Source organism: Apteryx mantelli, chromosome 4 (genome assembly GCF_036417845.1).
Source record: "Apteryx mantelli isolate bAptMan1 chromosome 4, bAptMan1.hap1, whole genome shotgun sequence".
In the NCBI taxonomy this organism is placed as follows: Eukaryota; Metazoa; Chordata; class Aves; order Apterygiformes; family Apterygidae; genus Apteryx; species Apteryx mantelli.
In genome coordinates this window covers 63780390-63920340 of record NC_089981.1, presented here as the reverse complement: position 1 = coordinate 63920340, position 139951 = coordinate 63780390, and the positions used below count along the sequence as shown (strand labels likewise).

Sequence of the window (139951 nt, the reverse complement as noted above, 5' to 3'; positions counted from 1 at the left end):
CAAATTCTTCTCTCCCTCTTGAGGCAGTTTTCTGATAAGCTGTGAGAATAGCATTGGCCCATACCCATCCCTTAATTTCAGGGATTTATGCTAATATAATGCTGAAGGTCTGTAAACTGATGCAATTTTCTGAGTAGTCTTAAAAATCTCATCACTTACCAGAATGAACAGCTGCTTAGGGCTTTCTTGTGCTTCTGTAGCTAAAGTGTGAGGTTGCCTCAAGATGAAATAGTGCCACTTACTGCAGTGATGAAGAAACACAAGGAAATACAATTCTCTACAATCCTTGTGGAGGACGATGAAACCAGCACTGGGGGTTTCAGATTTGTCTGGAGAAGCACTTTGCTGTTTAGAGTTAGCTTAGATTTGTGGAGGCCTTTATTGCTGGAGTGCAACAGATTCAGACTTCTACTCGGGAAAACTGGCAGGCTCTTCTCCCTTGCCTATGTGATTAGAGCAGTCAGCAACAGTGCACAGCCTTTCCTAGGTCCTCCCAATATTTGGGAACAACATATAATGCACTGGTAGCAATTGTAGTAACTGTTGAAGCTAAAAGTAATAGTACAAAAATGTCATCTTGGTGTCTTCAAATAAGATGTTGAGCTGTTGTTTTGTACTGCGTGTCCTCACCTGTTGACAGCAACTCACTGGACCACACTCTCATGCTGACCAGTGTCATCTTGTTTCCTTCTACTCCCCCTCTTTCTGTTCATCTTTTGTCCTTTGTCTGGGGCTCATTCCACATCCTAAAGAGGTGACGACAGTGTCTCTTTGTTTGGAGGTTGTATAGCTCCTTGCACAAAGGACTCCTGTTTCAAGATGGGGGCTCCTACTGCTACATTGTTAATACTATTAGTAATAGAGGACCTAGCGGTAGATAACCCGAAGGCTGGAAAGTTAAGTGACTGGCAAATGCTGGCTGTTCTGGTAATCAGTCTTGTTTTAGAAGACTTCTCTGACATCTGCCCTGGTGCCTGGTTCTTCTGCACTCCCTGACTTAGCTCTATGCTCTGAAGTGAGACTGTCCAACAGCCCTGTGTGCAGAACCATGTGCTGGCCACAAGGATGCTCAAGGTGACACAGTGCCGGGGCAGATAGCAATGTGGCAGCCCTGCTCTGCTGACAGAAGCTAACTTCAGCCAGTTGGCCACCAGAGGGGGACCGACATTCAATTTGAGCTGCTCAGGTGTAAGGGGGTCCAACTTCAGCTCTCTTGAAACCCTGAAGGTTGGGTTACTGTTGTCTGGTATTTCTCCTCAGCAGAGTTCTCGATCTAGCAGATGGGTTGGCTGGCAGATTTTCCTGCTGTGCTTCTAAACCCCAAATTGAAGCATATGGGAAGTGAGCATCTAGGAAGCATCCCCTGGTTCAGCACAAGTCCTTGTTGCACCTCTCCCCCTTCCCCTTTTGTTTTCCAACAGACAACACATTTAAAATGCATGAAAGGAAATTGGATTTACGTATGTATGATTAACTCACAGAACACTCTCTCAGGAGACTTAGGACAAATAGCTCAGTAAGCATGATGTGTTTAATATGAACAAACAGCAGTAACACTAACCAGATTAGAAATATTCCCTTGGCTTTGAGATAGATTATTCATCAGTTTGAAGAAGAAGAGGGAGTTTTAATGCATGGACCAGGAAAGCATAATTGAGCCCGTACATAGAGCTAATGTTCTCTCTTTAGGGCTCCCTCTGACTAAATGAGCTTTTCTGTTAACTGCAGGCACCACTTACCTTTCCAGAGAGTCTGGGGGAGTGGAAGTTGGCATGAGTCTGAAGGAGCTGGAGAAGGAGATGATCCGAGCAGTGCAGCTTCAGGCCAGGAGGGAATTTAGCACCCTGTTATCACCCTCAGAGGGGGCAACTGTTCTGAATTGGTCCCCGCACAGACTGTGCCTACCTTGGACCATCTCTGCCCTTGAGTGGTTTTTGAATGGAGCTGACTTGACCCAGTTTATCTCACATTTTGCAGTTAGCAGCTTCAGTGGCTTTGGAAGGCCCTCTGGGAACATCTTTCTAGAAGTTGGCTCTGCTCTGCCTCAGCCCCTCCAGTTCCGCCTCCTGAGCAGGGCCAGCTGTGATTTAAGTGAGAAGTGGCAGAGTTTCAGTGGAGCTGCATACCAAACACATTAGTGAGGTGTAATTCACTTGGTGCTGCCGTGCCAGCTGTAGGCCTGAGATGCTGACCTTGACAGATCTGCTCTCAGACAGTGTAAAGAGCAGAGGGAAAGACACCAGGTTAAACAGCAATACCAGAGGGTGGAAGGTGGCAAAGAGTTGTGGAACTGGTGATGTTGGACCCAGGAGGCACCTACAGATTCTAGTGCAGAAACGCTTATAGTTCAGAAATTGTCTGTCTGGCTGCGTTTCTTGGCTGAACACTCATCTCTGATCCCCAAGTGCTTGGTTCAACACTGGGGCTTTAGGATTGTGGGAAGAGGGGAGTTGCTTCTGAGGTAGCCTGTGGAGATGGATAGAGGCCTGGAATGATTCCAATAAAAGGCTGGGGCACTGAAGTAGAGGCTTAAGGAAAGATAAAGGGTGCAGAGGAAATGTACAGCTCCTCCTGATCTCTTTGTCTTGTTGAACAAGGTCAAAGCAACAGCCAACAAGGCTTGAAAGGCAACAAGCGTATGGCTAATCAAAGCTCTGTTCCACAGATGGACTGAGGACTGTGGCAAGAGCTTAGGAGGTTAAGAGTTTGACATGTATGTGGATAATGAAAACATCCACGGTTAAATAAGATTTAAAGCAAACAAACCTTCCTGCTTCAGGGCCAAAGCCTGCCTCAGATTGACAAAGTTTAGAACGAAAATTTCTCTCTGCTTCCCTTCGCCTCCCTTGAAGCTAGCCACTGCCTGGTGCAGGATGCTAACCTGGAGGGGTGTTCGGCAGCTGGTGGCCCTAAGCAGGAAGAGAAAGGCAGAATCTGCTCTAATCCTGTCACAGATCTCATTAAGATTGAGTTAATTTAATACTTGGATAAGGAACAGACAGATCCTTCACAGAATAGGGTGTTAACGACTTTGCAGAAATCCTCTCCCTTCTAGGGAAGGACCACCCTCTGTATCCTGGTGTGGTTGTAAAAGGGGTTGCACAGAGAAGGGGACTCTCCCTTTTGCCCTGTTGTCCCAGTACAACACCAACTGTGTTGCAAATGGATGCTGTCTTCTGGATGGGTGTATTAATTTAGAGCCTGATCAAATATGGTGAGGACTGCATTGGCATGTTTCCAGAGCATCTATATGTTAACTCTGCTGCCTTAGCCAAATTTTGGTAGTGCTGTTCCCTGGATAAGGTAATTTCCTTTATATCCTTCTCTGAGCTGTTGGACAGATGTGAAAAAATCAAGTCTGAGCCTGGAGGGAGCTATGTTGCAATGTCGGGTCAGTGAACCACACACGTGTGTTCTTACAAGTCTTAGAGCTGGAAGACTTAGGGCAGGGTGAGTGTGTGATGCTCTAAGAGGCCAACATCTCCCCATGGCCTCCCTGAGCTGCAGACCTTGTTTGTAGATACAAAAGTGTTTTTTTTTTTTTTTTTTTTTTTTCTTCCCACCATAGCCTCAGCCTAGCGCAGGTACAGTGAGCTGAGGGTTCTGTCTTGAAACCCATCCCCCATGGTGAGCCCCATGAAGAGGTGGATGCAGCTGTGATTTCTTCTCTGGCTCCTCACCTTTGGCCCTCTCCCTGCATCTCATCACCCGCAGGAAGCGTGTGAGGGCAGGCACACAATTCATCAGGAGCTCCTGCCCAGCTTTTGGCTCTAGACTGACCCTGCTCCTGTTTTCTTCCAGCCTTGTTCCTTCTCTGCTCTGTTTGCCAATGTGGCAGTGGAGAAGACAAAGTGCCCTGATGCACTTTGCCTTTCTCTCTTCTCTAGGAACCTGCACAGGGAGGGTTCCTTCCCCAGTTTTCTCTGGCTGTCTTTTGTGTTTCCAATCAGTTATGGTAATTTACCCTGGCCCTGTTTGGCAGGGGCCGTACCCTGGCATTATGAACAGCCAGGGTCAGCTGTCAGCCTCTGAGCCATGAGCCTAATGCAACAGAACAGATGTAGGTATTTTTTCCAAGTTTTCCCTGGGCAGCAGGATTAAAGTCTCTGTTCTCAGCCGGGGTCCCTGGTGCAGTCACTTCCCTCTGTGTTACACAACACCCTATTTCACAAACATGTTCATTGGGATCCCTTCCCCCAGCCTGGGAAGGCCAAGGAGCAAAGGTGAGGGAGATTTCCAAAGGTTGAGGAGCTGCCTGTATTTGGTCCAGGAGCCTTGAGGTAATCCTGCCCAGCCATCCCCCTGTGAAAGGGCCCTGCCACTCTCTGCTCTTCTCTGTCTTGTTGGTGCCAGGGGCAAGAGGGAACATGGGGGTAAAAGAGCATTGAGGACCTGTTCCTTGTAATCCATTGAGCTGTGGGCAAACCTGAGCTCCACAAATTTGGTGTGTGGGTATCAGCAGGGCAGAAACTAGTGTGGCAGCATCACCGCTATGCCTTGTGTTGGTGCGTCCATCTACCAGCTTGCCTGCTGAGCTGGAGGCTTCTGAGCATGTGTATGTGTGTGCATGAGCCCAGCAAAAAGGCATAACAAGGAGAAACTCCAAGGGGTTTCCCAGTGCTGGCAAGGGAGACGGGATTACGATGCAATCTCTGCTCGAGACAGACCATCTTGCTTGAATTCAGGGGTGTCATGCCCTGAGAAGACTCTGGTGTTTTTCTGATGGCTGCAAAGTTGCTTGGAGAGCTTGCTGAAAAGAGGAAGGCAATGTGCTCTCTGTAGCTGATTCTGAAGTGGTTTTTGGGGAGGGGGGCAGCATATGCACCCTTTGCAAGTGGGAGAGGGCTTCCCCAGCAGACTTAAGAGAGTGTTCAAGTCCATGTGAGCATGCTTGAGGAACAGACAGATCAGATCAGACAGCTCCCTCCATGCACCAATTGCTTTAGTGACAAAAGACCATAAATGAACAAGGAAGTTAATTAGGTCCTCAGCAGGCCAGGTTGGAGGCCTGCAGGGTTGAGAAGTCTGGAGTTGGTTCAATGGCATAGAGGGAGGAGAAGGCCCTTGAGTTCTGTGTAGTAAACAAAGGTGCTGCTGGTTCTCCACCTTGGGAAATACTGTGAAAATACATCTCAGGCCAGGATGGTACGCCAGGAGGGGGAGAGATCAATTCCAGGCAGCAACTGTTTGTTCAGGCCTCAGATGAAGGACTTAAACAGCTTGTTAATTCACTCCTTTGTCCAGCTGCAAACTCTTAGTCACTCCAAGCAAGCCTCTAGGGCAGCATGTGCAGTTGTGAACCAGATTGTAAGGCTCACGGTACTCTCTGCATGCTGGACAATCCAGTGAGTTGTCAGCAGGGCTGGAGAGCTGGGGGGCACGTCGCAGCTGTCTGGCCTGTCTCTAGCAAAATGTTTGCAGCAGGTTCTTTCCATCTGCTTTGGCCCAAGAGTGACCCTTGCAAGCCTCCTCTCCCCTGCAGTCGCCTCAGCAGATGGTGGGAAGGCAGATGGAAAGAAGGAAATCTCTGAAGCTATAGGAATAGAAAGATCTGACCCAGCAGTGCCTCTTGCACTGACACCCATAGGTAATGGGTTCTCGCAGTGTGTGAGCCTTGGCTTTCATGGCCCTTCTCCCAGCCCTCTGAGCACCACATGCTCCCTTTTCCAGATCTCAGCTGAGGCTCTGGATGGCATCCAGCTGGAAGAGAGCCTGCCCCAGCTCTGTGAGCAAAGTAGGAAGGGGCACCCACGTTATCAGGGGGGCTCACAGGGTGAGAGCTGAGAAATGCTTATGCTCTAGATGATATGTTGATGGGGTCTTGGAGACTACAAGTTTGGGGGAGGTTTGTTCAGTTGCTGTGAAACATTGTGAGCCAGTTAGGGCAGATGCTGCCTTGACCCCCGTCACACCCTGCGTACAGAAATTTGGCTTCTTAGTGGGCAGAGGGAGTTCTTTCCTTACCTATAATTTTTCTAGACCAGAGTGGTTCAAGGAGGTGCAATGATGCATGCTTGGCCCCACTATGGAGGAAGTTTCAGCTCAGCAAGGGTGTTTGGGACAGCCGAGTTGTGTATCAGCTGCCAGGCTGCACCAGCTGCTCTGGAGTCAGAACTCAAGCCACGATGAGACTTGCTCCAAGCTCCAGACTTTTGCTTCACCTCATTTGTTAGCAGCTTCAGATGCAAATTCTGTGGCTGGTACATAAAGGCCTGGCTAGCGTGCAGGGCTCCTGTCCAGCTGCCCTTGTTCAAACCTCCTCCTCTGCAGGCCCGGCTGGATGCGAGTGCTGCAAAGGTCTCTGAGAGGCAACGTGAGGGGTATCCAGGTTACAGTGTTCAGCATGGGTAATGGTTCCTCTCTAGGTAATGGTAGTGGTTGACTTGGACAGTCCCTTTCCCAAAAATGAGTGAAACGTGTCCCAGTGTAATGCGATGTTATACAGCAACGGTGTAAGATTTGCCTTGCAGATGCAGTTCAGGCCCCTTTGTATTAGATACAATGCAGACATGTCATGAGAGATAGCCCCTTCTCAGTAGCCTGTGCAGGCAGTGAGGATAAGGAGCAAGAAATAGCATGAAAGGGAATAGCACGGTGGTTAAGAGAAGCTTGGAAAGGTCATCAGGCCTGCAGATGCAAAGATGTCTAGGGGCCATGTAGAGGGGCTCTACTGTAATGTTCGGTACCCTGCCCAGCTTGAAGCTCTAGCGCCATTTAGTAAGCTGGATCAGCCTTGGACTCTGTCTTGTTTGGCTAGATGGAAATAGTTGTCATTGTGTCCTGAGCACAATATCATCGTCACTCTTTAATTCCTCCAATGAGGTGTTGCAAACAGATATACATGTGTTGTAGCTGTGATCTGGATTTGGATTTGCCTCTGGGGACAGGCAGTGATAAGTGTTAAGAGCTGTTTAGATCCCAAACTGTTGTGTTTCTGAACCATTTTCTAGTAAGAGCAGGAGACATGAGGGTGAAGAAGAGGTCACTTCCCTTCCTAGAAGCATCCTGCTGACTTTGGGAGGGACCCGAGGTTTGCCCTTTGAGCAGCTTGGGTTAATGACCAGGCTAGGGTTATTGGTAGTGTTATCTGACAGCTGCTAACTGGGTTTGGCCTTGCTCAGCATCTGTCTCTGGGATTTAGCCTGTCAGCTGCAGGGGCAGGTTTGGGTCTGTTGAGGCTGTTCCCCTGTGGAAAGAGACTGCTGTGATTAATGACCAGCAACTAATGAGAGGGAAAGGGGTAGGAGGAGAAAACTGCCAAGGGTTTAACTCCAGTGGGTACAAAGGTTCAGCCTGCTTTGGATCCGCCGGTGGGAGGGGATGGAGTGTCCAGGTCTGTAGCCAGCCAGAGTGTTAACAAATGAGTGGTGAGCATGGGTGATTAGGATGTCCATGACTGCATTGCATAAATCAGGCTTAAAGTGCCAGAAAGAGTCTCCAGGGAGATGAAATGTCTAAGTGTCATCAGCTCTTCAGAGATAATTAGAACCAGAAAAGCACTGGGAGGTAAAATGGCACAGATCAGTGAGAACAGCCTCATGGGCCTGGGACTTTTGTGTGTCTGCACTGACTCCTGGAGTGGTGGGAGCTGAAAATGGCTGTGTGGGAGTCCAGGTGTTTATGGAGGGGGCTGTAGGGGTTATTCCTCCTCAATCTCAGAGGCAATTGAGTCTGATGAAAGAAAGTCTTCCTGTCAAATGAGGTTCCCTCCCTCCACATGCTTCTTCAGATGCTTTGAACAGAAAGCAAGAAATGGAGGGGGACAGCAAGGGCCAGGTCTGCTATTGTTCTGTTTGTGTGGTCAGCACTAGTAAGGGGGGCATCCCCCATGAACTCTGGGCTTAGCCTCTGTGGACCAATGTAACATGGCCCTGTAACTTGGGTGCTACTCCTAGTGCTGGCCTGAGAGAACCCCAGTAGGACTGGAAACTGGAGATTTGGTTGAGTATTGTGTGGGTCCTTGGACCATGGTGCAGGTGCAACATCCCTGAATTAAAGGCACCTGCAGCTCCTCTAGCTGTGACCAAATCCATGAGCCTGTGCCATACATGCTTACCCCAACACCCAGCCTTGGGGTAGGAGACAGGCTTGCCTTCCCTGTAAAGTGAAGGAAAGTCCACTGCACCCTGACTTGGTTTGGCCAGCACTGATTCTCTTCCTTGTCCTTCTATTTAGGAAGGCCCGAGCTCTGGTGGCACTCATGCTGCCTTTATCATGAGCATTTGTTGCAGATTTCACCTGTGCAAGTTCAGCTGCCTACCTGTTTTCCTGACTGAAGGAAAAGGATGCTCCTCTGCATGCTATTTCAGGGCAGGTGCCTAACTTCATGCCCTGCAGAGGAGCATCTTCCTCCTGGTTTCTGTCTACACTGAGGTAAACCTGGGAAGATCTTTTGGGTAAGAGCGGTGCCTCAGACTGCTTTGTGTGACCACCCTTCCTCCATGCCTGGCCCTGAATCCTGGGGGTCACCTGCTTGCTGGGGTGTCAGAAGGGCCTCCAAAGGACAACTGTGGGAGCACCTCCAGGCTGGAGAAATGGGCTGACAGGAACCTCATGAAGTTCACCAAAGGGAAGTGCAAAGTCCTGCACCCGGGGAGGAATAACTCCATGCACTAGTACGGGCTGGGGACTGACCAGCTGCAGAGCAGCTTTGCAGGAAAGGACCTGAGGGTCCTGGTGGACAACAAGCTGGACATGAGCCAGCAATGTGCCCTTGCATCAAAGAAGGCCAACAGCATCCTGGGCTGCACTGAATGAGTGTTGCTGGCAGGTCAAGGAAGGTGATCCTTCCCCTCTACTCAGCAGCTCTGCTGTGACTGGAGGGGAATGTGGCCAGCTGCTGGTGAGGCAAGGACAACAGGAGCCTGTTCCCTCCTCGCCTCAGCCATGGGGGGGCTGTCCTGCTTGTTGTCCCTGAGTGCATTGAGAAAGGAGGCCTAAAAGAGATTGGTGTCTCCACCCTGGGCCAGCTGCCCAGCTGCTGCCCTCCCTGCCCTGTCCTACAGTGGGACAAAGCCCGGGAGCTACAGATGGCCTGGGACACAGGGGCAGCCAGAGAAGTTGAAGGGTAGAGAAGAGGGGAGGGAGACAGTAGCAGCTGCAACCAGCTGCCCCAGCTTGCTCCCAGCTGTGCTCCATGGGGCTTGGCGCATGCTGACAGCTGAATGGCTGTGCTGGGGATGGGGAGCACCCTGTGCCTCCAGCCTTTGCTCAGGAGCTGAGCAGGGGCAGAAGGAAAGACATGGTCAGAGGCATATGCTGGTGCTAGCTGCTAACCAGGCCCCCTACTTTTGGTCAGCAGTGGGGAGGGGTGCCTTGCAGTTTGGGGGGCTCTTCTGGGAACACAGAGCAGGACAGTCTTTGCTTTGGTGGTGCCTGTGGTACCCCAGACAGCAGAGGAGCATCTGAAAAAACTACGCTTGCTGTGCTGCTGCGCACCAGCCTTGTGCTCTGCCTTGCAAGCTGTGGGTCGGAAATGAGGGCTGTGCCTTGCAGAAGCCCCTTCACACCTGGTACCCCAGCTTGGCAAAGCCTTGGTTTCCGACAGGCTGGTGCCTGCGTCCTGGTGGTAGGTTGCTGCAGGGAGGACCCCTGAGCTTGCTGAGTCACTGTGCTCTGCTCAGGCCCACTGTGTGCTCTCACTAGTACATCACCCTTAGCAGAGCCAGAGCAGCAGCACAGAAACACCACAAAAGCAAACTGATAGGACACTTCCCCTCACCCATTCTGCTTCTCACAGGAGAGCTGCATGTGTGGCTGTGGCTGGCACTGGCTGAGCCTCGTGGCACAGGAGTGCTCCAGGGCAAACCAGAGTGCTGCTGGAAGCTGTCCGTGTTGTGTAGACATGCCCCAGGCTGAGCTGCTGTAACACGCCTGCCTTCAGGCAGTGCAAGGGTGAAGCTGTTTTGCTTCCAATCCGCCCTAAAGGAGGCAGGGCCATAAAGTAATGTGGAAGTTAAATGCCAATAGCCATTGGATCATCTTTGTCATTAGACCTGAATTGGTGGTGGCAATGGTAGGGTTATTTTGCAAAATAACCATGGAGTAGCTGGTGGGGTTTTGTTTGTTGCTATGCCTCATTGCTGGTGTCCCAAAGATTTGTGGTGACGGGAAAATGTTCTCTCTCTCCATTTGTACCTGGCTGTGCCCCAAGTGCTGTTCTTCCTTCACTCATTTATGCTGTGTTCCCAGCCTTTGCAGGCTATGAAATCTCTGCCTAGCTTAAGAGGCAAAGGCAAATCCTCAGCTTTGGGAAGAACACGCTTGATCTTTGTCACCTTGGACTTGCACTTTCCATTGGGAGGAAGCGTTGATTCAGTCACTGAACAAAGTGCTGGCTGTCATGAGTTAGACCTGACTGCCTTGAGGAGTGATGGACTGGGGTGGGGAGTCAGATTTATGCTCCAGTGAGGAGGAAGAGACAAAAGGCCCAGTGACCTGGAAGCTTAGAGTTGAGCAGCTCAATTTAGCGAGAAATGCAAAGCTACGTTACCTCTTCTGTTGGTAAAAATACACTGCCTGGGGCAGTCTGGGCTGGTGGGCCCACTGACATGCCCAGATACAAGAGAGGAATTTGCTTGGAGAGATTGAAATGGTGTTTTGAATGCTCTTTCTCTCCTTATCTTCTAACCTCTTCTCCTTTATCATCTCTTACAGTTCGTCTTGTCCTGAATCACTGCTAGTGTCTTGGTGAGTTTTCTGGTTCTCATGGAAGAAGAACCTATCGCAAACTTGGCCGTAGCATGGACTTAAGACAACTTTACATGTGCTCTGTGGTAGGTGCAGCTAAACGTACTAGTTTTCCTTAAGAGATGGCGTTCATACAGCTCTCATTAATTCAGCCTTTTTCTCCTACCATATGCCCTTTGTTCAGCCTAACTTGGCTCACTCCAGTGCCAGAGGGCCAAGCAAGGATATGGGCAAACACAGAATGGGTGTGTGGGATGGTCTTTTTTCCACTTTGTGCCTGAGGGCTGAAGCTAGGTGGTTTATCTGAGGTCACAGAAGAAGCCTGTCTCAGAACTGGGTTTGAACACAGGTCCCCAGTATCTGCACTGTGGGGTAGTGCCCCCAGCCTTGTTGTCATGGACTGTTTAGAATTTGTCAGGCTGATATACTTTCATGCGTTCCCCTACGTCAGGCTGTTCTTATTTCTCAGCTTCTTCAGGAACTCTGTGCAGGCTGTTTCATGTGTGCTAGTTGTGTGCTGACAGTGCTCTGTCCTGTGCCAAAAATGTGGGGCAGAAGCTCTGCCCTGCTCTAGAGCTGTGAAATCTGGTAAGATATGTAGATAGTGGTCCTTGAGGAGGTTCTGACTGAGAAGATGCTCACAGTTATTTTCATTACCTTCTCCCAGCTCCATCGCTGCCTTTCTGTCAGCTGAGGTGGGTTTCCACAAGGGGTTTCCACGAAGGAGATTGGCTTAGAGTTTTTCCTAGTTTGTGGAGTGGGAAGGCCTGCGCCAAGAGGTGATTCCTGCGCAGGGCCCTGAAGACAACTCAGTTGGTCAGCACTGCTGCAGAGTCACTCATTCCTAGTTCCTCGGGGTGGTTCATTGCTTCGTTCTGCAGGTGCTGGGAGCCCCAGCACCAGGCTCTTAAAAGAGATACATAAGGATGAATAATCTGGGCTGAGCGCAAGGCATTATAGAAATGCATTTGCATCTCCATTACTGCAGGTATAGTGTCTGAATGTTTGGTGCTACCACTGACCCTCACAATCCCATCCCTCCGCGGCTTCCTCCGTTAAAGAGATCTGAGCTTAGAACCACTTTGAATTAATGCCTCTAAAGTGATAGTTCAGTATTACTGGGAGCATGTGGGATAGAGGGGAAGAGACTGTCAGGTGGGCTGATGAAAGGAGCCAGGTCTGCCCAGGCCTCTGAAGGATTGTCAAAGTCAAAGAGTGGAGTTATAATACATTTATAGACAACTATTGCAGAAAAGTGAAACGACATTTTCAGCTTGAAAGAAGTGCCTCCTTTTGTGCTATCTTTGACAGTTCTTGTAGATATTCATACGGTGCTCAGCCACTAGGGAAGTAGAGTACTCTCCTTGAGGGGTGATAGGAGTGTAGCATGGCAGTCAGTATTGCAGGACAGGAACATTACCTTTACCTTCAGGTGGACCAGCAAAATGGAAGGAGATGAGAAGAGACCCTGCCAGCAGCCAGCCAGGTGATTGCAGGCTGAAATGAGGGGAGGAGCAGTTTGGGAGAGTATCTTTATCTAGTGTCACTTTGCTTTACTATCAAGACAAGGAAATGGTCCTCAGCCACTGTGCACTCAGACTTTGGATGTCTGAAGATCTTGTGGGAAGTGACAATCACCATGTTACCAAAGTTCTTCTGCATGCGGGGGTCAGAGCTACCTCCTGCTCTGTCAGCTTGCACTTTTTCTGCACCTCTTGCATGTGTGTCTGTCATACCCCAAAGTACCAGCTGTGTTTCTGCTGGCAGGGGATGGCTGGGAAGAGATAAAATTAGAGTATTTTACTGAATATTTGCATGGGAGGTTGTTTCTTAGCACAGGTGTGAGTGCTGCATGTATGAGAAGTTAATATAATGAGAGGGGCTGTGCAGGTGAAACAACTCAGGGCAGCAGGCCTTGTTCCTCCTTTAGATCTCCTTGGATGCTGACAAACCCACCAGTGGCAGCTTGATGTTGGTGCTGATTAGGACTTTGCTAAGAGCAAAGGCTCAGGAGGCTAATGGAGACAGGAATAACCTGATGGACTGTTCTTTCCCAGTGCATATGGTGCAGATTCGCAACCAATTTTCTGAACACACGTTGTTTCTGGGAGTTGTTTGATTACAGTCTAAGATCAGCACAGCTGAGTCAACTGGTTCTGGGGTGAGAAGGGCACTGGATTTCATTTTCCCATTTCCTTCTTGGAGCCTTGCTGGCCTTGCTGACATGGCTTCCTGGACCAGAAGTGTCAGGAAGAGGCAGTTTGGTTTCTGGGGAGCGTGTGCGCGCGTGGCTCAGCCCAGCCTGCAAGGGGCATGAGAAGGGCACTGAACCATTCTCCCAGCCCAGCTGCTTCCTCCACTAAAGCACTGAGACAGTCTCTGCCATACTCAGACTGTTTGGAAACATGTTGATAAGCTTCCAAATGTCTATTTTACAATCCAGATGTGCTAGCCTTGGCTGTAAACCCTCATGTGAAGAACAGGTGTGCTATAATGTTTATAGCAGTGGCCTCAAAGCCAGCTGGAGGCTTGAGCTGAGCAGGGGCCAAGGGGCTGGTGCCATATAGGATATGGATACTGGGGCAGGGACAGGTGAGGCAGAGAGCTGTAGGTCAGCAGTAGTTCACAGCAACCCAGAGTCAGATTGTGAGGAAAGAAATGGGGTATGCCAGAATATCCTGCAGCCCAGTCTCTGCTCCACTGGACCAGAGCGGTCTCAGGAGATGGCTGCCCTGGTTGCACTGGACAACCTGGTTACATCCCTGTGGTGCACAGGACCTTGGTGTTGGATTCCTCCTAGGGAGGAAGCACAAGGCTAGAGCTGGCTGCCAGCCTCTGTGGTATTTTCTGTGGTTTTGCCTTGACCTCTTGAGAGGCTGTGTGGTCTGAGAGGCACTGCAGGTCACAGCAGTTCCCTGCTGCCTTTGCCAGAGAAACAAGAAAGAGGAAAAAGGACTGAGGTTGTTGTCACGCTGTCATGCTATGAAGGTTCGATAGCAATGACTGAGACAGTAATATAATAATAATAAAAAAGATGTTTATTTCCTCACACAAGTTCTTGGATTAGTAACATCCATTAAAATAATGCGATTACTAATTTAGAAGGGATAACACAAAACCATCAGTTACTAATTTAGAAAGGATAACCCGAAACTGTCGATTACTGCGCTATTAATTGGAAGGACTGCTTATCCCTACTTGAAAGCTTTCTTGTTCACTCTCCTAGTGAGAGGGCTCTGAACCTCGAGGAATTACCTTAACCCAGCGTCCCAGGAAAAGGGGAGGGGGGGGAATACTCACGGTCCAGCCGGAGAGGATGATCAGGTCATGTTCCCGTCCCTGCTCAAACTCTCCTAGCTGCCAAGTCTCTTTTTATACGGCTGGGGCTCTGGGCAAACACTGCTTTTGCTGACTTTTAGCAAGTTTCGCAATCACAAGACTGTTTGTTTGTCTGCTGGGAGGACCCTGCTAGCAAGGCAAGACCACAGCACCTCCGTCTTGTTTCTTCCCTCCCCGGGGGTCCGTGCAGATTCCAGGTGGCAGACTTCACTTCTCCAGTCTTGTTAATCATTCCGCAGCCTTGCGCATATCAGTCCTTGCGCATATCGGTTGGTAGACGACTTTAGTCCTGTTAAGTCCTCTGTTCAACAGCTTTGTGCACGTCAGCTCTTGTGCTATCAGTTCTTCTGCATATCAACTGACAAACTTCAGTCCTGTTAACTCTTCACTTGCCTGTCAGTTGTCTCTTGCTGCTGGGCCTGATCCCACTCCCAAAGGCTCTGCTGTGCTGGGGAAAAGTGGGTCCTAGTGGGAGGGTGGGCTGCAGCGTATGGGCTGGCAGACAGGAGCACCAGGCCTCTGGTGTACAGAGGGACAGACAGCCTTCAGTACAGGCTGGCAGGAAGCCATGTGGATGGCAGGGATGAGATAGGACACAATGCACTGAAACCACAGAGCCTGAGCTACAAGTGGTGGCTGCAGACTCGGAGGTGAGAGCCAGACTCTTGGTCTACCTCCATCCACCCCTCAAACCTGTTCTTATGTGGGATTTTAGCTCCAATGGTATTGCTGGCTGATTTGTGCAGCATAAGGCATTGTCAGTGATATTGATAGCCTCCACAGATACTCTGGAGCCCTTACAGAGATGGTCACACTTGCAGGGAAGCAGAGCCTGACTGAGAGTAACAAGGTAGGTGGGAATGTGCCAGAGGGGCAGCTGACTTTGCTGAAAGTCAGGACCAGGCAGTGGTCCTTGTCAGTCCCATCCCCTCACAGAGGAAGAGACCAAAGTGGCAGTGAACTGGGCTGCACAGAGAGCTGCCCCTCCTGCATCTAGGGTAGTCCTGGCTGTGCTCTGTGCCCAGCTGGGAGTCTATGACAGCCCCTTGTCCCTTTTGATTAGCATAAGGTAAGCTGGTGCCATTGCTTCATTTTCATCTGCTCTTGGATTGCACTCCCAGCCTGTGCAAGTACCTTCCCTGCTCTCCAACTCTGCCTGCCAGACTTCCTCACGCTCATCGGGGCAGAAGCTCATTCAAATATGGCAAGAGCTGGGATCAGCCTATCTTGGGCAGCCTTGGAGCAGACAGTTCTGGCTTTATGCTGCTGCAGGGATGTTCCTGGGGCATTGGGAGCTTCCCCTCCTCCCTCAGCCCTGCTACCTGTGGGCTCTCCCCAGTCCCCAGAGCTGGAGGGAGAACGTGCTCCCCTTGGCTCTGGGATGCCTGGGGCCTAGGTGTTTGGGGAGAGTATCTCTCCCACCTCCATGGTGCAAGCTGCCCCTCTCGGCTGCTACCCTGCCGTTAGGGCTTGTTGGCCTCGAGGGAATGCAGGCGGCCACTGGGCTGTTGGCACTGCATCTGCACACTGTGCTGTGCGAGGCTGCCTGCTCAGTGGGGCTGAGAGAGGGGAAGGGGGAAGCAGAGAGAAAGCAGAGGGGTGGGCTGAAAGCTAGTGTTAGTGCTCAGCCCAGAAGCAGAGGTAGTAATTGGAAGAGAGGGCATTTTCATATTATCTCTGCTTCTGCCCTGAGCTTCAAGCCCAGTTCTGAGGAGTGAAAGGAAAATCATGATTGTCATCTGTATAACCCTGTTATCAGCATTTTCTGTTTTTTTGAGCCTGGAGTTGCTCCTGTCTCTTTGGAAAATGGATACTTTCCCATCCGAAGTTCCTCATTCTTCTCAGGTAATGATGTGATGCAGCATGGAAAGCAGCTTTGTTCTTCTCTGCATTTGCCCTACATTTCCTTGTTTAACTCTCATTCCTAGATATTCTTATTCCCTATAAGAGCCTGGGCCCTTTCTTCAGGCTCTGCGAGTGTGTGCCATACCTGTGTGTGGAGTGGGTGACAGCAGAATTCGCATGGCAACTGATGAGGGAGACTTCTAGAGCTGTGATGTCACTGGAGAGCTGGATTCCCAGCCTATGAGGTCATAGTTGGGAAGTTAGGTACTCAACCTAAATCCCAATAATTACCCAATGGGACTGTAATGTGTAAATGAACTAGTCTACTGCCTGATGACTGACTACTTGAGCTCTAACACACACCACCTAATAATTGCCACTTTTTGCAGTTCCCTAAGATTCACTTATTAATAACCTATTTAACATTCACTTGAAATTACTGCATTGTAATCAGTTGAGATCATTTCTCGCACAGCCATTCCAGCTCCCAAATTGGTAGGAGAGTATCTAGAATTTTGTAGTGGGGAGTGGCCCAGCAATTTCAGAATGGCAGCGTACCCAAACTAAACTACAGGTATAACGTCAGCTCCGCTGTTCATTTCCTTCTCAGAATCTGTGTGGTCCTCATCAGTTTTCCTCTGAAGTGCAAAGCTGAAGAACTTCCAGTCTGAATTCCCAGTGCCCTGGGCAGCGAAGGTGAGGGTCTCGAGGAAGGAACAAAAACGTGAAGGAAACAAGAACTTGAAAGAAACAAAAGAAGTAATTTTTAGGAATTTAGGAAAACTGCTTTGGAATCAGAAGCAAGAATGAAACAACTTTAAGCTCAAACACACAGTAGAATTCAGAGCTTGATTAAGTTTTTTTTTTTTTTTTTCCTGGCATTTTTGTTTAAGGAAATGCTAAGGAAATTCAGTGCTTTTAACAAAAGTTCAATATGGTAGGAATTTCTCAGGAAGAGATCCCCCAGCACAGTCTTGGCATTACCTTTTTCCTGTAGTTGGGTCATCTTGCTTGGGTCTCTATCACTTCTCTTCTCCAGGTTCTGAACTTCTTGGGGGGTGCTGCCTACGAAGTGATACTAGAGATCAGGAAGGGAGACTTTCCACTGAGGAGAGCACCCCTGGGTCTCTGCATATCCTGAACCTGTTTTTCCTGTTTCCCTGTTTCCCTGTTCCCCTGCAGTCTGTAGCAGAAGTTGATGTTCAACAGCTGCCTCAGGATTAGCCTCTTAGAGCTAACACCCTGGTGAGAAGGGGAAGAGAGGGTTACAGAAATTCCTAGTGTCAGGGTCCTTTCCACACTCCTCTCCACAGTGTCCTGACTGTGGGTCAGAGCCCCTAAAGATGCCAAGATGTTCTGCTTCCTTCTCCTTATCTTCTACTTTCCTTTCTTCCATTATTCAAAATAGCTGGTTAATGAGCCCTCTGCTTGAAAACCCTTTTGTCACGTTGATGTCCTGAGCAGGCTTGTTCGGGTAGGGAAAGCATGACAGAATGGTTTTCCTAGTTAGGGCAGCCTCCTTGCTCAGTGGGGCTGCCATGCTCCTAGGAGATTGCCAGGGTTTCCTGGTTTCCAGGCCCCTCTGCCTGCCACATGCCAGTTCATCTGCAGATATCGAAGAAGCAGAGAAGACAGACTAGTCTCCTGGGGAGAGTGGAGATTGCAGTCAGATCATTGCAAACAGGACTTCATTAATTATAAACGGACAGGTTCCCCTCTCATTCTAGCTTGCTTTTTTTTTTCTTCTTTTTTTGAAGAGTTGCTGAAGGGGCTTGAAATAATATGATGGTTAAATAAGGAACCAGCTGTGCTGTATAGCCAGCCCCACCAGAGCCTTTCTGCAGAAGTAGCCTACAGCAAACTCCTCTCTGCCTCACTCTTCACTCCTGTCCCCTGAGTTCTGCCATCTGTTCCTGCTCCCCAGATTTCTTCCGCTTTGCAGCGGCATGTTTTTGTCTCATGTTTGTAACCTCATTTCCAGCGTGTGGTCTCAGCCATTGGTAATGCATGGACATATGTTTAGACAACAGCAGGACCAAGGAGCCCAGTCAAGGGACACCCACTTAGCTGGTCTGTGCCTCCCTCCTCTATCTCAGAGATGGTCCTGGTTAAAGGAAAGCAGAAGGAACAATAAAACCAACAAACCTTGGCTTTTGACAAGGAATTGCTGGACAGTTTCTCTTGTTCTGTCTTCTGACAACAAACTGTTGTCGGCACACTTCTCGGCTGCCTGCTGGCCCCCTCCTCATGGAGGAGGCTGGGACGTACCCTGAGGCACTGAGAGACACACTGACAGTGGGTGGAGGTGGCTGGAGGGCCTGCCTGTGTCTGCCTGGAGCTGTTCCCAAAAGCTCTCGTGGCTTGTCTGTTCAGTGGGAATGTCTACTGTGTCCAGTAACTGTGAGTGTGCTGAGCTGCGTGTATCTCATGGCAAAGCCCCAGGGATGGAATGGTATCAGTGGAGACTTAGCTGGCTGCATTCTCAAATTCAGAAGCTGCTTTTCCAGCCTGTCTGATGCCCTTCGTTACTGAGGTCTTTTCCAGAGGTCTCTTGTACTGCTGCCTGGAAGGTGTTTCTTCATCCAGCCCCCCAGGGTTGCAGTGTCCTCCCTCCCTATGTGGGATGGCTCTTCCTTCTGTGAGGAGGGAAGCCTTCCCAGGGAGGTTGTGTTCTGTGACTTGTGCCTCTAAAAGGCTGGGTCTGCACCCTGATTTTTAAGCCAGTGGGGCTGGCCAGCCTTCCCCTGCCCTTCAGCTGCAAGCAGAGGGAAATATTCCTCTTCCCTCTGGGAGCTGCTCCTGAATCCCTGGAATATGTCCCATCTGCAGCAGGTTAGGGATCTCCTCACAATGGAGAAGGAAGCACATGTGGGTTGTGAATCCTTCTGAGGAGGAAGAAAAGGGGCTAATTAATCTAAGGGATACAGTGCCAGGAGCCACATCTGGGGGCCAACTGGCCATGGAAGCATTGTTCCCAGGTGCTACTGCTCTGAGTGGGTATTGCAGATGTGGTACTGACACAAAGGGTAGGGAGCTGGGTGTGCAAGGTGTCCAGGCACAGCAGAATGCCCATCAGTGCAGTCCTGAACATCAACGCAATCAACCCTGGCTTCTGTCCTCTGCAGGGCTCCAGCAAGCTCATTCCTCCCTATACAGGCTCCAAGATACATCTCATTCACCTCAGTATACAGCCCTAGCCCTGGAAAGCGTGGACTTTGAGAAGCACTGACTTGCATCTGCTTCTACAGTTGGCCTTTCCTTGGTGCTGTCTCTCTGCCACATAGAAGCTTGCACAGTGAACTAAGTGAAGCAAGCGCGGGGCTGCTCTGCTTTGCCTCAAGGACTTTGAATCCCACCACCCCACCATTGGCATGAGCTTGCTGCAGGCCAGACTGCCCAGCCACCAGCAATGGGTTGTCCCAGTTACTGGCTTGCTCCCTTGTCGTCGCTCTGCGGCTCATCTCTCTTCTTGGGGGAGGGTTTGATCTCCTTGGTGAACAGCCTGATTGTCCGCGTGCTGCTGTCTGTGTGAGTTCCTGAGAAATGAGGTATTTCATGTTTGTCTGCTGAGCCCCTGCTGAGCAGCACGCTGAAGCCCAACTCACGTTACAATTCCCCATGGACCCCATGCTTCCCAATTTCCGACAGAGTCATTTTCAGGGAAGGCCGAATATGAAATGAGTCACTGCGCTGGGAGGGAGCGAGCTGGTGCTAGAGTGCCCCATGCATCGCCCTTGCTGCTGACCTGTGCCAGGGGTGGAAATTGTTCCCCTCCAGAGGCATGCAAGCCTTTCCACTGGGTGCTCATGCCATCTCTTTTGCCAGGCTGCTGGGGCAGCATTTGGGCTAGCAACCTTGGGGAGGAAGCCCCAGCCGGTAACCAACAGCCCCCGCCTGCCTGCCACTCATGCCGCCTCACTGCGGCAAGCAACCCTGGTGCAGCAAGGCTGGGGCATGGCTCTGTGCCCTCGGTGGGCCCCTGCTTCTCCACAGCGGCTATGTAGGATCAAACAGCTCTGACACATCCCTGAGAAAGCGAGCATTTGCATGTGTGAGGCTGGAAAGAGTTCAGTGTCCAGCTCCTGGGGGATTATTGTAAACATGGAGTGAAAATGATTTGAAAAGGGATGCCAGCTCCCTGGGCCTGGCTCCATGAAAGCTGGAAGCAGGAGTGGCTGTGACCTGCGTAAGATACTGGAGGACCATCAATGGCTTCATTTGGTTTACAGTCCTCATTCCTTGGCTCCAGTAGGGAGGCACTGGCGCACTCCCTTGGGAAGCCGCAAAACTGCTTATTCCAAGGGGTGACACAGCACCTCCGGGGAAGAGGAATTTGCTTGCACCCTGAGCAAGCCTGTATCAGGGTTGCCTGCTCCAGTTTTCAGCAGTGCCTGGGCTTTTGGCTTCTTTGTTTATGGCTTTGTTTATGGTGTTGATAATTTTCTTGTGTCAGGTTTAGGCACCAAGCATTCTTTCCACTGCTGCATAAGAAAGTGATTAGGTGAGGATGGAAAGGACATTCCTTTTCCTTAGAACAAAGAAATGAACCATGGCTTTTATCGGGTGCTGCTCACTGAATTCAACATCTGTGGACTCACCACTGCAAGCTTGTGCCCAAGCGGTGGCTCTGCTTTTGCAGTGCGGATGGGAGAGCTGATCATGCCCCAGGAAGTGCCAAAGCAACTCCTGGTATTTCCTCCGAAGCTGCTGCCCTGGGAAGCTAGCTGCCATCACCAAGGTCAAAACCTGAACCCATGCAGCCCCCGTTGCTCCCATCACACTTGCTCGCATCCAAGTGGGAGCTGCCAAATCACCTCCCCCCTCCCTCATTTTTCACACCTGTCAGGAGAAGAATGCTGCTGTGTGGGTTTCTGCTTGTGTTGCTGTGTTGTTGGTGAACATGCCTGCAGGGACACCAGTGCTGTGGGCCGTGGTCCCTGCTCTGCTCCAGAATCAGTTGCTCCCAGGGGATTTATCCTCTGCACCTCTGCTGCTCCTTTCCTAGCTCCTCCACACCCCAATGTGCAGATGGCAATATTCCCAGCCCAGGGAGGGTGCAGCTGTGCTCTGAGGGGACCTGAAAGGCCAGAAGCAATAGCAGGGTCTTGCAAGGAGCTCTTGGAGATGCCATCTGACCCTGGTGTCTGTACTACCACCTCCTTAACCCTGCAGTGGCCAGGATCCTTGCTGGTTCCCTAGTTTTGAACTGGGGTTTGGAGAGTAGCTGTGTCTCCATGGTCTAGCAGGGAGTAGGAAGGTGGGTATCAGCCCAGGGCAGCAGTGCAGACAAGCAAAGAATTTTGCTCCCCTCTTTGCTTTCCCCATTTCCCAGTGCCTGAACTGCAGGGAGCAGCAGGGAAGGGGTGAGGGCGGCTGAGCCTGAGAGCTCTGGGAGTGGGCAGGGGAACAGGTGGGTTGGCTGTGGTGTGGAGAGGGCCTTGGAAAACCAGGAGCAGGGTTTTAGCAGTGGCCAGGAACAGGATGGGCGATAAGGCTTCAGGAGGGTCTGCTCAAGCCTCACTTCCCAGCCGGAGAGAGCCATCTGGCTGCAGATGACTCTCAGGACACTGTGTTTGCTGGAAAGGTGGACAGTGCGTGTCCAGTCTGGAGACTCTGGTGACAGGCCTGAGGAGTCTGCCGGGAGAGAGGTGCTCCCAAGATCCCGGGGGGCTCTCAGACACCAAGCAGGGACCCTCCAGAGAAGCAGATTTCACTGGTGTGGGAAGGCACAGGTGTTTCATGGAATAGGACAGTTCAGAGATGGATCAAATATCCATGATGTGTTGGAGTGGGGGAAACACCTGGCAAGAAAAGAGGCAGTGGGAAAAAGGGAGCTGGAGCCACCGGTTTCAAACAGGAGATACTTCAGGAAGGCATGTGATGGAGGTTGGAGAGGAGGCATGACCATCTGCCACAAACCTTTTGGGAAGCAAATGGTCTGTGAGGGCCTCCGCAGGCCTCCACAACAGGAGAGGGAGAGGAGGCTGCTGGCAGGAGAGGCGCGTTGGTGGGAAGGGATCCTGGAAGATGCTGGGGGCTGGCGGGTGCGGAGCAGGGGCTGTGCTTGTGTAGCATTGGTGGGGCTGGCATGGGGGAGCAGGAGAAGCTGGAGCCAGCTTCCCTTGGATCTGTGTGTTTGCAGGTATTGGCAGGAGCCAGTGTCAGGGCTGTTGAGGCAGCTTTGCCTGCTGGTGTGTAGCACAGGAATGGAGATGACTTGTTGATGGTGAGGCAAAGTGTGGGCATTCATTCATCCTAGACACTCCAAAGGCACCATGAGACTAAGCAGAGCAGGACTCCCCAGCATGAAAGTGATGAGTAAGTGGATGGGGGAGCTAGAATGGTTGTACACAGGAGACCAGGACACAGTCCCTTCCTATTTCTTAAAACAACAAAACCACCAGTGAAATCATCAGGTGCAAGATTAAAACAAGCAAAGTATACAATGCATATTCAAACATGGGAATTTACTGAGGATGTTGTAGAGCCCCCACATATCAATGAATTTAAAAAGGGATTAGGTAAATTCATGGGCGGATATGACAATTTGCATCTTAAACCCAATGGTCTAGCTGCTGCATCTGGTTTAGGAAGCCCTTGCACCACAGGTTGCTGGAAGACATAAAGGTGTACCAGAAAGATTGCTCTGTACATACTCTGTTTCTCATAAGCATCCAGTAGCTGCTCTCAGAGACAGGATGGTGAGTGAGATGCACCTTTTGTCTGACTGGTGACAAAATGAGCCCGGCATAGTGAGACTGGGTTAGTGAGTATTACTGGCCAATGCACTTTGTAGCACCTGCCACAGGGGCATGTGCCAGCAGGTATCTCCTCCCCTTGAGCACCCACTGTGCCCTCCTTGCACCCAGAAATGTGATGAGAGTCCTCTAGTCACCTGCCAAGCTCATGATCACCACTGCAGGCAGAGTAAGCCCACTGCTAATATAGCATGTTGTTAGGTTGGGGCTCAGCCTGCACTCCTCTGGGAGAACTTGCTCCCTGCCCGAGGTGGCCAAGGGGAGCACAGAGCAGCAGCGATGTGGCAGAGGACAATGTCAAGCCGATGTGTGTAGCTGAAAGGAGACTCCCAGCCCGTTGCTCCCTCCCACTCTTCCCTCAATCTTTCTCAAGGCATTTAAGCAGTCATTTCAAATCATCCCTCAATCTCCAGGTGCCCATGCAGAGGCAGATGAGGGGAGGGAGGGACATATACTCTTCTTTAAGCTGTTGGGACATGTATCCTGGAAGGCATCTCTTAGCTGAAGGACCAAGAACTTTGGATGGTCTGCTTTCTGGCTGGACCCAATATATGCGAGCATATAAAGCACTGAGCTGGGTTTGGGGAGGATCCGAGAGCTCCAAAGCCAGGGTGAGATAGCAAATAAGGCTTCCCCTTTGCTTTGCTTCTGCACCCTCCTGTGAAACAGGACCAAAAGCAGCAAGAGGGCTAGCAGTGCTGATGCAGTTCCAGAAAGTCCCAAATGCTGGCAGTGCAGTGGTGTGTTTCCCTGGCATCCATGTCTCCTGGTTTGTGCGCCCCACACCCATGCCTGATCCACCTTCCCTGAGTGCTTACAGCTGTGCTGAAACCCCAGTGCTTGCTGCAAGCCGAGCCGTAGGCTTGCCCTGCAGCAGGGAGGGCTCTGGAGGCTGTACGCCGGCTCCTGAGCAGGCACTGGAAGGGCCTCCCTGGTCATGCATGGGTTAACGCGTCTCTGTTGTAGTTTGTTTCCCTTTGCCAAAGTGGGTGTTGCTGGAATGTCTCGTCTCTTAAGGAGGGGGGCTGAGCCGTGTCCTCTGGAGAGGGGGGGATGTCAGCATCAAAAAGACACAAAAGGGGGAGGTTTCCAAAAATAAAACCCTCCATCCCCTCCAGACTCTGCCAGTGCCAGAGGCAGGCGAGAAGGTGCTTGGAGCTGTCTGCAGAGCACACGAGCTCCCTGACAGCCAGGCGAGAGGGGACAGGAGAGGAGGGACTGGCAGTTCTCCTTCTGCAGGGCAGGAGGGACAGCTGCAGACGCGCTCCGCAGCCCACGCGGTTGGGTTAGCTGGGTTATCTTCACCCCTGGATCTTGTAGGCAACAGGTACTGGTCAAACCCCAGTGACATGGGGAAGTGACTTGCTGCTTCAACAGACTCATTCAAGGAAATTGGCTGGTCCCTTCTCCCTCCAAGCTCCCGTTGGACACCAGGCTGCAGGAGGATGCCAGCCCCACGCTGAGCGTTTGCCGCACCTCTCGGGTCTCGTCTTTGCCCACGGGCTGACACCATGCAGTGCACTGGGGGGAGCGTCCTCCCTCTCACGTTTGTCATTTTTTTGGGACTTGGTGATTCGCAGCGAGACTTTGCTGTAAGGTTTGAACCGAGCGCCTCTTACCGAGCTGAAACTGGGAGCAGGGAGGCAACGCGTTCAAGACTTCGGAGCCAGGGTACTCCTGTGCGACCTGCAGGCACGATGTACAACCTGTTCCAGGTGCAGACCATCCCCTCGGAGTCAGGGCCCCTCCCCGCAGCCCATCACCTGGACCACGTTTCTGCAGCCAGGATGGGGAGCCTGAGTGGAGGGGACAGCCAGAGGCAGCGTCCTGATCATGGACTGTCCGCTCCCCAGGGTGCTTGGGACCAAGCCAGTGATGTCAGGGGGGCTGCAGGCTCCCCCAGCTGGGGCATCAGCCCCAGCCCTGGCCAGAGGCAGAGGGGGAACCCATCCCGCCAGCAGCCCAGAAATGGGCTCAAAGCTCGAATCGTGCCCCGGGCAAAGGAGCCGAGTGGCAGAGGGAGGATGACAGGGTAAGTTTTGTGGCTAGAGGAACCTTGCTTTAGGACCAGATGTGTAATATGATTCCTGGCGGTCCTGCCCTCAGGAAATCCCACAGTGGAGATGCCAGATCCCATCCTGGTACCTGTGCTAGCTCCTGGCATATCTCTCTTTTCCCTGACAACCAAGCCATTGGCTCCCATCTATACGGGTGCTGTGAGAGGAGGCAGCACTCAGAGTCCATGTGTCTCTCTGGGATGCCTATCTCTGGATCTGGGGGGCAGTTATCATGGCTGATTCACGTGGGGCTTGGGCTGCGCTGACCCTTGGCTGGTGCTGGCATAGAGCCCAGGCTCCAGAGCAGATCAGGAGCCAGCTCAGTTACTTGCTCTTGTGCTGTGCATCTGTCCCACGTGTGTGGGAGGCATTTGCACCGCTCTGTTGCACACAGAACGTGTGTGTGTGTGTGACACAGATGGAGGGAGATGCTGTGTTTGTCTGCAGCCTTTCATTGGGGCATGTGGTTTATGAGCATGCTGGATTTGATGTCCTTCTGCTGACACATCAGGGCTTCAGTGGGTCAGACAGCTGCGCTGCGCTGCGCTGCAGGCAGTGGCTGTTACTGTAGCTCTCTCTGGGGCTGCGTACAGCCATCCCAGAAAGTCTGCAGAATAGGGGCTGCCAGAGGAGAAGGTGCATGTCTGCAGTGCTGTGCTCCATATGGGGGTGGCAGGAGAGGCTGGAGGGGCTCGTTTGGCTCTGCAGGACAGAGTCTGGCTGCTGTGGCTCTTGCTGCAGGTACCTGGTCTCTTGGCTCCTTCCTCCCATAATGGGCCCCTTGTAAGCACTGAGCGCAGCAGCTTCCCATGGCTTCAGCTGGCTCAGCCGGGGGAGGCTTCCTATGACTTGCCTGGCAGAGCTGCTTCCAGCTCCAGTCCCTGGCTACAACCCTGTGGAGGTGGAGTGGAGATCATATGGCAAGGCCAGCTGCTCTGCTACAGAGGAGAGCCTGCAAATGGGATGGCTGGTGTGGCGCTGACATACCCTTCAGCCCCAGGCTCCCTCCTCTGCAGTTCCCCTCTCTGCTGCCCCACAGGTGATGCCCCCTGCAATGAGCTTCTTTCTCTGCCAGCTGGGAAGAGCTGCCGAAGCTGTTGCACAGACAGTTTGAAAGAACCATGTGGCAGTATGTGTCCACTCTCTGTGTGAGCCCTGCCAGGGGGTTGCAGAAGGCAGGCTGTGGGCTCATAGCCCTCTGACACAGCCAGAGTGGAGACCCACAGAAAGGTTTTCTGCTGACACTGGGCAGGGAACTTCACTAGAATACAAAAGGCGGTTTAATCCCTACAGTTTCTCTCTCCCCTCTTTGCTTCCCTACAAAATATAAAAGACAGAGATGTTCCTTGCTCCATTCCATGTCACTTTCTACAACAACCCTACAGAAGCATTAAACACAGCCTTACTCTTCTTCTTCCCATTATGTTTGATATACAAAGTATTTATCATTAATGGATAGTCAATGGCAGGTAGTCCTGAGCAGTTTCTGGCTTATCTGTTCCATCAGCCTTGTTTTGTCAGTGGCCTGGAGGGAGAGTCTGTTGAAATGATTCCTTAGGAAGTTCCAATCCTGCTCAGCCAGGTTTGGGCACTCAAAAGTGGACTCAGAAGGTTTTTATCCTTTCCAGAGTCTGAGTGTGGTCAGCATTGCTTCAGGATCACGTGGCAGTTAACTGGATTTGAGTCATCCGAGATGTAGCTTGTTTCTTTTGTAATGACTACTCTGAATAGTCTTCACCAGGTTTGCAGGCTGCAGCTGCCTCCAGTGACAACAGCTGGCCCCGCTGTTATCAGGAGTGGGTGGGCAGCTCCATGGTTCAGGCTATATTCAGAAGAGTTTTGAACCTCTTTGAAAGTAACCTTCATCCTTTAATCGAGGGCATAAATGAGGACAGTTGGTCCAGCATTTCTGCTCTGGTGACCTGTTATTAGCTAAATTTGGCTTTTGGGGTGAGACTGCCACTGCCTCCCAACTTAGAGGAATGAAAATACTGAGTCTTCCTGCTGTATTTCCCTAGCAGTCTGCACTGCTCTCTCTACCTCCTGTTTGCTCTGGAAGATGAGGGCTAGGAATAATGTGCTTACTGTGGTCCTCAAGAAGTTGAACTCTGGAACGTGCGTATCATGGCTTGTCATTGATAGCTTTCCATTTCTTCTGGAGTCCAAATCAGCACTTTTTTAACTTTCCTGTGACTGACTGTCTTTGGAGTTTATGAGAAAGTGTAGCTAAAATAATAGTCAGTGAGTAACCACATGGCGTTACTCCTCATGGAAACCTAGTTGCTTCTGTTCTCCAAGTCATTCTGTAAAACCTGTGATTCCATCTCATCCATCTTCTTATATCCCTTGCTGCATTGGACATGTTTCCATCCAGGAAACTCAGGGCCTTCAGAAAGCTTCATTTCATGATGTTTCATTTTTTTTGCCAGGTGGGATATTTTCTGTTCTGCTGTTTACGCTCTACTCCTGCTACTTTCTAGCATGACGTTAATTTTCCCTCATTCAGGTAGCTTTGCAGGCTTTACTAAGCCCCAGTGCTATTTAGTGATTTTGACTTAAAATCTCAACTGCCAGGTTGGTCTTTCCCGATTCCCAAGTCACAGTTCTCTGCTTGTACCTCTAGGAGCCTCACACAGGCCACCATTCTTATTGTGAGACTGTATTCTGTGGGTGAAAAACCCAGCTGTTAGTACTATATCCTTTCTGGATAATTTTCTTCCCACTTTGTTTTACAAGGGAATACTCAAGATTGAGTTTCTTGCTTAGGGACTGTTCTGATGTGTCTGCCACACTGCTCATATCTGACTTTGTTGTGGGTGGGACCTGCTCACACCCTTCCATGAGTGTATCCAACTGAAAGTCTTGGAAGAGCTGGATTTTAGTATTTCCTCCTGTTGGCTCACTGTAAGGCAACTTTTGACACCACAGCAAGAATTGTAGAGAATTACTGTATTCTAATATTGAACAAGGAAAACAATACAACTCCTGAAGCATCTCTTTCTGCCTTGCTATACTCTACTTACCCTGTCTGTTTCCCCTGCCTCCTCCTAATTGGTTTCCAGACACACATCCATCCCCCGACTCTTGCAGATAAGCTATTTCTACCCATTGCCATGGAGTAGATGACTTTCCAGTCCAGTGTGTTCAGTCTGACGTTTAAAGTGTGTGTAGGTTCATTGTTGCAGCTCCTGGTTGATGAAAAGATTTTCCTCCTAAGTGTCATGGGTAGTGAGCTCCTGAACCTGTGAAAAGGCCCAGACCATGCTGGGTATGGCTGTAGTCCTGTGCTGGATGTGTCCCTAACGCGGGCTGGCTAGTCCTGCTGGGAGGCCTGGTGTGATGCCATAAGCATCTCCCTCTGCCTCTGTGTCCTCCATGGTGTGACCACCCTTGTTGCTCTGCCCCGCGACTAGGAGGGTGGGAGGCCTAGGCAGCACAGCGGGAGATAAGCCGGTGCACTGGTGGATAAGCCAACCCGCTGCACGCATCTCTTGTCAACACAAGGGGATGCTTCCCCTCCCCATGCACACTGTTACCACCTCTTCCAGCCTTGCTGCACCAATGAAGAGGCAGACTGTGCAGATCCCCTCTCCGCACGGCAGAGTCACAGAATCACAGAATCACAGAATCACTGAGGTTGGAAGGGACCTCTGGAGATCATCTAGTCCAACCCCCCTGCTCAAGGAGGGTCACCTAGAGCATATTGCACAGGATTGCGTCCAGGCGGGTTTTGAATATCTCCAGAGAAGGAGACTCCACAACCTCTCTGGGCAACCTGTTCCAGTGCTCTGTCACCCTCACAGTGGAAAAGTTTTTCCTCATGTTAAGATGGAAGTGTCTGTGTTTCAGTTTGTGCCCATTGCCTCGCGTCCTGTCGCTCGTCACCACTGAAAAGAGTCTGGCCCCATCCTCTCGACACCCTCCCTTCAGATACTTGTACACATTGATAAGATCTCCTCTCAGCCTTCTCTTCTCCAAGCTAAACAGGCCCAGCTCTCTCAGCCTTTCCTCATAAGAGAGATGCTCCAGTCCCCTAATCATCTTTGTGGCCCTTCGCTGGACTTGCTCCAGTAGTGCCACATCCCTCTTGTACTGGGGAGCCCAGAACTGGACGCAGTACTCTAGATGTGGCCTCACCAGGGCTGAGTAGAGGGGGAGAATCACCTCCCTCGACCTGCTGGCAACACTCTTTCTGATGCAGCCCAGGATACCATTGGCCTTCTTGGCCACAAGGGCACATTGCTGCCTCATACTTAACTTGGTGTCCACCAGCACTCCCAGGTCCTTCTCAGCAGAGCTCCTGCTTCTGCCTCCTGTCCAGAGCTCAGATCCCTTGGGACAGGAAGGTTTGTGTGGTGAAGCTCTGGGAGCTTGGAGACTCCCAAATTAGGTAGCCTGGGTAACCTGAAGTACTTCCAGCTTTGAGGCTACTGTCCCTGCAGTCTCCCTATACAGTCCTCTGCCAGATACCTTAACTACTATATTTTCACCTGCATAATCTGGATAACTCATCTCCCCCTCTAAAGGTATTGTTCTGTGAAAATAAATCCTCAGATGACATACACATCATCTTAGATGATCCACCTTAGAGGAAGGTGGGTAACTGGGGAGAAATAGTCTGGGGAAGCCTCCACTTCTGTTACCTGCATGGTCAATTTGATGGTGTGAGGAAGGTTTTGAAGCTTTTTGACAGATAATCGCTGAGTATTTGGCTGGGAACCCTAAATTTTCTCCTATGTTCTCCCTCTCACTTTCTTTTTATGCATATTGCTCCCCAATTCTTGTTTAATTCCTGCTGTAGACACTGTCTGTGGTTATATAGTTCCACTTTACTTAGGTTTTGTGGGTTATATGTTCTCTCTGCAGTGTGTGTACAGGACTGCTCAGGAGCTGAGGCAGTTAATGCTGATGTGGTCTTGGCAGAGTATTTTCAGTACCTCATCGATGCCAGCAGCTTTTGCTAATGTTCTTCCTTGAGTCTGACTGCAAAGGTTTCATATGCAGTTAGATGAAGTTCACTGTCCTGCAATATAAAGGCAGACCTGATGATCTAATAGTCCCCCTGGCCTTCAGTGTAGGATACTGTAAATGACCTGAATGGAGTCAGTGTATCTGGCAGCACAAAGTGCTGCATAAAGTTGAGAGATGATGCATAGATTGCTGTTAAATAAATAGTGAAAGAATGGTTCTACTGAATGTTTCAGTAAGTGATCACCACTGAGGCTGTGCACATGCTTAAACTATGTGAATCCATGCTCTTACTACTCTTTCCTTGTTTTCTTTCCCCCTAGTGTTTGTTGCAGTTGCTTGCCTCTGGTCTCAGATAACACTGCAAAATCTTGCAGGCTTTTATCATCCTGGATGTTTGTCTACCACCTTGCATGGTGGGGACCTGATCCTGATGGTGGCTTCTGGTTGCTGCAGCAATGCAGATCACAAAGAATTGCCTTGCTGCAGCTCCTTTGCCCAGGTTGCAGGTTATGCTTGTGCATTCAGTCAGGGCCATGAATGGTATTTCTTGATGTAGAGGAGGCTTCGTAGCACTGGCCTCATGCTGTGTGAAGGGGTTTCTGGGAGATATCTGTCACAGAAAAGAAGTAGGCCTGTGACAAATACCTCATACCTCCCATGCTCCAAGCTACCTGTTCTAGGTGCATGTTATCTACTGAGCCAGGGACAAGCTTGATTTGCATTTTCTTACTGCTTTTTGCAGTGATAAGAGTAGGGAATACCTGGGACTTCAGGCAGGAGCTGTGGTTTGTTATCTAATCCCTCAGCCTGCATTTTGTTGGAAATGCAAACCCTAAGGCCCACATCTCTGCTAGTAAAATATGCCCTAGAGCATTTTCTGGTACTGTGGCTATTCAGCAGTCTGAGTTATCCAACTCTCTTTCTCTTCAAAAAAAAAAAGGGGGGGGGCAAATTGGCTACTGGGAACAGTCTCTGTCCTCTGCTCTATTCTGAGCTGTGTTGGGAACTGTTTGGAGGACACTAAATGGCCAGTGCTACAGACAATCAAGTCCCAGCACCTGGGAATGTCCCCAGTGACATTTAATTTCCTAGTAAAGGTGTATCCTAGCAGATCTGGCCCTTCAGAGGGTAAATGCATAGGTGCTGATTAACCTATTCCATTAGATAGGAAAGAGAGATGATTTGCCCAAGGGTCATTTTGGCATCAGTGGCAGAGCTAGGATTAAGGCACCCCCTCCTCGCTCCCTGTGTAGCATGACCAAGCGTGGGTGCTCAGTGGGACTTTGGCTGAAAGACCTGCATGAGGAAATCTTTTCTGTCTGCTATGATCAGGGGCTGTGTTGAGCTTCTTTTGATCTGGGAGAGCTGCTGACCCCTCCATACGCCCTTCCATCCTCCTGTCCCTTCTGCACCCCGGGCTGCCCAGGGCAGAGGGTGAGACCCTGCTGCTGCCTGCTGCCTGCTCCCTGCTCTCCTCTCCCTGCTGTCTTGCTTCTTGTTTCAAGGGATTGGTAAGCAGCAGACAGTTTGGGTGTTCAGCCTCGCAAGGCAGCTGGGTGCCTCAGAGGTCTTGGCTTATGCTGTTCTTAGGTACGTCAGGGGCCTAGTGCATCACAGAGCCTAGCAGGTCTCCATCTGAGGTGGCTCTGCCAGCTGCCTTTGCACCTGTTTGGAAGCTCCTGTCCCTTGTATGATGACGGGTGATCAGGGACAGCTCAGCGTGTACAGGACAGCCCCTGAGTCCTCTGCAGCAATCTTGGTCCCCCCCAGGGACAGTGATGCCAGGCCTGGAGGGAGTCAGCCACTTTGCTTTGCATCAAAGCAGTGCTGGAGAGGCCCAGGGCTGGAAGTGCCACCAGAGGTGGCTCACGTCTGAGCTGTGTGTTTGCTGGAAGTGTTGGTGACAGAGCATGTACAACAGGCTGAACACAGCTGGGGACACGGGGAGCCCACCTCTCTCTTGAGCACTGTCCCTCCATGCTATAAACATGCTCTGCTCCTTAAATGTCCAAGGATCCATTCTGAATTCTTCATAAGACAGTGAAAACTGCATGGCATTTAAGCCATGCAAATGTCAAGTAAATGCTTTAACTGGAACCCTGTGCTTCCAGGATTGGATCTCATCCTGCAAAACTGCAATAGCTATCTTTCCTACTGCTGATGCCCTTGCTCACCTGATCCCCTGTGCTCTGTGGGCTCCTGCCCACCTGGCTGCCAACTGGTGCTATCTCTTTGGGATTCCTTATTGTGAAATATTTGCATTCCTTCTCTGCCCTCTGGTGCTATCTACATGTCACTCCTCCCAAGCACTCACCTGCAGTCCTGGAGGTTCTCCCTTGTCTCCCTCTCCGCCTAAACGCTCTCATAAGGGAGGTTATGGAAGGAGAGGACATCTCCCTGGTGTTATCTCTGTCCCAATCTCATAAGGGCAGCCCTGCTAAATTGCTCCCGTCTGCACATACTGGGCTGTCCTTTGGAGAACATAACCCCAGTGCTAGCATCTCCCTTCTCCTGAGGTTAGCAACTGATGTCTGGAGTCAGCTGGAGAATGACCGAGACAGGGATGGCTCAGTCTGAGAATAAACTCTGCTTCGCAATCTGTATGTCTAGAGTCTGAAGGACCCTTCACACTGGCATTAGCTATTTGAGCTTCACCATGCACAACAATGAGCCAGTGAGCTGTGAGACTTTCTGAGTTGTGTCATGGACTTGCAGTGTAATCCTTGGCAAAGTATTTCCCTCTCTGTCTCACGCTAAGTCTACTCAACACATGGTGAGTGGGTGGGAGCCCAGCTAAAGGCAGTATGTATTAGCTTGGCACTAGGCTAACAGGTTTGTGACTTTCAGATGGGAAGCAGTACCATGTCCTGCTGGCTTGAAACACAGGCAGAACAAATGTGGGTCTGCTGGTAACATACTGAGTGGACATAACTCAACCTCTTTCCATCCATAACTTGGAGATGATGACACTGACTTGTCTCCCCTGGGGTTTGGAAGATGAGTGATTCAATCTTGCCTGTGCCACAGGAATCATGAGGACACTCCCAAAATTACAAAATTGTTTCCTCTTCAGAATATTTGCTGTCTGTTGCTGATTTCGTGTGTGGAGCTCTCAGCCTGGCATGGCTGTGTTGTCTCTTGTGGTGTTTGCCTTCCCCAAGTAACAGAGAGATAGATGATTTTGGTCCTCCCCTCTGCAGCTTTCACCCTCTATTTTTCTGGCCCCTGCCCAGTAATTAGTCTTGTCTGACAATGAGTCCCACACCTCTCCAGGCACCTCTACTCTATTTGTTCTGTCTCTTGGATGTTTCTTCTGCTTCTCTAGGGGTTCTCCACAGTCCACTGAGACCAGGGGGAAGGCTCTCTCCTTCCTACCTTGTCTCCCAGACTCAGTGCTGTGAGGCTGGGAAGGAGGCTCCAGGAGAGCTGCTGGGATGCTGGGAGCTGATGTTGGTTCCTCGTGGGAGGGTGAGCTCCCCTGCTGCTGCCCCCCAAGAAGGATGGTGCAATGGTCAACAGCCAATCCAAGGATATGTCCCATCCTTCTCCTTCTCTCCTCCCCACCATGCTGGCCCTGTAGGGCTGGGTTTGGTTTGGTGTCTGTTGTGTCATGGCAGGTGGTGAGACTTGGTGGCCCTGAGGGTGTCTGTGTGAGAGCAGAGGCCTGGTGGATTCACCATAGTGGTGCCAGTCTCTCTGCAATGACCTCCAGCAGTGGGAAGGTACTTGTAGGAGGATAACAGGGCTCCTCGGGGCAAGGGCATTGCACCCATGGGTACAGGCACTGAGAATGCCACTGGTGGGAGCCTGGCTGGCTAGGGGTGAGGTTTGCCAGAAAGCACCTGATGAACGTGCCTGTCCTCTCACAATGCCTAGCATGTCCCTCTTGGAGATGTTCTGTTGCCAAACTCACCACACCTGATGACTTAGCCCTGACCTTTGCTCTGCTCTGTGCTTGTTCTTTGGGTTTCTGCTTTGCCCATACAGGATGTGGCTGCTCCTTTGGACCTGCTGGCCCTTGCCTTTGAAGGCCATGGCAGGCCAGCTGGAGGGCACGCTGGGTGGGTGGGGCCTGCTAGCAGTCATAAGGGACCAAGCATGGTACAGAGATGGAGCCTGCCTAGCGAGTGGAAGAGCTCAGAGGGAGCCACTGGGCAGGTTGCTACAGAAAGTGCTTAGCTGTGGCATAAGGGGCCCCATCTGTGGCATGGAAGGCTTGCTCTGGCCTTTGCCACAGTTTACAAAATCTGGCAGCATCTCCCAGAGAGCCCAGGTGGGTCCCAGAGCTCCCCATGGTCGGAAAGTGAAATGTGAGAGCTCAGAGTATCTTTGGACTACTAAGGTAGGGGCGTAACACTGGGGTCCAACAAGGCAAGAATGTCTCAGATTAGTTCCCTTTGTAAAGACTCCTGGGAAAAGCCCTGCTAGGAGCCTGTGGTGCTGTCTTCATCACCTCTGACAGGTACAGTGCTCTGTCTGGGTCTGTTGTTTCAGACTACTCTAATCCAATCTCATTCTGTTTATGGGGATACGATTTAACTCTGCTACTGATTCACTTGTGCCTACTCCTACAGGGACTTAATGCCTTCAAAGAATGATCTTGTCTGCTAGGGTTCGGACCCCTGTCTGGCTAGTCTCATGCTTTTTCCTATAAACTCCTATTTGCTGTTGGCATTGAGAGCAGTTATCAGTATGCTCCCTCCAGAGTGTGTGTGAGAGAGATGTAGATAGACTTTGAACTTTAATTTCATGAAGAACTGATAGTGTGATTCAAGGCCAAAACAGCTTCTTTAAAGAAGGTACTTACTTTGCCTACAAGAAGCAACCTCTGATTATGTCAGTAAGTTAAAGTGAGAATGGGAAAGGGCTTTGCTCTTTGCCAGATCTGCTGATTATGGTTTGCAAAGTGTGTTTCAGCTCTACTGATGGAAGAATGGGAGCTGTGACAGTCTAAGCAAAGTAGGCCTTGCTGATGTTTGGAGTAGAGTTCTTCAGCAGCCCTTAATTATGTAAAGACATGCTCCAGCTAAGTCATTTTCAACCGTTACTGATTTGCACATCTTTAAAATGTTCAAGGCCTCTTGTGGGCTCTTATATAGTAAGTAAATGGAAGTTTGCTGACAACAGATTTGCATTCCTTGGATACTTTCTACGGTTGTCCTAAAGAAGAGCCCCATAGATAGCCTAGGTGTCCATGGACAACAGAGTGAAAAACAGTGCTCTAGCCAAATCAGAACAGAAGTGAGTTGATGCAAGAATTATTTCTTTGGCTTATATTGTTGCAGGAAGTCACATCAAAGGAATTTATGTGCTTTCTCCCTATAAAGTCTGCCTAGGTTAATAAAAGGTTGATCCTGAAGGGTTGGATAGTGCTTTGCAAATTATGGGGCCTCTCAGACCACTTCCTCTTTCCATGTGCAGTACTTGCATCTATACAGGCAGCTTCATTCCTGAACTCCAGAACATCCCTTGACATGCCTGTTACCCACTGTCTTTGGCACTCTTAAAATGTGAGTTCCACCGTTTGAGCTCCAGCACTTCTGGAGTCTCCATCACATGCCATGTGGATGCAGGAATCACTAGGATTCCACTGCTGAGCTAGAGCATCCTCTGACCCTGTTGTGTTTCTGTGAAAGTTGTTCCAGAAAATAAATGTGTATGTTTCTGGGATTCTTGTAAATTCTGTCAGCTGCTCTAACTGCCCTGTCTGGAGTTAGAAATAAACCATACTCCCAACTTCATTTCCAGAGCCTTTCCAGAGCTTTCAGGCTTTCTACTTCTAACTTTACATCTTCTGATGACTGTATTCTCCCACCTACCTAGACATGCAAAGATTATATATTCCCCAAAACTTCCTTCCATGATGGGTAAACAGTCTCACAAAACAACCAGCCACTTGTTATTCCTTCTCTTGATAGCCATTTAAATGTGAGCAGTCACCAGAGGAAGCAGGATTAGCTGCCTGCTTAAGCTTTGCACAGCACCTGTTGGATGCACAACTGTCTGTTGCCAGTGATCACTACAGAAAATAGCCTGAAAACACATAATGAAGGATAGGTGGGAAGGATGTTGTTTATGGAAAGGCAGTCAAAAAGTCCTTGCAGCAAAGTGCTGAACTTAACAACCACGGAAAAGATTTAAGCATCCTGAAATTATATAACACTGTGCATGTCAAGTAGGCACAAAACTGTTGTTAGCACCGGAGAATGCCCTGCTGTTTGATGGGCTCGTTGTGCCCAAGGTAGGTAGCTGGGATGTGGAACATGGGTTTTCGCAAAGGGAGAAAAGCCAGGGAGTGGCCAGCATAGCCGCTGGCGTGCAGGCCCTCTCTGGGTGGGGCTGGAGCACTGAACAGCAACAGACAGCAGCAGTCTGGAGCAGGAGCCAGAGCAAAATGTTGTCTTCAGCTGAAACAGCTTGGGGCATTTATGAAGGCGAAATGCAATGACCAAAGTTGGAATTTGGCCCAATTTATACCCCAATACTATGAACAAAATATAAAGTGCTGTGAGATCTTTAATGATCACAGGTCATTGGTCTCCAATTACTCTTGTGAGGAAAATGGTTGCTCTCAGCACTGTGCCAGGAACAGAGCATAACAACAGTTCAAAAGGGAGACACTCCCCATGGAATTGCTCACACTGCAGCATTCACATATTCCTTGGGGTTTTCTTTTCCAAGCACTTAAACAACTCAGCCCTTGTCCGATTGGTTTTGATCTCAGCTGCTGGTCCATCTGGAAGGAAGTATCAGATGCTGCAGGAAATAATTTTATGGGTGACTCAGAGGTGCTGGCTGCAGAGAGACCTCAGCTTCCCCTTTTCCTAATCATGCTGTTTTGTCTTTTTGCTTAGGCCGAATGTCTGCGGGAGACAGTGTTGCTCAGGGTGGACAACGGCTTCAGGCACAAACCGGTGCATCAAACGTGAGTATGAAAGTCTCAGCCAGCACGGGTCTCAAAATGCACCCCTGAAAGTATTCAAATGCTGCTATGACCCTGTACATATGTCCTCCATCGGCCTGGGTAGGGTAGTCAGATGTGCATTCCCCAGAGCTGCAGCAGAGAACAGCCTCTACTGCATTGTGCTACAGCACTGTGGCCTTGCCATGTGCACGTTAACCTGAGGTCAGCTTTCTGTGCCTGCTGGCAAATTCTGCTCACACTGAGTAATTATGTCTTTATTTTATTATCGTCATTAGTTTCAGTCAAGAGCAGAATCCTGTTGGGGCAGGGTATTACAATGACATATTTAAAGACTAGTTTCTAGCCCTACAACTTTATTGTCCTGTTTGGAGTAAGACTCAAGTCTGTGAAAAACACAGCAGATGGGAATTGACAGAGTAGGGTTGTGCTTACACAGGCAAACATTACTTATGCTGAAGGGGAAATCAGGGCTTCAGATGATCTGAATGTTATTAAAAAAAAAGCAATTAATAAAATTGGCAAAATGGCTGGGATGGGTGGGGCTGGAGCATGAGGCAACATGTGGGATGGCTTTGTAACAGCGGGAGGTGGTAGGGAATTCCTGCAGCATTGAAACTGCCCAGCATGGGGCAGCTGCATCCAGAAGGCCAAGTTCCTCATGCCTTCTCAAAATGCGGATTTACTGGGGCCGGGTTAGTGCAAAGAGCTGTGTCCTTCTCCCCTGCATCCATGTGTGGCCCCATGGTGTCCTCCATGCGAAGAACTCCAGTGACTGAAAATGCTGGGCCCTCCGGGCTGGGGCCTCCTAGGGGGCAGTTTGGCTCCAGCGTGTTCATGGGATGAGAGCAGTGTGGAGTGATTTACAAGGAAATAATCCTGTGCAAGGGGTTCTGGTGACATCATTAACCACACAAGCTAGGACCCAGAGATGCATGAATCAGGTTGTAAATCAGGGCTGGTTGCTGGTTAGTTTTCATAACCTGTGAATCCAGTGGTGTTTGTGAGTTTCCAAATGTATCAGTCCTCCAGAACTGCTGAGCAAGTGAGGAATTTGTCTCACAAATGCCTCCTCTCCAGTATTTGCTGTTGTGCTACTCAGCCTGCTGGGAAAGACATCTCTATGCCCATGGGATGGGCAGTCCAGAATGAGCCCCTCAACTCCTGGGCAGGTGGAGCCTCAGACTGAAGCAGCAGGGCTTTTTTCCACTTTGGATGCCTGCCTTCAGTGGGTCCAAATTCTGGAAGAAGTTGCTGAGGGAATCCTGCACCACCAGTGAAACAGAGCTGTGCCGTTGTGGAGCGAGGGGCTGCGCTGGTGTTTTATATGACTGTGTAGACTGCATTTGTCCTCTTCGTTAGCCTGGCATCTCTAGTCGCCTTTGTTGGCAAATACACAGAGAGGGAGGAAGACTGTCTGGAGACAATGGGAACCTGATTGGCGAGCAGAGTCTGTGCCAGGAGACTGCTCTGCTCCTCCTGGTAATGCCCAGGGGGTTGTTACCTACTCACAGAGTGCAACTCCCTGAGGTGACAGTTGAGGGGTGGCTGGCAGGGCTAAGGGTGGAGGGGGGGAATTAATTAATTGCATTGTATAGGAAAGTCACTAGAAGCCTTATGAGGGAATAATTAAGTGCATTACATAGGAATATCACTGGAAGCCTTGGAAGGGAGCAGCACACCCTTGGGCTGAGCATTGCCAGTGAGGGATATTTCGCCTCCCGCAAAGGGGAGGTCAGGGGCCAGGTCTCAGCCAGACCATGGTGAGGAGGGGAGAGGGCCCTGGCCCTCCTCAGCCTCCCAAATCAGAAGGGCCAAGGAGAGCATGGCCCCTTCCAGTGCAGGCCAGGCCTTACCGTTTCCATGGCAATGGCCATGGCGGGCCTGGGTGCCTGTGGTGGGGTAGGGGCCGAGAAGGGCTCCACTCCTCCGGCTGGCCCCGTGCTCCTCCCTACTATAGCTGCTAGGAGCTGAGGCAGCGTGGGCCTGGGCACAGGGAAAGCCTGGGCGGGAGGGCTTGAAGGTCCCCACTGGGCCCCTCCGTTTGCAACTCCCTGTGGCACTGGTCTCTGACACTGCCTTCGGGGGTGTCTGCAAGGCATGCCGTGAGGTGTGGGCTGAGTGGAGGCGCTGGTGCCACCTGCATCCCTGCTGAAGGGGCTGCTGGGCAGGGAGCCAGTGCATTTCTTGCCGTCAGTCCCACCAGTCCTCCTTGATGAATTGGCACCAGCTGACTTGAGGCTCCAAAGCCGCCTCCAGCCCAGTGGTGTTCTCTATCCAGCATAAACGTGTAAATTTCTCTCTTTAGCATAAAAATGCAAGACTCTGAATTCTTTTCCTGTTTGGGGTTGAGTTTCTGTGGGCCAGCAACACCCCCAGCCTCTGAAATTTCTTCTTCCTCTTGTGACCAACTGACATTTTTCCTCTGCTCATCTTTTATAGCCTTCATGATAGGCTCTCACTTCCCAGCTCCAAGCTCTCATAATGCTGGCTGATTAAAACCTTCCGCTCACCAAGCGCTGCTGCTGTTACTCCAAATGTTCCAGGTCTTGTGATGGAGGCCCCGACTGCCTTTGCTCTGCCAAAGCTATTTGCATGATGCAGGAGTCAGAATTGTAGCCCCGGAGCGTGCACTACGGCTGGCCGGGCCAAGCCGCCTTGCTGCTGGGAATCAGAGCCGTGCTGAGCCAGGCAGCCCTGAGCAGTGTCCTGAGGGGCCGGGGGGACCCGGTCAGGTTTATGTAGCTGTTTGGACTTACAGAATAGCTGGTTGCTGGATGGAGATCATTTCAAGGTCCCAGACACAGCAGTAGAAGGGAAAGAGTTTGTGAAGGCACCAGTGAGATGCAAATTAGAGGCAACTGTATTGTTGTCTCTGTCCGTAATAGCTCTCTCTAATCACAGCGCAGTCCCTGTTAGTGATCCCTGTCTCTAAATGACAGCATTTCACCACTCAGCCCAGGCACAGGCCTTTTAATGTTGTGCCTTCCTAGGGGATCACCTGTTCTATGCACCCACCTGCCTTGGTGTTTTTATTCTCTCTTAGGGAGGCGAGGGGCTGTCTGCAGTGCTGAGGCAGCCTGGGTGGGAGGGGAGCACAAGTACCAGCACTGGGCCGGCTTTTTGAACATGACAGCTCTGCCCAGAATATCTGAGAGCACCTGACTTCGCTCAAGTATGAGGGGCTGCCCGCATGTTTAGTGGGAATGAGGCTCTGCTTTGTTTGCTGCAGGATCTCACAACACTTCAGCTACTCTGGAATAATTACATGAACAATCACTGTTCAGGAGCAGGGGGCCAAGGGCTGACTCACCTCCTTTCTCCTTCTCCCTCCCCCCCGTAAACAGAAGCCAAACGGTAGAGAGTGTGTTGTGCTGCCAGACTGTCTATAAACAGAGCATGAGGCCAGCAATGGCAGCATCTTTCTCTCATTAGGGACTATTGTAGGAGCCGCACAGATCTGGGCTCATAGCCATGTGGGCTGTCTAGTGACTGCTCAGGTGCTGGGCCATTGTTCCCAAGGATTAATTAAAAGGACACTGTCAACATGATCAGGTCTGACAGTGTCCCCCTGACAGGGGACGGTAAACCTCAGGCAGCCCGTAGATTGAGACCAGTGGTGTAAACATTGTTTAGTTCCCAGCTATTTTGCTCACAGGGCTTTTCTGCTGGAGTTCAATCTGCTGGGGATATTTGGCTGTTCTTAAAGCTGCCAAGGCAAGCTGGACATCCTGTCCTAGTTAATTTCTGCACTGTAATGTTGTTTAGTTTCTGATCCTGTGGTCTTTGCTATGAGGCATATCAGGAAAGATAGCAGGGCAGAAATGCAGCCAGAGGGAATGTCTTAGTGTGATGAAGCAGGGAAGAAGTTGGTGTTCTGGTCTCAGGCAGAACCTTGGTTTTGATGGGTCTGAGTCTGGATACAGGAGAGAGGATAGGCCTAACTGTTGCCTTAGTTCAGTCCCCATCACCTAGCAAGCCTAGTGTTTTCTTCCTTCTCCACCAACACTTTTCCAGAGTTTTTGCTCTTGCAACATCTTTTCATGACTGAACTCAAGCTCTAGGCAGACTTCTCTAGCCTTTCGGTATGTTCCAACTTCTAGGACTAAAGTGCAGTCAGCATCTGGGGAGCTTCCTGAGTCAATGACTGGGAAGATAAAAAAGAGAAATAAGATTTTCAGATATTTTCTGCTAAAGTGAAAGTGAGTTGAGAAGGGAGTTAAGGAAGAAGTTCTCACCTGCTTGGAATGGGCTTTGTTTCTACCCAAACATTGTCAGATCTACACACTGAACTGCAGACAGGGCATCCTGTGGGTCTTCAAAGATCTTCCCTCAGGAAGGGTAATTAAAGGAAAGAGGCTACACCTGGAGTTGGTACCTAGGAGTGCATCCAAGCTCCTGCCCTGTTCTTCTTCATCCTGGGATGATACTCAGGTGCATACCAGCTCTTCCCTCTCTCCCTTTATGTCCTGGTGTCAGCGAAGAAGAAATCTGTGTACACAGGCTGTCCAGAAGCCTCCCTGCACTGCCTGGATTTCAGGGGAAGCTGCAGTGTGCACTTACAGATAATTTAGCTGCTGCTTGTATTTCTTCATAGCTGGCTATTTACTTCCTACTCAGACTGACTCTGTCCCCTCTGCTTAACCATCAGAGCAGGGAAATCTTCTTGCTCAGCCTTCCTCTGCCAGACACCCAACATTAGTTTTAACTACCTCCACTTTTATCAACATGTTTTACCATGGTTCTCTGCTGCTCCCCAAGGTACCAGCCCTGGCTGGCCTGGTAATACAGGATAAGTTTTTTTATGATAGGGATACTTTAAATTTAAAAAGAAACCTTTTTAATTAGCATATTGGGAAGAATTCAATAAATTCATGCACTTTCTGATCTTGTACAGATGGACTTGTGGTTAGGATATTTGATGAAGGTGCAGGGATCCCAGGGTCTGTCACTAGCTCTGCTGTGGTCTCACAGTGTGTCTTCAGACAGTCATATTAGCACTTGGGCTTTTCCACATCTGCAAAATGGAGATGATATTCACATGCTCTCTCCTTTTGTCTGCCCTCTGTACAGTGACTGTAGGTTCTTTGAGCAGAGACTGTTTCACTGTAGTTGTTTTCACTCTCTTATTCATGCACTGCTATTGATCTCCCTGCCTGTCAAGCCTGCACAGATCTCTTGCTCATGTTAAACTGTCCTTCCCTTCTGGGTTTGCTAACGTAGTCAGAAGTATAAGTTAGAGCCCAGGTTATGTATTGGTTCACATCAATAAGCACTCCACTCTTCCATGAGAAGGTGGATTAAATCACCGCAGTGGTGAGAGTACTCCAGTACCTTCCTACAGTTTTCCGGGTGATACCTAGGTGGATGGACAAGTTTTTCCACATTTAAATGGGACTGAGCAGGAGAGCAGCTCAGAGAGCTTACAGTGAAAAGCTGTACCACTGTCCTAGACCTAGCATGCATGCAGACCAGCAAGGACACAGTAATTGAATGTCACCTTGCAATGTCATTGCTCAAACCTAGGTCAGGCTAACATAAGGGATTCTATAGCATAATGTCTGCAAAATGATAGAACTGGACTCAGCAGCCTTTCCCTCTTACAGACCTGCCTTCCCTGCCTAGGTGGTTAGAGTCGTATAACAATCATCCCTGCAGTGTTACTCTGCAGTGACAACATATTTCATGCACTGAAGACCAGACAACACAAGACTTGATCTGTGAGGATATTGCTAGATGCTCTTTAACAAAATAGGATTGTTACTGAGTAATACTTTAGCAGTGCTCCAAATTTCATGCTTTTATTAAGAGTTTTGAAATATCTGTTGCTGCTTTTCTTAAAGCCCCAGCTCCTGGAGCAGGTGATTACATGAGACTGTAATGAGAAGAAATGAGTAGCTTTCATCTTAACAGAATCTTTTTATAACTCTCATGGCTGGGGAGAAACATCTCAGACTAACCCCTGGGGTCAGAAACCAAAAAGCAAAGAGAAAGACTCCAAATATATATTTTTAACCTTCTTGTTTTATCTGACAATTTTACAGTTTTGGGGGCCTGACTCATGATTTTCACACACTTGGAATTGGCAGTACTTCTACTGAATGATTTGTTCTTCCTCCATTGCGTATCTAGACTCAGTCAAAACCTGTGACTTTTAAAAGCTCTTTCAAGTTCTTTCTGAGTCTGCAAAGGAAACAGGGAAGGGGATTAATCCTAGAGCTGGAGTATTTCAGCTAGGGCAGCTCCCCACCCATCCTGCGTGAAGGAACAGGAAGACTAATCCCATTCCCTTCTTCCTCTTCTTTATATCAGCTGCCTTAGGGACTTTTTAGAGTGCCTGGTTGCTTATCACTGTTTTCTTGCTGAAGGGCATAGTCTACGTCTAACTTGAATATTAACATTGTTTGTGGGAGACATTGTGAGAAATGTTGTGATTTCAGGTCCTGGAGTCTCTGTTACTGCAATTCCCTGCTCTGCAATATTTCAGCATATGAAGTGGTTGTTTGGAATGGCAGGCTTCCTGGTCTGATGGAGTTTACTAAATCAGGCACTTATTGGGAGATAGTGGTATGGACTGGGAGCCTGTTTAAATCACAGTTGAATTATTGTAAATGACATCAAATTTTGGAGTGCCGGACTTCCCAGAGACAGTTAATTCCTGCCAGACTAGGGCCCTGTCTCTGTTCCAGAGTCTACAGTGGTGTCTGATTGATTTTACTGAGGGTTTTAATCAAAAGCTCTGGTTTTAACCTATACAGCCCTATGTGATCTGGGTTCTCCCTTTGCCTGAGATCTGCCTCCTTCCTGAGCATTAACACAGTAATAAAGGTCAAATGAAGTGTTCCAGCCAACGTATCCCTGATCTAGTTAGGAAAAGTTAATGACAGACCAGTTTTGGGGTGATGGAAGGGTTGTTGAGGGCATCTTCCTATACTGCTGTGAGAGGGGCTCAGAGCCAGCGCAAGACATCCCTTGCTTGGCAACAGCAGGATGATGTATGGTGGGCCTGATATATGAATGGCACATGGGGTTATAGCTCTAAATATGTTTGTTGTCCAGAAGCAGCCTATCTTGCAGAAGTGCTTGGATCTCATGGTGATAGATGTTGTGTGAGAGCATAGTCAGAGAGGGAATGATGGGTTCATGAAAACCAAGCAGCTGTGTGTGAAGGTGGTTGGGATGTCAGACTGCTCCTGCTACCTCCCTGGAGGAGTTCTGGTTAATAAGCCCTGAGCAGAAGTAGTCTTTGCACATTTCAAGCCTTCCACAATGTTTCCACGTGGCTGAACCTCAGGTGAAGATTAATGTTTGTCTTACATTGGCCAATGGGGTTTCACTGCTCTTTGGCTAGCTGGCCCTTTCCTTCTTTGAAGGAAGACAGAGTCTTTCAGTGCCCTTTTAATTATGCTTGCTGAGAACAACTAGCCTGGTACTACCTGGGCAAGCTGTGATTTCCTGGCTTTTGCTGACTGGATTATAAATCAAATTTGGCGTCTGTTAACTTGGGAAGTGTTAGGGTCCAGCGTATAATTAACAGCAGTTTCCTCCTGGGGTGCAAACTGAAGCTGATGTGCTGTAATTAGGAACACACACAGGCTTGGAGAGTGATTTAGGCATGAAGTTAATGAACTGTAAGTCCTTGTAGCTGCAGAGGAATTTGAGCACAGTGACTCCAAAATTAGCCGATGCAGGGAGAGCTGGAACGTTCCTGAGGGGACAGGACAGGGGGACTGTGCAAATCAAATGCTGAAACATAATAAAACTTGCTTCTTCTTGTGCAGTTGCTGCCTCCGGTTTGGATTTGAGTCCCTGTTCCTGCCCGCAGCTCTACAGGGCATACTGGAGACCATATGCTTTCCTGGGCAAACCCTGGTGCCCATTTTTGGTCTTTCTTAACCAAATATAGCTTGAGAAGTGCTCTGCAGAGATCAATGGGGGAAAAGTGAGAACAGAAACAAGGCCTCGGTCTTTGTCTTTGACGGCAGTGACCCTGCGTTAGGGATTCAGGTAGCAATAATACTGAGCCTTTTGCTCCTGGGGCCTGGTTCCAGGCCAGGGCAGGAACGAGCATGTGTGAAATGTATGGCCTAATCCTCCTCATGAGGAGGGGAGATCTACCTGCTTGCAGGAGCAGAAGGCAGAGAGGAGATGGGATCTCCCTGGTTGTGCTACCCCATGCTGTGTACCACCATGGCATAAGAGAGGCTGCGCTGATTAGCACTGAGCACACTGCCCAGAGAGCCATGTGTCCTGCTAACTGCCTTTCTGTGTCTCCTCAGCTGTCTGCGACCCTCCATGCCAGAACAAGGGCTCCTGCAGTCGGCCCCAGGTCTGTATCTGTCGCTCAGGCTTCCAGGGCTCCAGGTGTGAAGAAGTTGTTCCTGAGCAAGAATATTATCCTCCTGGTGCTGCTGCCGCCTTCCGGCGCCCTGCAAGCTCTTTTCGGAGGAGAATCAGCACTGCAGAGAGAGAAGCTTCCCTGAGAGTGGCTCAGGCACCCATCCCATGGCACTCACCAGCTGTGTAAGTCAACCCCAGTTCCCAATAGGAAGCTTGTACAAATAGACATGCAGCTAATGATGTGCTCTGTCAGACTAGCTCAAGCCCCAAGCTTCCATGCCCTTAGTCTCACCACTGCCCAGAGATTACTGCTCTGCTTTGTAAGACAGGATACCTTGATTCCAGGTAGTGGCTTTTCCCCGGGGCTGACATAAGGGTGTCAGGCCCTGCTGTCCTTCTGAGGGACTAAATTTGTCTCCAGCACTGTGTCATGGTGCCCAGGCACAAAATGGAATGGGACAGGATAATGACAGACCCACAACGAATGAGTGCTGTGTAGCTCAGCAGTTTGCCCTTGTCTGGTCTTTGAACAGCCTTAGAGGTAGTAGCAGGGTGGACTGAGGAGCGGGGTTTTACTTTCTTTCAGAAGAGGATGTGTTTAGAAAAGTATATCCAGGTAATTCTCACGGGAAGGAACATAGGTCTGAGGTGTGCCGACATGAGTGAAAGTGATGATACATGTAGCATGTCTGAGGTGAGTATCCTCAGAAACAATCATTGAGCTAGTTGTTATGTAACCTTGTGTCACTCTACTGTCATGTGGGTCATTTCTGTACCGTTAGGTGCCTGCATATTTGGTACTGAAGCAAAGATGCAGCTGTTGGAGTTCAGGGTGGTCTACAAAGGAAAGACTCTTCTAGAGGACATATTAAGCTTAGGGTGACAACTGTGGCATTGTCTTTGTTTCTTGTGTGTCAAAAAGAGCTTATTGGTTTCAGCCTGGCTACCTCAAGTCAGTTCTGAGGTGTTCTTGTACCTGAGCTCCTTCACATTTTGTGTTCTGTGAAGTCTTGCTGGAACCGTGGTTCTTCTGTTTAAGGAGGCAGTAACTATGAAAGGTGCCCTTCCCTGACTAGTACCTCTGTTATTCTGGCAGCTTGGCAGGGATGGTGAGGTTGGGAATGGTGCCCCCTGGAACAGAACAACCTGCACATTTTTCAAAAAAACTCCACCTCTGCTTTTCTGTAAGAGGCCATGGACATGGGAGCAAAATATTAGACCCCGCACCACCTGTAAATGCCTGTGTATTTCTTGCTGCTACTACAGAAAGATTCATTTTGTTGGTGGCCACCACAGCAGAGAAGTTACATGTGGCTTCTGGTGGAAGCCAGTGCTAATCAGAGCTGCCTGGTGAATGGGCAATTTGGCCTTTGTTTTTCTGTTTTTCTACAGGTTACTTTTAAAGTATCTGTAGCTGTTGCATTTCAGTCTCTTCTGAAGCAAAGGCAACGCATGGGCTGGTGACATCTCTAGACACTTACTCTCACTTACTACCCATCTACAATTTTGGAGGGGCTCGGATGACTGAAAAGGAATTGACTGACATGAATTGGTTCACTGAAGCCAGCATATCTTGGTGCCCAAATGAAAGACTTATCTGGTGGGAACCAAATTCAGGCAAAACAAAGGTGATTGCCAAGCCCACATCATTGCTGCCCTGAGAGAGGTTTGGCTCACAAGTAGCACACAGCCTTAGCACACGCCTGCAATCCCGGTCATTACTAATGAGTTTCCCCACAGTAATGACCTCCTCCTACACCTCCAAACCACCATTCTGTGTGCAAAGACTGGAGGGGAGAGAGAGCAATGTCCTTGGAGATATGCCACCTGTTTAAGGCTTTCCTAGTAAGGAACATGACCTCAGGCTCTGCACAGAGGGCACAGGACTGTGCAGGCATTGACAGAGTATTACTGTCCAGACAGTTAGACATGGCGTCTAGTGGCTGCTGAGCTTGGATTGCTGAATGCCCAGCTGCCTTCTATACCTTAAATCCTTTGGCACTGTCCCAAAGAAATAGGACTCCATTGAGGACCATGTCATGCGTTTTGTTATTCATAACCCATGGAAGCCATAGGACATTGCCTTATCTCACACTTCAACAAGAGCATTTGACATTTGTCTCTTAATAATCAGCCAATACTGATTGCCTTCCAGTGCATTCCTCAGGGCTTTGTCTAGGTCACTGCAAATGTCTTCAAGAGGGAGCTCTTACTGCTTCTCTGGTAGGCTCTGCTGCAGACTGGTGCGTTTCCTTCTCAGGTGATACAAGGTGACCTGCATAATGGTGTTCTGCAGGTGGGGAGCTGCCTCCACTCAGGCACCTGTCTGTGTTTTGAAATGCCTCACTTCAGTCAGTGCAGATTTCCCTGTACAATTCAGCTACCAGGATTTTATCTGTGAACTGTACCACATGGCACAGACTGGCATGACTTAGAAGTTTTGCTGCTTTTTGATGGGTTGTTTCCCAAATATTTTTGAATCTCCCCTTCAGCCAGCCAACTTCTGGCCTAGCTGTGGAGCAAGATAAGAGGGTGACAGTTCCCAAAGCAGGCTTAACTGCTACAGCTGAAAGAGCAGTCCTGCTGCCACTGCTCCTGGCTGTGTCTTCCCACTGCTTCCTTTGCGCTGGCTCTGGTGCTCACCTGACCCCTGGGTGAGTTGATTCAGTTCAATAAATCAGCAAAAAGCTAACACAGCAAAAAATAAATAAATAAATAAATAAAAATAAAGGATAGTTTTCTGCCACTTAGTGGGCTAAATTGGCTTATTGAGGGGGTCACATGAGAACCAGAGGGACTGGGCAGAATTGCAAGGCGGGGGGGGGGGGAGGGGAAGAAAAGGGGTGGACTCTGCTTTTGGGGGCAGCCAGTTATTAGATTGGTCATTTGTCTCATAAAACCTTACTCTCAGACTTGTCTGAATTTGGAGCCTGGTTCCTGTAGTCAAAACATCACAAGCACTCTGTGCTATCACTAAAGTACTTTCCATGCTTCTGCATCAAACTTTCTCCATATTGGAACTGAGCTGTAGCAGCACAAGCAATATGCATATTGGCCTTCCCAGAACTAGGCAGATCTTACGCAGAACTGCAGGTACAAGGATCAGTGCTTAGGCTGTGCATACCTGTGCTCAACTTCACTGGCTTTCTGATCACTCTGAAGTCTGAGAGGAACAGCTTAGATGGATTTTCCAGTCCTTGGTCTCCTCCAGGATGAGTTGTGCTTTTGAGACACTGACTCTTTCCAGTAAGCCTGCCCTGAACCTGCAGCAGCTGGCTTGCTTGTCTGATTTGTTGAGAAGGGTAGAAGAAGCTCTTGGATGGGTCAGGAGAGGGAGCCACTGGTGGTTCCAGGTCAGAGCTGTTGTGAGATGAGTTTGTGATCCAAAACACATGATCAGTCCCCAACCTCCTGTACATTTTCATTGGTAGCAAGGAGGAATTGCGCAAGAGTGGGAGCTTATAGACTTCTAAGCCACATCTTGCTGTGCCAAGAAAGGAAAACAATCCTTACACGAGTGAGATTTGCATTCTCTTTTTATTTATTTGCATATATATTGGTTTTATTCATGTTTATTTGTACTGAGGTAGCAATTAGAAGTTCTGAAGTCATGGACTAGAACAGTGCTGTATTAGATGCCGTACAAACACGCAATAAAAAATATGTATCCTCCCCAGAGACCTGCTCTCTAAGCAGGGATGGGGCTGATTTTGGTTTCAACGTGTTTTGAAGCAAGTGTTCAGAGGTAGGAGAGCAGCCTCTTGGGTTATTCAGAAACCGTCTGGACCAAAATATTGCCCATTTCCCTAAGAGGCAGGGCTGGTTAAAATGATTTCTTCGCCTCAGCTAGCTGGACTGCTGGTGATTTACCTTTCAGACTGCTACTGAGATGCTTAGAAAAACTGATGAAACTGTCTGCCTAGCAGAATCCATGGGATTCAGTGTGGTGCCTCCTCCTCTCACCTTATGAGCCCTTATTTACTGTATTGGGCACCTGAGCTGGGAGTGCCCAGCTCTGTCCCTGCACTGTATCTCAACCTAGGAAGCGTGACTATAACAGCTGAAAGTAAGCTACTGTCTTCTGCCCTCTATCTCAGTGAGAAATAGCAGCTCCTTGACCACTAGACTTGGACTGGTTATATGTGTCACACAGTGGGTTTGTATTTGCAACTGGCAGATGTGAGGGTTAGCAAATGGATCTGTGGGTCTTCTCAGTGTAGCAGTCATATATCCATCTCTAAGCACATTAGCAGTCCTGTGAAGATGGGGACTTGAATATCAGCCTGAGCATCTTCCTGAGCACAGGTGTTAGTGCTGCAGTGTTGCACATAACTGTCTGTATCTCCGGCTGGAGAGGTACCAGGGAGGAATCACCATTTCCTTGGCTTCCCCATCCTGTGCATATTATCTCTTCTTCCTGGGACTAAAGAAGAACACATGCCCAGCCTTTTCTGGCCTCAGCACTTGCACAGGGGGAGACATGGCTTGAAAAAGGGTAGCTCTGGGATTACTTTGCTGACTCCAGAGCTGGTGATGCTCAAACTTTCATTCCTAAAAACCAGACTAAGAAATAAGTACCATTTCCCAAGTCCCTTTAGCAGGTCATAGCTCAGTGGAGATTTAGAGCTGGTGGTTTGAGGGAGTCTGCAGGGGCGTGTTAGCTGCTGCAGAAGCTGGGAGGCCCTGGTGCTGTGCTGTTTGGAACAGGGAGTGCTCTGGAGAGTGAAACCCTAGGGGTGTTAGAGGCCCTCCTAGCATGGACTAGCTGCAAATCCTCCCTCTTCTTGATCTCAGCCTGAATCTCCGCCCAGAGAAGCAAAGCCCTGATGGATCACTGTGCGGGTGGAGCTGCACCTCAGCCCAGAAGCCAAGCTAAATGGAAACAGCTTTGTTTTCCTAAGGCTGGAGTATCAAAAGAATTCCTGTTTATTTAGCAGGGAGTGGAAAGCGGTTGTGCCCCTGTTCCTTGCTGATGGCTTGCTGCTCTGCAGCCACCTGCCTCTGACTCCAGGCAGCATGTGAGAAGGGTCCTGCTGCTGTCACTGAGAAAGTCACGGCTGTGCAAGTACAGGGCATAAGTCTGTAACCAGCATCTACTGAGGCGACTCCTGCTGCCCAGATGGGAGGTGTGTGCTGGACTAGGGCTCTCTGGGATACAAGACACCCTTCCTCTTCGCAGAAATGGAGAAAAGATGACTGGGACCAGCCAATCACTTTTCCCAGCAACCTGGGCATGGGAAAAGGAAATAGCTGTGGTTTAAGGTGCTGAGACACTGCACAGACAGCCTAATAGAACTAAGCTCTGGAGAGTAGGGAGCTTCCTTTGTGAGGGCTCTGTTTAGACAAGGCAGTTGCTAGGAGGTGCTTGGTGTTTTCAGGATGGAAAAGGAAGAAGACTGAGTTGTGACATGCCCGACCTACTGACTCCTGGTCTCAGAGCCTCCTCTCCAGCACCCAGGAGGAGACATCTCCTCCCTCCCTGACAAGAGGAAGGGATATATGCCTTAGCAAGTGTTGAGGAGTTGTGGCAAGTACTCCTGGCCTGGAGACACTGGGAACCTTATACCAGCATGGAGGCTTTGCCAAGATCTCTGTTCTCTCTCTTGGAAGCTAATGATGAGAGCAGCAGGGAGCAAACAGAAGGCAGGATCTTGGGTGTGCAGCGGAGGTTGCTGAATGGAGAAAATATATTTTCCCCTTTTGAAAATTGGTTGTAATGACTCTAATATCACGACTAGAAATCAGCTCCCATTCTGGTGGCAGTCAAATGTCTAGCATGCTTGTTTGCAGAGGAGAGTGGAGCCCATGGCAGCCACTGTAGTTGTCAAGGATGGATGTAAAGCTATTCACAGTGTGAAACTGAGAGCTCTGGCTCGGCAAAAACAGCTTGATTAGCTTGTTGTTATGGAGGGCTAGCAAATAAACTGAAAATTCACTGCGAGATCACCTGTGTTTGGAAGGTGCTGCTCTGAATAGAAATAGGATTGTCTTAATTTTCAAAGCAGTGTCTGAAGCCTCCTGTTTTGCCAGTTTTGAGCTTCACATGCTTATGAGGAAAAGGGGAGCTTTCTTACAACTTTACTTGGGTTTCTGCTGAGTGTCCAGGACTATTTGTCTACCTCAACAGTACATACAGTACAAGAAGTTCTCTATATGCACCTACTGAATATGCCTTCTGCTCTTCTGCTCACTTATGACTGTCATTCACTTTACATTAATGAGGATTATGATTTATTAATACCCAAATAGCTACTAAAAATAAAAGCTGACTTTGGTTGAGAAATCTCTCTGTGTAAGTGCATTCCCATCGCACATGCCATGGATGGTTTCCTGCTTTGCATAGGGTGGAACCAGCTCAGGAGGTCCGTAGCACGTGACTTTGAATTTCTGGGGTAAACACTGGTGCCAGCCTTGACTTCCGCCACTGCAGCATGTTTATGCTTGTTGCTTGAATGGCATATTTTCCTAATGCAGGTAAGCCCTAACTGCAGCTTTCCTGGGTACTTCTCTTTGGCAATATAGTTCTCACAAGGTGGCCAAGCATTTATATTCCTTGATCCAGAGCCAGCTTTGAGTGGATATCTGAGACCCTGTTAAAAAATTGAAACAAAAAAGCCAGTGCCAGTCCATGTGGGATTAGGTGAAAAAGCAATTCTGCTCAAGTTCCAGATCTCAGCCCCTCTCCTGTTTTGACACAGTTGAAAGCCCCTGGCAAGCTGGCTGGGAAGTCTAAAGGAAAAACTTGAGTTACCCAAGAGGAAAGTAAATGTCATTTTTCTTATATAAAAATACTTCTATTTTTAAATTACCTGATATACCTTCCCTAGCCTGGCACTAGATACAGTTGCTCTACTTTCTGCTGTTTTAAAGCTGTCAGCACCATTCTGTTTTATGTGTTTTATGTATTTACTTTCTAGGGGGTTACATACACTTCAGAGCAGCAAGAGGATAGCTGGCTTTTCAGGCTTCATTTGAACTCCAAATATGGTCCTCATACTAGGCCTGTTTTTTCTGCACATCCTTGGGAGTCATTCCTATAGCTTAATTCAGCCTCCAAGCTTTGGGAGAAAATGTTCAAATGCACACTTCCTTCTAACTAAAAGAAAAATGATGCTACTGTCAACTTAGTCTGAGACTGCATGCTGGAGAGCAGGGTGCAGGGCAAATGCATTGCACATGTGGGAGGCCAAGTAGTACAGGAAATCCAGTTTATAGCCTTGTTGCGGGCAAAGACAGTCTTGACTTGGGGAATTTCAATTAATTTGATTTAATGCCTATTAATAAACTTTTAATTATTGATTCAGGAATTAAAACCAAAGAAGATATAAAGAAACAAACACTTAAGGAAATGCCTCTCCTCTCCCCTTCCTAGTCTCCACTCCCCTTGATTTTGCCCCACGTGACACTCCCTCCCTTCAGTGAGGCAAGGGGCTGTGCAGGAGACTGAGGGCAGCATGTAACTGTCTCTCTGCTGCTCCCTGCCTCACACACTTTTCTTCCACTTCCCTGGCATGGTCCCCCATGGGCCACAGTCTCTTCAGGGGTATCCTTGCTCCAGTGTGGGTCCCCCACAAGCCCCTCAGAGGTACCTCTTGTGCCCCTTTTTGTGTCTCTGCCTGTGTCTCCTCTTACGTTTCTTGTGCATCCTCTTCCTCTGTCTTTTTGATGTCCTCACATTTTTCCCTTTGTGTGTTCCCATGTGCACCCTCACATCCCCTGCTGCCCCGAGCATACTGCCCTTTCTTAAATACGCAAGCAGCGGTGCCGCGTGCCCCTCTGGCCGGCAGGTTTGGCGCCGGGCTGCGCCATCCGTTAGGGAGCCGGTTGGAACCGGCCGCGACCAGCCCAGGGCAGCTCCCAGCCTTCTCCACAGCCCTGCTGCTTATGCCCGATATGAGCCTATTTTATATAGTATACATACATCATGTGGGACATTTATGACGATACAATTTATATAGCAGTTATATAAAGAAGAAAGATGTTAAAAGAGCACTAAGGCCACATGATCAAATGCTGGAGAGTTTTGCCCTGATGCCTGAATTAGGATTGCCCTCCAGCTTGCTTTCAGCTCCCTTGTGCATATAGATTAATGCTGCAGTTTCTCATAGCTGATCGTATGCTGCCTTTTTTGGATTAGGCTGGTACTTAATCAAAATCAAAGTGGTTCTCTATGGTTTTGAGAATTTCCATATATTGCCAAGCGCTGGCAGGACACGAGGTCTGAACTGAAGTTAATTCGGTGCAAGGTGTGGTTGAAATGGAGATGGAGAAGTCTCCATATGAAACATGCCTTTTGCCAGAAGCATTCTGGAAAGTACTGCTGTGTCTGGTACTGTGAAGGGCTGGCACCAAGCTCCAAACACCAGCCCGTTTTTGTCTCTGGGTGCAGGCTTGGGTGCAGAGTCTCTTCAGGGTCATGCAGAGACTGAACACACAAGCAAAAAATAAGAAGATAATCAAGCTGGAAAAGTATTGTCTGTTACAGCTGAAGGAAAAAAAGCCTCCACGGGAGGAAGAAATCTGGGAAGAAGGAGAGGCAGAGATTTTGCAGAGTAGGAGTGAACAGCAAATTGGGCAGAGGAGAGTAATGCAGTGTGGCTGTATATGAAAGGCCAGTGGTGCTTAGGACTTTGGAGGCAAAAGGCTTGAGTTGCAAGGTTTGTTTTCCCTGTGTGCCATGGGGTCCTGCACTGAGTCAAGGTACCTTTTATTGCCAGAAGAGATCTTGACAAATTGGAAGGAATTCTGAGAACTACAAAATGCTGGGCAGGGAGGGAGGGAGCTGAGGGGAATGGTTAACAGACCCACATCTGCAAAGCTGAGCTGAATGCTGGCTTTGGAGTATGGGGAGCATACTCAGAGCCTGAGGATATCGGGAGGGGGCAGACAGCATGTATTAGATTGCCTGGAGCCTTGGCAGTGTGTCCGTGCTAATTTTTCAGCTACAAGGCTTTCTGCAACAGCAAAGTGCCAAACTTTTCCATGGATGTAATGACAAGTTGATAACAACACTGGACCTCTGCCTTCTCTGTCACTTCTGGGCCTGCACAGCTGAGGAATTGGAGCCCAGGTTTTGCCATGCAGACACAATTCTTTCTGCCTGCTCCTGATCCCTTCATGCTGGTGACACCACAAAACCTGTAACTGATGATTATCAGTGGTGATACTGAAGGCCACATAGCAGAGGAGTGAGAGCAGATTCATGGGGGAAGAACCATTCCCCTAGAAACACCTACCCTGCCATCAGGTATCAGGTAACATGCTTATGTGTCCAGATATGTTCTTAGTCCCCAGCTGGGCTCTAATCTTTTCGCTACTGAGCAACTGGAGAGGATTAGCCACAGCTCCTCTCCACCCCATTGCTCCTGTGCCCTTTGTGTGTGTGAGTAGAGGCAAGCTCTTCACCCTGCTTTGTGCTTGTGGCTAGAGAGACTTTGCCTGCCCTCTCTGTGTTGTGTGTAAAATGGTGGGGAGGTTGTTGCTGACTTCTCTGACTCCCGAGGGTGTGTGTGTGGGTGTAAGGATGAATAGGCTAATCTGTTTTTTCAGGGCTTTGAAGTTGGAAGCCTGGTAGAGGGGGTGAGTGCTGCTAGTCAATAAGATGAAAAATGAGACTCAAAGTGCTTGTTTTCTCTCTGCTATACAGGGGAAATAAGTGAGCCCTCCCCATAACCCAGTGGGAGCCTTCCTTCTGTCTAACGCCTCTGTAGGAGGTTTCATTGGACTGGGACCAGTTCCTTGGCTCACAGTTGTTGTGTCTTGTGTAGACAGAGTGTCCTCTGGGACAGGACTCCTTGGCATGCTTGTGGCATAAGGCCTGCATGGGCAGGTTGCTATATTGTCTTTGTCTCCTGTGCATCTCTGCCCCAAATGCAGTTCCTGTCTCTGCCGTGCAGGGACCTTGCTGTTCACTGCACTGGAGGGTGCTTCATGGGGGAAACAGAAGGGGAATGAAGGCGGAGGTGTAGCCAGCAGTGATGGCTGAACTTTCTGTGATGTTCAGTTCAGGCATAGTGAATTGGTAGACTATAGGGAGCAACCCAGCTCTCCCACTGCTTCAGCATGTTCCCATGGACTTTAAGACCATGTTTTGGCCTAGTCTGCACCCAGTTTTGTAATGGTGCAAAACTTGTGGCCGTGGGGTGATGTTTGTACTAACATGGTTATTCTAGCAGAGTCCTTAGCATGGTGGCAGCTGTTAGGATGTTTCTGGATGGATCTCTTTTCATCGGTTCATAAGAGAGGCTATGTGACTGTGTGAGGCAGTGGTGCTGTATCGGTTTATCATGCTGCTGTACAACTTTTGGGAGTGCACCAGCCCCTGCATCCAGGAAGGAGAACCAACTGGAGTAGCTTTCATACTGTTTCAGCCCATGGGAGCAGGTGGCTGCGCTTGGAAAGAGGAGGGCTGTGCAGCAGTACATCTCGCCAGCCACACAACAGAGTGCAGGCCATACTGGACTGTGCTTCCAGAGAAGTGGTAGCCCTCTTTGCCTCCCTCTCCCTTTAGATCCCTGTTTTAGTCTATGGAGCATGCAAGTTTTGGCCCAGATGTGGCATTTGTAATTGAGCAGCCTGGCCTTGTTCCTCTGCTGGCTCCACTTGAAGCTGAGAGAGAGCAATTGCAGGCTGTATTTTGATTTTTCTGGGATTCACTGGCCTGTGCTTCAGCTATAGAGACAGGCAGATTTCAAACAGCCCTCCATCATGCTTGGTATTTTGAAATCACAGTTCTGGACATTTTTTGGATCAGTGCTAATAGATCCAAGCAGGAGCATGGGCTGATTTTCTGTTGTGGCAGCCTGGTGCCATGCACTTGTGCAGGGTGTGTTTCTGCCCTACCTTTGGGCCAGCCAGGTGATGTTCTACTTGGAGAGCTGGATTTCTTCCAGGGCATCAGTTGCTCACTCCCTAATACACCAAACGAGAGCAAAGAAGAGCACTGACAGACTGGCAGGTGGCACGTGTGGCGAGAGAAGGGCATTTAATGTCAGTAGAGAGCTGTGCAGAGAAGTATGAACAGCCACTTTGGCTAAGGAGCAAATTAAACCTGCAGAGACTGCTTAAAAGGAACCTGTTAGCTGTGTGCCTGTGTGCTTTTAGAAATTCATTTATGTAGTGTCTGGCAGCTCCTGAGCAGTTAAAAATAGAATTCACAGTCCATCACCTTCTCCCTCTATTTTTTCTCAGTGTGCAGAAGCAGTTGGATTAGTTTCTAGCATTTTTATTTAATTGCTTTTTGTAGTTATGTGCAAGCAAGTGTATTGCTTGCAGAGAAACTTCTGATGGAGAACTCGGTGAGGAAAGGACAGCTGCCAGCCCACCATCTAGATGCATTTCACTGTTGGTGCAGTGAGGTCTCTGCTCCATCTTGTCTCATGTAATGACAAATTCCACAGTATAGGTTCTGCTTCTGAGAGGGCTCTGTCTTCTGCACCTATTAGCTCTTTAAAGTGCTTTTTTTCCCCTTGTTATTTCCAAGGAGGTGCTGATTTTGGGCAGGCGTGGACAGAGCTGGGCAGTAAAGGGGCAGATGTGTGAAGCTCTGCTGCAGAGATGGGAATTCCCACTGTGGAAGTTGTAACAGTAAGCAAACTGGCTCTGGCTCTGCAGGCTGGACTGATATGGGGGACAGCATGGGGGAGTGCAACAGAGAGGTGATCCAAAGTTTTGCACTGGTGTTCCGGGTCTAGACTTAGTAATGAAGAGGGAGGAATGACTGGAAGGAGGAAAAGAGAGCAGTAGCACAGGAAAAGGAGCTGCTGCACTACATGACAGGTTGAGAGCAAGCTCAGGTGGCCCTAAGCACCTGCACTGCTTTGGAGACCAAAGGAAAGAAGATGCAATGTTAGTGGTGGAGGGAATGAACTTGGTGGTGTAGGGCAGATGTATGGTGCCTTTACTGTCCCATGGAATTGCATGTTTGTTGCTGTGGTTTCTAGTGAGAGATCCATGAACAGCTGATACCCAGTAGAGAAATCCAGGCCAGCCACAGGCATATGCCAGATGGAGCACGAAGCTGGACTTACTGCTGCAAGGTGCCACAGGAGGGATCCTGGAGCTGGAGCACTGCAGGCTCTGTGATGGTCAGCTGATTGCTGTGGTGACTGATGGCAGTGGAGTCTGGATGCTGGCACTGCTGTGGCTTCTGGGCAGATACCAGCAGCAGTGAGCGTGAGTGTGAGGCTGGTAGTCTGACACCCACTTCTGCCTAGAGTAACCCCATTTTGGCAGTGCTTTTTGTGTCTAAGCTAAAGGGTGTTGTCAGTGGTGTCTCTGCATACAGGAGCCCTCAAAGACTGTCAGGGGCTTCAGGTGGGGAGAGGATTTGAATGACTTCCCTTCTGCTTGCCTGATGACCTCACTGTGTATGAGCAGTGACTGTGGCACTGTGAGGTGGCAGGTGAGCATGTGAGCTTTGATAGTGGGACGCTGGGAACATCTAGGCAGCTTGATCGTGTGGCTGAGATCTGTTGCGGTAAGCAGTAGGGTTGTCACTTGCCTGGATATGGCTGTGACAGTCTAGGTGTCTCCATCTGGAGTCCCATTTGGCATGAGATCTGCCTGAAAGTGACTGGGAATTGGGCATGAAGGCAGTTTGATGATCATTCCTGTGGCCTTCAGGGTAGGCAAGTCCTGCTCAGCTCAGCCTTTCCCCAGCCAGGAAGGTCTCCTGCCTGGCTGAGGCTGGTGGCAGTGGCACTGCCTGCTTTTCCAGGCCAGAGGATCTTCACATCACTTTCCTTCCCTCCACCCTCCCAGGAGAGCAGGGGTCTTTGGGCTTTGGTGTCTCTCTCACTTGCACAAAGGGTACCAGACCTGAAGGCAGCCGCAGGAGGGACAGTTTGAAGCCTGAAGTGGGCAGGTTTTAGAGCTTTCTCTTTGCTCATGGGGATAATAAACTGAGCCAAGATTTATGGGCATAATGCGGGTGGGCTTGAAGTCAGATGCCTTGTATGCTGTGTTTCCTCCCTCCTCCCTGGGTCCTAACAGACCTGTCTTCTCTGTCAGCATGTTTGTGAGCTAACTGATAATAAACTTCAGTGCTCTCAAAGCAATGCCTCTGTGCTCCGGGGCTCAAGACACTGAGCCATGAATCCCGTCTGCCTGCTTAGGATCCTGTTCAGAGTCCAAGTAAGGGGAAGTTTCTCGTCTGTGGTCAATTTGCTGCTCTCCAAGCCTGGCTGCTTCTCTCTCTCCCTGTAGACACAGACACTGGTGTTGAGGCTGCCCATTCTTCTGCGATGCTTTAGTGGAAAATCAGCAACTGCAGAGCATTACAAAGGGGGAAGTGAATCACTGATTTTGGTCCCTGTGGCCCCAAGTGGGGAGGGCGTCTAGCCAAAGGGACAGGCGGATGGACAAGACAGATACGGAGTATATTGTTCAGTGCTTGAAAAACAGGGGAGAACCCGTTTGTTGTTCTGGCAGGTTATCAGGAGCTGAGCATGACTCAGCCCCCGTCCTGGCTGAGAGTGCTTGTCTTGGAGCAGCTTGCCCTGACTATGGGCTAAGAAGCTGGGGTGGAATTACCAGTACTGTAGTGGTTCCTGTTTGTGGGGATCCTTGCTTTGCAGCTGTTTGGGGGAATACATTGCCTCTTTGTGGGTGCTCTGAAGCCAGTGGTCCCAGCTGCATTGGCCAGGCCGAGAAGCCAGCCCTGCTCTTGCCTGCTCCATGGCATGGTTCCCCAAACAAGAACCAGCAGCCACCCAGGAAAGAGTTGGCCAGCAGAAACCAGGTGGCGGTAGGCAGCAGTTACTTCCTGGAGGATGAGGCAGCGGGCTGATTGTAGTTGGACAGATGGAGCTTGTTGCACTGGTGCCCTGAGATGGGGGTTTCTGTGCTCTTGGGTGATGGTTCCTTCTCTGAGGGCCTCTTAAATTTTCAATTTTGTTTCAGCCAGTCCCATCCCACTCTCTATTACTGCCCTCTTGGGAAATGTCCATTGGCTCCTCAGCAATCAGTGGTCTCTGTGTGAGCTCGCTAATGCTCAGTAGGGTGCAGATCTGTTTCCAACTGAAAGTGACTCTTCAGTCCTTATCTGGCCAGCACTTGCCTTGTCTGGCATTAGCACCTCCTTCCTGCTGACCAGGCTGTCTAGGATTTACTTTCTCCACAGTTCCTTGGACTATCTACCCTACTATGGTTGGTTAGACTCTGGTTAACTGCTGGAGAGGGTGAGGCAGGCTGGATAAAAAAAACAGTAACATTCCTGTGGCACTTGGCTCTGCATGTCCTTCATACAAGATGCAAAAAACACCATTTCCCAGCTTGCTAATAATCTGCCAAAATCAACAATTGGATGAAGAGTGGCTGATAGAAGCTAAATCCAGGAAAGACTGAAGTGTTGCTGGTGGGGAGAGGGAAGTGCTTTGAAGAGTTTGCCACCTTTGCCTTGAGCTCCAAAGAGGATAGCTGCCCTTAGGTTATTATAAGAAGCCACAGCTGTATATCCATCTAGATTCCCCATGCCCATCAAAAGTAACCTGATTTTTGAAAAATGCTTTCTATCTCCAGTGAGTTAGAAAGACAGTATTGTTTCCTGGATCCTTTCATCTTGCTAATTTAAACCTGGTTATTGTGTTTCTTTGTACCTCAGCTTGAAATTACAGGCTTTTAAAAAAGCTGCAGTTGTTTCAGAAAACAGCAATCTTCCTGTTTTTCAGTGTATTTACCAGAAGCCTTCCAGCTCAGCCTTCTATCTTCAGTGGGGTGACTGATACCACTCACCTCCTCAGGGCAGGGAACAGCCATCTTGCAGGTTTATCTAGGACTGGCCAGGACAGCCATTATATCCAGGGAATTTCTGTACCTTCTCTAGCTGTCTGCACAGTGTAGCTAGTAACAAAACCTATCCAAAATAAAGCACTTTTGAACAGACATTATTTTCCTCCCAGGGAGAAAAGGAGAGACAAAGGATGCACATGGTATGTGTGCAGTTCCCTTGCTGAATGTCATACAGGTGTCATTTGGATCTTGCAGGGCCGAGTATAGCATGAGAATGTAAGGAAGCAGGTCTCCCTTGCTTCTGGCTTCTGGCATTAGTCCTAGGGGATTTAAGGGGACTCCAGTTGTCCTTGACCTGCACCTCAGAAGGGGGCAGTTATAACTGCTTGTTGAGTAGTTTTGAACTGCTGCAGATATGGATCAGTCTGTCTGCACAGCTGCCAGCTGCCTTGCATCTCTTTTATTTTTGATTAGCAGTTAATACCTATAGGAGTGGAACCATCTGTGTGCCAGTGACTGAGGTTTCTCAGTCAGTAACCTTTCAGCCTTCATCCTGGGAGACACCAGCAGGAATACTGTACAGACATTCATGCTCTTCGAACAAGAATACTGCCCCTTCTACCCTTCCCCCATTACCCATGTTTCCCTCAGGCCCCCTGCTGACGTTAGCTGGGCACCACAGAAATGGGTGCCCCAGATCAGCACAGAAGAAGAGGTGTCTTAGCAGTCTGCATGCTGTTTCTGTCCCACAGACTGTGCCTGACATGGAGAAAGCTGTCAGCAGCTCTGAAAGGCAGGGAAACCAGCTGCTTGGCAGGCGGTCGTCTATAAAGGAAGAGACCACTGCCTCTCTGCAGAGGCTTCATGCTGCCGAGATCTGTGCTGGCCATGTGCCTGGCTGGAAGTGTGGAAGTGATTAATGCAGCACTGAGAGAGGCTTTAAGATTGAATGAATGTGAAGCCCTGGGTCTTTAACTATCCCAGAACATATAGTCCTTGAGGTCTCAATCTCCTGAGCCTGAATGCCTCTTCTCTGAGCAGGTGCAGGCATGGAGAGCAGTAGCACAAGCTCCCCATTTTGCTGGGAACCCCTACCATGATCTGGAGCTGCCCCATCTGTTCTCCATCTTCACTCTTACTCCTAGGAGTAAGGGTGAAAATACAGGGGAGAAAACTTGCAGCAATGTGGATCACTGGGAACTAGCTAGAGACTGCAAACTCTGGTCATGTATTAAGAGACACCAAATGGTTAGGGGGTGCTCATGCTTTCTGGCCAGGACTGTGCTGACATGGTGAGCTCAGACCCACTCCCCAGGACCCTTCAAGCAAGCCAGTTCCCATTTGCCCAGTGCGCACTGTGTCTGAAGCTTTGTAGGTGAAAAGCTCTATTTTATATTCCCTGACCTTGGGCCAGCTGCTTGGCGTGACTTGGGGATGGATTGGAACTGACAAACTGAGGTGGAAAGACACCCCTTGCCATTGATTTCTGTGGCCTGGGGTGGGAGGGTGTTACTCAACTCAGTGTACAAATCCCAGAGCTCATCTGCCTCGAATAGGACCAAATAAACAAATTAATTCAAAGCAAATCTGCCTCTTCGCCACTGCAAAATACACTGAAATGCTTTGTCAACATGATCCCAGTAGGATGGCTTTTCCTCCAGTATTGCCAGGCACGGAGCAATGCTCCTCTTCCATTTTTCCTTTGTGAGGTTGGCACTGCCCCCCTGCAGTGAGCACATGTAATCCACTTTTCTTCATAACCAAGATGCTAATGATTATTTTTTTAAAATCCATTAATGTGCTATTGTTTTCTATACAAAATCTGATGATCCCAGGAATCACAGGAGTTGTCATAAAGCCAAGGAGGTGGAGTTACTTTGTACAGGCAATGGGCAGAGCCTAGCCAAGCCCAGCTGATTGAATGTAGCATTCTCTCTTCCTCAAGGATAGAGCTGGTGTGAGTATTTTGAAGCACAAGAGCTGCTGATACTTCCCTGTGTCATGCCATTGGTTTCCCTTGTCTAGTGACCCTTCAAAACCCAGGGTCAAAGTTGCTCTACACTCATCAATGCTAAGATAGTGAATGTTGCTGGCCTGGGGAACTCTGACCTTTTCTCCTTTGGGGCCTTCCATCAATACAATAAAAGATCCTGGAAGACTGGATAATCAACGTGCCTGAGCTTCCAGGGCTTGGTAGCTCTCATCTAGCCTCCCTAGAGCTCCATATGACTTACTTTGTCACTAGCAAAACCAGAGGTAGCAGAGCAGGTAACACAGAAGTTTTCTTGGCGGCAACAGGATTGCATTAGTTGTTTAGAAATTTGTGGGCAGGTCGTGTCATGGCCCACTGGAAGTCGGGGTAGGTGGTACTCTGCAAAATCTCAGGAGAGCTTCTGAAAGAGGCTGTTAGGGACTGATGTAGTATCAAAATAAAGTTTACTTCTCTGCAATTTTTCTGGTTGCATCAGAATAACAGTATCCCTACTGTTTATTAAAAATAAGCAGTTTGCTGTCTTCATCTCAGTTTAGACCTTGTTTTTAACAAGACAATGAATACTGTTATCAGAAGGAAATATTCCTAATGAATCTTGTTATCCATCTGTGCTCTTTTACTAGTCCTGTTTGCTCTGCCTCCATACCTGAACGACCTTTAGCAGCACTCCACTCTGAACAGTGTATAAACCTTCAATCTGCGAAGCTGGGTGTCTGCCCAGCAGTGTGAGTTACATGAGCTGCTCTTCTGAGGACTGCTGTTCATGCCTCCTTACAGCAGCCCAGCTACTTCAATTTCAAGCTTTTCTTGTAGTAGAACTGAGTGGGTTATGAGTATCCAGACCAGGAACTTCTGTCTCTGGAATAACTGTGTTTGTTCCTAGATTCCTACAGCACAAGGCCAGAAATGATCAATAGATAATCTAAATAATAATAGATAATCTAAAAAAACCTCTGGGATAGTAGAGATTATTAATCTTCACTTAGTTATATTTGCACTGTTCCAGTGATATCTCATCTCTCAGAAGCACACTTTCTTCTCCCGAACTGACAGTATCAGAAGTTGGGGAATCCACTACATCTGATGTTTTTTCCAGTATGAAAACAGCTATACTAATAATTGTGTATGTGATTTCTAATGATTTCTAATAGGGAATCATTTGGCTTCAGTTGGCAGATGTCATTTTATGGTTTGCCTTTCTTTGCTAGGTTACAAAGCTCTTTGCACCTGGTATTTTGTTCCTGTGGAGATATCTGTGCCCTGTAATCAGATGACCTCTTCATCTTCTTTTTGCTAAATTGAAGAGATTGAATACTTTAGGTCTCTCACAGAAAGGCATTTTCACCAGCCCTCTTATTATTTTTGCCATGTTTTTTCCTGTATTCTCTCCAGTTTTTCAACATCCCTTAGAAAATGGGACACATTTCACATCAGAATTAGATGTGCTATTTTTGTATATAGGCTCTCTACTGTGATGTAGGGAGGTAAAAATACCTCCCTTTTCCTGGAGAGTGTTTCACTACCCCGATGTCAGGGTATTGCATTGACAGTTCGTATTTAATTGCTTGTCATTAGCTCAGAAATCTTTTCAGAATTGCTGGTTTCCATGATACTCTCCCTCAATCTGCAGCTGCTGCCTGCATTCCTTCTTCCTAGAAGTGTAATTTTGCATTTGGCTGTATTAAAATCCCATATTGCTTGGATGGATTTGCCATACAAAGTGATCCAAACTGTTCTGTGTGATTGCTTGTTCTCATCACAATACACCACATCACTGCAAATTTTTGTGTCAGCAGCACACATTATCAATGTTGATTGTATGTTTGTTTCGAAATAAAAATATTTGTTTCCAGATGAAATTGCTGAATCGTGCCAGGCCTCATACTGATCACTCTGGAACCCATCTAATACACTCCTCAGGGACTACTACTTCTTGTGTTCTGTCATATAGCCAGTTTGTTATGTGCCTGATTGACATTGTACTGCCATGTTTATTTTTTTATCAGAATAGCATGGGCTCCAAGCCTGTCGTGTGTGTATGTAATTCTATCAAATGATGCAAATGGATTCATTTGACAAGAACAGTTCTCCACAGACCCTGTTGACTTGACCTCATTTATATATTCCTTTCCTTTAGGTCCCAATTAATTGACCTGTGCATCAACTTTTCCATTATTTTGTTCAGGGCTGATTTCTGGATCATTGGCAGACAGTTACCTTGTGTATCAAGTTTGACCTGTTTGAATACCAGCACTGCGTTAGCTCCCTTTCCATCTCCCCAGATCTTACCATTATTCCAAGATATCCAAGCCAGGAATGTCAGTGAGCCAGAGCTGCCATCAGCCAACTCTTGTTGGATTATCCAGTCCTATTGATTTTAGAAATCTGTGTTCTCAGTAGACACTGTAACACCTTTGTGCTGACTGTGATAGCAAAATGGTAAAAGACATAAAATGGGATGGACCTCTCTGAACACTTTAATGGGAAAGAGCTAGCCTTTTTGCCCAGCCATTGAGTCAGAGGTAGAGATGTTGGTGTGGACAGGGTAAGCAGAGGACCAGTTGGTGTTTAAGTTCAATTGCAGTGAATTCCTAGGCTGGTACTTTCAAAGAAACTCAAGAGGTGTATGGGCAGCTAGCCTACTTTGGACCTTTGTGCACTAAAGCCTTTTTCCTTGCAGGTGGTACAGGCAAGAATGAGGGAGATGTTTGCTGATAAGGGCTGAGCACCCTGAGAGATTGAATGCTGCCAGTCAGCAAAAGGGACTGGGAGTGAGTGCAATAGAGCAAGATGTGCTGTTGTGTTGGCTTAATGCAAAGACCTCTGGCTAGGGATCTACATGCCCTTATCACAGAGTGTAAGAAGTATGATCTTGTGAGCTGGATGGCTTCTACATGTTTAGTCCCCGGAAAACACCACAAGCCATGAATGCAGTTACTACAGAAAGTTGTAACTGCACTTACAGGAGTGAGTTCTTGGTCATTTTTTCTTCCTCGACCTGGAGTCCCAGTGGTCATTCCTGGAGGCACAGAGCTTTCTTAGGGAGAGGAGAGAATGACTTTGATACCATGATTCAATTCTGAGGGCAACTGCCTTGCCCCCACAGGGCTGAGTACACTAGACTCCCCTGCTCCCAGGAGCAGCCTGTACTCAGGGCATCACTTCAGCCAACTCTGCCACACTCATCAAATGAGTGGGGGGGTCCACATGAGGCTCCTTTTGAAAATACTGCCCATCTTACAAGACAAAACAAATCAGGCAACTTCATGGTTTTCTGACTAGCTCAGCAGCAGTTCCCACCTTGACAGCATTGTTCAGCAACTATACTCATGCCTGTCACTGGGACATTTGGTTTACAGCCAGTGCAAACTACAAGTTACTGAATTGTAACTCTGTGCTTGTACCGCCTGTTTTCAAAAACAAGCACCTGGTATATTAAAACTGATAAATGGACTCCAGAATAATAACCCTGGACTGCTACATTCAACTATCATGCAGAGCAAACTGTCCTGATGGTGCCTGAAGATGCTTTTGAGGCAAAAGACATCTTACCTGTTGCACTTTTGCTGGAAAGCAGAAGAGTGCTGCATTGCATTTCCTGGTGCACAGGTTGGAATTGGGGCAACTATCAGGGTATTAGGTTAGTGAGAGGATCACGCTCATGTCACAGAGGTGAGGCTGGTCAGCGTGGTCTCCTTTTCCTCATACCTCCACAAAACAGGCATATGCTGGAGCAGAGGAGATGTGGGTGAGAGACTAGGAGTAGCTGTCTCCTTTTGAGTGTTTCCAGACTGCCTTTCTTGTTGCCTGGTGTTGAAGTAAGGGGAAGATTTCAGCACCATCATTATTGCAGGCATTTGGGGGGGGATTGTATGAATGTATTAGGCAGGAAAGTGAGCAGCTCTTGAGCATGATGGCATGATTGGCAGCGGTTCTGCATGACAGTCAGGGTGTCATGTGCTGTGGCAGCATGATGTGATGATAAAGAGAGGGTTTTTTTGGTGAGCACAGCATCCTGCCAGGCTCAGGCACTCCACAGTCTCAGTTTTGTGCCAGAGCAGATGACAGCCTCTGCTGTGCTGCTGCAGTCAGCTCATCACATGGGGCTGTGCTCTCCCCAGAGAGCTGGCATGCCTGGCATGGCATGTGCCCGATGCCAAAGGCTATGCAGAGGGAGAGAGAAATTGGTGTCGACTCTGCTACTCAGGCTGGACTGGTGCTTTTGCTGAGATTTTACCAAGGGGAGACAAGTTTAGCCAGTGCATTATTATGGAAATGTCCTTTTGGTGACAGGTCTGTCAGCTGTGCACTGTCTTGGGAAGGCGATGAGCTGATGCTATCTTGAAGAGGGCAGAGAGTGAGGCAAGGCAGGCCTTCTGGGAACTTTACTCTGATGGGACAAGGAGGAAGAGGGAGAGGGTCACAGTCCCTGAAGTGAGGTGCTGTCGTTGTGATGACTGGAAATGGGTGAAGAGTGGCACCTTGCTCATGTAGACAGAGCTTTGAATCAAGATGGTGGCCCAGATAGCCTGGCAGTGAAGGTTGCCACAGGGCATCCTGTTAGACAGGCACTGTGAGTCAGCATAGTTACTTGTGAGGAATATCGATTCATTTTTTCTCTTCCACAGGACTCAGGGCAGAATTGGCTCTCCTGTCTCCCCCCAGCACACAGGGCCTTCACGGACTGTCCGGCGCTACCCAGACAGCAACGGTCACCTCATGTCTAATGCATTCCTCAGTGGGAATGGATATGAACAGAGCAGCTCTGGACTGCATGCAGTTTCCCAGGAGCACACGTTATCTCCAAGGGGTAAGGCCTCCAGGGCTGTCAGTCTTTTAGGGGCTTCCTGTTGGGGTCTCCTGGAAAAGGGCAGTGATGTGAGTGAGGACAGTTAAGGGGTGGCAAGCAAACTCCCAAAAGGCTCCAGTCACTTCTGTAGCACCTTGGAGGTGGAGAGGGGAGAAGAGAGCCCTGCTCCAAGGAGGAGAAGGAAGCACCATGGAGAAGGATTAAGGACTGACGAAAGAACAGTAATCATGATCTTGCCAAGATGGCTTACTGCAACCTGTTGTGAACTGCAGAGTCAGGACAACAAAGGGCATCTGGATTTCCAGAGAGTAAAGCTGGTCAGGGAGGAAAGGGAAGGTCAGCCTACACATTGCTGAGCTTGAGGAAGAAAGAGATCCCACTGAAGGAGGACACAGCAGGGGAGCAGAATGCTGATGACAGGGAAGAGAAGGCATGGGGATGTGACAGATGCCTCCTAGAGGTGTAGAGCATCACCTCAGCACATTGCTCTGAAGGGGAATTTCCTCAGTCTGTAGAAATGGTGTCTCCCAGCATCTCCCTCTGTTTGAAATGCCCTCAAGGTCAGATTGTGTAACCAGCATCTAGTTTTTCCCTTTGGCTGCCCCCTTTATGCCTTCTGACATGAGCAGGGATCAAGCCAGGCTGCTGGAACATGTGGTTTCTGAGACAGAGTCTCAGAAGCTCCCCAGCTAGGACAGATGAAAACTGTCTTCTGCAGCTTGGCTGCCCCTGAAGCTGTGGTTACCGAAGGAGGCATCATGGCCTCATGTGGCATCTCAGCCCTTATGAGGAGGGCTGTGAGCCTGATTTAAGTTGTAAGCTGAAAGTAGGAGGTGAAATGGGAAGTGTGTGTGTATGGTGGGGATGCGAGCACAGCAAGGAGTGCACCCACAGACACTGCTGTCTTGCAGGGTAGGGATAGAGGGCTCTGGTGTCGAGCCAGCTAGTTCATGTTTATGCAACATGAATGCTTGTTGTCCATTTTCCTCAAGCCTTCAAATTCTCTGAGTGTGATTTTCTCCTTTATCTAATATGAGGATGGTAAGGGAATGGAGGGGAGGTGACTGAAGACGTCAGGGGATGTTTGCAGAGAGATATTTATTTTCTCAAGGCCAGATGCTCTCTTTAGTGGATACCAGTGTGGCTGTCTGCATGGGAAGTCTTTCAGTGGTGTAAGAACATCCAGGCTCCAGGCTTCTCAAGTGGATTGAGAAGGAATATTGCCTAAAACAGAAAAACACCCTTTTATACTGGAATTAGTATGTGTCTCTCTTCATAGGGAGTTATGCCAGTTTAACTGAGCAGACAGAGCATGTTGCTGGTGATTTTCCACATGCTAACAAACCCTTAATGATGCTGGAGCAGAGGACCAGGCAGGAGTGGGCAAGGGGCAAGAAGAGACATTGCCCAGGGCTGTGGTCACAGATCCCTCCCTGCTCTGGGAATGTTTTGGAGCTAGAGATGCAGATTACCCACCCCCTGGCCTGGAGAAGCTGCTTTCACTCAACACTGCCCTTTTCCTTCACAGGGGCCAACCTGACAGAGAAGATTAGGAAAATAAAGATTGTCTTCACACCCACTATCTGCAAACAGACATGCCAGAGTGGGCGCTGCTACAACAGCTGCGAGAAGGGAGACACCACCACTCTTTACAGCCAAGGGGGGCACAACCATGATCCCAAGTCTGGCTTCCGCATCTGTGAGCACCCGAAGGCCCCCAGCCCATCTCCTTCCCTGGTTTCCCACTCTCCTCCTTCTGCCTTTCATGTCTTTAGAGACTGAGGGGTTGGGCTATATGGGGATGGGAGGAGACAGTCTTTCCCTGAGCATAGAAAGGTGTCTCCTGGAGTCTTTAGGACTTACACCATCTCTGTCTCTGGGGGAGCAAGACAGACCTTACCTCATTACTCTCTTTCCTGGGCAGGCAATTTCAGTTTCCATCCCACCCCAGGTAGGGGGAACATGTGTGTTTCAGTCAGGCCTGCAGCCAGGCCTCGCCTCTGCCTCCTTCTCAGAGCCAGCTCACTGCTTTCATTGGCATCCAGTCTTGGGGCTGACTTTCATCACCTAATTTCCTCCTGTTCTCTCTTTTCACTCACGTGGCAGCCAGGAGAGCTGGCTGCAGGTTGCAAGCTGTTCCTACAAACAGGGCTGCTGAAACCTCTCCTCACCTTGTAGAGCTGCTGGGATTGCCTTTTAGGTCACTGTGATACCCACTGGGTTGGGCACATCCTTTTGGAGCCAGTTGGTGAGAGCAGCCCACAGGACCCCTGTAGGACTCATCCTCTGAAAGTCTCTGTAACTCTCAAGTCCTTCAAACACTGAGAGAGTGCAAAGAAAAGTCTGGTTGTGGTGCAGACTGAGTGATATGGGATTCTAGGAATTTCTGCCTAGACCCCAGTCCAATGATGTGTCTGCTCATCCCCCCAGCCTGATTGCTGGGCTTGAGCAAACGAGCTCTGAGCAGGGTGGGAGTTCATCCCCTGGGCTGAACCTGAAAAGCCATCCTGGGATGTGCAGCAGCAATGTCTCATCTCAGGCTGAAATGAGTCAGGATGACCTGTCAGGAAACCCTGTGCCTTGCCTGAGTGTCACTCACATTGAGAGAGATGCTGGGTTACTCCAAGCATCTCATGAGGCCAGAGAAGACATCATTTCACTTTCATTTGTGAAAGCTTTTTCCGAGTCTGTGCATACAAATTGCTCCCAGTTCTTTTGTCCCACTCTATGCTTTACCCACTTCAGCTGCTGAGGGAGAGGCTCTGAGTGTACGGTGCTCTGCCTGTTCTCATCTGCCTCTCCCACTCCACTGAGCTCCCTTCTGGGCTGGGAGTAAGAAGCCTGCCAAGTGAGGAAGGGGCATAAAACCCCTTGATGCCAAGAAAAGGTGTTCTGCTGACTCAGCCACATGCTGCTGCCATAGCTCCTGCCCCATTCCAAGGGATCCTGCTGGTGCCTGCATTATCACCTTGGCTCTGTGGGGCTTCCCTGCAGGGCATGGATGCCTCATGCTAGCCATGGTCCCAGAGACCAAGTGAGAGCTTATCGTCTTCAACCCATGACTCCAGGTCCATGTTACAGCTCAGGGAGAACCCTGGTTTCTCCACTTGCTGCCTGCTGGTTAGTGACACACAGCACAGATCCCAGGCTTGCCTCCAGGCTGCTTACTGCAAATGCAGGGCCTGGCTCAGTCCTGGATCTACTCATCGGCTATTACAGGGTTAGTGCCAGGCCAGTTCCAGCTGTCCTGCTTCCCACAGCCACTCATTAGCTAGAGGCAGTAGCTCAGTTTCTTTGCTATGCAGGCCTCTCTTTGCCTTGCAGATTTCTGCCAGATCCCCTGCCTGAATGGAGGACGCTGTGTAGGCCGGGATGAATGCTGGTGTCCCTCTAATTCCACGGGGAAGTTTTGCCACCTGCCGGCTTCCACTCTGGAAAAGAAGCAAGCAGGAAGAGTGCCAAACACCATGGCCAGTGGCTCCATGAAGCACTCCACATACACACTGCCCCTGTCCAACCAGCTGGGTGAGTGTGACCTGGGCCTCCAAACCCTGGTTTCTCAGAATGTAGAGGCACCTGTCATAGAGAAGAGTCCTACAACTGATGACTTGTGCTTACAAAGCCATGGCCTGACCCTCATGCCCTGGGGACTGGAAGGTTACTGAGGCAGTGAATATGGGAATCAGGGAGTTCAGGAGGAATGCTGTGGGGATGAAAGAGGAGCAAGGGATAGGGCTAGCTCTGGCATGGGTGAGAGAAGGTGAAGCTGAGTCAGTGGAATTAGATTAAAATATCATCCCTACCACTATTTCCTATGCCAATGGCTCCCTGTTGATGCTAGTTTCCTCTGCTAGAAGCCCAGGCTTCCCTTAATTCTTCTGAATCCTCCTACTCTGGCTACTTCTCAGAACTTCAGGGGAGCCATCAACAGGCCCAAGGAGGTCAGTAGTTCCCTATGTTTGCCTTTTCAGGGCAGGTTATTAGAAAAGTGGCTCCCTTAGTTTCTGAAGAGCTCAGGTTGCTGGAGAAAGCTTTTGGTAGGTTTGTCCTGTTAGCAGGCCAGATAAGTGTTTTTTCTTAGACATAGTCTTCCTCTAGATTTCCTGGTGGTGTCAGTTTACCTCTCCTCCTTCATGACTTTGCTAATGGACAAGATGCTCTTCAGGTGCCAAATTGTTGCTAGAGTGTCAAAACATTGGTATAAACTCATCTTCCAGCTTCCTTAAACCCTTCCCTGGTGAATGTCCACATCAACCACCCTCCAGAAGCTACTGTGCAGATTCACCAGGTGGCCAGCGTGCGGGGCGACTCAGAGCTGTCAGAGGAAAACAGTGTGGAGGCAGTGGTGGTGCCTCAGCTGGCTGCGGTGCCGTGGTACACCTACACCAACAGGAATGGCAACAACATTGGCACAGAAAGCAGGCAGCAGCAGAGACCTCCAGATTTGATGGGGAGGTGCTTTCGGGAGGCTCTCCATGGACAGGTAAGGGATCACCTGTCAAGTTTTGAGGTCTGCATGCAGATACATTTGTTGTTCTTGGGTATGGGTGCATTTACATGTGGGGCAGTGAGTGTGGCCTTTCATTGTGTGAAGCTGTTCAGCATGTCTGAATGATGTGTGGGCAGCACCCAAGTGCTGTGGGCATGGGCAGCAATGTGCTGTGTGGGTATTGGAAGGAAAATCCTTTTTAGGACCCAACAGAGAGACCACAATGTCTTGCCCTGAGCAGGCTGTGCCCTGGGGCAGTATAGCCCAGACCTGATAGCTTTCACACACAGTCTCATTTGAAAAAGGTGCCCTATTTATAGAAACATTTACAGCCACGCTCTGTGATTATTGTAGGAAATGTATAAAACATAGGAAAATTCCTTTCCCTCTCACACAATAAATGAAAGTCTGATTTCCATGGAGCGTTGCCTTCCTGGGCTGCTTGGTCAGTATTTGGGAAGCAAATGCACGTGAGGGGCTTTCTCACCCCTGTCTCGCAGTCATCATAATTTCTTATTTTGTCTTTCCCCATATGTTTCTATTGCGTCACTGGAAAAGTGTCGGAGGTTTTTGGCACCCACAAGAACACTCGTGAATTCCCCCAGAGCAGCTTGCTCTCCGTGAGACCCCCAGTTGGGCAGGTTGAGACTCTGCCTCCTCTACATTGCTCAGCAAACTCAGCCCTTTCTCAGGGCTGCTCCTGGTTCCTTTCCCATCATTTAGTCATTTCCATCCAGGACATTTCTAGCTGGATAAATTCTCAGCAATTCCCTAGCACAAAAATAAATGAGATCAGACCCTAAACATTTCACAAAGGGGCTGGAAAAGCCCTGTCCCTCTGTGAGGAGACAACAGCTCTCTGACCCTTGGAGCAGGTTTGCCTTCCAAGTGGCCAGCTTAAAGATGCACTTAGAAGCACTTTAATTTTCTCCAGCAGTTCCAGAGGGCTGTGGATGAAGCTCTTGAAAGGGGCAAAGGGGAAGGAAAGGATGCCCTTGCTGTGCTCACACCTTTTTTAGCTATCACTGGGTCTGTGACCGAGAAGACTGGGTGATGGTGAGGAGCCCAGGCAGAAAGTGTTTGTCTCTTCCCTCTCAGCCTGAAGCCAAGCTGACTGGAATGTGAGCACTGGGCATGCGGCCATTTCTCATATGGACGAGGGCCAGATTTGGCCTGTGGACTGCGACAGCTCAGCTCTAATGGGGAAGCCTGTAATCCAGAGGGCCTTGCCGGGGGGAAGAGAGACACATTAAGCAAGTGAAAGTGCCTGACTGCAAGCTCCCCGCAGGGCTGGAGTGGTGCACCCATTTTCTGGCTAATCAGCGTGTGGCTAAGAGCAGGCACTAGGCTGATCCTAGGGCTTTGCTGGGTGATATCATCTCTGATTTGTGTTCTGCACTGTTTGATGTTCTCTTCTCCTCCAAAGGGGTGCAGTCAAGGGAGTTTCATGCTTTTCTGTCTGTAAAACTGTTTACTGTCTTAAACTCTATCCCTGATCCTGCTGCGTCCCTGTGGGGAGCGGTGCTGTGAGGATTGTGTTAGCATCTAACCCCAGGCCATAGTCCCCCATGCTGACTCTGCCCCCACCTTGTAAGCAAGCCAAAGCTGCCTTCCTCCTTCTGCAGTACCTACAAAGGGCAGATGCATGGTTCTCTTCCTATCACGGAGAAGCCTGAACCCTCTGGTCCTCTCTCTGCAGTGCGCTAACCCTCTGCCAGGGCTGACCAAGCTGGAGGATTGTTGTGGCAGTGTGGGGCTCTTCTGGGGTGTGGACAGGTGCCTAGTCTGCCCCACTCGACCAGGTAAGTGCTGCTGCAGAGAAAGGCTGCCTCTGTAAAAGGCACCAGGGAACTGCCTGCAACCTCTGCAAGCAAAAGAGATTCAGCCAGGGCCAACAGGCTGCTTCAAACAGCTGAGGAAGCACAAAGCAGGGCTGCACATCCCAGGTGCCGTGGAATGTAGGTGTCCTTTGCCAAAGGCCCTCAGAGAAGGAGAATATATCTAACATGGTATGCAGGGTGGTATCTGCTCTGCTCCGGCCTTAGCCCATGCACCAAGGAGAAATGGTCTGGTTTGGGTGCTGGCTCCAGGCTCAGCGCTTTCTCCACAAGCCACCTCTGTAAAACCCCAGTGCAGCCAGTGGTTTGATCTATGCCAGATCTATTAGGAGGGAGAAACAGGAAAACAACGGCCGTGGTTTTAGGAGGTGCAGTCCTCGATTAGTTGAGAAGGCTGCAGACTCGGCCCTATAGAATTACGGGCCTGTTCTAGGCCCAACACGGGCTTGGCAGGGGCTTTGGAAACAACACTACATCAAACAATTGGCAGGAGCGCACCCAGAGTCCATTCCAGGGGCACAGGAATCCAGCTCTATTTCTTCTGCTCTCAGGAGCTGGACAGACTGATCCAGCCCAGAGACGGGGGATTCCTCAGCTGCTTCGCTGGGGCGCTAGGCTGTCACCATGGTGTGTGTGCCTTAGGATATTCCAAGATCAAGACCCCACCTTGAGAGGGGAGAGAGACTCTATGATTCCAGTGCTGTCTGGGGCATCTGCTCCACAGCCCTCTTCCTGGGCAGGCACAACCACATGGTGGTTCCCAGGTTCAAAGCCTGGAGAGGGTGGCTGGGAGGTGGAGGTCCCAGAAAGGCCATTTTGGCAGGATGTGCCCCAGACCAGGGGAAGGTGGTGAGATGCCCTACTGACAAGCAAGGTGTCGTAGTCTAGCTTGTCCCTCCTTCAGTCTTCCTCAACAGGAATGTGGAATTGGCAGCTCCGGATGAGCTAGCAGGCAGGCAACATGGGCTGGGAGAGTACTCAGGCTGGTGGTGGGATAGTGGACACAGCCCATCAAACCTCAGCTCCACTCACGTATTCCAGAGGAACAGTAGGGAGCCTGTGCTGAAGGATTCCTTGCTGGGAGGAAGGCCCTGTTTAAACCCTCACAGGAGAGGTCCAGTTCATCCTGTGTGCACATCTTCCCTCAGCAGGACTTGCTTTCTGCCTTCGTACCCCAGGGCCCTGCTGGGACACTATGCATTGGCCTCAGAGGCATGGCTGGCCTAGAGACGAAGGTGTGGAGGAGGGGAGGTGGTGAGCCAGTGTAAGAGCAACTGCAAGGACACTGTGGCCCCTGCAGCCAGAGGCATTGCTCCATTGGTCCAGTGTGGGGCAAGGTGCTGTCCTGTGCCAGGTGCAATCCAGGGTGTTACAGGGAGACTGTGGCTCAGCTTAGGCAGACAGGGATCTTCTAACCTATTTCCTGTCTAGCTGCCCCATTTCATCACTGTCTGGTTGCTCGATCTCTTGCCTTCACTATACAGAAAGACTGAAATAAACAGAGCCTGTGACCCAGGACTCTTTGACCCCTGAAGATACCAGAGACATTCAAGGCAGCAGGTTTTGTGGAAATGTGATGTTGGTGCCTTCTAGCTGTGCCCCAGAGGTTGTCCTTCTTACTCACATGTACACTTTCAAGAGCTGTTTGCATCTCTGTCCTCCCTGTGCTGCCTTAATGCAGTTCCTCTTCAGTCAGGGGTAGAGCTGGCTGGAGCCAAATTCCTTGCAATCACAGACTAGATTGTCAGCATCCTGGGACCCAGTGCAAATCTGAGGAGCTCTGATTACTGTGATTTTTCTGCTCTGTAAGACTCTGCTGTGGCCTCGAGCCATGTTGTTGCTTGTCTACTCATTCATGTGCCAGCCCTGAAGGAGACTTAAGCATATGCAGTCTGCGGGTGACCAAATGGTTGCTTGGTTCAGTACAAACAAGGAAATGCCCCGCACAGGCCTCAGCTCCCTCCCCATCTTCTCATGGCATTCTAGCATTTCATTCCTAATGAGTGCCTGACCTTCATGTCCCTGATCACTGCTTTCTCCTCCCTATCTCACAGCAGTCTCCCACCCACCCTATTTCTCTGTGATCCCTCCATCAGGAAGCACGGGGTAAGTTTAACATGTTTGTTAGGTTGCAGATGGCTGTAAAATTTCTGCATCTCCTTCCTCTCTGTGCCAGGATGCTAGGTATCACTCAGCAGTCATGGCCAGAGCAGCAGCTTCACTGGACTTAGATCTTCGGGCTTCAAAATGCTTCTGTAATCACAGACTTCCAAGACATAAAAACGGGCATGAAATACCCATGTATGTTTCTTGAAGTCAGCCAGTAAAGCGAATGCATTTGAGAAATGTCTGCTGCCAGCAGGTGCCACTTCCACAGCTCAGCACCTGCACTGTGTCCCAGCAGCAGCTGGAATGCAGGAGACGGTTGTCGCTGCTGGTCTTTGTTGAGTGGACAGATGCTTTTCTGACTTTTTTCAGATTAATTCCATGGGGATGTGAAAAATGGATCCCTGTGGGTCTTCCATCTTGCTGTGCCACAAGGAAATCCCATCCCCAGTCTCCCTGTCTTTGGGCTATACAGTTTCCCCTTGGAGACCAAATGACTCTTGTTGATATTGGCAGGAATTCAGACTAGTTGAAGGGGCCATTTGCATCCTCTTTTAATGGTGTGCAAGTTTCTTCTGCCTTTGCCTACCTCTGATTCACTGCTCTGTAACCAGCCCCACATGCAGGAGACCACATGGTGCAAGTGAAGGAAGCCGTAAAGCAGGCATTTGGTGAAGCTAGCTTAAGAGAGCCATGCTGTTGTGAAGTAAGAACCCCAGACTGCTGGCATGCTCTTCTCTGGAGTGTTGTCTTAGCATGTGAGCGATCTCACCCCAGAACGGAGCCAGAGAAACAGCCCTTTCTCCATGATCTTAATGCTCTAATGGAGCCACTGACTACTACAACTTCTTGTAGCCCTGTGCCTCCTCTGCCAGGGCTCTCAGATCTACCTTTCCAGCGTGAAGGCATCACTCTGCATCATTCCTACCTGTAAACCATGACCCACAGTTGTATCCCTTCTATCTCCAGGTCCTGCTGGCTTGTATTTTGCTCACCCAAAGTCACTGAACTGTAGTTCAGAGACCTGGTGTCATATGTACAGAGGTAATGTCCGACTGATGTTTTCAGCTTTCTTCTTGGCACTGTGGTCTTCAGAGAAAACTCCTTTCTGCACTGATGTGTCCTGGGGAGGTGTACTCCAGAACTAGACTTGACAGCTCTGGGAATTTCAAGCATTCCAGCAACCAGAGACAGAAATGGCAGGAGCTAGTTCGGTGTAAACACTTACAAATGTACAGAAGTGCAGCCAGGCAAGAGCTAGACAAATGGAGAACTTGTTTGGATTGACTGACTGCCCGAGACGCTGATTTTTAGTAGAGTCTGGATATGTCCGGATGTCTCTGTCGACTGCAGCTTTCATGTTTGGTACGTGTTTGTGTGCAGAAAGACATCAGAGAAGAGGAAGAAACAAAGGCAGGCATCCGTCCGAGCAAGCCTGCCATGACCAATTCTTGCTATTTTTCATATTTTACCTAACATCAGAAAAAGCTAAGGCACTTGAATCCTAAAGAGAATATATCTAGAAGCTGAGTTCAGAATGAAGGTAGAGATGGGGTGTGACCAGACCAGGACATTCTGTAACAAGTGTTGCATTAGCCTCAGAGGTTGTTGGGCTTTGTCTGGGCTTTTGGCTGTCTGGTTTGCTCCTGGAAGGGTGCATATTGTTAGGCTTCTTCAGAGAAGCACACATAGAGAAGGGGCTTTAAGCAAGCTATAGCAGAGGATGCCGGGAATTTTCTGTTGCTTATGTAAATGAGTGCTGAAGATGGGATCTCCCGGATATGGGAGATCAGAGACAGACTTGGGGGAGGGAGAGAGCAGAGAGATTGCTCTCTGAGCTGTTGGGGAAAGGTGGTCACTGAAAATGTGAAAGAAGGATGAGCTAGAGAGTGGGCTTGGGGTAAGACAATACACCTATATGCTGTAGTGCAACTATAGTGCTTGAGCTGAGAATGGAGATTGCTGGATGAAATGTATACAGTTCTGTATACACTGTAATACAAAATAAATCAGACTAAAATGTCTAATAACCCTCCGGGTCTTTAATACTCAGAAGAGGCCTTGGAGCACTCACTAAAAGACTAGAACAGAGAGTCAGGAGGGATATGGAAGACTTCAAAGATAAAACTCAAAGAAGACTGATAGTGGTGAAAGGGAATCAGAGACAGAGGAAGCTGTTAAAGCAGAAACATTTGGATGTGGCTGGGAGGAAGCCCAAACACAGGCAGGATATTTGAGCTGTGCTGGTGAGGAAGTTGTTCTAAAGCAATGTACTGTCCAGTGGATGTCAGGGCTAGTACCAGGCACATTGCTATGTAGAGTTACTCCTGCTTCTCTACCAGACCAGGCATATACTATTTTGGGGTATACAGTGATACATGAAGAAGAACATGCTGAAACCAGGATGAGAGATGATCTGTGCAAACTAAAACCAGCAAAGCCCAAGAGACCATTTAGGTATAGGTAGACACGGAATCCCGGCAGGGTGTAAATTTGGACATTTTTTTTCCCTGAAGCATTAGGATGTCTTGGCCCTCCTCAGGAATGTGGGAATAGAGGCTAGAAGTGGGGAGATTTTCTCTGAGGGCAAGGTGTTTACTATAATGTAAGACATCAAGTTTTTCCCATCTCAGAATTGCTCTTTTTCCTTTTTTAACTCTAAGACTTATCAGAGAGGCTGGTTTCTGAGGTATGTGGCCAGAGAGGCTCTGAAATGTCCCAGGGTTTCTCCAGCAGAAGAGACTCCCTTGTTTTGTGCCTGCTGAGATGTACCCTTGCACAGCTTCCTCCACACCCCTTCCCCAGGCCCTCACTCAGAAGGACACACAGAGCAAGGCACTCAGCCAGAGACAGTCACAGCCCTCGTCTTCCACCTTCTTCCTGTCTCCAGGGACCATGCAGTTCTGCAACAGGGAGTGCTCCAAGAGAAGGCAGCCATGCTGCTGCATCCATACTGATGATACATACCCTTTCCTGTACTGTGCAGGAGCTACAAGGCTAACCTTCCTGTATGGGTTTTGGAGAGTTTCTGGCTGCAGCAGTAAATCAGCCTATTCCAGGTTCTGATTTTTCACTGCCCACCATCCCTTACTTTATGCTGCAGTGTAGCTGGGCAATCAGCCTAACCATGGGCTTGGTAACACACTGGCCAGGCATACACACTGCAGATCTTCATGTGCTGCTTTCTATCCTCCTGCTGATGAGTTTTAACTTTATTAAGAGTCAAGTCTTTGAAGGCCATTGTTTTGTTTTTATTCCCACTCCTCATGTTTTTTCAAGTTTCTTGTCCTAGAGGAAAGTCTGAATTTCACTGGAAAATTGGATCTTGCAATGTCTGGCTTGGCGTCTGCAGTGTTCCCCAAACGGACCTCCCACTGTGAGAGGGGTGGCAGCTCACCCATGGAGCTGCCGTCATCAGAAACACTGAGTGGCTCTGCAAGCAACGTGCTCCTCTGTGGCTGTGCTTGGAGGCACCGAAACAGCAACTGGAGTCCCCTTGAAATCAACCCCCTGGTCTGCTCTTGTTGCAATCAGATCAAGGAGGATACAGAGGAAAAAAAAGGAAATAGGGGCTGAAGGCTACAGAGGCTCACTTGAGCTTGCTCTTCTCCAGCCAGAGGCAGAACACTGACCTGAGCCCCAGGCAGCAGCTGGACTCCACCACCCCCGCTATGCTGGATGCCATGAGTCCATGCACTCTGGCTCTTTTTCATTTTTTCATACTGGGAAGCACAGGCCAAGTAGAAGTACCACAGCAACCCTCCTGACTGCATGCATTGTGCCCAGTGCTTGCACAGAGCCTTGTCTAGCCTGGGTTGGGGTTCTTCTGTGTAGCCAGTCCAGCGCCTCCGGAAATGGCTGCATGTCCTAAAAGTGGGAAAGGAATTCAGCAAGACAAGGTTTCTCAGAGAGATAATGTCTTTAGTTTGATAAATGGAAAGAGCTGAAAGAAACTGGCAAGCTTTTAGCATCCAAGCATTTCCTCACTTCTCTTCTGATCTAACCACAGGCTTGCCTTTACCCCTTTTAACTGAGTGATATTGGCTGCCTAAAACAATGTATTATATCACCCTATGAACCTTGTCTCACTCAGGCTCTTGTGACTAAACTGCTAGGAGCAGTTTACTTCCAATTCACCATTAGTCTGAGCTTCATCCTGTCTTCAGGCAGCAATTCCTTGTCGCCATTCATTTGGACTGTGTCTGTGCCACTTCTGTCCACCAAAAGAGACAGACTTCTGAAATGTGCCTAGTTACTTAAAAATCATCCTGCTAGACTGAAAAAAACCCTTTGCCTGCTTTCCATGCATCTGCTTTCCTTCTCATTTTGATGTGCTTGAATATTTTGCTAGCTGAGGAGAAAGGCACTAGCATGAGCCAGGCTGTGCCTGCTTTTTCTGGGGCTATGAGCTAATTTTACCTGGCCTCCCACTGAAATCACTTGGGACATGCACACTCCCCTTTGCAAGCCCAGCCTCACCGGGGACACCTAGTGTCTGCAGAACTCACAGAAAGCAGCAGTGTGGTGACACGAAGCAAAGCTGGGCCGGGTGGGTAGGGAGGGGGGCTGTTGCAGAGAGCCAGGAGGAGTCCTGGTGTGCAGCTACCTGGAAAGTTCATCCCTTCAGCACAGAGCCCACAGAGCAGAAGTGCTTAGGATGCGAGGCTCTGAGATCACACGCCTGAATCAGGAGCCAGAGCTCCCTGCCCTCAAACAAGCCTGAAATCCCTCTGCCTGACAGATGCAGCTCAGCCGCTCTGTCTCCAGCCTAAGCCTCATTCTCCCTTCCTGGAGAGAGTATAGACAGACAGACACAGGAGCCCGGGATGTGCTGGCTGGATTCTGGCTGTGGATGCTGACAGGTTTGTTGTTCTCTCTGATCATCAGATCTGCTTTCTCCTATTCATTCCCCCTGATAAGTTCTGGAGGAATAGCTTCCAAATTCAGTCCCTCACTCCTGCTAGTGCAGTGGTGTGAGAGAGGGAGGGATGTTGATCCCATTTGCTGGAGACTCAGGTGTTCTAGACTTTTTTCAGGGGGGTTGTAGTCTCTGCTGTAGTTCGGCAACATCAGAGCTTATGGAAGGAAATGGTCCTCTGCTTGAGTAACCAAGTACAAAGCTGAGAGTTAATAGTTTACATCCTCCTGCAGCACATGCTGTCTTCCCTTGTGGCTGTATCCTGGCAGAAAGAGAGCAGCCTCCATCCAGTACTTCAGAAACTGTCTTGGTTCCCCTTGGTACAGAAAGATCTGCTCACATTACATTACAGTTATTCTTTCCAGGGAATGTGGGTTTCTTTACAAAATTTCGGCATTCATCCACAGCCTCACGACTAATTTGCTGCATTAATGAGCTGCAGGTTTCTGCAGTCTTGAGTTGTATGGATGCTGAGGTGGCACAAGACCTGCACACTCACCCCTCCCCAGTATTTTCCACCCTCTGCCTTGCCTTCTCCCCAGCAGCATCTGGCAAAGGGATGCTGCACAAGGCCTGTTTCTCTGCAAAGGCTTTTTGGAGATGGAGCAGGGCTCTGACACATGTCATCACTGTTTGATTTCCAGCATACTTGGCTCCCTGTCAGAGGGCTCACATATAACGATGCTGCTTCATTTGAGCATCTGTTATCACATTGTGCTGAGGCTGACAGATGCTTCCAAGCACAGTTAATGCCTGTCGGCAGCCCTTAGCCCACAGACTGTGGTGTGGGAGGACCTGGAATCTCGCTGGGGCCCCAGACCTGGAGCTCATGAGCTAGAGGTTGTTTTTCTCTTTCCAGAATGTTGGAAATTTACCCAGTGCCCCTGCTCTTGAACTCTGGGGTTCTGGTAAGTGATTCCCAGTATCATATCACCAGCTGCATCCCCTTTCCCTTAACTTCCAGGTATTTTTAAACAACCCCTGCTTCATGACTGAACTGGTGAGGGGGTGAGTAGATTTTTCTTCCTAGTCTTTCACCCAGCCAGTGAGTAACTCTCTTTGCACTTAAAAAGAGCCCTGTAGCTTAATTTAGTATACCTGAGGAAACTAGGCTTTCTCTCCTCCATCCTGACACAGGACGGTGAACAGCTTCTTGTTCTCATGTCTGTTATTTCCTAAGCACCTTTTCTTAGGAGGCTGGTTCCTAGCTTTTGGCCTCCAAGAAGTGTCCTAGAATGGCTTTAAACTGTGCTAATGGGCTCAATGTTATGGACTCCCCTGATTTCTGCCGCCAGTACTGTGTTTGTTTTCTTACCCTTCATAGGCTCTTTTTGACCAACTCTTGTCTCAAGGATGTTACCCCTGGTTCTTGAAAGCTGCAATGTATTAGGAATCTACCAGATCCTAGAGGCAGATACACTTTATGCCATGAAGGGCTTCCCATTTAATGACTCTAGAGTGTGAGCTACTGATGACAGGCAGGAGGAATTTGACTGGTGGGAATATGCCTGAACAGTTACTTAGCTGTTATGCTCACATCTTGTTTCCAAACATATGGTCCAGAACATTAAAAAGAAGTCCCACCCTGGGAAAATCCCATCCTTAGGCTTCCATCCTTTCTACCCGCCCCCCATGCTTACTCACTCCCCAGTCCTTCAGCTCCCAAATCACAGAATCACAGAATGGTTGAGGTTGGAAGGGACCTTTGGAGATCATCTAGTCCAACCCCCCTGCTCAAGCAGGGTCACCTAGAGCACGTTGCACAGGATTGCATCCAGGCATGTTTTGAATACCTCCAGAGAAGGAGACTCCACAACCTCTCTGGGCAACCTGTTCCAGTGCTCTGTCACCCTCACAGTGAAAAAGTATTTCCTCATGTTCACATGGAATTGTCTGTGTTTCAGTTTGTGCCCGTTGCCTCGCGTCCTGTCACTGGGCACCACTGAAAAGAGTCTGGTCCCATCCTCTCGACACCCTCCCTTCAGATACTTGTACACGTTGATAAGATCTCCTCTCAGCCTTCTCTTCTCCAAGCTAAACAGGCCCAGCTCTCTCAGTCTTTCCTCATAAGAGAGATGTTCCAGTCCCCTAATCATCTTTGTAGCCCTTTGCTGGACTTGCTCCAGTAGTGCTGCATCCCTCTTGTACTGAGAGCCCAGAACTGGACGCAGTACTGCAGATGTGGCCTCACCAGGGCTGAGTAGAGAGGGAGAATCACCTCCCTCGACCTGCTGGCAACACTTCCTGATGCAGCCCAGGATACCATTGGCCTTCTTGGCCACAAGGGCAGATTGCTGGCTCATGGTTAACTTGGTGTCCACCAGCACTCCCAGGTCCTTCTCGGCAGAGCTGCTTTCCAGCAGGTCAACCCTCAAATTCCCTTTCTGTTGCTCCAATATACGGTGCCTAAATTTGACGTTCTTGGGATTTACTGGCCACATTTTACTTGCCTATAAAAATTTTGGAGAGATTTAATTGTGCAGGTTACAGGTCATATTGAAACCCACAAAACTATTTTAAGCAGCAATTTGAAAATGCCTTTTGTGAGAGTGATTGGGGCAGGAAATCACATGGAGTCAGAGCCAAGAGATTCTTGTAAAATAGGGGAAAAGGTAATAAATGGGCCCTGGGCTGTTACTTCAGCATTTCATCAAGGACCTTTGTCATTTCTTCCACTCTGATCCCCCTTGTCATGTGCAACCTGGCTATCCAAGCTGGCTTGAGGGAAGTTGAGGTGATAACAGTGACAGATAATTAAACACAGGCAGCACCTCTGGGTCGCCAGTCTGGCACCTGCCAAGTAGCAGAAGTCACTGCTTGGGAAATGTGTCAGTGTGTCTTCATGGCTGGGTCTGTCATCCAGGCCTTTCCTCCGTGGCTGCTCCTGCCTTTCCCTCTGCCCTGGGAGTCTCCACAGGCTTGTTGAAGGCCAACCTGGGTACCCCTCTGCCCAAGTGGTATTAGTGTGGGTAGGAGCTGCCTCTTGGTTGTGCTGTGTGGGTACTCGAGCTGCTGATCTTGTGTTCAGGTGGAGCAAAGGAGGAAGTAATGTGTCCCGTTATGGAGGAGAAAGGGCTTGTAGGATCCCTGTGAAGGGCTTTTTTGGTGGTGGTCACTCTCGTGCATGTAGTAGAGGGGCTGAGCACAAGAATGGAGGGGAAGATCATGACTAGCAAAAGATTTTTTATTACCTATAATGAAGAGGCACACAAGCAATATCATGGAGATGGGGACTGTGTCTTACTGGCAGAGAAGATGGGGCAGGAGAGGGAAAAGTGGGACAGGAGGACATTGAGCCCACATTCAGTAGCTGATAAGGTAGGCATGAAGCAAGGAAGGAGGAAGAGAAGATAGAGCCCCGGTGGTTGGCTCTGCTGCCTATTTCCCACACTGTTTGCTTTCTTCCCAGCATACCCTGTGATTGAGAATGGACAGGTGGAGTGTCCCCGAGGATATAAGAGGCTGAACAGGAGCCACTGTCAAGGTAAGGATGCTGCTTTTATTCCTCTCTCTTCTTCCCACATCCTCAGAAAGAGTAATAATTATCTATACAAGTAAAACAGTTATCTAACTTCCCTGATACAGATCTACAAAGATAAAAATCCCTGTGCTTCCATCAAGCATGAAAAAAAACAAGTAACACTGGGCTGCATGACTCAACTCATAAACATAGTCAGCTCACAACTAGGCCAACACAAGGAAACTCACCTGATAAATACTACTGACATTCTTAATTTTGACTTCAGTTCCCTGCTGTACATGCACTGTAAGGATCTATATTGCTGCTGTGTTAAGTGTATGTGTAAAAGCACTTCTCCTGTAGTCTGAAGCAACAGAAGTTGCCTCAAAAGTTTCAGAAGATTGTCTGCTTGTTCATTTTTCTTTTTTGTAAGTTTGTAGAGTGCTGTAAAAGTCAATCCTTCTGTTCTAAGTATGTCACTTGTATATGCTGTGAGGCTCTGCTTGCCTGCCCCACACTGCTGGGGTCTATGCATTCTCACTTCCTCAGTCCCTCAGCTCCATATGAGGAAGGCATCATCCTGTACTTCTTCCCTGATCATGGTTACAGGCATACCTCGGAGATATTGTGGGTTTGGTTCCAGACCACCGCAATAAAGCAAATATTGCAATAAAGCGAGTCACACAAATTTTTTGATTTTCCAGTGCATATAAAAGTTATGTTTACACTATGCTGTAGTCTGTTAAGTGTGCAATAGCATCATGTCTAAAAAAACAATGTACATACCTTAATTTAAAAAAATACTTTATTGCTAAAAAATGCTAACCATCATCTGAGCCTTCAGCGAGTCATAATCTTTTTGCTGATGGAGGGTTTTGCCTCAGCGTTGACGGCTGCTGACAGATCAGGGTGGTGGCTGCTGAAGGTTGGGGTGGCTGTGGCAATTTCTTAAAATAAGACAGCAATGAAGTTTGCTGCATCAATTGACTCTTCCTTTCATGAAGGATTTCTCTGCAGCATGCGATGCTGTTTGATAGCATTTTACCCACAATAGAACTTCTTTCAAAATTGGAGTCAATCCTCTCAAACCCTGTCGCTGCTTTATCAACTAAGTTTATGTAATATTCTAAATCCTTTGTTGTCATTTCAACAAAGTTCACAGCATCTTCACCAGGAGTAGATTCCATCTCAAGGAACCACTTTCTTTGCTCATCCATAAGAAGCAACTCCTCATCCTTTAAAGTTTTGTCATGAGATTGCAGCAACTCAGTCACATCTTCAGGCTCTACTTCTAAGTCTAGTTCTCTTGCTGTCAGCTCTAGTTCTCTTGCTGTCAGCCTGTCCTTTGAAGTTTTGAAGCCAGGCATTGACTTCTCTCTAGCTAGGAAAGTCCTAGATGGCATCTTCTTCCAATATAAGGCTGTTTCATCTACATTGAAAATCTGTTGTTTAGTGTAGCCACCTTTAACAATTATCTTAGCTAGATCTTCTGGATAACTTGCTGCAGCTTCTATATCAGCACTTGCTGCTTCACCTTGCACTTTTATGTTATGGAGATGACTTCTTTCCTTCAACCTCATGAACCAACCTCTGCTAGCTTCAAACTTTTCTTCTGCAGCTTCCTCACCTCTCTCAACTTTCACAGAATTGAAGAGAGTTAGGGCCTTGCTCTGGATTAGGCTTTGGCTTAAGGGAATGTTGTGGCTGGTTTGGTCTTCTATCCAGACCACTAAAACTTTCTCCATATCAACACTAAGGCTGTTTCATTTTCTTAGCATTCGTGTGTTCACTGGAGTAGCAGTTTGAATTTCCTTCAAGAACTTTTCCTTTGCATCTACAACTTGGCTAACTGGCGCAAGAGGCCTAGCTTTCGGCCTGTCTCGGCTTTTGACATGCCTTCCTCACTAAGCTTAATCATTTCTAGCTTTTGATTTAAAGTGAGAGACGTGCAACTCTTCCTTTCACTTGAACACTTAGAGGCCATTGTAGGGTTATTAATTGCCCTAATTTCAATATTGTTGTGTCTCAGGGAATAGGGAGGCCTGAGGAGATGGAGAGAGACGGGGGAATGGCCGGTTGGTGGAGCAGTCGGAACGCACACAACATTGATCGATTAAGTTTGCTGTCTTATATGGGTGTGGTTCATGGTGCCCCAAAACAATTACAATATTAACATCAAAAATTACTGATCACAGATCCCCATAACAGATATAATGATAATGAAAAAGATTGAAATATTGCGAGAATTACCAAAATGTGACACAGGGACACGAAGTGAGCACATGCTGTTGGAAGAATGGTGCCAACAGAGTTGCTCGACACAGGGTTGCCACAAACCTTCAATTTGTAAAAAACGCAATATCTGCGAAGCGCAATAAAGCAAAGCACAATAAAACAATGTATGCCTGTATTTGGTGTCTTTGGCCCACAATGTTTGTGTTTTCTGTGTTCTGACTGAAGTGGAATTTTATGATTCCATTTTTGTGATTCATGATAAGCTGAGAAGTGTCATGTAGAAGATGCAGCAGGGAGTTGGGCCCTCGCCATGCAAACCCAGGGCTGGCAATCTAATGACTCATCTGTTAGCTGGGACTTTCCAACATGCTTGCTTAATTATTGAGTCAGCCTCTCCCCATTGTCCTAGGGGAGAATTTTCAATAACGCAGTGGCTTCTATTCTCTTTGGTGCTCAGCTCTCATCCTTTCTGCAGCCATTGGCCACAGACAGTGCTATGGATAGGAGGAGCTACTCAAAGATACTAAATAGGAGTCTGAGGAACAGAGCAGCGTGAGTGACTGGTGTCAGTGAACAGAGACATATGACGCCTGCTCCAGGTTGGCACCCCCTCTGGAGCAGGGTGAGGCTGAGAAGCAGAGGGAGCAAAATGGAGTTGGCTAGAAAAATATTTTCGTACAGGAAAAATCATGAAGCAGAGTTATGCGCTTCTGCTGGTTCCTTTGTAAACCAGGCTAGAGAGGTACTTTTCTGCAGACAGCCTGCTGCCTCAGGGTGCTTTCCTGATCTTTGCTGTGGCTGTGGGATATGTGTCAGGAAGCCTAGCACCTCACTTCAAGGTCTAGAGTGAGCAATTTGGCTGATAGACTGTGGGAGAAGCTGCAGATGTCCCTCTCTTTCCTGCCCAGGTAGGAAGAGAGTCAAGGGGCTGATGACAGCTGATGGTTCCTGAGGCCATTGGCTGTAGGAGAAGAGCTGAGCTGAGAAGGAGCTGAATGACCACGTCACTGAGCTCTGGCTTTTCAGGCTCTCATTAAAGCACTGATGAGTGACCAGAGGAGGGCCCTGGGAAGAGCCCACCTCACTCTGTTCCATATGGACAGAAAGGGTTGTGCCTTCCAGCAGAGGAACAAATAGCTCATTCTACAGGAACTCCTTTCCTTAGTTTACTGCATCCCATCGAGCAGGAACAAGGCTGTAATGAATCCAAGCAGAGAGTGTCTGGAATACCTAGCAGTGGGTGGCTTCAGTTCCCACAATCCATCCAGATTCCAGGAGACATTCTCCAGACTCATTCCCCTAGAAAGGAGCTTGGCCACACAACCCAGATCCTCCTGCACCAGCAGCTGGGGACGGGGAACCATAGCATCTTCAGTGACTGCTGATTGTCTCTGATTAACAACAGCCTGGAGGCTTCGGATCTATGGCTGTTAAAGAGAACAGCACAGGCTGTCCTCACACTGGCCAGGGAATGTCCCAGTGCTACCTGGACCAGCAAGGAGGATGCCACTGGAAGGAATAATGTGGTTGCAATACATGAGGCAGAGGTTGTCTTGGGAGCTGCTGGCTGGGGAAGCTGGAGATGATGGTAGGGAGGTCTACAATACACTGTGGTCACTGCATTGAGCACACACCTGCGCCCTGGTGTCCATAAATCCTTGTGTCTATTGCTGACTCGGGTCCTGTTTGCTCACCAGAGAGCAGCATAAACCAGCCTGCACCTTTCTACTGCAGGCTGCCTGATCCAGCATGGCTGTTTCTGAGGAGCATCAGTAGGTTGGTGTGGGGTAGGAAGAAGCAGATGAGACAGCTTATGGATCTCAGTTTATGGGCCCCTTAGCCTCTTCCTGAGGGTCCAGTTATGTCTCTGGCATGCCACAGGGGGTAGGAGTGTGTGGCGCAGAGCTCGCTTGCCTGCTTCTGTTCCCCTTGGGGGTTTCCACTGTGGGTGAGTCTTCTGCTGCCAGTGGAAAAGAGGGGGTTGGAGTAGGGCCAGGATGTGGCCCTGTTTTAAATTAAGCGCACAAAGCTGAGCCCTTGGTGCTTGTTTGTCCTGCACTCTCATTATTCTAATCCCTTCAATCCCTTTGCTTATACATAGGCCAAACACCTCATCCATTTGGTGTGTCAGAATGACAAGGCATTCAAGTGGTGCCAGGGAGTGACAGAGATGAGCCCTGAGGCTATTCTGGAGAGCCCAAGCTTCTTCTCTGAGTGGGGTTCCCAGCACATTTGGCTGCTGATTCTGCTTCTCATGAACTCTGTCCTGTACTTGGCACAGGACAGGAGACCGGTGCTTGTCACAGAGCTGTCACCACCACCCCTTCTTCCCAGAGCAGCAAGAGAGGGATAGGCAAGTGGCAGTGCTATGCACAGGTTTTCTGTATCATCCAGGGTAGAAAATCTGTTGAATGCTCCTCTCTGTGTTGAGCTTTACTATCTCTCAGCTCTGAGGCCACCAATTCTGTTCTGTGGAGGAGGACGTTTTGTTTGGGACTCACTCACACCAGCCTATCTAGAGAGAACTTGAGAGCTGTCCTTCCTCGGGGTCTGGGATGGTCAAGGGGCATGCAAAGGACTGACTGTGCCACCCTGGTAAGAGGACCTTGGGATTAAATTTCTCTCCATCATGTGCTGAAACATTTGCAGCAGAAACTGGAGGAGGGCCTTCACTAGGTCAGCACAGCCAAATCCTATTATCCCTTAGACTGCTGCACATCCCTGTAGCATTAATACTTCCAATTGGTCAATCATGGCCTGGTCCTGACAGCCTCAGTGTTACTCAACCATGTATAGGGCAGCAGGTGGGATGAAAGAAGGAGTCAAGAGCGCAGGACTGGAGGGGACCTCCCAGGTCATTAAGTCAAAACTCTGGCTGTTGTGGTTGGCTGTGTGATAGCCCCACTTTCACCAAGCAGTGGTGCTCCAGCTCCAAGGAATAAGGTAGCGCTAGGAAAGCAGTTCCTGAGCCCAGCTGTTCTGATCTAAGCTTTTCTCATGTCTCCATTCTTCAGAGTGTCCAAGCAGCCCTCTTTACACCTATTCCACCTTGAGTCAGTCTCTAGAGCACCACCAGGTACTCTCAGGGCACCTGATGTCTCATCAGAGCCTTACACTTGCATTAGGACTACCCTGTGTCCTTGGAAAGTGTTTGTTATGGTGCTGCCTAGCATCACATTTGCCTTTTTTACAACAATGTGATGTTGGCAGCTTACAGTTGTCCTGTGAGCACTCAGGTCCCTCTCACTGGCTGCTCCCACTTGATGCACCCTTAGCTTGTGATAAATGTTTTTGTGGTTTGTCCCCAAGTGCTGCTGAGGTTCATCCCATTTTTACCACTCCATTGTACAGTCCAGCTCTTCCTCCACTGCTTGTGCCTCATGACACAGCGCATTTCATCAAGACACTTACTTTTCTGGGCCAAAGTCTTCAGTGAAGATATAAAGCCAGACCAAGCCATGAGGAATGCTCCCTCCTTGTCCTTCACCCTGAAATCTGCCCTCAGCTCCCCCTTTACACACTTCTTGCCAATCCCCATCTTCTCCCACTTAGCTAATACATTCCTATGTGGTGCTGTAGGAAAGGCTTTACTGCAGGCCAAATGGATGAGACCTATGGTGTTTCCCTTTTGGAAAACCAGTTCCCTTCCCAAAGGCTGTGTCTTATGTTGCATGCTGAGTCAGTGGCAGAGGCAGTGCTTGAACTTTGCAAGTTTTTGCTCACACAACCTGTTCACAGAAGGAGACACTACAGTGACAAGTTGGAGATTGGCCCCCTGTAATTCTGCTTGGCACTTGGGCACTGTGTGAGGATCAGTCACTGCCCTCTCTGTGGGATGGCACTGTGTTTCTCAACAAGGATCCTCTGTGGTGGACTGCTCCAGACTAGCAGGACCGGGGGCTGAGTTAGAGGACAAGACTTGCTTGCCAATCAAGGCTCACAAACATGACCTTGAGGGCTGTAAGAGTGATCTTAACAGGGTGGCTCATCAGAGGCACCACATCTGTTTTCCATGAGGATTCCAGAGCAGAGCAGTCGTCTGAGAGCCATCTCTGCAGCTGTAGCAAGCAAGTTCTGTGCAGCAGATGTGGGATTGCTGTCACCATGGAGGTTCCCACCAAACTGCTCAGTTCAGAGGCTGCCTAGGACACCTGTGTGGCTGAGACCTGAGCTCTGACCCAGGGCACCTGATGGGAGGCTCTGGGCTAAGGGGACCTGGAGGCTGAGGGAATGACAGAATAGCATCAACATCACCTGATCTGACAGCACAGGGCCAAAGGTGAACAACAAGGATGATGATTCCTTCCCATTTGTCAAAGACAATTGCATCGTAGCAAGCCCCAGAGACTAAAGAGCGATTGGAACTTGAGGCAGTGACAGAGAGGACCATATGCCTGCAGCCAGACAGACTACGCAGAGCTCATCTAAGAGACCTGAGAAACAAGGCTTTGTGGCAAGAGGCAGCCAAGGCCTGTGATGTGGAGGGAGGGCTGAAATGTCCCGGCTGATCAGAGCATCATCCCAATTCCCAGATTCTCTCTGTCTCCCATCCTCCAAGAGCTGTGGCTAAGCCAGAGCCTCTGCCAGTGCCTGTTCTGGACACTTAATCTCTGTGCCCTTCCTGGGAGCTCTTGATGAGCCCTGGCTCAGCTGTCCCTAGTGCCATGGCAAGGAAGGTGCCTAACCTCTGTGTGTGGAAGCACCTTGGCACACCTGCTGCTCTTTCCCACTGTGGTCTGATTCTGCTGAGGCCAGCTCATCTAGGAGGTGAAGGATAGCATCAACCTTCTGCTCCTGCTTGGGGTCACTCTCAGCCTGTGGGAGAGGAGGCTAGAAGGCATCAGAGAACAGTGTGTTGATTTTTTAATCAACTTGCAGGCACCATCCAGGCTCTGGAGGTTGGCTTAACTAAAAAGCAGTAGGGGAGAGAACAGAGCTCCACTCTACCTCACAGTCCTTCCCATGCCCAGCAAGGGCTCTCAGGCCCTAACTAGGCAGCAGGATCAAGGTCTCTTGGTTGAGCCAGTCTTTCTCTTCCACACAGATATCAATGAATGCCTGATGCAGGGTCTGTGCAAAGACGCTGAGTGTGTGAACACCCGTGGCAGCTTCCGCTGCACCTGCAAACCTGGCACCATGCTGGACCCATCCCGCAGCCACTGTATCTGTAAGTGCAGAGAACCCATCAAGCTGGGAGGGGGCAGTTGCCCAAGGCCCTCCAGGTATGGGCAGGACCCCACAGATCATGAGCTGGGTGGGGGCTGCAGTATGCTTCATGCCTCTTGCAAGGGTGTGTGGGTGCAGGGGGAGACACAGCATGCCTGTAGACTGTCCTATGTTTGTGTGCATGGGTACCTAGGTCCCTCTTCAGACAGGGCTTTTCTCCGTGGGCCTTTCATGGTCTTCTGCTCCTGTTCACTGCAGAGCCCTGAAGGAACATGCCTGTGGTGCAGTAGCAGAGGAGAAGAACAGCCTCCCTGTTTGACAGAGCTCCCACAGGAGCTGAATTAGTTTGGGACTGACACAGGTGGGAGTAATGGCCTGATGATTGATGGCCCAGAGGGTTTTCTGGGATGAGGATGGGGCAGTTCTTAGGGTAAGGTGGGAAGCACAGGCAAAGAGAGGCCTGAGGTGGAGAGGCTGAACATCCTTCCTCTCTTTGGTCAGTGTAGAGCTTGACACCAGGCTGATTCTGCCATTGTGTTTCAGCGGACAAGGCAGTGTCCATGGAACAGGGGCTGTGTTATCGCTCAGTAGCCGGAGGTGTGTGCTCCTTCCCCCTCTCCCATCAAATCACCCAGCAGATCTGCTGCTGCAGCCGTGTTGGCAAGGGCTGGGGGAAGAACTGTGAGAAGTGCCCTGTGCCTGGTTCAGGTGAGATGTGCCCACTTTGGCTTTGCCTGCTGTGATTAGACTGGGGCTTGGGCTTGCTTGAACTTATGTTGTCTTCTAGCTCCTTGCCTACAGCCAGTCCACAGTGAGACAGGGGTTATACAGTCCAGGGACCAGTGCACAGACCAGGGCTTGAGTGCAGAGGTCTGTGAGACACAGCACTAGACCATGTACATGGCTGCAAGACCTGGAGCAGAGTGATGCAGAGGTAGACCTGTGATACAGGTACAGCAGTCCAGGAAGCAGACCTGGGTAATATCAGGCAGATACAGAAGTCCCTGATAGGAAAACACTGTGCACCAGAGGGAGAACACAGCCATGTCTGTGCCTAGCTTTGCTTGACAGCTCTTTCTGTCTCTGCATCCCTTAAAATGAATGTTTCATCTACTGCTGGAGTGACAGTCAGGTGAGGAGGATGAGTTTAGCATCTTTCAGCATGTAGTGGGAAGGAGACAAAAGTGCAGAATTCCTTGGGGATGGGAAAGATCTGTGGGTGGTTTGTGCAGAGCATCCTGAGTGATGTGCAAAGCCCCCAGTGCCAGGATACCAGGGGTTCACTTTTATCTGCTCCCTTGCTCAGCTTCAACCTTCATGTGGCGTGATTCCTCCCCAACAGTACTGTCCCAGGGGATAGATGTAGTTTTTGTGTTCAGGAATGCTGGCCAGAACTTGTTAGAAACCCACCCTGCACTGTGGGCCAATTCCTTCCACTTGAAGCATCCACCCACTGCAGCCCAGATGTGTTTCTACCATGATTTAACCCTTAGAAATCTCCAGAAGATGATAGGATGGGAGAAACTGTCACCTACATTCACATACAGATGCTGTAGGCCTGTCTATTTTCACTCCTTCCTTCACTGTCCCACTGTCAAGTCTGGGTGCTATGAGCCAGGTTTTAGATTTGTAGTCTCTGCATCAGCCTTTCACCCCCTGCCCTCTAAAGCTTTGGCTTGATTTTCCCTCACAGAAGCCTTCAAGGAGATTTGCCCAGCAGGACATGGCTACACCTACTCTAGCTCTGATATCCGCCTGTCCATGAGAAAGGCAGAGGCAGAAGAGCTACCGCTCAGCTTGGAAGAGCAAGGGGAAAGCAGCAACGGGACATTAAATTGGGCAGGAGGAAGACAGCGACTTCAGGACAGCTTGCGTGGGAGCATCGTGGAGGCATTCCCCCATCCTGGCACCTCAGCAGGAGAGGGTAGTGCGGGATCTAATGCTCAAAGCTGCTCCATCTGGGCCTATAGCAAGGAAGGGCAAATTCCCAGGCCCTGTCTTGTCCCCATGTCTGGATTTCTAGCTGGTAGGGGCTCTCTGCATGTATGTGGATATGCAAGGTGTCTTTCAGTCCAACCAGTATCCACAGAACACTAGACAACCTCATCAAGCCCTTGGAGAGGAGGTTGAGTGTTCCAGGCTCCTGTGATCACATCTTTGCAGCTGGTGCTGGGTGGCCTGCTGAACCTGGCTGGGTGGCCAGGTTGCCTCTGCTTGGACCTCAGCTCTGTGTGGGAGTCTTGGCACTGCAGTCCTTAGGTCTTTGTCCAGTACAGCCAGAGAAAAGTGTGACCAATGGCTTGTGCCAGCATCTGCTGGAGTGGAAGTTCCTGGGGTCTGTGAAGGGCTGGGAGAGGAGTCCTCGTGTGTTGGCTTTGGGAACAAACTTACTGAGAAGAATGAGGGACTCAGAGGCAGTGTCTGGGAGGTGGGTGATGTTAGAGCAGCCAGGACTCAGGAAGGATGGCAGACCATCTTGTCTCTACTCACCATGCACTGTTTCACTTTCCAGGTGAAGTTTCTCCTGCTGGGCAGGTGAGTAAGGCTCATCTCACTAAGCCTGTGTATATCTGTGGTGGCATGATGGGCAGGAAAAGTGACATGTATCATACAAATAGATGATGGGGAGGTGTGAAATGTGATCAGAGATAGGACTAAGGAGAGGAAATAGCTGCTGGTTAAGGGAACAGAGTGTGAACTACAGACTCTTACACCTCGATTGAGCTGCTGTGGCTGAAGTCACTGCACCACTGGTTACCCTACCCTGTGCAGACCCCTACCCTGGAGTGTCCAACTGAGAAGTCAGAATGTAAAGTGGGATGCCAAGGTCCAGAGGAACTGTGCTTTGTTCAGGATGATGTGCTCAGAATGATGTAGCCCTGCCATGTGCACCCAGTCATAGCAGCAACTCCTCTCATGGCAGTGTCTCAGAGTGCAAGAGGAGCCGGGAAGTGTATGGGATGTGTCTCCGGGAAATTGCCTCTCAGCTATGTTCTTGTGGGAAAAGACAGTCTTATGTTTCTGTCCCTCAGGGCCCTGCTGATGCCACCCCAGAGCCTGCCACACACACTGGTAAGTGTCCAGCTGGCACGTGGTCAAGGTGGTAGTAGTAGAGAAGAGGTTTTGAGCTGCCTCCTCTGCATGGCACCAGCCAGTGCTGGGCAGGATGGGCTCCTGGCTGTACTGGCTAAGGGTCAGTGCAGAGGGAGCTCTTGTTACACAGTGGGTGGATGGTCAGAGATCTGTGGCTGTGGAGCAGCCAGTGTGGGGATGCAGGGATGTGGTGCCACTCCAGCAGGCCATGCTGGTTCTATGGGGAGTGACATAGATAAGGTTTTTTTAAATAACAGGATTGTGAGATTTCTGCACCTGGGCCTGACACCACCCCTGCCTTTTCCTATAAGTTGTCTCAGGGCTGTGGGTGTTGGGATACCCAGTGTGGGCAGGTCTTGCGCACACACTTGCACCTGGGATCCCAGGCTGGAGCTCATGTCTTTCTTGTTCTTCCTCAATCACCTCAGCAGAGAAAGAAGAGTCCCCGCATGCTCCTCCCATGCCTGGCACCACTACCCCCCACATTGATGCAGTTCCAACACAGATGTCAGCGCAAGACTCAGGTGTGTGTCCACAGCTCTTGGGGATTTCCCTCCTCTGTGGGCCTGGAACTACAGGGAAACTGTGCCCTCAGTTCTGTACGGGGCTTTCTCCTTTCCCAAACCTCTTGTCTTCCCACATGCCCCACTTGACTTCCACCCAAAAAGTCCCTGGCATAACACCCTGGAGTGTTGTCACTGCCTCACCCACCCTGTTCCAGCCTGACCCTGACTGCTCCCAGCCTGGGAAAGACAGCCGGGTGTGGGGAGATATGAGAGTGATCCTGTAAGGGGAGCAAAGAGTTTGGCTGTCTGTGTCCTTCCCTGCCTGCAGTTCATTTGTCTGACACAGCATGGCAGTGACTCCCAGAGAAGGGGAATCACGCGCTTGCTCCAGTTGCTTTGGCACCATTCCCTCTGCAGCAGAGTGTTGAGTCACTGGGAAGTCAGAGTGGAAGGGGAAGCATGTGGCTCCCAGGGGCGGGTTGTTTACTGCATGGATAACAAGAACTCTGTTGTTACAGGGTTGCCTAAGTGTCTGGGAGCGTGGCCTCTGCTCCTCTGCGCGGGGCTGGAGCACCTCTGGGAGAAGGCCTGACGGAGGCACCTTGCTATGGAATGTGCCTCCATCAATAGCCTTTTGTTTGAGGTTGGTCTGGCTGTGGGCCTGGCTGAGCATTGAGGGGTGTGCAGTGTCACTGCTGGCCTTCTTCTGCACCCCCTTGCTTCCCCACCACTGGCTGTCCCCTGTTCAATGGGGCGGTGGGAAGGCAGGTGAGTGTCCCACCCTGCTCTGGCCCAAGAAGGAGCCCCTTTGAATGTGCCATGCACTGCCACCAGCTGTCCTCCGAGACCTCTTGCCTGTATGGGGCTGGCTGGTTTCGTAACAGCACCTTGTGGGGTTGGGGCTCAGTTATGCAGGGGACTGCGGCATCCCAGCACAACTCAGGGCCAGAGGAGGTAGCAGGGTCTGCACTTGAGAATGCCATGTCCTCCCTACAGCCGCATGGACACAGGCTGCCTGAGGATTAGAGGAGCAAGCTGAGCCTGCTCCATTACTGTCCAAGAAGGGAACACGGAGACAGCAATCTCCCAGGAGTGTTAGTGGGGACACGAAACACAGACCTTGGACTTCCTGCACCCTTTTGGTGCTGCCCACAACCTCATGCTTTCTCCACCCCAGAGACCAGTAGCTGTTCCTCTTCACCCCTCTCCTGTGGAGCAGGCGCTTGTGTGCTCACCCTGGATGGATACAGCTGCTTGTGTCACCCAGGCTATCAGTTGCACCCCAGCCGCCTCAGCTGCCTTGGTACGTTGACGCCTTTTTTATTTCGAGAGGTGAGCAGGGAGATGTGCAGCATCGCAGCCCCACACCAGAGTGTGATAGGCAGGTTGGCATGTGAGGCACTAAGAGTTCAGGGCAGTGCTGACCTTCGGCTCTCTCCTGTAGAGACTTCCCAGTAGGGGAGAGGAGCCAGCCACCTGTCTCATGTAAGCGGTACTGGGGCTGGAGGACACCTGCTCTGACCACCAGCCTTTGTGCTCAGGGGAGGTTTTAAGAGCAGGCCCTCAGCACTCTCAGGGTGCTTGCTAGGGCTCAACAGACACTTGGGTCATGCAGACTCTCTGAGAGAAAGTTTTCTGGCATCTCTACTGGGCCTCTGCCCACCCTGTGCCCCACAGAGTTCAGGCCTGGAGGGAGGGTCAGCAGGGAGCTGCTAATGGTGACTGCCTTTCTTGCCTGAGCCCAGATGAAGATGAATGCCTGAAGGATCCTTGTGCTGGAAAAGGTCACTGTATCAATAATGTGGGCTCCTATGTATGCCTCTGCTACTCTGGGTACACCTTGATCGTCTCGGAGAACAAGCAGACCTGTCAGGGTAAGTGATATGCCGTCTGGCCCAGTGCTGCCACCACCACCAGGGTGAGGGAGAAGCTTTTTCTGAAAGGCCCCATCAGTTGGACCTTTCCAGACTCATCCTTCACTTGATTCTCCCTCCCTTGCTCTCTCTCATGTGCACATGCACATGCTCCTTTCTTGCAGGTCTGCCCTGGGAGAGCCTGATCCACAGGGATCACTCTCTCCTGCTGACTCAGGGACAGGACCCTGTCATGGAAGATGGCAATCAGCAAAGACCCCCTTAGAAATCCCAATGAGCTCTGCTCCGCCCTAGGCAGGACTCCCCAGCTCACATGTAGACATCTTCCATTGCCCTTTGCTGAGGGTTTGTAGGGAGTGAGTGGCAAGGGGAAGGGAGGTCACCAGCGTGTAGCTGCTTGCTGGGTGAAGGAAAGCTCTTTGCTTTGTTGCTGCTCTACATTTGTCATCAGCTGGAATTTAGGCTGAGCAAGTGGAAAGGCCTTGCTCCATCTGCTTGAGGCACATGGAGGCCAGGCCCATGGAGATAATGGGCAGGAGCCTGCAATGTGAGCCCTGATCACTGGTATAATGGTGGGGGGGAGGGGATCTGGGGGTGGACTGGGATGGGGATAGAGTAGAGTCCTGGCATGGTGCATCCCTGGGCAGAGCCTGCAGCAGGTGGAGCAGCTCCTCTTATGTACCCAGCCTTCCCCACTCTGGAAGGGGAAGACTTCAGGACTGTCTCCCTGTGTGTTGCCAAATTGGGATGAATGTGATCAGCCCTCCACATGCCCTGGGCAGCCATGCATCAACATGCCTGGCTCATACCGCTGTGAGTGCAAGGAGGGCTTTGTCATGAACCCCAGAGGACAGTGCGAAGGTGAAGCTTGTTGCTCCCTCTCCTCCTGCCCCTCCAACCCAGCTCTGTGCAGAGCTGAATACCTCCTTCCCTCACTGCTTGGTTGCACCTCCTGGAAAGGAGGATGGATCCACCCATTCTTGCCTGCCTTTTGCCTCCTGTGACAGCCACCTGTCCCCTCCCCACCCTGCAGGAGCGACAGGCTTTCCTGGGCTGAGAGAGGAGAGCTCTCTTTAGATCCTCTCCCATTTCCCCACCGAGTTCTGCAGCCTGTGCTAGTTTCCCAGTCTGGGAAGAGATGGCTGTGTATTTTAGTGCCATGTTGACTCTGTCACCATACCCCTGTGCTGCCCAGTGCATTGAAGGGAGAGCAGGCTGCAGAGACTCATGCCACCTGTCTCCACAAAATCCCATTCACTTGAAATAACCTGGGCCTTTCAGAGCATTTGAGCTTGTGAACATATGATCTGCCTAATCAAAGATCCCTCTTTCTCAATAGTTTTTTTTCCAGCAGAGGGTGGGAGCATGTTTAAGGGTACAGTATAGAAATTTGGGTGTGCACAGAATGCTGCTGTCCCACACACAGCTTCCAGGAAGCACTGGCTTTAAGGACTTCATGGGCAGGAGACTGCATCCTAATCATAGTTATGAAAGTCCGTGGTGAAACAACCCTGCACAGATGTTGTCTGATCCCTCTCTGCACCTGTAAGCATTTCAGTTCTTGATGATGTCCTGTGGCAGTGAGTTGCACTGCTGGATTATGTCAGCCCTCAGGGGTAGGTGCAGGTTCCCAAATGATAAGTGGGACTCTAACAAATGTCAACCAAGTCCTGACAAACTCAACACCCCTGTCCTTGGGAATCACTGTCTCAAAGGGGGACTCTGAGGTTCCAGCTGCAGGGGACATTCTGGAGACGCCTGCACTGTATGTCTTTTGGAGCCTGAAAGGAGTGTGGTTTTTTGGCAGATATCAATGAGTGTGTGGACCCCAGCCCTTGCCCCAGTGGGAAGTGTATCAATACCCTAGGGTCCTACAAGTGTGTCAGCTGTCCAGATGGTTATCGGCCCAGGAACGGGAGATGCATTGGTGAGGAACTTGGGTACTCAGCAAAGCACCCTCTCCCCTCATGGCAGTGCTGTGTACAAGCTTCAAACAGAGTGGGGGACAAGTGCAGCACATTTCTCTAGGGGACAGACAGTGCTTGTGGCCAGAGCACAACACCCTTGTGGTTTGGGCGGTGGGGATGGCCCAGGGGTCTCTGAGCATCCTTGCCATGCTGTGTTGCCCTTTGCTATGTCATGTAGATGTGGACGAGTGCCTTGTGGAGGGGACCTGTGCTCATGGACAGTGTGTCAACCTGGACGGCTCCTTCCGTTGTTCCTGCTACCAGGGCTATGAGGTGACACTTGATGAGAAGAGTTGCCAAGGTACTGGGGAGCTCTTATTTTAGACTCATCACCCTCAGAAGTGTCATGCACCCAATACAGAGTTTTTCTTAGGCTCTTCTTGAGTGCTTGGCTCTGCTGCCAATAATTAGTCCTGAGCCTCTGGCCCCAGTGTCGGCCTGTTTCCTCAGCACAGCTGCTCCTGGTCCCCCTGCTTATGGTGTCTCTCTATCCTTCCCACCCATCCCGCTCTCACTTGTGTGTTTATGCAGACATCGACGAGTGTACAGCTGAGGCTGCCTGTCCCTCTGGACTCTGCCTCAACACCGAGGGCTCCTACTCCTGTGTGGCTTGTGATTCTGGCTATGCCGTCTCCAGAGATGGCAGCATGTGTGAAGGTATCCCTTTCCTAGGGACAGAGGAATGGATGCTGGGGGCAATGTGTTCTCAGGAAAGGGAGGGACATAGCCATAGCTGAGTTATTGGTGGAGCCTGAAGATTTCTATAGCCTCACAATCCTTCTCCAGTTCTTTACTGTTGTTCAAGGGCTCTGCTGTGCCAGATATGTGTGGTAGAAAGTTAATACAAGTATGGATCTGTATTGTTTGCATTGCTCAGACATGAGAGTCCCATGTGAGAGAGCCCAGTGTTCCAGCCCTACAGCTCAACTGCCCCAGCACAGACAGGAAAAACTCCCTCTCTGCCTGGCTCCTGGCCCCCAGGGTATGTCCTAGGCCATCATTAGAGTTAGCTCAAGGCAGATTCCTTATTTGGAGCAAGGGAAGGAAGAGGGCAGAGCTGGCAAAACTATTTGGTTAAAGATTGTCCCATGGACTGAGAATCTCTCTCTAGAGAGCCACAGGACTCTGCAACCTGCACATAGGTGCCAGACAGCCTCCTGGAGGAGTTTGCCTTTGATGTGAATCTCAGAAGTCCCCCCTGCATGGAGGCCTCCAATAGGATAAGAGAGGGTGGTTTTCCCCTCTCTCTTTTCCTCTGTATTGCTATCTGAGAAATCCAGTGTGAAATGATGTCACTTTCCATCTGATTTTTGGGTGAGATGGATGAACAACGGTTTCACAGAATCACAGAATAGTTAGGGTTCCAGGGGACCTCTAGAGATCATCTGGTCCAACCCCCCTGCTCAAGCAGGGTCAGCTAGAGCAGGTTGTCCAGGACCTTGTCCAGCTGGGCTTTGAATATCCCTGAGGATGGAGACTCCACAACCTCACTGGGCAACCCGTTCCAGTGTTCAACCGTCCTCACAGTGAAGAAGTGTTTTCCTGTATTCAAGTGGAATTTCCTGTGTTTCAGTTTGTGCCTGGATTTGGTCCCTTCTGTCTGCCCTCCTCCTTTTCCAAGACTCCACATGACCCCCTTCACAGCCACCTTGCCCTGGCTGTGTCACGAGGGCTCCTTATCAGGGTTTGGTGCTGTTTGGGTCACACTGACCCAATGGCAGGATGGCATGTTCTTCTCTGCTTCAGCTGGTGGCCTTGTCTCTGGATCTGGGTTTTATATTTGAAGAATGATAAGAGTTTCATGATAGTTTTGTGATAAATAAACTAGGTTATGGTTCATCTCCAAAAGGATGCAAGAGCATCCCTGCTGCTTGCAACCCTTCAAAACTGAGCAGTTGGGCACTATCCTGCCCTGAGGTGGTAGGGAACAATGATCATTTATGCTTATAGCATGCTCAGTGCTCTGCAGAGAAGAAGAGAAGGTCCCTGCCTTGAGCACCAGGCTCAGTGCTTTCGCTCCTAACAGGAGAGAATGGTAGAGCAGGACCTTCTCCACCAGCATGTCTTCTGCTGCCTGAACACCAGCCCTTACAGGAAAGTACCTCCTTCCTTCTGCCTTGCGCATGGTTTCTGGAAGAGGAGGGCAAAGCCCTGCCTTTTAGGTAACTGTCCTGCAGAAGGTGGGAGCAAGGAACATTGCTGCTTTGAGGCTGAGCATGGAGACTTGCCTTCTGCCCTTGCCCCCTGCCCACATGCACCATGGGCTCTACAAGAAACTGCAGTCTGCTGGCATTGCACAGCCCTCCATTAGAGGGAAGGCATCAACTCTGTCCTCTGTTGTGAGCAAAACTTTCAGAGTATCAGCAGTCTCTGGCTAAGGCCTGGGGGGAGCTGGGGTGAGAGGGTTTGCTGGAGGCTCTGCAACTGGGGAAGAGCTGATACAGGCCCCTGCCTTTGCACAGAAAGGCATCATAGGCAAGTCTGGCAGGTGGGAAAGCAGAACCAGAGAAGGTGTTGCTGGTGCTGGGTTGCTGGGTTGATGTCTGCTCTTGTGCAGTTGACTGAGGAGGTTTGTCAGCAACTGTGGCTCTGCACTGGGCTCTTGGTGGTCATGGTAGCCAGAGCAGAGCTCCAGTGGAGGTGGATACTGGAGCTAGCACCCTCTGAGTTTGTCTGTGAGTGCTCAGCTCAGGGCTGGGATCCAGGTCATCCAAGTGCCTCAGGGTGTGTGTGTGTGTGGGGGGGGGGTGTAAAAGGCCTGGGCTGACTCCTCACACCTCAGTAACAGGGAGTCTCTGCCCTCTTCTCACTGTGATGGAGCGCTCTGTGAGGGCGACCTGAGCCTGCCTTGCAGGCTGTCAGCTGGGTGACGGCTGTGCTGGGTGGGCATCTTTGCCAGTAGTGGCTGCAGCTGGGGCCTCACTCTGTGCTGTGACATTCTGTTTGGGCAGATGTGAACGAGTGTGAAGATCCTGCCATTCAGTGTGTGGGGGGAGAGTGCAGGAACACTCCAGGCTCCTATCAGTGCCACTGCCAGGCTGGCTTTGAGCTCATCAATGGCACCATGTGTGAAGGTACAAGTCGCATCCCTGTAACCCTCTCAGTCCCCAACATTCAGCAACCCCATGGATCCGCCTTTTGTCTTGGCAGGGAAGATGCCAGTACCAAAGTAGGTGATGCCACCATGCTGGGCACACCCCTAGGGTGGCCAAACACAAGGTCATCATGGATGGGGAAGAGCCTCTTTTTCTCAATGGCAAGAAAGCCAGGGGGATCAGGAGCCCTGGAGAGCTGCCTCTAAGGGACTGGAGGGGAGGATCCATGTGGCTTGGGTAAGGGATGTTTCCCAGAGCTGAGTTCATGGCTTTGATTCTTCTCCCTCTGCAGATGCGAATGAGTGCTTGAACAGTGAGATCTGCAGCCCCAGTGGTGAGTGTCTCAACAGTCATGGATCCTACTTCTGCATTTGTGCTTCTGGCTTCTCAAATGCGGCTGGTGGAGTCAGCTGCCAAGGTGAGCTGGCGAATGGCAGGGACATACCTCAGGTCCTGCCCTTCACCCCTCCCCTGCTGCAAGAGCCAAGCTGACAATTTTTCCTGCTCTTGCAGATGTGGATGAATGTGCAGACAAGTCCCGATGCTTGCAAGGCCAGTGCCTGAACACAGAAGGCTCCTACAGGTGTCTGTGTGAGAATGGGTTCAAGCACTCCCAGGAGACTGATGACTGCGTAGGTGAGAGCTCATCCTGGGGGAGATCGGACCCCCGGGACACAGGGGGAAGGATGTAACCTCTGGCTGATGCAGGGATGGAGCATTCTGGTTCCCAATGCCCAAAGTTGCTGATGGCTTCTAAGGAGGGGTAGCTCAGTAGTTCAGGGTCTCTGGCAAATTGAAGCCGGTTGAGGCTCTGCAGTGGGTTAGCAGGGTCCTTATTTGACTGTCCTTGTCCTTTTGCACTCCTCTTTCTGAACCTCTTGGTGCTGGCCTGCAGACGTGGATGAGTGTAAAGAATATGGGGATGCCGTCTGCGGCGCATGGAGGTGCCAGAACAGCCTGGGCTCCTACCATTGTATCATGGGCTGCCAGCCTGGTTTCCACTGGACCCCCCTGGGTGACTGCATTGGTGAGTACAGCCCCAAGTGTCCCTGTCCCTCCTCCTGGCAGGTGGCTGCGGGACATCTCTGCCAGGGGTGTGGGGGGAGGAGACAGAGAAGGAAGCATGTGGCCAGTAGGGAGACAGATAATGCTGAGAGCTTGTTTTCCTGGCTGAGCTGCCTGCTTATGTCTAGACTTCTCTCTTCCTGGCATCTGGAACAGACACTGCATTGTGTTGCTTTCCCTCTCAGGGAGAGTCCTGAGCAGGTTACAGCCTTTCTAGGGCTGGGACTGGACTGCAGCCCCTGCTAAGCTGTGCTTGCTGGATCTACTGCCTGTGCCAGTCACTTGGCAGGGGTGGGTGAGGGGAAACGCTGCTGGTACTGCAGTGTGTTAGGCTGAGGAGTCTGGGTTTGGAGTTCAGGCTCCAGCCCCAAGCAAAGGGAGAAGCGCAAAGGGGTTTCTGCAGTTTTTAAGGCTTCCTGTGGCTCAGGAAAGGCTGTGACAAAGAGGAGCTGCTGCCAACCACTGGGCTCAAGGCTGTGCCAGCATTCAGAGCACCTGGAGCTGCTCCTGGCTTTGGGAGCAGCGGGCTGTGGGCAGGTGGCTGTCCTGGCTGCTCCAGGGAGTTCTCCCTGATATAGTGGCAGGAGGGGAGTGAGGTGCAGCCGGAAGACTGTAGACAGAGGACTTGGTCACAACTGTCCAACCCCTCTGGGCTGGAGCAAGGCAGAGATCCCTCCCTGACTTTGTGGCACATGGAGAAGGATCCAGGTCAGCATGGTCAGGAGCAGGATGGCATCACCCTGGATCTATCTGCTCATCCCCACCCCTCTGCAATTGCCATGCACGCTTCAGATGTACCCTTGTATCTCCTACTGATGTGAGCCTGTAGGAACCAGGTTCCATGTCCCTTTACACCTCTGCAAGGACCTCTGCTACCCTCAGTTGCCACTGCCAGCTGCCTCCTGCGCTTCCCTTCCATCTTCTGTTCCCACCCTGCTCCTGTCCCACTACCCATTTGGTTTCTCTGCAGCTCTGGGTGTTGCTGGAAGCTGCTCTAACACACACACTCATAGTAAGGGAATGAGCAGGGCAGCTGGACCCAATCCCTCACACCAAGGTAATGCCTGCCCTGTTCCCTGTGCCTCAGAGTCAGAGCAGAAGTGGATGGGCTGGAGGAGTCCCTTGGAAGAGGTGGTTTCTAGGGTGATTCCTGCTCTCTCCTCTCCTGCAGACATAGATGAATGTGCCAATGAGACACTGTGTGGGAGCCATGGCTTCTGTGAGAACTCGGATGGCTCCTTCCGCTGCCTCTGTGACCGTGGCTATGAGAGCTCACCCTTCGGGCACTACTGCATTGGTGAGAGCCACTTGCTCGGGGCCCTGTCCCCCATGATCGCTCTACGGATCAGTGAGGACAAGCCATTGGTGGATGCTTGGCCAGCGTGGGTCAGCTCCACAGGCCTCGTAGAGCAGTGCCTCCAGTGTGTGACTGCTCCCAGGGCATGGGCAGGGACCATGTCCAGGCATGGAGAATCCCAGACACAGACAAGGCAGTCCTTGGGGGCAGAATCTGTCCCATCCTGTTCTGATAACACACCAGACCCTTAGGACGGCAGAGGAATGGGGCTCTATGAGAGGGCAAGTGGCCTTCCTGTGAATATGGAGCCCTTTTCTGTGCAGGTGGAAGGAAGCTGCTTGGGGACTAGAGACTCCAAAGGTGCTGGAGAGATCTTTTGATGGGTACCTAGGGAGAATGGGCAGGACTGAATATAAGAAAAAACTTTTTCACCATGAAATGAAACAGATGTCCAGAGAGGTCATGCAGTCTCCATCCTTGGAGTTTTTCAAGACCTGACTGGGTAAAGCCCTGAGTAACCTGGTTTGACCTCATAGCTGACCCTGTTTTGAGCAGGAGGTTGGACTAGAGACCTACAGGGGTCCTTTCCAACCTGAATGATCCTATGAGCCTATAACTCAGAGCAGCTGGAGTTCAGGCTCCCTGCATCCCCTGGGAGCAGAGCAAGATGCACTTGCCAGTCTTGTGTTTAGCCACAGTGTTAACAGAGCTCCCAGTTCTTCCCCCATGCGGTACATCTCCTTGTTGATGGGTGACCCAATGCTGCAGACCATACAGAGACTATCCACGCTGAGACAGGGTTCCCCAGTGTGCAGAGCAGCCACGCTCTCCTGCTCTTGTTCTGTGAGCAGACACCCATCACTGCCCCTTGCTTTGCAGATGTGAATGAGTGTGAGCTGATGGTCGCTGTGTGTGGGACTGCACTCTGTGAGAACGTGGAGGGATCATTCCTGTGCCTGTGTCCCAGTGACCATGAGGAGTACAACACAGAGGCTGGGGAGTGCCAGCCACGAGCAGCCATGGGTGAGATGTAGCTAGGGCTGGAGCATGGCAGCCCTAGCTGAAGTGAGATACATCTGGGGAGGTCACAGGGAGCTGCCAGGGCTGCACAGGGCCACTCAGGTATGGGTGAGCTTTCTTCTGGGAAGAGCTGAGGAGCCAAGGAGGTGGGGATCTGGGAAGGCCATGTTGCCAGTGATGGGTTTGCTCTGGGACCTCCTGGGTATGGGATGCTGCAGTGAGGTACTGAGGACCCCATCCCATCCCTACTCTGCTGTGTCCTAGAGGGCCCTGAGAGACGCACAGCCCATCTCCCTGGCAGCATGGAGCACAAGCAGTGTTACTACCACATCAGTGACATTAGCCTGTGTGATAGTGTCCTGGCCAAGAACATCACCAAAGAAGAGTGCTGCTGTACTGTGGGGGCGGCCTGGGGTGACAACTGTGAGACCTACCCCTGCCCCATCTTGGGCACAGGTAGGACTGTGGCCTCACCACTCCCTTCCCAAGCCCAGGCAGGGCCAATGCTCTGCCCACCAGCTCCCAGTTTGGTTGCACTGAAGAGCTGTTTGCTTTTTTCCCATCTCTCCTTGGCATCTGCCTCCTGGCCAGTGGAGTATGAAGAGATCTGCCCTCTTGGGAGGGGTTATGTTCCCCAGGAAGACTTGCTCTTAGGAGAAGTCTCTTTCACAGGTACTAGCACTATTTTCTCTTCTTTCTTCCAGGTGAGAGTGATGGGAGTGGGAAAAGCCCTGCAAGGAGATGGATTCACAGAACTATCTCCCCAGGGTGGTGGTGGGGAATGCTGACATCCTGCTGAAAGAAATGGCTGCTTCCCTCCATCCAGAGAAATCAGATTCTTGATATCACTGAGCCAGTAGTGCCCCTTCTGCCAGTCCTGCCTCACTGCTAGCAGTGATTCTCTCTTGGTAGAAATGTACCATGCACATTTCAAATGAGGGATGGGGTCCAGTAAGACATACAGCCCTTCCAGTTGCTGATCTGAATCCCCCAGTGGGTGGCTGGCTCCAAGACACTTTACCTCCAGGGGTCTCTGTTCTCAACCCTCCAGAAATATGTTTGCATTTCCTGTTTGTGGAATTATCTTGCCTAAAGAGATCCCCTGTCATCTGTCCTCATGCTCTGCCTGTGGGTGCTTCCCCATCTGCTTGCAGACATAAGGCAGGTGGAAGAGGAAGAGGGCTCACTTTGGGGCCCACTGGCGGTCCAGGCTAAGATACTGTACTGGCTTTCTGCAGCACAGAGTCCAGCATGCCCTGCTTCCATGGCTCTGGTCCCTGAGACTCTCTCTCTCCCTCCATCTCTTTCTCAGATATGGATGAGTGTGAGATATTCGGCTCTGAATTCTGCCGCAATGGACAGTGTTTGAACACGGTGCCAGGCTACAAGTGCTTCTGCCGTACAGGCTACATCTATGACTCTAGCAGGCTCGAGTGTGTTGGTAAGATGGCCCCAAAGAGCAGAAGGGGCCCACACTGTGTGAGAAGGGTCAGCAGTGCTGCTGCATTCTTTGTTGTCCCTGCTGTCTGTGTTATAGGGCCAGCTCTGGCTAACAGCTTCCTGGGACCTTCCTAGGGGAATGGGGGAAGAAGTGACAGAGACCCCCAGGGCAGGGGTAAGCCCCTGTTGCCCACACTTGCCAGCCTAAAAAGTTGTTCTGTCCTTGTGCATCGGCAGATCAGGACGAGTGTCAGAATGAAGTGTACTGCATCAATGGTGAGTGTCTGAACACAGCCGGCTCCTACCACTGCTTCTGCAGCCTCCCCCTTGTGCTGGATGCAACCGGCAATCGCTGTGTGAACCTCTCTAGCAGGGCAGGTAAGACTGAGCCACGGTATCAACCTACCTTTACCCCAAACATCTCGCCCTGCAGCTGAGCGCCTGCAGAGACGTGCACAACCCTAGGGGCTGCCGACAAGGGAGCAGGGGGTCGGGGCTCAGTGTCAGGCTGAAGGGTGTGAGCGCCAGGCCCAGTCTGGAGCCCAGGACAGGCAGGGCATGTTTGTCTCTCTCCAGATGTGGGAGATTGCACCTTCCTTGCACCTTCCAGCATCCTTTGCTTGTGTCACTCTCAGATGCCCTGGACGAGTACGAAATCCACTTAGATGTCTGCTGGCAGACTGTCTCTGACTACATCTGCCAAGACCTGCTGCATGGGGAGCAGACCACGTACACAGAATGCTGCTGTCGGCTTGGTGAAGCCTGGGGTCAGAACTGTGCACTCTGCCCGCACAGGTCCTCTGGTGAGAATGTGCAGGCATGGGCAATCAGCACTATGGCAGAGGTGGGGACAGGCTAGGCTGTGGCTGGTCATGCCACCCATGGTCGGCCATGTATGGCTGCAGCTATGGCTCCTCTTGTTTTCCTCATTGCCAAAGCCATCTCAAGGACTGAGTGAGCTCCCCTGCCTCTCCAGGGGCTGAGGTGCAACAGTGGGCTGGGATATAGCTGAAAACTGTTTTGAAATGAGTCCAAGGTGTTTGAGAGGGGAGTGACTCTATGCTCCATACTGCTCCACTCCAGGCCTCATAAGCCCAGTCCTGCTCAACTTAGAAGTGCAGTAGTGCCTGGGAGGTGAGCACACTGGGAGTTTGGGTTCACTGTTCAAGGACTCCCTGGCTCCAGACAGGAGCTGGTCTCCTCAGAGATGGGGTCCCCATCAGCAAGCTACAGAGATGCAGCTTTGGAGTCTTTTCCTACTGAATGTAGGCCTGACTTTGCTGACCTAGTGAGGATATACTCCTGCCAGCTGTAGGAGACTTACCTCTCTTGAGCCAGGCTACGCTGACACTTTTTCTCTCATGGCTTGTAGCTGATTTTTCTTTCCTGTGTAACGGGGCCAGTGAAGACAGTGAGAGAGAGGCTGATCTCCGAGAAAGGCCTAGGTATGAGTATGGACCGAGCTTAGAAGATTCCCACTATGGCCTTACCAGTCCAGATATGGGACCCTATTACAATTACCTGGAGTCTGAGTATGGAAACCCCGATGCTGGTTTCCCTCAGAGAGAACCCAACAATGAGTTTCGTAGCAGCCCTCTTCACCACGGCCCAGTGCAGCACCTGCCACATTACCTGCCCAGCCAGACTGGTGAGTACTGGGAGACACAGACAGGTGCCTTCCAACCCAGTGTGTGTCCATGGAACTGCCTGGCAGGTCCCACCCCAACCAGGTGCTCCAGGTTTGGAGTGACCTCTCTCTCCCTGCTGCGCTTCCAGCTGCTCTGAGTTTGTTCTAGCCTCACCAGCACCGTCCCACCACCTGCCTGACATCCCCTCTGTGGGCTGCAGGAGGGTTGCCCTGCTCTGACACCCCCTTGACACCCTACAGGCCGCTATGAGGGCTTCGAGGGGCTGCAGGCTGAAGAGTGTGGGATTCTCAATGGCTGTGAGAATGGACGCTGTGTGCGCGTCAGGGAGGGCTACACCTGTGACTGCTTTGATGGCTTCCAGCTGGACATGACCCGCATGGCCTGTGTTGGTGAGTGGCTGCAGGAACAGAGAGCATATCAGCCGCAGAGGGGGTGCAGGGCCTTCCCTGCTCCCTTGTCCCTTGAGCTGGGGCTCTGCAAGGCAACATGGCCTTGGCATCCCTTAGCTGCTGCCGCTCTCTGCTGGTGTTAGCTGGGACAGTTGTTAGAGGATCCAGAAAAAGTATTACCCACTTTCCCTGGTGCTTCATTCCCTTAGAGCTGGGAAGAACTTCTTAGTATTTCAGCCTACCTCCTTCTTGCTGACAGCTAAATCAGTGCATCTTAGTGCATTAGTGAACATGGCGAGCAGCTGATCACACCCTTCTTCATATAACTTTCTTGTACATGATCAGCCACTGTTACTATATCCCTGCTTACTCTTCTCTAAATTCACCAGTACTTTGCTCCCTGCCCTATGAGCCATGGTCTCTAAAGCCTCCTTATTCATCTCCTCTACATCCCTGCATCATGTCTCCAACCTTCTCAAAATGCAGCTCCTCCAGTCAGCTGAGGCCCTGGGCACTCAGCAGAGTGGACAAAGACCCTCTCATTCCTTAGCCATGGCACTCACTGCAGCTCCCAGCATACCTTTGTTGTGTGACACAATCATGCAACTTATTCATGCAAAGCCTGTGGCCTCTACTTCCCCAAATGCTGCTGGGCGCAACAGCTGCCTAACCCATTATTCCCTATTCTGCATTTGTGCACTCTGTTTCCCTTTCCACAGTGCTTTGCACTTGTCTTTAGTGCATTTTGTCTGACTGATTTTTTTGGACTGTTTCTGTGCTTTATCAGAGTAAGTCTGAACTCCAGGCCTCCTCTCCAGAGTATTTACAATTTGAAATCACACACACATTTTATAAGCATACAGACTCTTCCTTTGTCCATGTTAATGACAATGTTGAATGGAGTAGGGGTCAGGACAGGCCCCTGCAGACTCTACTCTAAATGACCTTTATTTGAGCAGCCAACTCTTGCTAATTATCTTTTGAGTGCAGCTTTGCAACCCTTTGTGCGACTGATGTAGTTTCATCTAGACCATATTTTCTTAGTCTGCTTGAGAGTGTCATGTGAGAGTGTGTTGAAATCCTTACCATGGCCAAGACATATCACACCCACTTTTTCTCCCTTATCTGAGAGGCCAGTTATCAGGTCAATGAAGGGAACCAGACTGGTTTAACAAAATCAGGCCTTAACAGATCCACACTGGCTGCTTAATAACCCCAATATCCTTTGGAGGGAGGGGAGTTATGACCTAATCACTCAGTGATTAGGTGTTGAAGTGAGTAGGGGTGAGTGGTCTGTAATTCTGGATTCTTCCTTCTCTGTCTTTGAAGATAGATACCCCGGTTACCTTTCCTCAGGTCTCTGGGACCTCCTTTATCCTCCATCTCAGAGGGAACCACTAACTTTTCAGGGACTGTTGGAGGAGCATTAAGTATTTGAAGATGAGTTTCAGCAGACCTTTGACAATATGAATGCAACTATTTTACCTAACTAGTTCTTGAACCTGCCCATCACAACATTGCCTTTCCCTCCCGCAGTCTGACCTGTGCTCCTGTGCCCTCATTTAAACACTTTAAACGTGGTCCACACAGTATCTGGTCACAGTGAACATTTTATGGCTGGAACAACATTTTGCCTGGAATAAAGCCTGTGTTAGCTACACTGGCTGGCTCAGCATTATCTGGCTTTTGTTTCCTCCTCCGATAAGGAGCAGGCATACATTTTTCCATTGTTTCCTGCTAATGTATTTATAGAGCCTTTTCTTGTTGCTTTTTGTGTCCTTTCCTAACTAGCAGTCATTTTATACTGGAGCCATTCTCAGTTTTTTCCCTTCAGTTCCTCTACAATGGTGCTTAGTCACACACCTGTGTTTTTTACCTTGCTGACTTCAGGACTTTAAAGTATTCCTGATGCTGCTGTGTCTCTCCTCTGTATGGGGCTACCTTGCCCTTGTCCCTCAGTATGGGCTGGCTCCCCTCAACTCCTCTGTCCCTTAGGGCAATATGGCTGTCCCCAGTGCACAGCTCTGAAAGCCACTGCCCTGCCCGAGTGAGCAGGCTCACTAGCTTGGTGCTGCACACTAACAGCTCTACTGCTTCTGGCTTTCAGATGCTTTTGCTCTAAAATAGTCTCGTTCTATTCCTCTTCCTGATTTGGTGGTCCACAGCCAACCCAGCCATAACATCCTGCCTGCTCTTTCCCTTTTTATCCTTCCCTGGAGACACCAACAAGGCTGCCTCCCACCATTTCCCAGCCTGGAGAGGCCCTCTGGGCAGCACTTCATGGACAGCCTTGTTGTGCTGGGGACCACTCTCCGATTTGCTCCCTAACATCTTTTCCTGCTCTGTCTTCTAAGCAAGCCTGTCCCATCTGTGCTGACATTCTAGTCCTGCAGTTTATCCCAAGTCTGCAGTGCCAGTTCAGCCATTGCTTTGGTTGCATACTAAGGCTGCCTTATTCTCCAGTCTTGACATCTCACATCACCCCTTTTTTTACTTCTTGTCCCTCCTGTGACTGTTATAATTCCTCATACCACACCTGCAGGTTTTGCTTCAAACCTTCCTCCCTAGTGCTGTGCTTCCCTTTCTTTGGCAGGTGGCCCTATCTGTGCAGAGCCCCAGTCATGCTAAGGTAACCTAAGGCCTCATGGGTGCGCAGAGCTGTTCAGACCTCCTGATGTCTGTCTCTGCTCGGTCTTTTGCTCTCACTTGGGTGGACTGATGAACCCATCAGCTGTCTCTCCTTCCTTCACACTCCCTCCCTGGGGCTTGGAGTCACTGCCAGTCTGCTCAGTATGAGGCTGAAGTTTGTGGTCAGAGGGCTCAGACCTGCCTCACCAGATGAGAATTTGGGGTCTGGGCAGGCATCTGAAGGTCCTATAGTTGCAAACAAGGACTCTGAGACAGATAGGGATGATCTGCCCAGCTGGTGACCTCTCCAAGTCGAGGTAGTTTAAGGACTGTGTCCTGGAAAGCTGCTTTTAGCAGAGCTAATCTTCTGCAACTGGTGCAGCTGCACATGGGGGCCCCCCCCCATGAACAGCTGGCCCAGTGGCAGACCGGCTGGATGAGCACTTTGGCACAGTTTGCTGGTTAATAAAACAACCCCTTGTTTGCGCAGCGCAAGGTTCCTTTGTGTTCTGGTCCTGGAGGTGATAATCAGCCTCTCAGGGTCACCATCATCTGCCTCCTCCAGCCTTGTCAGATCAGGAAAGGGCATTTTCCAAGGCTGGAGTTGGCCTTTCTCCCAGATCTTATGCTGTAGCACAACTTGTTCACAGAGCAGAGGGAGCTGCTGTGTTCCTCTGGGTGGTCACCAGCTACATATCATGCTCGGGGGCACCTTATCTGGTGTGGGTTGCTGGGGAGGTGGGTGGGAGGCTCTTATGTTGGGGATGCCAAATGCTGGGGATGTCACACTTGGCGGGGAAGGGGGCTGAAGGGGCTCTGTCGGAGTGCTAAACAGAGTAATGGGGCAAGGGTGGGGAGTGGGAGAGGGGTGCAGTCTGGTGTGATGCATGCAGGAGCCGGGGGGGGGGGTGTCATGGTGGCAGCCTGGGGGTGCTGGGAGAGCATGGGGAAGTTTGGGGAGGCTGGGAGGAAGGCTGGGGGGGGGGGGGCTATGGGGTTGGCAGAGGCACAAGGAGATGCTGGCTGTGGGGCTGGGACTGCTTGCTGTGTGTGTCGGGGGGGGGGGGAGGGGGAGGTGATCAGGTCATCCTCATGCAACCAGCTCACACCCCTTCTCCTTACAGACATTAACGAGTGCGAGGAGGTGAGCGGCCCTGAGCCCCTGTGCCAGGGTGGCACGTGTGAGAACACAGAGGGCTCCTATCGCTGCCACTGCTTGCTGGGCTACGTGGCCCTGGCCCAGCCCCACCACTGTGTGCCCCAGACAGCCCAGAGCCCAGCAGCAGCATAGCTCTAGGAGAGCTGCAGGTGAGGGTGCTCCCTTCTGGCACTCTGCTCTTGTACCTGGGAGCCGGCAGCATGGAGAAAGTCCCCTAGGGCTCTGGTTACTTCAAGGCTCTTCACTCTTTCCCCTCCAAAGCACAGAGCTTCCCTGCCACCTCTATCCCAGTGGTGCCTGCATGTGTGCAGGCCAGAGCTGAGCTCCAAGCCTCTGCAGCCCCTCCATCCTTCCTGGCCTGCTCACTGCCAGCTCCTGCTTCTGCCACAGCAGAGCCCTCCCCAGCCTCCCCTTGCTTGGGCTGCGGTCTCCCAGCACCCCTTGCACCGCTTCCCGCCACAGAGGTTTGCAGGGCACCTTCCCCTGCCGCACAGACCCTGTCTCCTTCCCTCACTGTGCGGAGAAATTTGGTTCATTCCCCCTGCCAAGTGAGCACCATTGCGCTGCACTGACCCAGCAACAAGCCTTACCCCCCACCACCATGAGTGCTCACCCCCTCGCTCCCCATGAAGCACCCTGCCCCAGGCCAGAGCATTGTGGGGGGTCAACCCCAGCTTTCTAAAGCTGCTGCCTAACCTTGAGACATGGTCTGGAGGCCAGCCAGTTCCCCACAGCCACCTATCCTTGCAGCCATCCCAGGCACATCCTTACCCCTGCACTTTGCCTTCGTGCCTTGTGCTGTCTGAGTGGGTGGGAGGGAGGGCAGTTCCAATTTAGTTTCTGTAAAGTTGTTGGTGACTTCTTTTTAAGCGAGTCTGCTGGGAACTTCTGTCATGTTGTTAAATAAAACATTTATTTTGGGCCCTGTGGCTCAAGACACTGGGGCTGGTCAGAACTGTTTCTGCCTTCTTTCTGCCAAGTGGAAATGCCTCAGCTGTGGTACAAGAACCATGTCCTCTCAGGAGGTCCAGTCGGGCAGGACCCATTCCCCATTGTAGGCTCATTTCTACCCCTCTCATGCTGACAACTACTCTCCTCTTGCTTCTGGATGAGAGGAGAGTGCCTTGCCAGGCCAAATACTTGCTCATCTCCCTCAAGCCAATGCCAGCTGCAGGAGCCAACTCCAACCCATGCGGGCCCACAGCACATGTGGCCCCCTCACATCCTGCCTCATTCACATACAAGGATGCTGCAGTTTAAGCATTAGGGTCTCTATGTTCCCCCAGTTGGCAAGAGCCCTTGAGAAGGTCTGGGAGCTGCTTTATGGGTCTCAAGAGCTCTTGCTAGAAGACAGACCTTTAGCCATGCAGCAGGAAGCAGGGTAGTGTCAAAAATAATCATGTCTTTAGAGAGCTTCTGCACTGCTTCAGGCTAGTGCAGGACCAGCAAGACAGGAGTACAGCCAGACATTCCCAGCTGGATGCTCCAGCAGTCAGAAGCAGGAACAGAGGTACACAGCTGAACACAGGTCACCCACACCAAGGCCAGGATGCTTCAGGGAAAGCAAGGCCATCATCTATGCCTTGAGCTGAGAAATAAGAGCAGCCTGACCCCAACTTGAAGATGTATGGTCTTCGTTTCTCCTCCTCCCCTCCACTCACAGAGGACAACTCAGGCAGGTTTTGTTTAGCCTTTATTAAAAGGAAAGCTATAAAAATAGGTTATGGAGCCCCCAGCAGCTCCAAGTTAGCAGGTAGTGAAAACCATTGGTTAAGAGAAAAAAATCATCCCTGCAGAGACACTGAATGCCATTTGGCTTTGCATCCACCAGAAGAAAGTTTTCCCAGCTGCAGATCTGCTGGCTGCAGCATGGTCCAGAACAGACTAAGTTGCCAGCTCAGGGAAAGCCTCCTCTTCTTCCCTCTCCTTTAGTTGTATGGATGACAGATGCATGTCCCAGGAGCACCCTGGTCACAATAGAGCAGGAGAAATGGAGGAGGATGGATGCAGCCAGCATTCTACAAGAGGCACTGAAGGGTTACCAGGTAGCAGCTCAGATACTAGCCAGTTTCATTGCAGAGAGAAATTCCTTCTGTGAGGGGAGAGCTCAGTTTCAAGCAACTAAAGCACCTCCACAGAGCACCTGGAGGACAATGCCCTAATGTTGTCACACCCGCCAATAGTAGCAGACTCTGCTCCCCCCAAGTTGCTGTCAGAATACCCCAGAGGACTCTAACTGGGATAAGAGCCCTCTGCCCACTGCTGACCTTGCAGGAACACAGTAGTAGCTGCTCAGAGGCTGTAGAGCTCTCAAGGAAGCAGGAAGAAATGCTTATTATATAAAAGAATTTGGTCTGTGTCATCTTCTCTCTGTTTCTCCCCTCCCCAAGCCCTGCTAACTACAGGGCTCCTCAGCTGGTGATCTGCACTGGTATCTTCCAACAGAACAGCATCTGGTCCTGATCATCTACTAGCTCCCACTTCACAATCAGCTTAATCTGGAAGAGAGAAAAAAGAGAACAGGGAAGTGAATGTATTCAGAAAGGGAAGGGCACAGGGTGGCTTCACTTGGTTTGTGGGGCAAGAAAGAGGCCCTAGGAGCTCTGTGCAGAGAGGACAGAGCAGAACCAGGCCTTGCCTCAGCTGCAGTAGGTGGGTCACGCTCATGCAGCAATTCCTGGAGTATCTTACATGCATAGATGGTTCTGCAATGCAAGACAGGAGACTTGCATGCTCTGCACTGGGACCCCCACTCTCCAAGTAAATGGAGAGGGGAAGCAACCTGCAGCCTCCCAGCTGAACTGTATCCTGAAGCTGAGCACCCCCAAACTTGAGTGTTTAGCTGGAAGTAGCAGGCTCTGCAGAGAGGCAGCATACAAGCACAGTACAGAAGGACAGGTGCTTGGGCAGCTGAAGCAACTTCCCAGCAGCTGGACCCAGGCTGCTTCTGCTGAGTCTGTCCCGAAGCAGGAACTAGAGATGGAGCTATATTCACAGCAGAAGTGACACCAGAAAGTCTGAGATTTCTTCTAACCTCTTCCCCACTTGCACAAGACAAGGTCTCCTTCCTTAAAGGCAGGCTGTGGGACTGCCCCAGGAAGGATGGTAGCTCAGAGGAGTTGACCGGCTTCCTGCTTACTTACACTAGGGTACTCGCTCTTCACAGGGAGTTTATTCAGGTAGCTGTAGGAATGGCCCTTCTGAATGGGGCACTGGATCCCAGACTTGCATCCATCAGGCTCAGGAATGGGAAAGGGTATGTCCACATGCAGCATCTCCCCATACACCTTTGCTTTGCTGCCCTGGCTCTCAATCTCTGCAGAATATGGAGAAGCATGAGTGACACCAGAGCAGGGAAAACATTTCTACATTATCATACCCCCAGACATTCCCCCCAGCTTGCCTGGAGCCTGCAGGAAACACAAATAAGCAACGCTCTTCCTCCTTCAGTTACTTCTCTGCTACTTCTTCCCACTCAAAGCCCCTCTCCAGCCATCCTTCCCCAATCGTCCCCAAACACTTGGACACAGGGACAAAGGGCATCACCTCCTCTCTGTCTGCCCCATCCCTTCTCACAGAACAGCACAAATATTTCTACCCCACCAACACCCAAGGCCTGGAGGAGCTAATTCTTACTGCTGGAGAAGGTAACATTGATGCTGTAGGATGTCCCCTTGTGGAGCTGGCACGGCTGAGTGGGACAGGGGCTCACGTTCACTTCTTGGATGCTTCCATCTTTGGAACCTGCAAGAAAGAGCAAAGACTTCTCATTTTAAGGCCTTCTCCAGACAGCAACACCTGGTCCTAACAGGTTACTCGGGCCATCAGACTGACAGCTCGAGGTCCTCAGCTCCACACTCCCCTCTCAAAGGGGTGACAGCTGGGGACTAACTTGGCTCTGGCTTAGGTCCAGCAGGCCAAAGCACCAGGCGTACTCCATATCCCCCGAGGCTGGCCGACAGCAGCCTGTCCCTCGGCAGCCAGTGCCGAGCGCTAAAGACCTTGCGAAGCCCCGCGCCCCGTGCCGCCGCAGGCGGCGCCTTGCCGTGCTGCCCCCGGGGCCCTCAGTCGCCGGACGCCCGCTCGTCCCGCGGAGAGGAGACGCCGCGCTCGCGACGGAGCCCGCAGCGCCCTCGAGGCCCCCCGAGAGCCCTGCCCCGCTCCCGGCGCGGCCGCTCACCGCAGTCGAGGAAGCGGAGGGGCTCGGCCAGGGCGGCGGTGCCGAGCGCCAGGAGCAGGGCGAGCGCCGGCGGGACCATGGCGGCGGCGGCGGTCACTGCCGGGAGCGGCGGCGCGGGCTCCGCGGCGGCGTCACATGAGCGCGGCGGCCCGGGCCCGCCCCGCCCCGCCGGTCAGCTGAGCGCCGCCGCGCCACTGCGGGCCGGGGGCGGGGCCGCCGCGGCACCTCCGTCCCCCCCTCCCTCCCGCCCGCGCACCGCCGCCGGCCGGCCCCTTCCCTGCGCCCCGCAAGGGCACCTCCGCTGCCCCGGCCCCCGCGGGGACCAGCCGGGCCCCCGCGCTCCCCTTCCCCCCCGGAGACCCCTCGCCAAAGGAGGCCGCACAGGCAGGGGGCGCAGGCAGCCCACCGCGGAAAGGGGATCTCCGGCCAAAATGCTGCACCCTTATCCTGATAATCTTCCGGCACTTACTCTCGCATCGACTTTTCAGATGACTGCAAGCCCTCTGATTACCAAATACGACTATTATATAAGTAAGATAAGTCAGGAGTCAGCAGACTCTGTATTTAGGGACTGCATCACATCATGCAATGCTGCCATGCCTCAGTGCCCCTCATCACACGTCCAACATCCTACCCTGGTGGTTTTATTTAAACTGGAGGCTCAAGCAGGGGGCAGGCTGACATCCTGCTGCTGGTGTGTGGTATACTGGTGCCACAGAAAGGTCACATAACCGTAGGTTATTAGGAATTACAGGCATTTAGGTTGCAAAGAGCTATTCAGTGTGAGGTAACACACTTCAGACATAAGTAATCCTGGCTGTAGAAGGGATGAATTATAGAAATAAAAAGCTGAGAGTACTTGTGGAAGTGAGGAGAACTCCTGAAGGCAGTTCAGAGGTCATGAGATTCATGGGTCTAAGGACTTAGAAGACTGCATTTTGGGGTTCCAGTACCAACGGCTGACTGGATCTGGATAAGTCATGTTCTCCTACCATCGCATGGGGCAGGAGGATCAGGCCATGGAGCAGGGCAGGGGAACAGCCCTTTCTCCATCCCATAAAACCTACATGAGCCCATGCGGAAGGCACAGCCACCATAGTGAGTGGGTGTGCAGCATGGGAAAGGGAGAGGCCTGGTGGAGCACCTGAGACAGGGCAGGTGAAGGTAGGAGAATGGCTGCACCCTGGGAAAGGAGAAGGCAGATCAGCAGATATGCCACAGCAATTCCTTCAGCAACAGGAAAGCACACTGCAGAAGAGCTGTGCTGAAACTACAGCACTCATACAAAGACTCTTTAATAGAGTTGCTACTGAAAATCTTTACTCCTGGGTTATACTGAAGAATTCAGTACTAGAAGGGAGGGAAGCAGCAGCAGCAGATGGAGGACATGTTCACATACAGCAAATGCCATGGACTGGGAAGAGCTCTTGAAGCACCTCCAGCAAGGAGGGGAAACCAAGGAGAAGCTAGCTTAGTAGACTGGCCTGTAACCTCATTTATTAGTTATTCTGTATCTGATATTCTGCATGTTGAAAGCTGTCTCTAACCTGAGTGTCAAGAATTACTTCTACTAAGTAATTGTTGTGGTTGTTGCATTTCACAGCATGCATACAAGTTAGTCCCATTTCTCAAACTCATGAAATGAGGGAGACTCACAGCCTTGTGCTATTGACACTGAAACAAACCAGAGAACATTTAAGACACTTAGGAAAGTGTTTGATCCAAGCTAAAGTTCAAGCTTTTCACCAATTTCATGTACTAGCAAGCATTAGCTTAACAGGGTCATGTGAGGAACACAGTGGAGATAAAGGCACATGAGCGCTGATTTGGTAGGAATGTGGCATGAACCAGAGCTGACACAGCCTTCCCCTTTTCAGACCCTTGTCCCACTAAGGTGTCTGCCTACTCAGCTTCATCTACACAGCCAAGTGACTCAGAGGTAAAGCCCCCATGCTTTGTACAGATTTCCCATAAAATGCATCAGATTTACTCATGCTTTGGGCATTTCTAAACAGAGACTCATTCTAGTAGATATCTCCATGGAGCAGTTAGCTCTTCAGAAAGGGCAGCCCTTCCTTCACAAAGCAGAGTGGGACTTTATAAAAAGAAAAAAATATATATATTCTGAATAGGCATTCAGCTTGCAGAGGACTCCTGCAAGCAGACCAGAGTGCTTACAGCAGCCCTATCCAAAACCAAAAGGCCCTACTGGGACTAAGCTGCATATTTAAACCCACCTAGTACACTTCATAACTGACCTGTATAAATCTTTTCTTCATGCATGAGAACCGATGTCCTTTGAAAGGCCTTCTTTCAGTCCTTACAGATGGTAAACGAAGCTGCTTGTCTGGCTGTTGGGAGCAGAAGTCCTGTCAGTTCAGACCAGCACTATATCAACCACTGTTAACACTTTCACAGAGTAAGCAGTGTCAAGCTTGGGAGCAAATTCCATGAGAAGTTAATCAGGATTCCTCCCTGTGAAACTGCTCACCAGATGCCTTTGCTTCACAGATGCTGTTGCCCAGTAGCAGCAACAGAAGAAACTACTTGTTCTTCTCTTCAAATCTCTATGTATTTCAAAAGGTCTGAACTAACAGTCATTGAATCTAGAATCAGTATTAACATGTTTGTCCCCCCAGAACTGGATTAATAAAAAGCCCAATAAGCACAAATTAATACAAACATGGACAAGGCCTCTGCCCAAGGTTTTTAGCCTGTATCACATGTTAACACCATCCCAGTTTTGCAGTACAGCACCAAAGCTTAAATTCCCCAGGGCAGCATAAGCATCATATGTCTAACAGACCTGCTTTCATGAGCATGGCCCTTTGAACATCTGATACAATACATGGGCTTCTGGGTCACCTCAGATCCTATCACTTCACCAAAATACCTCAGAAAGATTCAACTCGCCATTAGGCTGGTATCATTTTGCAGACAGACAGGCAGGCAGAACTCCTCCTAGATTACCAACATCATGGGGAGCTTATGATAAGGTGCAGAAATACCAGAAGAAAAAGCTAAGAAAGTTACCAGATAAATTCATTCCAGCAAGAAGACTGATACTAAAGTTCTTCATTTCTGTAATCCAACCAACTCTATTACATGAGGTAAAAGTCTAAGGTTCCACTTTATGAGCTAGTCACACCCAGTGAATCTAAATCCTTCAAACAGCCTTGTGTTTGCAGCTCAGTAAACAGATAAATCTGCAGGCACTCTAACAGCAGTGAATACAGAAGTCATGTTCTCACCAAAATCCACATCCAAGGACTAATCAATTTCTACTGCTATTTCAGCCAGAACAACACTCCTTTTGCTGCAGACCATCAGAATTCACATCTAAACAGATCACAAGCCACCCTTTACATTCACCTCTGTGCCAGAGATTATCACCAGTATCTGAATCACTGAAATAAGCTCAGTTTTTCCACTGCAACAGGTACAAGATGCTTTAAACACACACATAGCAAGAAGAAGAGAGCAAAATATCTACAGAATTCAGCTCAGAGACAGATCTCTTCAATAGAGTGAGCTGAAACAGAGCTAAAGAAACTCCCCAAGCAGAGAGCTCACAGATTAGAATAAGAAGGGGAAAACAAAGCACAGACCAAACCCCAAAACAGATTATATCAAGCTATCAGAAACCACAAGACCAACAAAGTCTCAGTGTAGGAAGGAAGAAAACTTAGACCATAACCCCAGGGAGAGAAAAACAACAGCATACTATGTAGCTGGCAGAAGGAAAAAATAGTCATTAATAACAGAGGAACAAAGAAATAGCTTTTCTCCTTAGCTACACTCACCTCTACTAGCCACTCAGAAAATTTCCCCCCAGCACCTGAGTGACTCATCAGAGTGGTGGATCATTAATTACATTAAATTAGTTCTGACTGAGGCCAGCTGGCCTGTTTCTCATTCTCTCAGTCTGCAGTAACTATCTGAGCAACATCCAGAAATGCCTCGAAGATACTTTGTCACATTTCTAACACCTAACCCTACTAAAACTGAAAGCAATCAGAAAGTAAGTGTGTCTTTATTTTGGGGGCTATATCAACCCCCTAAAACCTGTTTCCAGTAAATGCAGTCACAGTGCAGTGAACCGCAGCACTGGTGATGAGTCTAATATGCTCTGTAGGAGAGAGAATGAAAGTCTGTGCAATATGGAATGTGGGCATGATTCTTCCCCCTCTTCTCCCAGGAGTTCCTGATTCACTCCTCCAAAGGTATTTGCTTTTGGGATACCACTTAGATAATAACTTGAGAAACCCCCAGACATGTTTTTAATATATCAAGTGTTCCAATATGCCTGGTTTGAGGATTCATCAAGCGTTGCAGATAACTGGATTAACAACAGCTCCTCTGGGACCCTGCCTGTGATACTTTAACAGTTTTATTATAACACTGTTAGAGTGAACCCACAGACAAGAGAAAGTAAACTGCCAAGGCCAGTCTATATTTACCTCTTCAGTGTGGCATAAATAAAGCAAACACACATGGCTGTATTTCTTTTACTGGCTCCTTCTCAGCCTGGCAGCCACATTCACCACTGAACTGCAGGAATGAGCCTTTTAGGATTTATATACATAAGATGAAACTATGTGTTTACTACTGCAGTCACTTAACCATGTGCTTAATATCTATGCACATGCCAAAAGAAATACTTCTACTTGCAGGAGACTAGAGGTCTCTGCATCAAAGTGCCACTCCATGTTTAATGGCAGCAATTTTGTAAAGTAGCTCTCATCTTGGATTTAAGCACCTACTTTGCCTTTGCTGGGCTGCGGGGAGGTCAGCCTCTTCTAGATATGGCTTTGCTCAGACTGAGATGTGTGAGAAAGCTAACAGTCAGAGAGTCGCTAGGTCCACTGACTTTAAGTGACTCCCTCATGCTGGGATGACTGGTTTTCCTCAGTCATGCTACTGTGTGACTCTCCACAAACCTGAATAAAAGGTGGGGAGACAGGATTGCAGCCTGGAATTCCTCCAACAGAAGCACATGAGGAAGAAAGAGATAAAGACTCTTTTAAATGTGGGCACTTCTTTGAGCAACAGGCCAGACCACTGTCACATGCCAAATCAGGCTTAAGAGAGAGAAATTAAGTAGAGCTGCTCAGCTCAAGGCTGCCAGGCAAGTTCAGGACTCAGCCAGGTAAGAGAAGATTCACCAGTGTAAATCTCTAGTTGCAAGTTTTTCAAGAGGAAAAATACCTTTAACAAAACACATAACCTTTTATTAAGCTTGAGTTCCTTGCTTGCTTTCCATTTTGACCCTGAAAAGTTAATGAAAAGTCATTAAACACCTACAGAATTTAGAATATGAGGGAGTGGATATGAACAGCTGGGGGCTTGGGAGATTTGAGGCACTGATACTAGCGAAGACTCTATACTCCAAGAAAAAGGTGAAACCGTGTGGATTGTGTCTGAGAAATGTGCCTTAGACACCCATAGCTGAAATTAAGAATCCAGATCTGCCCAATCCTGTTGCATCCTGTTCTCACAGAAGAGAAGCGATGAGCAAGAAGGGAGGACAAGGTGGAATTGCAGAGGTATGCATAAAGCAAAGCACGTGTATGTCTGTGTTTGCAGTATCAGAGTCATAAATACTCATCTAAAGGAAAACTGACCTCTCTGGGGATTTCTGGGCTTAGACCCTGCCTGATAAAAGAAAACAAAACAGAAAAATCCTAAAAAATCCTTCAGAACAGACCTTGTGTTTATTCTTCTGTTTGTGTAATTCCCCCTAAAAGAGGATCTTGATCCATATCAGGGTCTCTGGGTACTACTCAGTATAAATAATCATAACAGCTAATTCCAATGCAAACACACTCTGTTGAAAACCTCTGTATTATTTACTAAGTTATTTTTCTTTGCTAGTTTTGAAAGCAAATGCTTTCAAGGACAAGTACAAGTTCTGTGCTTTTTGCCATGGCCTGTTCCCCAACCCAAGGCATCCTAACTGCGCTGACAAAGCTATGTCAAAATCATGCTATATTTGAGTCATTCATTGCCTGGAAGAGGTGAAAGGTGAGAGGAGGGTTGTTTTAAACCACAGCACAGGATGCACATTTGCTGAAGAAAGAAAATACAAGCTGAGCCTAAGAAATGGCCCACGCTGTATATGATTCTAATAAAAGAAGCAATTGTTTGGGGCTGGTTTTCAGTGTTCTCACTGGATTTTCAGAACTGTTATAGCACTTGCCCAAGATATTAATAAGAAGCTCAGAGCTGTGCTTCCTCTGCTCAGTGTTGGTGGGTGAGGGCTAAGAGTGCGTAGGACATTTCTTCTCAGGGCACACTTACCAAAAGCGCAGTAAAGGGACTGTTTGATGGCGGCCCTCCCCGTCCCCCAGCCTCCTCCCCGGCAGTGCCGGGGGAGCCGTCATCCCAGGCAGCAGCCAGCACAGCCGTTACATCAGCCCGGCTAGCGTCAGCCGGCGGGTTCCTGTCTGCTTAGTTTCACCCTATTCCTTGCGGCCGGCTGGCCGCTGCGCCACGGCGCGCGGTGCCCGCTGCCCTGCGGATCACAGCCCGGCGCCAGGCCTGCGCTGGCCGCGACGCCCTGCGTCGGTGGCGGTGCCCCGCGGGCGCCGCCGCCCCGGCGCACGCAGGGAGGCCTGGCCGCGCCGGCCGCCGCCGGCACCGAGGGCGAGGAGGCCTCCCGCCAGGCCCCGCGGCCGCCCGCAGCCCCGCGCCCCTTCCGGCCTCGCCGCCAGCCCCGGTGGGCTGGGCGGGCAGCGCGTTACCTAGCAACAGCCGCCTCCTTCGCGCTTCCGCCTCGGTAGTTGTCATGGCGGCCCGCGCCGGAAGAGGCGGTGCCGGGCAGCCAATGGCCGTGCGGGGGCGGGCGCGGGGGCGCGATGGCGGCGGCGGGGCCGCTGTGGCGGCTGTGGTGGCTGGCGCTGGACAGCCGGGCGAGGTAGCGGGGCCGGGCGCGGGGCTGGGCGGGGCCGGGCCGGGCCGGGCGCTGCCCGCCGCCCGCCGCGGCATGGGGGTTGGGGGCCGGGCGGGGGCGCCTCCCCGTTGGGGCGGCCTGTGCGGCGGCGCCCGCCAAGGCTCGCCCTCCCCTCCCCTCCTCTCCCGAGGCAGCTGCCGCCCGGCTCCGCTGCGCCGAGGGATAGCGCTGCCCGGCGGCCCGCCGCGCCGGGCCTCCTCCTCCTCCTTCTCCTCCTTCTCCTCCTCCTCGTCGCGGCCGGGGCAGACGGAGAGTGAGCCCGGCGAGGGACGCGTCTACCTCAGCGGCAGCTGCGTGAAGGTAGCGCCGGCGGCGCGGCCGGGGCTTCGCTTGGCGGCGCTGAGCTCCCCGGGGAGGCGGGGGGGGTTAAGTGCTTCCCCGGTCGTGCGGCGCTGCTGCCACCCCCGTCTCCTGCCTTGCAGAGGCTGCTGGAGATCGCGGAGGGCCCCGAGTTCCTGCGGCTGCAGGTGGAAGGAGGCGGCTGCTCTGGGTTCCAGTACAAGTTTTCCCTGGACACAGTTATCAATCCCGACGACAGGCAAGGACAAACGGGTGGCGCTGGTCAGGCGCGACCGCTCTCCACAGAGGTGACGGGAAGGGTGTGCGCAGTGTGCCAGCACCTTGAGTTGAAGGGGGGAAGCATGCGAGGCAAGACAGCGCTCAGGTTGTGCTTTGCAGTGGGATCGGCAGGCAGCACAGTTGATGGTTTAAATATGCTGCTTTTCTGCAGGGTATTTGAACAAGGGGGTGCCCGCGTGGTCGTGGACGTGGACAGTCTGGCCTTTGTGAAAGGCTCCATGGTGGACTTCAGCCAGGAGCTGATTCGCAGCTCGTTCCAGGTGGTGAGCAACCCCCAGGCCGAGAAGGGTTGCTCGTGTGGGACTTCCTTCTCTGTCAAATTGTAACTGGACTTCCTGCTCATGGATACTGTCTGCAGACCCTGCCCAGCAACCCCCGGAGGAGTTTCACTAGTTCTTTTCCCAGCTGCTCCTTCTCATCTCCCTCACCCTGTAACACAGGCTGCTGCAGATAACTCCAGCTGTGTGTGTCTGCCCTGAGCTTACCCCAAAAGACCTGTTGGCCTCCTCTTCAGAAACATGAAGTAGCTGTGAGCGTGCACACAGGAGCGTCTTCTGTGCCTTGTGAACCACCTGCCAGGTGGTGCTGACTCCCCTACCCTGTCCTGAATGTGGAACCACTTGTCTCTGCAAGAGCTGGCTGTATATATGTGTGTGTTATTGAAAGCTCTTACTAAAAAAAAAAAAAAAAAAAAAAAGTCTTCAAACATGTTTGGTATTGTTCACACATTTCTACATAGGGGTACTGTGGCTTAGCCCTTGTTTTTTTAGATGAATGGGACTCTGAGTATCTCTCCCTTAGACCTCCCAGTATTGTCAGCTTTCCACTTTCCAACTCACTGTGAACTTTCCTAGCTGCTTCACTGAATCTCTTAACACACAACAGATTTGTCCAGGTCCCAGGAATGTGCAGTAGTTTTGCTGTTCTGCCAGTCCCTGGAATGAATGCTTTTATTTGTTATAAGTAAAAAAATTAGAAGATTGAGGTAGGAAGAATTAATAGCTTATTTCTTTTTTTTCTACCGAGAAAAAAAGAGTGCATGTGTAACACACACACACACACACACCCCTCTTCCTTCATCCCCCACAGTGCTACTTTAGGCTGTTCTTAAGCCTAACTTGGAATTTCAAAAGTCATTCAAACTCTCAGGTTTCATAGTGTGTCTGCTGTCTCCTCCTGCCAGGAGGAAGGCAAGTTTAGGTGATGCATGTAGAGGAGGATCTGGGGAACTACTTAAGGGTCCTCAAGACCCATCTTGCACTGTCATTTTGAGTTAGTTGTTTAGAGTCATTTTCAGACTAATCTATTCCAGCAGTGAAAGATGGCAGGAGGAATTGCTTTCTGAACCAGGAAATACAGATTCTCGTTCCTGATCTGGTTCATACAGCTTGACCATGGTTAAGTCTCTTTTGGCATCTTTTATGGGAAATGAAAGTGCAGCAGTAGCAGGGAGGTAGCAAACCAGCAATGTCCAAGACTTTTTCCCTAAATGAAACCTGCCTTCAGCAGGTTTTTAAGCATGCAGCCTTCATGTTGGGTTAGTCTTTTTAGTAAATGTGCTGTGTCTGTTCAACCTGAACAGGTGCTGCCTGCCTTTAGTCACTCTCCGCTGATGAAATATGTCAAGCAAGTGCTGTCCTCATGGAAGTGCCTCCTCCTTCAGAGAATTTCCCTCCTCCCTCCCAGGGACTATATAGGAGTGGAGGCTTTGAGTGTTGCTGTGCTCACAGAAGAAGCTCACATGTATGGCTTGCTCTGCCTGCAGCTCTGGCAGTACTGCTCTAACTGCACTAGGTGGACCCCTTACTCCTCAGGAGTTAGTGCTGGGAATGTAAAGACATTTACACTTGAGGCGGGAGTGTGGTGGGATGTGCTCCTTACAAGACCCAGGCAAGAGCAAAAGTTGCCTTGCAGTTGTCTGTTTAGGAGGCAGGCTGGAGCTGAATTCACCTGGCATCACAGCACTGTGGTTCTCTTTAGATCAGAGAAACTACTTAGAGCTGGAGAAGCTCCAGCTGTACAATGTACTATTCTTTGCCTCCCAGTCCTGCTACCTGTGAGCAGGGAGTTATAATCTGCTGGCCAAAACTACTAGTCTTACAGTTCCCAGTAGGGAACAGATGCAAAGGGCTGTCTGTCAGCCTCCAGAACCCTCCTGGCACTTTTTTTTAAGGCAGTTCCTCAGAGACTGGAAACTTCAGTCCATGTCTAGAAAGTCAGGAAAGAGGGGCTTGCTTTAGCAGAGTGGAGTGAAGGTGACCTTGGTGAATTTTCGTGTAGATAAAGGGCTAGATTCTGGCTGTTACAGAAGGGAAAAAAAAAACAGAGTTTGTACACTGACTAGCCTTAGGGGGTAAAGATGGCACCATTTTGTAGGCTGTGGAGCAAGACCAGTGGTGTGAAGAAAAAGGTGTAGAGGATTATACTGGGGGTTCAGTTCTGTCTGGACTGTGAGGGACTGCCAAGGCACATCTGTGAGATGTCTGGAGCATGGGGACAGGTCAGAGCCCTCATACTGAGAACACAGCAGGAGTACAGAGCAATACAAAGCCTTTGCTTCATTGCAACTGAGAAACTGCAGTGGAAAATCTTTCTCTGCTCCCACATGAAGAAGGAGGATTCTCTCAGATCACCCACCTGACAAGGAATGAATGATCAAGAAAGATATTTATGGAAGCCTACGTTAAGATAAAACTTCAAGGGAAAAGGGCACAATAATCAATGTGACTGGCAGGCGGGTAGAGGAGGATGGAATAGAAATCCTTTCTCTGGTGAGGGCTTGTTGGAGCTCTGCAGGGACTTGTTAGTAGATGGCTGGCACATCTCAACCTATGACTCTGACTCTGCTCTTGAAAATAGGTATCTACTGTCATCTGTCTGCAGTGGGTAACCTTTCCCTCTTCCAGGCTTCAAGCCAGGCAGTGTTAGAAAAATGGCAGCTTTTTCTGTCATGTCTCTTTTCTCATGGTTTAGGGATATGCATTAGAAGACCATCCTCACCTCAGTGGACTTTTGTGTAGCATTGCTTGCTACAAAGTGGTTGTGACAGGGGCAAACCTAGGTGGCTGTTATGGGGGCAACTGGCCCTCTGACCCCAAAATTCCCATCTGCAAAGTCTCACTAAGTTCAATCTTCTTCCTTGTGATATTCAACATCTGTATGTGCTAGGTGAGTTAAAGAGACAGCTGGGGGGTGAGGAGCCAATACCCTGCAGATAACACCCAGCTGGGCTTCTCCTTTCCCAGTGCAGTGGTATAATTTCCTGCTTTCTTAGGGCTTGCCTGAATTCAGCACAATCATTGAATGGTGGAAGAAGTGATAACAGAAGAGTAGAAGTGCATAAAAGGTTTCTATTGTCCATATCCCACACCGTAAAAGCAACTGCTTTCACATCAAGCCTGTCTTTAACCTTGGAGCACTTTGAACATCCACTGGCAGCTAAAAGTACAAAATGGAGTGGTATAAAACCCACTAAACTATTCACACCCTTAGCTGGGACTGGCCAAGGGAATTTATTGAATTCAGACATGCTGAGACAAGCATACTATATTTCCAGAATGAGTTACTACAACACTTGCTTGAGGACGGAACTGCATGCTCTAAGTTGTCTCCACTAGCAAATGCGGCAGTCACGTTCCTCAGCGGAAGGTGTATTTGGAGATGCATGATTTTAATGCTCCATTCTTTTCGTTTGTTCTTTCAGGCATACCAGCAGATGCTCTCACTCACTGTTCACCATCTGCTCTGGAAAAGGCCATAGCTGCATGAGAGATTGGTGGCAGAGAGAGGGATAACCTTGCATGATGCTTTGTTCAATATGGTTGTCAGTAGTGTGGAGAGAACCATGATTCAAGGAGACAGAGCATTGGCAAGAGCAAACTGCAGCCACTTGTATTAGATCAAACTATTCCATTCATGTTTTTTTTTTTCTCTCAATTTTTTTATTTAAGAGGAAGAATCATTGGCCCAAACACCACCAGGGACTAGGTATGGAATTAATGGTCCAGTTTGTCTGTTCTGGGTTTTAGGGAAAATGTTTGCCCTGTGTGTTTTCCAGGTTTGGACAGCAACTGGCTTTGATCTGCGCAGACATCTGCCCAGGAAGCAGCTCAGGGCAGATCATGAACTTGAGGTGGGTTTAGCATACAGCCATGGACAGAAATGCCATGGTAAGGCAGCTGAAGCCAGGTGTGGCAGTGAGATGGGCCACTGTTCCTCGCTTTGTGGAGAGCAGTTTGTGTGTAGTGCTTTCTGCCTCTGGCCTTCAGCTCACTCGTATGGCTCTTAATATTTCCTGCTTGAGCAATAAGAGTTTATGGCCCTAGTCTTTGTGGCTGATTAGAGCCCAAGTTTGTGCCCCTGTTTTAATCAGTGCTCATTTACCTTTGGCATCCTTCAGAGGAACAGAATGGTATGTCTTTCAGTTACCATGGAAACAGTGAGACTAAATGCACATTTCCATGGCAACCTGCCATTATCTTCAGCTCTATCTGTGGGTCTCATTTTCTGACCATGGGGGTGGGGTGGTGAAAATGGAGCTTCATTTCATTTTTAAAAAAAGCACCACTACCACCACCCCAAAGCCCCTTTCCTCTTCTACTTCAGGCTTGGGCCCGAGACACACATCTGCTGAGACAGGCCTGTTACTACTGCCACCATCCCATACACAGGGGCTCTGAGGCATTGTCTTCAGCTCCCTTCTCTCCTTCACCCTTCTTCTAAAAATAGAGACGTTCAGAACAATTTGATGACAATGTTCCAACACTTCTCAGAGCTCTTTGTTTCCTCAACTAACGGTCCCAGAAAAAGCCCTTGAAGTTAACTGAACTTCCCAGTGGGTTGCAAAGGTCAACATGTTCCAGCTCCTTTTGGTCCAAAGGGCCAAGGGTTAATTACAGGGCCTAAGGCTCTCAGGAGAAGCCTTTGTCTGTAAGGACCAGAAGGGCCAGGGTGCAACACATTAACCTCGGGAGCAAGGGACCTTCTTGCAAGCGAGTAGCGTGGACTGTTGCAGGAGGTTGTGCCCATCAGAGAGTTAGGGATCAATGGCAATGCTTATCAGTTTTGTGTGCAATTCAGAGGATGCAGGGCAGAGAAACCAGGTGTTTGCCTTATGATGGATCTTGCAGCCCCTTGGCTAGAAGTGCTCTTGGCCATTGCTAACATCTCTGCCTCCCTTGGCCACCAAGAGTCAAAAAAAAAAAAAAAAAAAAAAAGACAGGATTTGATGTACTTTGAGCAATTGCACACAGCTGTTCCTTAAGCCTATGTTCATTATTCTTGTTCTAGTTGGCTTGACCTTTAGCTAATTCCTCTTATTCGCGGTCTAATCTTGGTTATTCAGGAAAATATCTCATGCCTTGCACTGTTCTAGTCTGATCCAATAGAGTCATCCATGGGCAGGAGGTAGAGCTCTCCTTCCACATGTGCCCCACTAGTCTTTCACAGATGCTGATGCAGGATGATAAAGCTCTGTCTGCTCAGGAGTTAGCATGGGGGCAGATGCAGTTTTTAGAATAGGTCAGTCAGATGAAGCAGATGCCGCTTAAGCACATCTCTGTTCCTTCCTACAGTCTGCCACAGCACTGATGGCATGTGGCAAAGACCTGTCACAATCAGTCTGGATTCATGGTGTCTCATCAAGGGGAGAGCAAAGACCAGATTGTCCAGTACACTGCTGAACTAACAGGATTTCCCCTGGGAAGAATTACTGCCTGGACATGCTTGTGGGGTTTGGTGTTACAAGTTATTGCTTGGGAAACACTGACAACAGTCTCTGAGGTGGGGGATCTCCCTGCCTGAGTGCATGGGAGAAGCATGGCTGAGGTGCTGAGCATTGCTTTGCTGCACTTCAGAGGCTTTTGCAACTCACAAAGGGAAAAAGATGCTGCATGGTCTGTATGGGGAGAAGTTAGCTGGAGCATGTGCTCCCAGTGGCAGACGGCACTGGCTTAGCTCGATGAGATGCTGTGGCTGAGGTTACAGAGGAAGGTTTGCTGCATGTGCTCCATCTGTGACACAGAGACTGCCCTTCTGCTGCTGTGGGGAGCAACAGGCACCGCTGACCTGCTGCATGACAGCCTTAGAGCATGGATAGCTTGTGTTGCTTCTGCTGAGGACTGCTGTGGGCTAGCTGACTTGTGCTATGGGCTAGAACCGCAAAGAGGTTGCTTCCAGGCTCAGTCATAACCCTGGTCTTGTGGCTTTTACAGCCCGTTACAGTGAGGCAGAGCTGTACAGTCAAAATGGCCTTAGACTTTTCCCCACTCATCCTCAGCAGCTGAGCAGGCTTTGTCTAAGGGAGACAGCTCTTTCCAGGGTCCTTACTTATTTGGCCTCTCCTTGGCACTCAGGGTTAATTTTCCTCACCAGCACCCCACGCTCTGTTCAGGCGAGAGAGGCTGTGCTCTGGTTAGCACTTCCCAGAAGGCTATGTTGCAGGCTTCCCTTGGTCTCTTTGTGTACCCACGCACGCTTGCTAGAAACTTCAGACCTGGTAGATTCATGTTAAATATAGAAACTTTTCATTGAAAGGCAGGGAAGAGCTAATAGCATTTGGTAGGGAGAATTCAGTAGCTGTCTTTGGTGACAAAGGCAGAAATAACAGGGAGATTCTACTGTTAGCAGAGCTCTATCTACCAGCACCTGCAAAAGCTTAGTGGGGAGCAGGGAAGCAATGGGCCTGCATGGCAGATCCCTCAGCCTGTTAATAAAACACTTCCCCCTGCTGCCACTGTCCTATCTTCCCAGATAACAGGCACAGGCCAGAAATAGGACTGCCATGGTGAAAGAAGTTACTTAATCCTCTTTGAGCTAAGCAAAAATATATCAGTGAAAAAGCCAATTCACAGGGCCCAGTTGAATTACACGGGAGAAAGTTGTGTCTGAAAATCAAATGGAGATCCAATACTGTAAGAGAGTGAAGAGAAAGCAGGCCTGCTATGGGAGAAGGGTGAATAGTCCAGAGAAATGTGCAGGGGTGGAGGGAAACCTGATAGGTCAGGTTTCAGAGCAAGTCCATGGGAGCAACAGGGGCAGGAGAACAAAAGTTGATGAGATCTGTGGTAAACCATCAGCTTTCAAGCCTGGTGGGGAGTCTGGAATAGTCCAGAGAGGGAAAGTGGGAAAGGAGATGGTGAAGGAAAACAACTATCTAGCACAAAGCGTGGGCTGGCACTCAGGAGCGTAATACTCCACCTGGCCTTCTGTGCCGAAAGTCAGTAAAGACTGGGCAGCCAGACTAAAGAGGATACAGGAGGTAAACAGGATACAAGCAAATGGCTGTGCCCACTGGTCTAACGTCCTGCTGAGATACAGCTGTGGGAGTCACCAAGGAGAGAGCCATGAAGCCACCAGCCTGCTCTGGCTGAACTTCAGATGGCGACAGCCTGCAGGGATGAACTCTCAGCATATAGAAAGTGCCAAAGGTCCAGAGGTGAAAACAGACCTGCCAAAGGACTGGAAGATTTCCTGCTCTTCAAGGACTGGGCTCCACTGGCTTGGAAAAAAAGGCAGCAGATCTGAAAAGTAAGGGTTGAGAGACAGCCTTGGTCAATGTATTATTTGTTTAGGACCATGTGATAGTTCCTGAAACATGTAAAGGTGTAAGGAATTGCAAAATGTACTTCTGCTGCTTGAGGATGCTCTCTTCTACAATATGCTGGGCATTGTGGGATAGTCTGTGGAGGATTAATGTGCCTTCACTGCTCCAACATGACATTAACACAAGGGGAGTGATGTGACTGCACAGTTACAGAAGAGCTGCCGTCTTGCTGGAGTGGGGAGTTGAGATGTGGCAAGATGAGGACTCAGCAAAGCAATGCTTGGTTTGGATACACAATGTTAGTCTCCTCTGCTGGGAGTGATCTGTGCTAGATGTGATAATTTTATAGGGCAGATGAGACCATTAGGAATATCAGGCTGGGAAGGCTTCCTAAAGAATGTGGATTTATGGGGAAAGGGGGCATCCTAGGTCCCCAGGGGCTGTTCCAAACACTAAGTAGTTCAGCAGAAGCACAGTTTATTGAGGGAGTTATTTATATTAGGACAAGATGAAGGCACAACTTGCATAGCTCTGGGCTGCAGAGAGGTCTCACTCGTGCCGCCAGAGCTCCTCACCTAATGGTCAGGTCTGAAGGGTTTGCTACCTGGGACCCTGTGAGCTTCTTCTAGCCCAGGGGAGCCTGATTCCACCCTCCCAGGAACACTAATCCATGTAATTTCCTTTTGAATCTGCACTCCCCCTGCCCCCTCCCCTCCTGCTCGTGTTTTCCTGACACATTTGATTTATACATGCTCATTCCCTTCCCCACAGGAATGAGTTTTGGTGTGTGTTGGTTGTGTGAGAAAAATTGATAGAGCAGGCTGCAGAGCAAAGCAGCTGGAATCTTTCTTAGTAGAGCTGCAGTCGTTAATTATAGGAATCTAACTAAACCCTGCCTCGGGCAAGAAGCATTTTCTAGCTCTCCCTCAGCCCTGACCAAGCTGTCACGCCAAAGCCAGGTTTTTGGGAAGAATCAAAATAGCACCCACCTTTTTTTACACCACCTCCCAAATAAAAATAGGATCCTGAGCTTCAGTAAGCAGCAGCATTTCCAACTCCCTCATCTCCTAAGCTGGTCTAAACAGCACTGTGCCTCTCCCTTAGCAAGGACTGCAGGCAGCCCTTGCTTTTCCCTCAGCCTTGCTCCTGTTTCTTCCCTGCCTGAGATGGTGCCATGAGTCAGCTCTGCATTCCCAAAGCTGTTCAGCTTCCATGTGAGCACAAGTCTTCTCTCCTTCTTACACCAGTGGGTCAGTACTTTGAGATGACAGATGTGCCATTGGTCCATTTTACTCATAGAGTCACCTCAGAACCAGATTTTTTAGTTACAAGCAGCCTCGCACATTCATCAGGGAGAGAAATGGTAGCACTGGACAGTCTTTTCTCTTCATGAATTTACCCCAGAGGAAAGACAGTGGAGGAGAAAAGGAGGAAACGTAACTCAGACACTCCTTAAGAGCTTGATGCTCTCTATGCATGCGCCTCTCCAGTATGTTTATGTCTGACAATGCCAGCATACACCGCGCTGTTGCCCTGTTTCAGAGGCTGCCTACACAGATAACCCAGTCTCTTAACATCTCCAGCTTGCTCACAACCTTTGCTCATGTCGCTTCATGACCTGGAATACAGAGATAAGAGCACCTCCCTCAGCAGGAGTCTGCCTGTGGAGATGCACATTAACAACTGAGAGATACTAAGAGGAAAGAGGGCTATGAACATACCTAGGGTAGATAAAAAAGGAATTGGTTTCTCTGCAGAAGAAAGCTGGATGTGTTTTCCTCAAACTTTCATGAAGCTGCCAGGAGATGCATATGCCTAGCCAAAGGATGTGCCATCATCAGAGGCCGATTTCAGTGCCCCAGGTAGACACTCCTGGCCTTTTGCTGAGGCCTGAGCAGGAGGAGGAGGGAAGGGGGCACCAGCTCTCTGTTAAGGTACTGCCTCCCTGCTGCCTTTCAGTTTCCACTGCTCTGAGTGGGAGGCAGAGCCTGTGCCTGATGAGAGCTTCTCACCTGTGCTGGGACCCCTCTTAAAACCCCCTAAACATTTAAAAAAAAAAATCTGCAAGCGCTTTGATAGGCCTCACAAGAAAGTGAAAGCGAAGAGCCTTTGAACTGCACACATAAGAAAAATCTCTGCACATCGTAGAGAGAAGAAAGGCTGGAGGAGTCAGCAACAGTCCTTGGCTGGCAAGGGAGATGCTTTTCTTCCTGGAGTCCTTGTCACAACTGAGTCAGAGAGAGGAGACAGGCGCAGGACAATGTGTAACTAGTCACTGGCACCTTGCTTCTCAGCACGTGAGATTCCTTAAAAACCCCTCCGTTTCCATTCAGTGGCATACAGACAGGGCTGGCGAGCGAGCGCTTGTCCTCCAAGGGCCAGGCAAAACCAGCCTCACTGCATCACCCCCTCGTGCTACCTACCGCCTTCCTGCTCTGCCTACCCCCAGGCTAAATATATTCAGTACTCCCAGTAAGCCAGCTACTCCCAGTAAGGCACAGCTTCCCCCAGAGCCAGCATCCACACGTGGCACGCTTTGCCTTGTCCTCTGGGACCGGAGCAGAGGGAAGGCCCCAGCACAGTGAGCGCGTGGGCCTCCTGCCGGGCGTGCAGTCCCATGGGGTCTGCAGCTGCCGGATGGAGGGATGGCTGGAGCCTCCATGGGGCCTGTGGCCGTGGGACAGAGGGATGGTCGGAGCCTTCGGTGAGGGGGCAAGCAGGCCCCTGCTCACAGAGCAGGTTTCGGAGGGACGGAGCACCCCAGAGCCGGCTCCATTGACACCCGGCTCTGCATGGCCAGGGCCCTGGGCAGGCGAGGGACCCGTCGAGGTGACAGAGCTGTGACTGAACAGATGCCACCCTTGGATTTTTTATCCTCTCCTCACACAGTGTGTATCCCTTTTCCTCACAGCCTGCTCCATTTTCCCCTCCTTGTTGCATTTTCAATCAATGAATTCAGAAATTAATCTTGGGCTTAAAAGAAAGCATGGTGTGGGGGCAGGGGAAGCACACACAGCCTTGAAGACAGTATTTTTATTCCTGGGATGGGGGAATGGGGCACTGGAGCAAAATCTTAGGGAGGGAGAGAGGGCTCAGGCGATCGAGCAAAGGAGAGGTATCAAAGCCAGCGACGGGGAGTCCCAGGGTAGTTCCCTGTACCCACAGCACCATGGGGAAAGTGGAATTTGTCGTTTGCTGACCGTTCCTTCCTTCACCCCACACAAGGTGGGGCAAAAAGGGAGACTTTCTTATTTGAACCAAACGGAAAATTTGGAAGGGGATTTTCATAAAAGGAAAAAAAAAAAAGTCTATCTAAACCCCAAATGTGAGGTGTAGGGTGTATGTGTTATTTAGTATTTTTAAGAAGTTTAAAAAATAGGTCATGTTTGAAATAGAAACGTCATTTTGAAACAAAGCCAAGATCATTTATTTAGAAAATGTCCAAAAAAATGTTTTGTCATTTTCAGGAAAAAATTATCCCATATTTTTTCAGACAAAAGTTGTTAACAAATTTGACTGACTGAGGAGTTTGGGGTCCTAAAAACTGCATTTTGGGGCAAACTTGCTGCATGCCAAAACTATTTCTTATGCCTCTAGACACAACTGAAATGTCTGAAGCACAGAGGTGCTGAGCAGGGTCTTGCCCTGGTAACTGCACTCCCCAAGGATGCTCAGCACAGAGCGGGATGGGTCCCTGCTGTCCCGAGGGCAGCACCTGTGAGGCTGGGTTATGGTTTCACCCCAACCAGACTCCTGCCAGCACCTCTCTGTGGCCAGCTGATGGGAGGCAGGAGTCTGGCCAGGGCTGGCTCCCTGTTCTTCTGCCTTGTAAGCTGCAAGAGACATTTAAGTCTTCTCCAGAGTCATAAAAAGGAATTGCAGGATGTTTACATTGCAGCCATCCCGGGGGAGCAGCTCACAAGCCCCCTCCAAATGCAGGGCTGAGGTGAACCCCAGTGATGCAGGAGCAGAGCAGGAGCACAGCCCTGCCGGAGCTGGGATGGGTGCCTGCCCCTGACCTACAGCAAGGGGGTGTTTCGTCTGCATGAGCCTGGGCAGAGACTTGTCCGTGAACGTGACTGGGCAGAGGTGGCAAGCGCCCAGCATCACCCACACGGAGAGCAGTGCTGCTCTCTGTCCTGCTGGCTCCTGGAAAGATCAGTAAATACCAGGCTCTGCACTGAGGCATAACCAGGGACACAACGAAGGGTCTCTGCCTCTCCTTGCTGAGGGTACCTCTGTGAGACATAACTGCGGTGAAAAGCAAAATGCACCAAATCTGGGGAGTTTCCCTGGGCAGACAGACATCTCCAACCAGCCTCCATCACACAGCGTGGACATGCCATGGCAGCTCCTGGTGGAGGCACTAGCAGTGATTATAGGGACTGAGTGTCAGCAGGGCTGGCAGGGCACAAAGCAGATGTGCTGTGCCTTAATCAGCCCCACAACTTTCTGCTCACTGGGACTGCTCATGTCCCTGACCCATCCCACAACAGCCCAAGGAGCCTGGAGGAGCCACTGGCTGGGCCCTTCCGGTGCAGCAGGAAGGAAAAGAGGTAGAAAGAGCTGCTGTGGAGCCCAGGAGCTCCTGTGCTGGCAGAGAGGGTCTGCCGGTCACAGCATTTCAAAGGCAGCCATGATCTGCTCACCAGGAGGACCTAGCCACAAGCAGCAGCAAAGTCACTGCAGCTGCGAGCATGGGGGGGGGGGTGTCTATGCAGGCAGAGTTATGCCCCCAGGCAAGGGGCTGCAAAGGTGATTTCCATCCCAATAGGTGAGTGAGAAATGCAGAGAGTGCAGTGGGAAGCTTCTGGCTGGCACACTGCGTCTCAACACCCTGCTCCTAAATGATCTTGACTTTCCCCTCAGGAGCGCGGCATGGTGAGACCCTGCGTCCATGGCAGCCCACCTCCGTCTCCAGCTGCCGTGGCCGTGTGCGACTGCCCCGCAGCCTCGCTGGAGCAGTCACTCGTAGCCAGGCTGCCTTGGCCTCCACTTTGTCTGCACGCCCACAGAAAGCAGGCGCAGAGCAAAACCTCTAAAGAGCTCCTTGAAGTATGGTACAGAAATCCATGAGTCAACATGCCTGCTCCTTGCTTTTGTTCAAGATGCAGCTATGCTGCAGGTGAAAAAACTGAGGCCCTGATCATTTCTAACATGTAATGATGGGGAAAAGAACTATAAATAAGGATGGAGCAGTCCTTAAATGGCACACACACTGTGTGGAGGAGAAACAGAGATTTCTGGTATAATCAAGTTGAAAGGGGCCTCTTCTAGAGACTGAGTGCATTATTTCCTGAGAGAAGAGAGATGAGCAGGCACAGACACAGAATACTGTATCCTTGTCTAGTTTATTGACAAGTGTGTACGCTTTTCAGCAGTGAGATTAGCTGTCAGGAGGAAATTGCCATTTATAACTGCAGTGTATGACAGCCCCTCCACAGCGCTCTGCTCTCACTCAGCACCGCTGCTCCGGGCTCCAGCCATGGCACAGCTCCGGACCACCAGCATCTCTGTCACTAATTCCCAACCACTGGCTCTGAGCATGGTGAAAATGCTTGTGTTAAGGGCATGTGTCTGGGTACATTTCACCAGCTGTATATTAGTCATAATTGCCCATGCAAGTCAGGGCTGGGCTGTCTAAGGTTATTTTAAGCTTGATGAAAGAGACCTTTGGAAGGCATGCCCTTGAGGTCACCAAACCCTGTGCCAGACAGGAGCCTTTGTATCATTGTATTGCTTAAATAGCTTAACACTTGCCCATCTCAATAACCTCTTCTGTCACACTTGGAGACCTGAGACTCTCCCACCCTCAGCTGGGGGTTTCTCAGCTCTGACCTATTTCCATGAATTCAGCATTTTCCCATCTTCACCATTTTTGCTTCCTGCAGCCTAGAGGAGGGGAGGAAGGGTCTGGCAGAGGAAGTGTGAAGAAAATGTATCTGCACTGGTAAAAGATAAAAAAGCAGCCGGCAGAGGTGAGATCGTCTGCAAATCCCCAAAGGGACCCAGGATTGCTGAAAACACTGCCTCTGAAGCAGCTAACTCCTGGGAATGCACCTTGGTGCAACAGGCTTGACACAAGCGCTCCAAAATCAGTTGCTGAGGGAAGGCGATGTGAGCAGATTCATTCTTGGAGGACATTAGGGTCGGACCTGACATGTGCCGGAGTCTTTTTCCTTAAGTCAAAGCATAGCAGGCTACTGACTTCAAAGTTAACATCCTTCCACTTGTGGGGGGCTGAGATGTCCCCCAAGGCCCAGAGGCTGCTCCAAACTGTGCAATACAGTGCAGACAGAGAGAGTGATAAAGTCTTCCCCTGGGCACAGGCCTTCTCTCTGTAGCCATTCCAGCTTTAATAGAAAATACTCAAAGAAATGAAGCTTGCTGGGAGCACAGATTGGCCCCTGCCAAAGAGCAGGTGGCAAGGGCTGGGACAAGGCTCCTTGTGCCACCGAGTGACTGCTCTGACGGTGCAGTGCTGCTGCCATGGCAGCTCTGTAACATGCAGCAGAGAGCTGGAGGCAGAGCAGCTGCAATCTCTGCCTGCTTGACTCCCAGCACTGCTGCCTGTAAAGTCTTTCAGAAGAAAATGCTGTTTGTTCTGACATTTAGAATAGATTAAAAATCGTTACAGGCTCTTCTGGAACATTTTAGAAGGTGAAGCTATTGATTTAAAAACTCAATATCAGTTTTGTAAAAGAGGTGAAATTTCCCCGGCTTCGTCTCATGAACACGAATGCCAGGGCCTGGCTGACAGGCAGAAGGACATTTATCACTGCGCTTCTCTCCATCTCCAGTTCATCTCAGCCCTATGCATTGTGCAGGGTTGTACAAGGGGGCACATAACCCCCACAGCTTCCTGGTACATGGAGGCTTTTCAATCTCTTTCAGTTTGTGGATCCTTTAGGGACTGGTGGCATTTTTAGGCATTTCACATCACCAGGCTGCTGTATAGCGCACATGAGCCTGCTTTTCTTCTCCACCTGTCATGGGCTGCACTGCAGTTGTTCCTGGATCTCCAGGACCCACCACATTAGCCACACCAATATCATTTAGTTTACAAATATGTCCCAAGACACAGGATGCAGTGTTGCCAGTACCCCACAGTCCCAAGTCAGACCCCTGCAGTCTGGCAGTCATTTTTAACCAAAGCTTTTCTTTATTTGCAGCTCATGAAAACATGACAGTAGATGCTGGCCCCAAGGAGAGGTACAAATGCCATGTGCTTTGGAATAAAGTTGTGAGGGCTGGCAGCACTGTCCGTGTGCCAATATTTGTGCTATCAGGGAACCAGTGGTCTGGTCCTTAATGTCCAATGTGTTTCCTTCTCCCTCTGCCCCATGTCTTTTTCCATACTGAAGAGCCTGGGTTCAAGGAGCAACTTCACACCCTCCATCATTTATATCTCTTCGTGAATTTGCCACCTCTGCCTCAAATGCCAGATCCCTTGGAACAGCACACCATCCTGCTGAGGCTCATCATGATGACAGTAATTAATAACTTTACCATTTTCTGTTTTCAGTCTAAGCACAGTGAAAAGTCTTTCCCTCCTTTTCATGCCTGTTTCCCTACCTCCCTGCTCATCTACTCCAGCTTTGATCACAGAGTTGGGGAGCTGCCCGAATTTCCTTTCTTAGGAGCGCTGCCCCATCAGCTGCCAGGGCTGCTGGGACCTCTGCTTTAATCACCAGCAGGCTTCTTTGGGGGGGGGTGAGGGGATCCAGCCTGCCACAAGTCTCTCTGGGTCAGTAAATGGACCTCGCTGGTACCTCCAGCTGCCACTGAGGACAGTGAGGCTCAGCAGCTGAGTCCCTGCTGCGATGTGGTTGTGTGTCCCAACCTATCTGCGAGAACTGGCTGTGCTGTGACACAGACGATTCGACATGGCCCCATTGCAGTGAGACAGCCAGAGATCGGGGGGACCAACAGGGACATCAGTCCCAAGGAATTCAGGCATTATCTGTAATGAAGACCTTTTGCTGTGCTGACATGAGGCAACAAAGACATCTCCAGCAGGGTTACGCTGGACACAGAGGGTGTCTTGTTGACAGCCGAGCTGTTCTCAGGATAAACAGACCTATGTACCATGGTAACTTCAGCTTGACACCGACTTTCTTGAGAGTCTGAGTGTTACATACTTGCGATGAAGGAGCAGAGGTGTGTGGGGGGGTGCTCAATGCCCGCAGGCACAGGCAGCAGAGGACTCGGGAGCCTCCTGCCATAAGAGACGTGGAGCAAGGGGCTGAGCAGCCCTGTGATGCCCCGGGGGCCTGCAGGGGACGCCGGCCAAGTGCATGCACTGACACTGTGCAGTGAGCCAGCTACTGTTCCTCAGACAGTGGCTGGGCCAGCACACCCTGGGTATCTTCTCTCTGGAAACGGACAGTCTCCCTGGCCGAGCTCCTCAGAGCTTGCCTGCACCCACCGGCAGGAGGCAGGTCCCTACCTGTGGCAGGAGGCAGCTCGGGAGGCAGGATATTAATGCAGTCCTGCACCAGTGCTCAGCCCCTCAAACTTCTTCCTGTATCAGCAGAAGTGAAATGAAATTGCCTCCATTGCTGGCTATGGAGAGAGCTCATATCTCTTGGCCTCTAATCATGGCAGATATGAAATTTCTTATCTGTTAAGTAAAATGGTGCTGCACTTCAATCCATCCAATTATTCTTTCCAATAAGTGTAAGTGAGGGGGCTGACAGAGCAGGTTGAGGGAACTTCATAGAGTCAGCAATGCGCTGGCGGTGCAGGTGTCTGCCCCATGCCAGCCTCACCCCGCCTGGGGTTCAGCCAGGCAGGCAGCTCACTCCAGCACCAGGGCGACAGGCCCAGCCAAAACCACACCAAGGCAC

General features: G+C 50.1%; 3 protein-coding genes across 5 annotated transcripts; 2 read left to right on the top strand and 1 right to left on the bottom strand.

Annotated features, from left to right (window-relative positions):
* Positions 1-23778: 23778 nt before the first annotated feature.
* Positions 23779-112664, top strand: LTBP2 (latent transforming growth factor beta binding protein 2). Its single transcript, XM_067296794.1, has 34 exons — positions 23779-24663; positions 36514-36584; positions 44861-45104; positions 66273-66454; positions 67983-68153; positions 69779-69979; positions 70672-70937; positions 72643-72745; positions 83215-83289; positions 90545-90667; positions 91210-91374; positions 92360-92590; positions 93179-93201; positions 93699-93738; positions 94188-94283; positions 95443-95568; positions 96011-96139; positions 97947-98066; positions 98285-98407; positions 98638-98763; positions 101058-101180; positions 101494-101619; positions 101715-101837; positions 102097-102228; positions 103438-103563; positions 104443-104586; positions 104848-105039; positions 105175-105255; positions 105896-106024; positions 106261-106401; positions 106659-106826; positions 107396-107671; positions 107912-108061; positions 111814-112664. The coding sequence occupies exons 1-34, from the start codon at positions 24143-24145 to the stop codon at positions 111978-111980; spliced, it is 5214 nt and encodes a 1737-aa protein (XP_067152895.1). The 5' UTR covers positions 23779-24142; the 3' UTR covers positions 111981-112664.
* Positions 112665-113524: 860 nt separating this feature from the next.
* Positions 113525-122633, bottom strand: NPC2 (NPC intracellular cholesterol transporter 2). 2 transcript variants are annotated; one of them, XM_013940541.2, is made up of 5 exons: positions 122329-122633; positions 118287-118379; positions 115485-115592; positions 114992-115164; positions 113525-114346 (listed from the first exon to the last, which is right to left on the bottom strand). In XM_013940541.2, the coding sequence occupies exons 2-5, from the start codon at positions 118309-118311 to the stop codon at positions 114260-114262; spliced, it is 393 nt and encodes a 130-aa protein (XP_013795995.1). In that variant the 5' UTR covers positions 118312-118379; positions 122329-122633; the 3' UTR covers positions 113525-114259. The 2 variants fall into 2 exon arrangements, with proteins under 2 accessions (XP_013795995.1, XP_067152900.1); XM_067296799.1 differs by lacking the exons at positions 118287-118379; positions 122329-122633 and adding an exon at positions 116029-116177.
* Positions 122634-122874: 241 nt separating this feature from the next.
* On the top strand, positions 122875-124086 carry ISCA2 (iron-sulfur cluster assembly 2). 2 transcript variants are annotated; one of them, XM_067295600.1, is made up of 4 exons: positions 122875-122944; positions 123115-123280; positions 123403-123518; positions 123711-124086. In XM_067295600.1, the coding sequence occupies exons 1-4, from the start codon at positions 122886-122888 to the stop codon at positions 123883-123885; spliced, it is 516 nt and encodes a 171-aa protein (XP_067151701.1). In that variant the 5' UTR covers positions 122875-122885; the 3' UTR covers positions 123886-124086. The 2 variants fall into 2 exon arrangements, with proteins under 2 accessions (XP_067151701.1, XP_013796347.2); XM_013940893.2 differs by lacking the exon at positions 122875-122944 and having other exon boundaries at positions 122997-123280.
* The last annotated feature ends 15865 nt before the right edge of the window (positions 124087-139951 follow it).

What these genes read in the sequence shown, in the direction of transcription:
- LTBP2 (XM_067296794.1), top strand. Translation starts at nt 24,143, where the DNA reads ATGCAGTGCACTGGGGGGAGCGTCCTCCCTCTCACGTTTGTCATTTTT. An exon ending in GAACAGGAGCCACTGTCAAG is followed by an intron (nt 83,290 to 90,544) that starts GTAAGGATGCTG and finishes TCTTCCACACAG; the next exon opens with ATATCAATGAATGCCTGATG. An exon ending in TTACCTGCCCAGCCAGACTG is followed by an intron (nt 107,672 to 107,911) that starts GTGAGTACTGGG and finishes GACACCCTACAG; the next exon opens with GCCGCTATGAGGGCTTCGAG.
- NPC2 (XM_067296799.1), bottom strand. Translation starts at nt 116,107, where the DNA reads ATGGTCCCGCCGGCGCTCGCCCTGCTCCTGGCGCTCGGCACCGCCGCC. An exon ending in CCTCCGCTTCCTCGACTGCG is followed by an intron (nt 115,593 to 116,028) that starts GTGAGCGGCCGC and finishes TCTTTCTTGCAG; the next exon opens with GTTCCAAAGATGGAAGCATC. An exon ending in CAATGTTACCTTCTCCAGCA is followed by an intron (nt 115,165 to 115,484) that starts GTAAGAATTAGC and finishes CATATTCTGCAG; the next exon opens with AGATTGAGAGCCAGGGCAGC.
- ISCA2 (XM_013940893.2), top strand. Translation starts at nt 123,014, where the DNA reads ATGGGGGTTGGGGGCCGGGCGGGGGCGCCTCCCCGTTGGGGCGGCCTG. An exon ending in TCAGCGGCAGCTGCGTGAAG is followed by an intron (nt 123,281 to 123,402) that starts GTAGCGCCGGCG and finishes CCTGCCTTGCAG; the next exon opens with AGGCTGCTGGAGATCGCGGA. An exon ending in GTTATCAATCCCGACGACAG is followed by an intron (nt 123,519 to 123,710) that starts GCAAGGACAAAC and finishes GCTTTTCTGCAG; the next exon opens with GGTATTTGAACAAGGGGGTG.